Below are 136,509 nucleotides of genomic sequence, written 5' to 3'. Positions count from 1 at the left end.
GATAAATATGGCAGTCACACGAAGCAGGCAGATTCCTCGAAAACCAGAAATTGCCAGAACTCACCCAAGGAAAAATATAAAGCTTGAACAGCCTGCTATCAATGAAGTAAATTGAATTTATAAATAAAAACCTTCCCATAAAGAAACTCCAGAGTGACATGGCTTCGGTGGCAAATATTACCATGCATTTAAGAAAGAATATCCATTCTACACAAATTCTTTCAGAAAAAAAAAAGGTAACGTCTCTCAACTCATTTTATAAATCTAGCTAGTATTATCTTGATTCCAAAACCAAGCAAAGACCTCGTAAGAAAAGAAAAAAAAGAGCTATAGACTAATATCTCTCATAACCATAGACCCCAAAATTCTTAACTAAATATTAACACATCAAGCTATATATTAAAAATGACAATATATCAGGACCAAGTAGGGCCATATTCTGGGAATGTAAAATTAGGTTAACATCCCAAACTCAATCAATATATTTCACAATATTAATAGATTAAAGAGAAAAGGCATATTATCATTTCAATAGATGCAGGTAAAAGCATTTTATATAATTCAAGAGGTTTTCTTGGCAAAAACTCCCAGAAAGGTAAAAACAGAAGGGAATTTTCAAAACCTGTTTAAGAGCGTCTACAAAAAATTTACACCTGACATCAGATTCAGTGGTGAAAGACTGTGCTTAACAAGGTAAGGATTCGCGCTCTTACTACGTCTATTTAACATTTACTGGAAGTCCTAGTCAAGACTAGAAAGAGAAATGGAAGATACACCAATTAGGAAAGACGAAAAAATGTCCTTTTTGCAGACCACTTAATCATGTTTGTAAAAAGCCCTAATGAATCTATAAAAACTCTACTGGAACTAGTAAGGGAGTATAGCAGGGTTATATATGAAAATCAATTGCATTTTTATGTACTGGGGATGAACAATTACAAATTCAATTTAATGAACAACTTCACTTATGATAACATCAAAAATGCCTAGGAATAGGGACTTCCCTGGCAGGTCAGCAGTGTAGATGCTATGCTCTCAGTGTAGGCGGTGTGAGTTCAATCCCTGGTTGGGGAACTAAGATCCCACATGTCATATGGCCCAAAAAAGAAAAAACTTAGGAATAAATTTAAATGAAAGATATTTAAAACCTGTACAATGAAAACTATAAAACATTACAAAGAGAAATTGAAAAAGACCCAAATAAATGAAAATATATGCCATGTTCATAGATTGGAAGACTTAAAATTATTAAGACATCAGTCCTCCTCAAATTGATCTACAGAGTCACGCAGTTTCAATGAAAATATCAACAGTCTTTGTAAAAAGACATTGACATTTAAAAATTTGTATGAAAAGACAAAGAGCCTAAGATAACCAAAACAATTTTGAAAAATAAGAACAAAATTGAAGGCTGCAAGCCCTGTGATTTCAAGACTTACTCTAAAGCTACAGTCATCCAGACAGTATGGAACTGGCCCTAGATGGATGGAATAGAATAGAGAACCCAGAAATAAACCCACACTTCAATAGTCAGTTCGTTTTTGGCAAAAGCACCAAGGTAATTCAAAGAAGAAATCAGTGAAATACCACTATGCATCCATTAGAAAGGCTAAAAGGAAGACAGGAACAGTGTTATTGGTGATGCGGAGACACGGGTGGGACTGAAAGCTGTGTAGCTGCTTTGCAAAACAGTACGACAATGTCTTTAAAATGTACGTGTACAACATGACCCAGCATTTCCTTATACACAAAGTATATGTACATACTTTTCTACACAGAGAGGTATACAGAAACACTCTTAGTAACATTATTCGTAATAGCCTCAAACAGGAAGTAATTCAAATGTCCATCATGTGGTGAATGGGTAGACAAATGGTGGTTCGATTCAGTTCAGTTCAATTCAGTTGCTCAGTCCTGTCCAGCTTTTTGCAATCCCATGGACTGTAGCACGCCAGGCCTCCCTGTCCATCACCAACTCCCGGAGCTTGCTCAGACTCATGTCCATAGAGTCAGTGATGCCATCCAGCCATCTCATCCTCTGTCGTCCCCTTCTCCTCCTGCCTTCAATCTTTCCCAGCATCAGGGTCTTTTCAAATGAGTCAGTTCTTCACATCAGATGGCCAAAGTATTGGAGCTTCATCTTCAGCATCAGTCCTTCCAATGAATATCCAGGACTGATTTCCTTTAGGACGGACTGGTTGGATCTCCTTGCAGTCCAAGGGATTCTCAAGAGTCTTCTCCAACATCACAATTCAAAAGCATGAATTCTTCAGCGCTCAGCTTTCTTTATAGTCCAACTCTCACATTCATACATGACTACTGGAAAAACCATAGCTTTGACTAGATGGATCTTCGTTAGCAAAGTAATGTCTCTGCTTTTTAATATGCTCTCTAGGTTGGTCCTAGCTTTTCTTCCAAGAAGCAAGCGTCTTTTAATTTCATGGCTGCAGTCACCATCTGCAGTGATTTTAGAGCCCCCAAAAATAAAGTCTCTCACGCTTTCCATTGTTGCTCCATCTATTTGCCATGGAGTGATGGGACCAGATGCCATGATCTTAGTTCTGTGAATGTTGACTTCAGATGGTGGTATTTCCACAGAATGAAACGCTGCTCAGCAATAAAAAGGAACAAAATATTAATGCATGCAACGACATGGAGCATCTCACCTCATGCTAAGTGACAATATCAACCTACTACTGTATAATTTCGAAATTACGGGAAAGGCCGACTCACAGTGGCAGGAAGAAGTTGCATGTAGAGGTGAGGCAGAAGGATATGAAGGGTGGTGAGGAAGCATTTTAGGGTAAAAGAATTGACCTGTATCATGATGGTGCAGGTGGCTACCGATGGTATACAATTACCAAAACTGTTCAAACTATGTACTTTTAAAAGGGTGAATTTGTATATAATAATAGCTAGTGAAAAAAATTCAACAACAAGAAAATCATGACAGGCCATCATAGATAACTACCAGCAGACCTGCCCTCATGCTTATAAAGAACTAGAAAACCGGACAAAATATATGGAAAGACCCTTTGTAGACCCTGAACAATAGGCATGTAGCACTGGGATCCCCAAGAGAACCCAAGTACATGAGGGGGTCTTTGTGATCACCCAGCGTTTCTGCAAGGACTCACTTTCCATGCGGCAGCGCAGAAAGCAGGGGACTCTGGACAACGAGTTGGTCTCACTGAAATAAGAAGACGGAGATCACATGCTGCAGACCAAGAGTGGCTGGAATTTGCAGAGGTGGGAACCCTGCAGAGAACAAAGCAGATAGGAATCTGCTCGGGTTTCAGACTATTAAACTGTGCATGCACAGGGCGAGAGTTTATGAAGCGAGACAAAGAACAACTATGAGGAGCTGCGGCGCCCCAGGCCCCAGCACTCACACAGCGAGGAGGGTGCTCAGGTTGGCCAGTCGGGTCGGAGAGAGAAATAAGCACACAGATGAACCTCAAACACACTTCATGTCCGTGCGAGATGGGGGTGGGATCCCAGAGGGACCCAGCACGGACAGGAGGGGAGCCTGGAGGCATGACGGAAGCGTTCTAAGGCTGCAGTATCGGGATGGCACAACTGAAAAATTTACCAAAACTCATCAAACTGATCAATTTTAAAAACTCCTGGCCCTGTTTGGAAAAAGCATCTTAGAAGCTTGTTTGGAAATCAGCGATTTTTAGAAGATGGCTGCCCTCCTCTATCAGTCCTGGACTCCACCTGCAACCTTCCAGCCCCAAGCCAACCCTGCCCACTTCAGACTGGCCCCCACAATCCGAGCTGGCTCTGGCCAATCTCTTCTGTTTACCGTTTGTTCTGAATTCAGTGAGTTTCATATACTGACAGATTCTCTCGATCTGTCTCAAGTGTGAGGTCAAGGGGAGATTCTGTCAGCCACTAAGGAGCTCTGTTCAGTCCTAAATGGCAAGGTTTTGCTCCAGTTCCAGGGCTTGTCCTTATACTTGTGTTCCTAAGGGTATAGTTACACCCCCCGAGATTGTCTAGTTGGTGGATTTTTTGTGCAGTGGTAACATTGCACCCTCAGAGCTATTTATCCATTTTATTTTTATTTCAAAAATCTGAACGCGTGGCAAGCATATACTTGAACTCTTGGTGTTCAAGAGTTCTTGGTGTTCAAGAACTCTTTACATGTTAATAGAATAGTACACCCGTTTTAAAAAAGCTTCTGGCATGCTACTAGGCCTTGGTAGACATGGGACACCTAACTGCGATGTCAAGAGACCGTGTGGCCAGTACTACCCATTAAGAGCTGAATTCCATCAGAACTTCCAAGAGTGCAACAGTCATTGGCTGTTGGATGGAGGTGGCATACCTGGGGCTGAGGACCAGCCATATCAGCAGGCGAAAGTAAGTAACCCAAACTCCTGTCCTTCCACCATGGCCCTGGTCCATGTTCCTAAGCTCTCTTCACTGCTGGCCACCCCATGGGACTCTTTTATGATCAGATGGAGAAGGGAAACAGCCAGCTCGGTTCACTGATAGGACTGCTCCATGTAATATTCATTTCTGTAACAAATGATTGCAAATTTAGAGGCTCGAAACAACCCAAACTTAGGTTCAGAAGACTGAACTAGATCTCACTGGGCTGAGATCGAGGTGTTGACTGGGACACACCCGCATTCCTTCTGGAGACCCTGGAGGGGGATGCTTCCTGGTCTTTTCCAGTTTCAGAGTCCACCCACTTTCTGTAGCTCGTGAACCCTTCCTCCACCATCAGAGCCAGCAACACAGCTGCATGTCTGAGCCCTTCACACACTGCTGCCATCTCTCTGATTCTTGCTTCCGTCATCACATCTCCTCTTCTGACTCTTGCAATAACGACCCTGCCTCCCTCTTTCATGTATAAGAACCTTTGTGATGACACCGGGCCCACTCAGCTAACTCAGGGTAATCTCCATCTCAAGATCAACTGAGTAGCAACCTTCCACCTGTATCCTCCATTCCCTCTTCCACATAATTTAGCATATTCTCATTGCAAAAGACCCTGATGGTGGGAAAGACTGAAGGTGGGAGGAGAAGGGAACGGCAGAGGATGAGGTGGTTGGATGGCATCACCAACTCAATGGACACGAGTTTGAGCAAGCTCTGGGAGATGGTGAAGGACAGGGAAGCCTGCTGTGCTGCAGTCCATGGGGTCACAAAGAGTCGGACACGACTGAACAACTGAATAACAACAACAGGTTCCAGGGATGGGGTGGGGCCACCTTTGGGGAGCACTATTCTGTTTACCACCCTTGGCATGTGGGTATGAGCCAAAAGTGGACTGTGGCCACCCACAGCCCCATTCAGGGGTGGCTTTGAAAGACACCAGTGAGTTGAAATGTTAAGAGACAGAGTTTGGAGCATGGGCCTGGTCAATCATTTCATATGGGAAGAGATTTGGTCCAAGGTTAGAATATATAGAAGCCAAAGAGCAGTGGCAAATCGCTTGTTGCTTGCTCAGGGTCCTGAAAGAAGAAATGTTAGAAAATTGGGAACAAGAAGATTGAAAAGAAGATGTGTATGAACCTAAGAGAACAGGCACCAGCAACAAAGCTTTTTGCCTGATAATGCTCACCAGAGAGTATCCAATACAGAAAAAGGCACCAGACATCTAAGTGGACAGGATGGCTTTAGCGCCAGCCTTTGCCGCCAGCCACCCTGGGACTGACACATGAATTCCCATGAGTTGATGGGCCGCAGTGGCAGAGACTGGGGCCATCCACGGGTGGGCCCAGCAGCACAGGCAGCCCCCACCAAAGCCCACGGCCTCTGTCAAATGTCTTGTTTTCTGCCCCCCTCCTTCCCTGCGGTTCTGCTGCCTTCACGCAGGAGTTGCTCCCAAGGGTTCTTCCCAACAGCTTCCTGCACCCAGATCTCTATACCCCACGCCCAGGGGCTCCCAGCCTGGGACAAGGTGCTCCACACCTGTTTGTGTTTATGGACTTAAACTACCTGCCTCCATCATGGTCAGTTCCATCCTTCTCCCGACCGTGGAAAAAGACGGCTGAGGCCCCCCTCCAAAGCTGGTGATCCAAACGTGTAAGGACCCAGTTCTTTCCTAGATGATTGACTGACCCTGGAAATGCCCCCACTACCTTGCCACCTACTGCTGTTGTTCATTGTTCAGTCACAACATCGTGTCTGACTCTTCGTGACCCCATGGACTGCAGCACGCCAGGCCGCCCTGTCCATCGCCAACTCCCGGAGTTTACCCAAACTCATGTCCATTGAGTCGGTGTGCCATCCTATCATCTCATCCTCTGTCGTCCCCTTCTCTTCCTGCCCTCAATCTTTCCCAGCATCAGTGTCTTTTCCAATGAGTCAGCTCTTCGCATCAGCTGTCCAAATTATTGGAGCTTCATCTTCAGCATCAGCCCTTCCAGTCAATATTCAGGGTTGATTTCCTTTAGGATGGACTGGTTTGATCTGGCTCCCACCTGTGGGCCTCAGTAATCCAGCCACTGAGTTCATCACGTCCCCAGAGACAGCTGCTCCCAGGGCAGGCGACCCTGTTTTGCCAAGAATAGGATCCAGAGTGCACACCCTGGAACAGGTGGAGGCATGTCTTCCAGGCGAGTGGGTGGTGAGTGAGGCCGACGGCACACCTGGCCTCCTGGCCCCTGCTCTCCACCTTATCTCAGCCAGTCGGGGCTGCGTTCTCATCACTGAACTCTGCAACTTCCTTTGCTGGCCGTGACACAGCCTGCAGTTATTTAACACAGTCATTCGTCTACCTATGTACCGTCCGTCTGCTCCTCTGAAACACGAGCTTCATGAGGGCAGGAAGCTTGCCAGTCTTTTTACTGTTTTACCTTTAGGATCTGGCTTAGCGCTTGGCTCTATGGATTAGGAGCATGCGTTTGAGGGAATCCCTGGCCGCCCAGTGGTTAGGACTCGGTGCTGTCACTGCCAGGGACCCAGGTCCCGTCTCCGATCAGAGATCTGAGATCCTGGAAGCTGCACAGTGCAGCCAGAAGGAAAAACAAAGCCCGCGTGTGAAGACAGCCTACTGTTACCACTTGGCAGGCTCTGGAGCCTGAGGCCACTCACGGGGCTGCTGGCGCCTTGGCTGTGAAAGGAGAGTGGAGGAAGGACGCTGTCACAGACGAGATAACGTAGGGACAAAGAACGGAGCGCGTGTGCCCGGGTAGGCACGAGGAGCGGCTGGTGCGCCCAGCTCCTCTCTGTCCTTGGGGAACCGGGAGGCAGAGCCGTCTGCCGGGAGCAGGTCTCGGAGGACTGGAAGAGATGCCCAGGCGCGGGGGAGGTGGAGTCCTGCCGTGGGCAGCTGACTCCGGGCACCATGGCCTCGTGGGCACCGAACATCCTTGTGTGGGGTGTCCTCTGTCGGGGCAGAGGAGACAGGTGCTGGAGCAGATCCCTCGCTCAAGTCTGGCCGGATGAGCAGGACGGAAGGACACTGGGGCAAAGCAGTTGAGGGTCCTGGCACCAGCACGGCCGTGACATGCCTTTTGCGGTCTGGAGGCCTGGAGCTGGGAGCCGGGAGGCGCTGGTCCACGTGGGAAAGTCCGGGGACTGGGGATCAGGGTGAGGTCAGCGGGGGGGTGTGGCGGGACGGAGGCGGGAGCGGCCGGGCCGCGTCGGAAGCTGCGGTCAGGCAGTGGGCTCCTGGAGTGATGACAGGGCCCGGGGTGTGGGCGGCCGGAGGGAGCGGAGGTGAAGGTCACCGGCCGGAGGGGGCGCGGTGGGCTGGGCGGCGCCGAGGCACGGCCCCTCCCGCCGGCCTCCTGCGCTCCTGGACCCCCGCCCTCCCTGGGGGCCGGTTCCTGGGCCCTGCGCTCCTCTCTGCCTCCCCGCTCACCCCCGGTCCTGTGAACAAGGTTTCACCACCCCTGACGGCCGAACGTTTCTCAAACAGAACCTACTTTCTTTACACCAGCCTTCCCTTTCTCGCCACCCTGTCTTTGCCTTCCCCATCCCCCAGTTTCTCTGTCACTCATTTCCTCTCCTTCCCTGCTGCTTTTGCTGCCGCGGCCATCTAGTCTATTGCACATCCTCGGACATTATTTTGGCCATAACAGGGGTTTTAAGCTAAGCCCCTTCTTCCAATTTTCGAAGCTAAAACCCTACGCATGAGTTGGCAACACAGATCCGCAAAGTGAGGAGTGAGAGAGGGGCTGAATCTCTGGTGGGTGGGGGTACAGAGGAGGAAACGGGCAGGAAGGAGCCCTCAGACCGGTAGAAATAATAGGACTTTGTAGTCAGACAGATGTGGGTTCTAAGTCCGTCTGTGCCAGCCACGGGGGAACCTCAGGAAAGCCACTTCTCTCAGCCTTAGTAAATCGAGGAAGATGGTGCCTAATGGGAGATTGTTGTTCAGTTCCTAAGTCGGGTCTGGCCCTTCGAGGCCCCATAGGATGTAGCACGCCAGGCTTCCCTGTCCTTCAGCATCTCCCGGAGCTTGCTCAAGCTCATGTCCATAGAATTTGTGATGCCATCCAACCATCTCATCCTCTGTCTCCCCCTTTTCCTCCCGCCTTCGATCTTTCCCAGCATCAGGGTCTTTTCCAATGTGTCAGCTTTTCACATCAGGTGGCCAAAGTGTTAGAACCTCAGCATCAGTCCTTCCAATGAATATTTCAGGGTTGATTTCCTTTAGGATTGACTGGTTTGATCTCCTTGCAATCCAAGGGATTTTCAAGAGTCTTTAGCACCACAGTTCAAAAGCATCAATTCTTCAGTGTTCAGCCTACTTTATGGTCCATCTTTCACATCCATACATGACTACTGGAAAAACTATAGCTTTGACTATAGGAACCTTTGTCAGCAAAGTGACATCTCTGCTTTCTAATACACTGTCTAGGTTTGTCATAGCTTTTCTTCCAAAGAGCAAGCATCTTTTTAATTTTGCGGCTGCAGTCACCATCCACGGTGGTTTTGGAGCCCAGGAAAATAAAATCTGTCACTGTTTTCACTTTTGGTGGCTCTTAACATACCAGACACATAGTAGGCACCTGCTGTATGCTAGTTCCCCTGCAGTAGAACAACTATAGCTGCAGCCTTATCCGAAGTTCACTGGATGGCAGAAGAGACTGGGCCTGAGTTAAGCCCTGCTCCCCCCCTGAGGAGCCACCCAACTGGCCTGTGAGGTGGGGTCCTCGTCTGTGAGGTGGGGTCACTAACGTTTGCTCTGTACTCTGCACAGGCCCCTTGGGAGAACCACATGTGACTATGTGGGTGAAGATACTTTGCAAGTGATGGTGTTCCATTTTTTTTTTTTTTTTGCACAGATAAAGCAGTTAGCCTTTAATTGTTATAGTGGTATATCCTTTTAAACATTTGGATACTTCCAATTTTTTTTAATGTTTACTGGAATATTGTTGATTTACAGTGCTGTGTTATACATATATAGACTCTTTTTCCATATACAATGACAATATTTTAGTCTCAAATATGTAAGCAAACTATTGTCCCGGACTTCTTTCCTGATCCAGGGATCGAACCCACATATCTTACGTCTCCTGCATTGGTGGGCAGATTCTTTACCCCTTGCACCACCTGGGAAGTCGAAACATGTACCTACCTTCAACGTGGGTCCCTTCAGTCTGGATCTGAGGAGAGGACTCTCTGCAAAATGCTAGTTTATTCATAACATTCAGAACTTTCATAGTGGGACTTGTGGCAGTCCAGTGGTTAAGACTCTGCCTTCTAATGCAGGGGGCGGGGCATGGATTTGATCCCTGGTGGGGGAACTAAGATCCCACATACCATGGGGTGCAGCCAAAAATTGAAGAAAAAAAAAAAAAAGAAGAAGCTTTGTAGCGGAGGCTGTGGATGAAGACTGGTTGAGAGGGGAGTTTTGGCCAAGCAGCCTGTGCCCAAACGCCTGCAGGCAGCACCCCCAGCTGCGTGCCCCACCATGTAACAAACCTCCATGTGACTCGGCTCCCACAGCTGAAGGGTAGATGGGCCAGTGGTGACAGCCCTGCCTCACTGGGCAACTGTGAGCATTTAATGCCAGGGTGTGAGAGGCTCTAGAACAGTGTCTCACATAGTAGGTGCTCAATACACACGAGCTCTTACCATCAAACCTTCTGCGAGTTCACCCCACTGTCTAAAAATGTCCACATGGCCCCTCCATTGCGTGGAGCCCCCGGTCATCTGCCCCCTAGGATGGTCACACGAGCTCATGTCCTGGGCTAAGCAATCCCGCAAGCCTGACTCTCAATCGCAGAAGGGCCCCCACCTTCCTCAGTGGCCCCCAACTTTGTTTTCTCCTGTTTTTATGCCGCATACAAGCCCCCCACCACCACCTGCAGGACCACCCAGAAGAGAATGTTAAGTCGTTGATGGTTTGGCCATTTTTAGCCTAGGCTTCTGGGAGAGGAGACGTCCATACATCATCTGGAAGGGGCAGTGAGTCCCAGGGTGCAGGGGGAAGGGTTTGGAGCAGCTCTCAGGATTTACAGGAATCCCTGGTGACCCCTGGGCAGCCAGAAGACTCTGCTTCCTCCGAACGGGCCCCCCTGGTTTCTGGCTCCACGCACAGCACACGCCCTGCCCCGCCCCTGGGGGGTGCTCCCTGTCCCCTTGGTCCGCGCCCCCCACCCAGAGCTTTCCGAGCCAGCTCCTGGCCTCCACACACGCGCCCTCGGCATGGACACACATCTCCCCGTGCTCTTCACCTTCATGATTAGAGCTGTTCTGGTTTCAAAAGTGGCTCCGTGTGTCAGTCTTCAACGTTTAAGATGCTTCTTTTCCTTCAACCCCAAATAGCCCACATCCTACCATATGCTTTGTTCCGTGATGTGGGAACCAGAAAGGTGGGAGATGTCCAGGGCTCACAGTCGAGAAGTTGAAACATACCAAAGAGGCAGGCATTCACGGGGCAGACCATGGGAGGTTACAGAGGGACAAGCAACGTGCCTGGGGCGGTATGGGGCCAGATGTACTCATTCCTGGAGAGGTAGTAGTTGGAGGGCTGCTCAGAAGCCCCTGGAGGCCGAGCTGGCCTCTCCTGCCCTCTCAGGCACTCACAGAATCGTTTCCATGGGGACCGTCCATGCCGTTCTCACCCCAGGAACCGCACCACTGCGGGGTAAGCCCCCCGGGGGGACAAAGCCGAAGGAAGGGTCTGCGAGAGGGGGAGGAAGTTGGTTGAGGAGGCAGAGGCAGGGAGAAGAGAAGGGAGGCCATTTAGCAGAAAAGCAAAAATACCTGCCACACAGAATCTTGGAATGTTTCTGCTGGAGGCAGAGGAGAAAATTGTCGAAGTCTGAAAAAAGCGGCTCTCTGCTTGGGGCACCAGCGAACCGGCATTTGAGACCATAGGGTGACACCTAGTGGTCATCTGGGGACGTGCACCCTGCTGAGGCTGCCGGCTGCCGGTGGGTCCAGGAGTGGGCCCAGGGGTGGGTCGAGGGGGGTCCCTAGAACTGAAGACTCTAAGGAAGGGGGCGGGAGAACCTGGGCTGGGTGCTCGCCCCGGAGAGCTCACCTGGCTCTGCTCCTGGAGGACGCCTGGGAAGAGCATGAGTGACGACTCCGGCGTCCAGTCCCTGCTCAGACCCCAGCTGGGAGCCGTCCGCGTGTCGGCCGGCTCTTTCCTGCTGCCCCCGGGCTCTGGGACCCCCGTCGTCCGGCAGCCCCCAGCCCCGCCACACATACAGCCCCCGTCCCCGCTGTCCTGCCCACCCTCCCTGTGGGACTGGGGTGGGCTTGGAGGAAGGGTGGACTCCTCAGGGCACGAGCCCGCCTTTAGAGCTGCTCCAGTTGCCCCCAGCGGAAGACTAACTCGAAGGTGGGTGGAAAGCAACCACCTAAAGGAAGTCAGTCCTGAATATTCATGGGAAGGACTGATGCTGAAGCTGAAACGCCAATAATTTGGCCACCTGATGCAAAGAGCTGACTCATTTGAAAAGACCCTGATGCTGGGAAAGATTGAGGGCAGGAGGAGAAGGGGACGACAGAGGATGAGACGGTTGGATGGCATCACCGACTCAATGGACATGGGTTTGGGTAAACTCCGGGAGTTGGCGATGGACAGGCAGGCCTGGCGCGCTGCAGTCCATGGGGTCGCAAAGAGTCAGACACGACTGAGCGACTGGACTGACTGACTGGACTGTTGCCCCCCAAAGAAGACTAACTCAATGGTGTGTGGAAAGCAGCCACACAGCGCTCTGCCCGCCCTGAGCGCTCCAAGAAAGATCTGTGGAGGAAAGAGCTCTGGATGTTGAACTGGGATTCTAGCCTCAAATAAACATAAGTACCACAGGGATGAGAGCTGTCCACTTCTTCTAGAAAGTTCTCCTTGTTCCTTAGTCAACGTTGACCTCTCTACAATTTTGCCCCATTTGTTCTTATTCAGGCCTTCTGAAGCAATTCAAAATCTTTTTTTTTTTTTCTTATGCAGTGCCCACAAACAGCTTTCTTATTCTCTGTCAACATTGTCATCTGGGGGTGAAATATGCCCGGCTTCCTTCATTCTTCAGAGAAGTGGTTCTCAACCGCAGACGGCTTTGCCCCTCAGGCAGCGTTCTTCAGGGTCTGGAGACCTCTAGGTTGAAACACCTGGAGGTGGGAGGCTGCTACTGACCTCTAGTGGTCACAGGCCAAGATGCTGAAACTGCTGCAGAGGAGGGGACCGTGCCCCCTTCCCCACCACACAATTACCCAGAGATGCTTTTTTTAATTATTTAATCTGAAATTCAACTTTAATTGAGCATACATTAAAATAATTTTCTTTGGCTGTGTGGCATGTGGGATCTTAGTTCCCTGACCAGGGATCGAACCTGTGCCCCTTGCATCAGCAGCATGGAGTCTTAACCCCTGGGACCACCAGGGAAGTCCTCAGCCATGCCTTAGTGCTGAGGTTGTGGAATCCTGCTTCTGACTCCCAAGATGGCTCAACAACCTGGCCTCTTCAAGGAATACTCTCCATTTGTCATCAAAATTTCTTCCATGATGTGGTACAGAACTCCAGACAGGCTCCCACCCACCTGGGCACCCTGGGGTCTGGTCTACACGCCGGACGTCTCTCAGTGGAGCCTAGAGATTCCATCAGCCTTCTTAGCAATCCTTGGCTCACACGGTCAGTGTGTCCCTGGTCAGTGTTTCTAACAAAGAACTTACACAGTCAAACGTGCCTACGATGAAATAAATACTACTAGAAAAAGTAGGATTCTCTCCACACACAAAAATATTGGGTACAATATGAACATTCCTATCAGGTGCATTCAACTTTCAGCGATTACTATTATCTAAATATGTCTTTTAAAACCACTCCTCTTAACAAAGAAATGGCAAAGCCCTGCAAAGCCCTCCAGAGCAGGCAGAACAAAGGCAAAAGATGCTTGTCAAGTGAAATATGAAAGGCGCTCCAAACCCCGCTAATTACATCTTGGAAGGGAAACTTTGTCCTATTGACATTTGGGATCATTTTTCACAAGCTCAGGTTACCCCCTTGAAGTTTTTTAGGAAGTTCCATGATATGGAGACATTGTTGAAAAATTGGCTGGATGGCTTCTGCTAAGCAATCAGATATAGAGATCAAATCCATTTCTGCCCACTTAGCTTTAGAGCAGTCCTGGTTATCTCAGGCAAAATGACTTTGCAACTTTAACTCCGACTTTTAAGAGGTCAGATGGTTTCCCTGCTGCCCTTTCGAGTGTGGTTTTTACAAAGAATTTCTGAGGTAGCTTGAGGACTGATCTCTGATGTCTGACATACCTGTATTCATAAATATCAGCATATTTTAGGAACAACAAATACTGTTTTTACCTTTATAAACTGGAAGCAGAGGAAATAGCATTGCCTTCTTCAGGCCTTTAGACCTTCCCTTCAACATGTAAAATTCAAAAGCAAATTGTGTGCTACTCTTGCTAGGTCCTGAATTTTAAGTGCTTGACCCCTTAAACTGTCATGAAAACGTAATGAAATTAAGCTTGCTGGACTCTGTGGAATCCTAATTTATGCACATCTGTTCACACGCTCACAGAGACAGTGGTGGGGTGGATTTTTTTGTGGGGTCAAGATACTAAGTAGACCTCCTGTCCTCCTGTATTTTTGTGCTAGGCCTTCATTCCTGGGAACAGGAGTGTCTAGCAAATAGGAATATATTATAAATCACATTTTTAGTGAGAATGACAAAGCTTAGTAACCCTTGCCTTAGGGAACTGTCCAATTTGTCAGTTAAAATTCAGCCTTCTGATATAAAACGAGCCTGTTCATGTCGTGTGAGGGCTGAGTCCCTGCGGAAAGAATCTGTTGGGAGCGGTAGGGACACTGGGTGGAATGTAGGGACCCCCGCGGAAAGCTTCCGCGGTCCAGCCCCCTGCCCCCCAGATGCTCACCCATCTGGGCCTTTCTCAGGCCCCAAAGGGGCACAGTGGATGAATCTCTGAAAACTCGGGGCTCCCATCCAGGGGAGTTTTTGCTCTGAAAAATTAGAACACAGGTCAGGGTCTGTAACTGATATGAACAGGACAATGGAAATTCCAAATCTAAAAACAATAGCTCCCTGGATGGGAGGGGAGTTTGGGGGAGAATGGATACATGTACATGTATAGCTGAGTCCTTTCGCTGTTTACCTGAAACCATCACATTGTTAATCAGCAATACCCCAATACAAAATACATTTTTAAAAAATAGCTGAAGTAAAGGTGCTTTGTTGGCAGGAGAGGGTGAAAACAGACGCATTTCCACCCACGGTTGGGTCCAGACTAGACAGGCCTTGCGGGGAAGGAGGAAGGAGTGGGTTTTGACTTCGAGCCCTATCATTTGGGGATCCTGCAGTGGCTGACGCCTCGGACAGATTCAGCAAAGGGCCCAGTGGCAGCCGCGAATGAGGACTTTATTCTTGATGATGACCTGACTACAAACGCTTTGCTCCCTCGTGTGGGCTCCACACCCAAACCCAGAGCAAATCCAGTCCCATCAGGCCTGTGTTCCCAAGGCCTGGCAGCTCTCAGTCAACCCGGCCTCGGCTGGGTCCGGTACCAGCCCCGGGCCAAGGCCTGGAGTGCCCCCTGCAGACCACCTGCTTTAGGATCCGTCACTTGCGGGCTGGCTGAAACCCCACCTTCCCGGGCCCATCCCGGCCCTTCTGCGTCTGGTTCTCCATCACCTCTGAGACTCGGCCGCTTGCTAAGTCAAGACCAACAGGGCAGGCGCTGGTGGACAGTCCAGTCCGCCTTTCTGTGCTTTGCCCAAGGGTGGACATCCGACCCAGCCGTGCTTCACACTATGGGGCACCACGCAAATTTAGGAAACAGATCAGAGTCTGTAACCGAACAAGACAATGGAAATACTGAATCTAAAACGCCACCTGGGCCAAGGTCCTGCCCCATCCCTGCCACGTTCCCAAGGAGCTTCGCACACACTCCTGTGTGCCTGTCTCCTCTACCTCCTGCCGCTGAGGGCTCCCCGGGGTCAGCCTGGTTAAACCCCGCTGGTGGGCAGCACCAGGTCACGGCTGGGCCTGGACGCTCGAGCCCAAGTCGAGGCTTGTGCCTGTTGGACCCGAGATCCCGGGCCCGGTCGTCGCCTGGTGCCTGGCACGGCAGTGCTTCTCTATAGGACATGTGACTGCCTCTAACTCAGATTGCTCGGCCTCCTGGGGAGCAGACAGCTGGGCCATCCGTGAGCTTTGCTGGGAGCACCAGGGAGGGGCGCGTGGGGTGCTTTGGGAGTTCGGTCCTAGACCCGTCAGGTTGCTTCCTGGCTGCACAGCTGCGGGAATGACGGTTGGCCTCTCTGAAACTCAGCTGCTTTATCTGTGGACCCGGGAGATGGAACGCCTCTGCCTCTTCCTGGGGCTAAAAGGGCTCTGACCATGCAGGGCCAGTGCTGGGGGCGGTGGGGGTGACCCCCTTGTCCTCCCACACCCCCCTTGAGCAGGGGAGGGTGGCCACTGCTCTAGCGTTAGCCCCCAGCTCTTGGTTGCCCTCAAAGCTGAGTGTGGCTGCCACAAATGCAATGTGCCCAGCGGACCCCACAGGCCACCTGCCGTCCCCCCTCTGGGACACCCCCAGTTGCAGGATCCCTCACCCATGTGCCTCAGAACCGGAGCCAGCAAGCTCAGGAGGACATTTGGGCACTACTTTCAACCAGCACCCCAAGTCCCCTTCCTCTGGGACACAGGGACTCTTCCCCAAGCCCCCTACCCTGCCACCAAGGCCCCTGGGACCTGCCCCTACCAAGGCCGACAATTAGCGTGGGACAGGCCCTCCGCAGCCTAAGTATGACCTCCTGACCAGGGGCTGCCAGGTCTGTGAGTCTGTATCACCGACTGACCTGAATGGCCAGGCACCGCTGCCTTGAGCCCATGGGGTTCAAGAGGGGTTAGAGTGGCTTTGCTTTCAGAGGCCTTAGGGTCTGACAGGAAGCTTCCTCTCCTCTTGTCAAGCCCCACCAATGACACCACACCTCCCTGGGATTGCTCCCTGGCTTCCTGAGCCTCTGCAAACTTTTCTTCATTCTTCAAGACCCACCTCAAAAGCCACCTCCTCCAGGAAGCCTCCCCTGGTTCCCCCACCACACCTTGTTCCCAGGCACCTCTGGCTCACATGTGCCCAGGGCTGTGACTTTTCCCGTCTCCCTTCACAACAGCTCCTCCTGGCAAGGAGTGTTAATTTGACTGATAAACACTCATCCTGCTCCTGGCTGATGATTCACTGTCCTCAGCTTGGCTGTCCAGACTAGGCTCCCAGAGCCCGGAACTGCACTGGGAGCTTCCCTCCAATCTGCTAGAAGGCAAACGATTTCTTCTCCTTGGTCTAAAGGGAAGGGGTGGACGGGGTGGGGGGCCTGAAGTGCCTCCGCATTTAATGTTCCAAGGAGGCTCTGCAGGTGTCCAGTACCCTGAGCAGGGCCAGGAGGTGGACTGGTGCCAACTCAGCCCAGATTCTCTGGGCTCCGGCTCCTCTCGCTGTGGTAAGGCTGGCAACATGCACAAAACCTCCAGGCAACACTGACAACCACCGTCGTAGGTAAGTGCTGTGACCGACCCGGTTTTATGGAGGAGGACAGCATGGCACAGAGGGTAAGCAACTTGCCCAGGGCACACAGCTCTGGAGGTGCAGGAGCCCCTATGCATGGGCGCGCTCTTGGCGAGCACCCCAGGAGCGGCCCTGCAGTAACAGACCTGGCCCCAGTCTCACGCTCACTAGTGGCAATGATTACAGGCATGTCATCCTGAGAGAACATGGGTACAGGGGTGAAGTGGGGGGTTTTCTCTGAAGGTGGTCTGGGGAGGAGGGCCAGAGGCAAAGCCCACCTGGGTGGGTTCACCTCTCGCTCACCTCCACCGGGACCCCTCAGGCCTGGTGGGCACCTGAAGAGAAAATGCTGACTCACTTGGGCAGAAATAATAGGAAATAGTGAGAAGCCAGGACACTCCCTCGTGTTGCAACCTCAGCCTCCCGGGGGTGTTCTGGCCTTGCCTGGCCACCAGCTCCGCATTCCCCCCGGGTTTGCCTCAAGGCCGGGGCCCCTCACCGCCTCCTGCCAGCACCCCTGCCTGTGCCACGGAGTCTGGCCACTGCAGATGTCCCCGTGAAAATGGACATAATCGCGGGGCAGACAGTGTGCCTTTGCCTCTGCTCAATCTGTTTGTCAAGCCAGCCAGCGCTTTGTGTTTAAGTCAAACTATCCTTAATGCATTTTCCATTCTCTACAAAACCCACAGCCGCCAATTAAAAGAAAAAAAAAAAAAACCCACGAAGCACACTTCTCTTGCCTAGTTTCTCATTCTCTTTGATCCATTAAAATCTGAGAGCGAGTCCTCCTTCGACTCAAGAGTGAGGCCAAGAGGGAATAATTATCCATAAAGTGGCCATCCGAGTGTTTGCCTTGCGATGAAAGAAAACTTTTGAGAACTTGGGATAAAGACGGAATAAGTCTCTCCAGCCTCCATCAATAATAATATTAATGAATTAATGATTTACTCGAGGGCTATATGTCTATTTGCTTTGCTGTTCATAAGCCTACATCGTTTCCTTAGAAACCTTGACATCAGCCCAAACTTCATCTCTCTGAGAACTAAAGGCTCCTCTCAAGGAGAGGCACACAGCTTCTTTTGCTTTTTTCAATGTTTGCAAAGGGGGAAATGATGAATTGATTTATTCTAAAGGAGCCATTTTTCTTCTTTCCTTTCCTTCCCATTACCATTGAAATCTGACATTTGAAACACCTACTGTATCAACATCTAATTCCACCACCTTCCTTCCCAACAAAGCCTTCCGTCTTAACCAAATAACATGGCTTTCACCAACGTATGCCATTTATTTAGATATGTGTATGTGCGCACACATGCACCCACATACATACACATACATATATGCCATCCACCTCTCGCTGACAAATAAAAATGTTGGTTTATTTTCTTTGTTGACTTTCAAAACTTTACTATTCTCATTGCTTATATTCAGCACCACCAGGACTTAATAAGTGCTCTCAAAGTCTTGGTGGATGAACATGGAAGGTTCTGGATTTGCCGAGTAAAAAGCCCATGTATCCACACTAGCTCAAAAGGCAGCAAGTCAGATTGCCTTGGTGCAAATATATGTAAAGGAATCTGGTCAGACAGAGGGATACAGATGGCTAAGAACTGAGTGAATATAGATTCAGTTTCACACCCAACTCTATAACATTTTTTTCCACTGCTGCGGAGAATATACTTAAAAGAAGAGTTTGTAATTTTCCTTTTGAAGAACAAGTTATACAAGAAATGGCAGAGATGGGAGGGGAAGTCTGCTTGCTGGGGAAAAACTAAAGGGAAAATTTGACATTTTCCAACAAGCATAAACCTGGGAGGTCAAGACAGTCTCCCCTCACATCAGTGAACGTCTTTATAATTCTATAGGTTTCTCCTAGTCTGCAGTAGCTGCCTTATCTTGGGCTTGAGGAGCACAGGTTATGGTTGAGGTGAGACTCAGCAGTGCGGGTGACTCAAGCAGGGGGCGCTTGCCTAACCTTCAACCAAATGAGGGTGTCCTAGGGGATGACTTTGGCCAGCCTTTGCTCTAGTTGGCTGGACTGGATGCTGTAATAGCCAAGGGGCAGGGTTCATTTGGCTTGAAAGGGCTGGAAAGGCATTACCTGGACATCGGTTGAGTGAGGTCTAGGCAGGTCCACCGGTGGAGGGACAAGTCATTATTTTATGGCAAATTTCAGACTCCAAAACTATCACTTCCCTTCCCGCATTGGCAAAACCCACCAGGAGCAAACAACCAGCCCGTGTTAACCCCTTCTGCCCACCAGCCCGTCTGCTCCTCGCCTGATGGTTGCAAGTGCCAATGAGATTTCACTTCTTAGCTACGCAGTGGTCAGTTAGCTTGAGTGTTTAGAATGTAAACTTAGGGTGAGTGGCTCCAACCCTCATGATACCAGATTTAATATTGTTAGAGTCACATAGTGGAGAAATGAAAACTCACTTTGCAATGACCCACTTTATTGACAACCAAGTGTCCTGGTTTTTTTCTGAAATGAACTGGGCATTTGAAGTTTTAGTCTGGGAATGCTAGAACCTTCCAAATGGAATCCAGTTGGCCTGGGGCCCAAGCCATGAGAATCACTAGAACTTTCCACTACTTTTATCAGACATGGCCCTTACTTGTCTGCCTCTTGACTCTGGTTTAGAGGGAGTGAGGCCACCTTGCTTGAATGTTAGAAGGGAAACCTGAGACTAACCTGTTCCGTCTCTGGACAGCCCAGGTTTTCCAGTAAAAACGTGACCAACACTTTTCATAAACCATTCTCATACCAGGGCGGCCTTCCTGAAGTGAGGTGCCCAGCAAGTGAGTGGTGGGTAATCACTGGCCATGGTTACACAGAGGCAAGGAAGCTGGAATATCACCATCGACTCTTCCCAGACACGACCCAGCCCTCTCCATCGGATCTGCACCCGTCGGGCCTGCTGCCAAGACGTCCAGAAGCAAGGCCTTGGAAGGCTCTGGAAGCTCCTGCGGGTGACTCCTGTCTCAGCTTCTAACTAGACCTTGCGATCCTGCAGAAGTCTCCTCTCACTCTGCGTCACCTCTGAACTGGACGGGCTAACTCGGCCACACTCCAAAGGGCATCGAAACCAGCTGCTTACAATCACTCAGTCAAGGGAATGCTCCTCGCTCCGCTGCTGTTCATCCAGTTGGGTTAAATTCATGCAGAGAGGGGATCGTCAACATTTCTATCCAGATATAGGGACACAAGGGCGTCTCTGGTGGCTCAGCAGTAAAGAAGCCATCTGCCTGCAGTGCAGGAGCAGCAGGAGACCCAGGTTGGATCCCTGGGCTGGGAAGATCCCCTGGAGGAGGGCATGGCAGCCCACCCCAGTATTCTTGCCTGCAGAATCCATGGAGCCTCATGGGCTACAGTCCATGGGGTCGCACAGAGTTGGACACAACTGAGGCGACGAAACACGCACGCCTGCATAGTAACATGTGATGAGGGGGTCCCTGAGCCTCTTGGCAGCCTGTAATTGTCCTCAGCGCTACTGGGGCCCAGCTCCAGAATGAAAGCACAGGGTCCCCGCAACTAGAGAAAGCCGGCATGCAGCAACAGAGACCCAGTGAAGCCCAAAATCAACAAATAAATAAATAGAAAAAAAAAAAAAAAAACAGCGCAGTGGAAGGCCTACTTGGAGACCTCTGTCCAGCCCTCTGCCACCTGGGTGAGTGGCACTGTCCTTTCCTGGTGCTTTTCCTTGGGGAATCTTGTCCTTTTTTCTTAAAGACCCAGTTATGTAAACTTCAGACGCTGGAGAAAAAAAAAAAAAAAAGACCCAATGTAAACAAAGCAGGTGGTTTTAGCATATAGTGTCTTGATTAAACTCCATCTGTGAACGGATATTTTTAAAAGTACTGAGAAGCCCTAGAGCAGAGGGTGGGATTCCCTGGTAGCTCAGCTCGTAAAGAATTTGCCTGCAATGCAGGAGACCTGGGTTCAATCCCTGGGTCGGGAGGATCCCCTGGAGAAGGAAATGGCAACCCACTCCAGTATTCTTGCCTGGAGAACCCCATGGACAGAGGAGCCTGGCGGGTTGCAGTCCCTGAGGTCACAGAGAGTCGGACACGACTGAGCGCACCCACAGAGCAGAGGGGTTCGGGGCGGAGCCTGACCCTCGTCCATACCCCCAGCACAGGCTGGTTCCGCCACTGCTGCTGCTGTGGGACCTTGGCTCCACTACGCAACCTCTCTGTGCCTCGGTTTGCCCACCACCCTTCTGTGGTGCAGGATTTTTGCACTCCACCCGGCTTTCCCCGGCTTCACATGGGTGACCTGGTCTGTGCTGGGCCAGGCTTGGTCCTGCGGTCAGCACTTCTGCAATGAAGCCTGACTCAGTCAGTGGGAGGAAGGACCCTCACTCCTGGGAAGTGGTGATTAGCTTGCTGCTTCTCCAGACTGAGGCCTTTATCAGCCCGATCCCTCCTGGAGTCTTAGTTTCCATGACTAATATTTCCCAGGGTCGACCCTGAACCGCACACACTAAGGTGGCTTCTTGAGACAAAACAATAGACGTGCCTTCTTGCTTGGGTGGTTTGAGGTTAGGTCACAGTCCCAGGCTATCAGGTAGGAAAATAAACACTGGCGCCCCCTGCCCACCCCACCCCTGCCCCCACGGAAGGGAAGGCGGGCCGTGAACCTTTCTTTTTCCATCGCCTGTTCTGGGGGATAAAGAATCACTTTCAAGGTGGGGTTAGCCAGAGGAACACTAGACCACTTGGCCCTTGACCCGTGGGGAAAAGGACAGACCGGCCACCTTTTGGAGGGTGGGGGGTGATGCTGCAGGGCTGGGTCAGGTCTGATCTGAGGCCCCTTGGTGGGCGGCCGTGGATCCGGCGGCAGCGCCCGGAAAACCTGGCTTGGTGCCTTCCCAGGTTGGGAGCAACCTTCTCCCCATGCCTTCACCCTCCTCATACGTCTTCTTCCTTTTTGAGCAATACACTTACTCCTTCATTTCTTGCTTTGTTAGTACTGGAGACTGACTCTCTCTCCTGTGCTGGAACATTCCTCTCTCGGTGTTCTCGGTTCCAGTTTTACGAATGCGGCATCTTCTCCAGTCTCTCCGAGGATCCTAATTAGAGGTTTTCGTGGTTCTTCTTGTTGTTGTTTTTGCTCTGGCTCATCCCCGTAATTCTCTGTTGACTTTGGTCTCCAGTGTCAGAGGCTTTCCTCGAAGTCCGTCTTCCTTGTTTTAGGCAGAAAACTCATGGACCCCGAGCCCCAGACAGGTGGGCAGGCCGCACTGGTGGGTTTCCGTCTGGACTGATTGGTGGGTATCAGCTCTCTAAATATCAGAATATGGGAGCCTGGTCTTTAGAGAAGGATTTTGGTGGGGGAGGGTATGGCCTAAGCCCCAGAGTTTTCAGGAAGAGCTGGCTAACTGTTCTAGAAACCCACTTTTGAGTTTATCTGGGAGAGACCTCGTGTTCAAATCCGCTGCCCACTTGAACAGCTTGGGTAAGTCCCTCGTCTTTCTAAGCCTCTGTTTTCCCATCTGTGAGACGGAGAAGATTCTAGCTGCTGAGTGGTTGAGCCCACCCCTCTGGCCTTTGAAGCGTCACAGGACCCCACGCTGTGCTGTGCCCTGTTCATCCGACCACCTAAGTTAAGGGGAGGTACAGCAGGACTGCAGGGCAGCCCAGGCCAGCGCGAGGCTCTCACACAACGCCAAGGTCTTCCTCTCTCTGCTTTGCTCTTTGTCTGGGGGCGCAAGCTCCCTCCCAGACCTCCTCGCCCTCCCCACCCGCCAGCCACGACTTTCTCAAGGACAGACCGTGCACGTGGTTCCTCCTAATTGCAATCTACCTCATTTGCATGTGGGTCTTTCATTAGCATTCCCTGAACCTAAGCACCCGCGTTGCCAGGGCAACTGAGAACCAGCTGGCTCCGCTCGCTCGCTCCCTCACGAGGTGTCGGGGAGACCCTGGCATTTCTCGGCCCAGCTCCAGCTGACAAGGCACCGTCTGCAGTCCCTCCTGCTTGTTTTATCTGTTCCTCCACGAGGTCTTGGCAGCCTTGACCGGTGCCCCCAGCTCCCTCCATCTCTGCTGGCGACCTCAGGGATGTGCACCCCTCCCCAACCTCCCCAGCACAGTGAACAACTTCCTTACTAATCCCTGTCCCCGCAGCTCTGCTGGCCTCTGGGTTCTTCTGATGCTAAATGAGATGCTGTGTAGGAAGTGCTGAGCAGGCATAATCCCCAGGACCAGGTACATCCGTCACCTGTCATTATGCTCTGGGGGCCCCTGCTCAACACTCGACTCTCAGCATGCATCTGTTGAATCAGGAGCCCTGTGGCCTCTGCCTCCTGCGTGGGTCTCAGGCCAGGGCTACTCAGATCAGCTCTCCTCCAAGCTCCCACCAGCCTCCTGTGCCTCTCGTGCCAACCCCCTGCTTCCTCTCTTTAAAACAGCTTTTAAGTGGGAACTTCCGGTGAATCTCACGGAACTGCGTTGCTGCGCAGTCGCTGTCACGTCCAACTCTCTTGCGACTGCGTGGACTGTAGCCACGGACTCCTCTGTCCATTGGGTTTCCCAGGCAAGAATACTGGAGAGGGTAGCCATTCTGTCCTCCAGGGGATCTTCACGACCCAGGGATCGAACCCACATCTCCTGCAGTGGCAGGTGGATTCTTTACCACTGAGCCACCTGGGAATCCTCAGACAGGGTGAGTACGTAGTAACGGATAACAGCAGCGGTGATTGCTCATCAAGGCAGGCAACTCACGGTAAGGAAGCCCTGACTCAGTGCCAGGCTGGGCACTGTCCGCAGTGCCAGGCAGGCTTCCACCCTGTCATTATTCCCACTTTATCCACCAGGAAATGGACTTAGGGAGTTGAATTGACTTGTCCAGACTCACAGAGCTGCCAAGTCAGTGGTTGCATTACTTTGGTAGCTTACGTGCTTGGAACCATTTTTATTTATTTTTCAAGCTGCCTTGGCTGAGCCTCTTGAGATGAATTCTTATTTACTGATTTAGGCTGCACACAGAGCTTGTGGGATCTTAGTCCCTTGACCAGGGATTGAACCTGTACCCTGAGCAGTGAAAGCTCAGAGTCCTAACCACTGGATGGCCAGGGATTCCCCTTGGAGCTGTTTTTAAATGACAGGGGCTCGATCTCCCTAAAGAGATTAGCGAATGCTTTTCTCAGTTGCCTCTAATAGCTGTACTTGTGTGCCCAGTTGCTCAGTCATGTCGGACTCGTTGAAACCCCATGGACTGTAGCCCTCCAGGCTCCTCTGTCCATGAGATTTCCCAGGCAAGAACACTGGAGTGGGTTGCCATTTCCTCCTCCAGGGGATCTTCCTGACTCAGGGATCAAACCCACATCTCCCGCATCTCCTGCATTGGCAGGTGGGTTCTTTACCACTGAGCCACCTGGAAAGCCCAATAGCTAAACTTAGCATCACCGAAAAGAGAAGAGAAAACAGAAAAGAAAGGGCAAAATCTTTTAAGGAAGCAAAAGGTCCCCATCAGGGTGTGCTGAGTGGAGACGGAACGCTGTTGCTGCAGAGCTGACGCCACTACAGGTTCTGTTTCTCTTGCCGTTTTTTGCTTAGGCAGTTACTGCCTAGTAAAGGATGATTGCCGACTCGGAGTAGCCACAACTTCATCGCCACGAATCTGTTTCGCTGACGCGAGTTCATACCCCCTTGCATCTTCTGAGTGTGTTTCTGGGTCGTTTCCGAGCTGGTTCTAGCAAGGAGACAAATCGATAGTGTCCCCTCACGCAGCGCACTGAGCATTCAGATCAGGAACTGTCTGGGTTTCTGGAAATATTTTACAGAAGCAAACATGCCTGACTGCAGTCTCTCCATTGATTTGTTATATTCCATTTCACTTGAGATTTGGGGCATTGTTTTGTCTTACTCGGTCCCTGGAAAGGAATTCAAGGGCGAGACTCACCCAGATAACCCAAGCCTGGACACCCCCATCCCTCCTCATGAAATTAGCATTGGTGATGAACCCAGAGATAAGTGAGGGGCCCTGACTTCTGGGCCGGGTGGTCCACACTGGGGAAAACACGGCGCAAACTCAGCCACCGCTCATCCTACAGCCAACCTGGGACTTTGCAAGGAAGGGTATAGAATTTTTACAGTTCACATTTCCGTACCTTCATTAATTGTTTTCAACACCATTAAAGGTTCTTGCTTTAAAACACTTTTTGTTTTTCCCCGATCGTGTGCGCACGTGCACTCAATTGTGTCCGGCTTTGGGACCCCACGGACTGTAGCCCACCAGGCTCCTCTGTCCATGGAGGTCTCCAGGCAGGAACACTGCAGCGGGCTGCCATTACCTTCTCCGGGGCGTCTTCCTGACCCCGGGGTTGAACCTGCATTTCTTGCATCTCCAGCACTGGCAGGCGAGTTCTTCACCACTGCGCCACCTGGGAAGCCTTCCCCTATTTATACCTCCACCCAAGTCAAAAGGTCGGTCAGCAACTGGAATCCTCTTCTTATTAAATGCAGGAGGGACTGGGCCTTGGTGTTCTCATTTGTCAGAGAGAAACTGAGAAAGAAGGCTCCGTTGTGAGAGATCACGTACGTGACACTGGGAATGCCTGGCTCAAAGTGGCTGCCATTGCTCCTGCCATCGGCCTCACTGGAGCACTCGGGATCTGATAAAGGCCTGACTGCTGGGTTCATTCTCGCCTGGCACTGGGCTGGGGTTTTTGTGGGAGACAAAAGAAAAAGTAAGAGGGTCCCTGCTCCGAGGAGCTGAATCCAGTCATGATGAGGTGGCTTCATACAAGTAAAATGGGTCCACTGTGGCTAAGGTATTCTGACCTGAATGGGGCATTCACCCCAGCTTCTTGAAAATGAAACCCATTCATTATGAGGCGCACAAATTCCTCAGCCCTAGTAACCTCAAGATTTCTTTTCCTGGTGACCACGCCCGCCCTTGTCTGAAGAGGGGTGGGCCCCCCGCCGCAGAGGCATTTCTCACACACTTGTTCCATCCTGGAGCCAGCAAGCTTTGCCAACGATGACTCAGGTAAACACGCCCACAGGCCGCCAGCCGGCAGCCAGTACAGTCACGCCAGCGGTCACCTCTGCTCACCTGCACAGCGCCCAGAAAAGCCCCTGGCTTGTCTCCACTAGAATCGGGACCCAAGAGAAGGAGGGAAATGAGTGGGAGGAGAAAGAGGAAAGTCGTGGAGAGGACGGAGGTGGTGGAAGAGGGGAGCAAACCCCAACCGTGCCGAGTGCTCAGCCGGGGGCTGGGAGGACATCCAGCACCCAGAATGAGGGGCTCCTCTGCCCATGGGATTCTCCAGGCAAGAATGCTGGAGAGGGTAGCCATGCCCTTCTCCAGGGGATCTTCCGCTGCTTTCCCGGAGCTTCAGATCTAAAGGAGATAATATCCAAAAGTGACATGATTACATAAATAGCAAGAAGACTCATTCCATGATCAGGAAGCACGGCAAGTTCCAAGAAGAAAACCCGAAAGAGGGTGATGAACGGTTACAAAAGGGCCGTGATGTAAATCAGGAGAGGGGTCAAAATGGACAACTTTATTATTTTAGTTTTTTCTTTTTCTCTTTTTGGCTGTGCTGCTGGGCCTGTTGGATCCTAGTTCCCTGATCAGAGGTCAAACCCAGCCCCGGCAGTGAAAGCACTGTGTCCCAACCACTGGGCAGTCAGGGAATTCCCAAACTGCACAACTTTAAAAGGAACATTTAGGGAATTCCCGGCTGGCCAGTGGTTACGATTCTGGGCGTCCAATGCAGAGGGTGTGGGTCCAGTCCCTGGTCAGGGAACCACCACATGCTACTCAGCATGGCCAAAAAAAAAAAAAAAAAAGATGTATTAAAATAATAATAATAAAATAAAGGAACATTTAAATGAAGACCTGCAGGAGTGGGACTTAGCCAGGTGAAAAGGGCCATGATAAGCACGATAACCGAGGGAACAGCATGCAGGACTGCAAGGCGGGAAAGAGTTTGGAGAGTTTGAGGAACTGAGAAAGGCAAAGGCAGCCAGAGTGCTGTGAGCAAGGGGGCGGGTGGTTTGATGCCATCGCTTCATGGACAAATGTCTCCTACTCTGCTTAATAAACCCGGGCCTCCAGATGGTAAAGACTCCTCCTGCAATGCAGGGGACCCAGGTTCGATTCCTGGCTTGGAAAGATCCCCTGGAGAAGGAAATGGCAACCCACTCCAGTATTCTTGCCTGGGAGAATCCCATGGACAGAGGAACCTAGTGGGCTACAGTCTATGGGGTTGGACATGACTGAGTGACTAACACTTGGAACATACCCCCAAAAACACACCCAAAGCGGGTGGGGGACTCTATCTGCTTCTCACTGGGAGGAGGGAAATAGCAGAGAAGCCGAAAGGGAAGATTTTTTTTTTTTAAGACAAGCATAAATGTTTGAAAAGCTATGTCATGTGCTTGTTCTGGCACTGATTCCACTGATTTTGGACAGACTCAGGGAAGATGGCACAGCCCCCAAGGGTGACATGCAGATTCGTGAAACATTTCATGTTTTTGGAATCCAGGAGACAATGGAATAACATCTTTAAATTGCTGAAAGAAAAAGAAGCCCAAAGCCTGCCAACCTTTTTGAAGAAGATATTCTGCAGAGATGCAGGCCAAGCAAAAATGCCTTCTAACAAAAACCGAGAGAAGTAGTTACCAGCACATCGAAGGACTCCCACCGAAGTCCTTCAGGTGAAGGAAAGGGACCCCAGGTAGGCACACGAAACTTCAGGAAGGAATGAGAAACACTAGGAAGGGTGAAGATTAGAAAAACATTATTTACAGCAATAATAAATTATTAAATGCTGAAAGACATAATGTGAACTGCACCAGGGCGGGGAAGGGATAAATGCAGCCATGGAACATTTACCAAAATAGACCATATGCAGGGCCCTAGAGCAAGTCTCAACAGATTTCAAAGAGCTGGAATCACAGAGAGTGTGTTCTCTGACCACAGTGCAATTAAACAAGAAATTAATAACAGAAAGATAATTGGAGAATCCCCAAGTGTTTGGAAATTAAGCAATGCACTTCTGAATAACTCATGGGTCAGAGAAGAAATCACAATGGAAATTAGAAAAATACTTTTAACTGAATGACAATGAGAACGAACATATTGAAACTTGTGAGACAAAGCTAAAAAGAAGTACCTGAGCGGAAATTTTGTTAGTTTTAAATGCATCAATTAGAAAATAAGAAGGTTGAAAATCAATGATTTAAGCTTCTGTCTTATGAAACTGGGAAGACTGTAAACAAGATAAGAGTAGGAATCGATGAACTGGGGAACAAAGGCGCAAAAGGAAAGAGGAAAGAACAAAGCCAGGTTAGGTGTTCGACAATGTAAACACTGCTTGACGATCCCCTCAAAACTGATCAAGGGAAACAACAGAAAGAAACAGCTCCCACATTTTCAAAAAATTCCAGTAACAGAAATTAGAAGGGGCTCTCACTACAGATCCCAGTGTGATATTAAATGTAATAACAGGATATTGTGAACAGCTATGGCTCAGTGGTAAAGAATCTGCCTGCCAATATGGGAGATGCGGGAGACACGGGTTTGATCCCTGGGTGGGGAAGCTCCCCTGGAGTAGGAAATGGCAACCCGCTCCAGTATTCTTGTCTGGAAAATTCTACGGGCAGAGGAGCCTTGTGGGCTGCAGACCATGGGGTCACAAAGAGTCAGACATGACTGAGCGACTAGGCGCACGGGCTTCAGTGGGCTTCCCTGGTAGCTCTGACAGTTGAGAGACTGCCTGCAGTGCGGAAGACCTGGGTTTCCATCCCTGGGTCGGGAATATCCCCTGGAGAAGGAAATGGCAACCCACTCCAGTATTCTTGCCTGGAGAATCCCAGAGGAGCCTGGTGGGTTACAGTCCATGGAGTGCAAAGGTCAGACATGTCTGAGCAACGAATACTTTCACTTTCACTCAGGCTTCAATAGTACTTGAACCAAGAACTTCCAGATGTTCAAGCTGGATTTTGAAAAGGCAGAGGAACCAGAGATCAAATTGCCAACATCCATCGGATCACAGAAAAACCAAGAGAGATCCAGAAAAGCATCTACTTCTGCTTTATTGACTATGCTAAAGCCTTTGACTGTGTAGATCACAACAGACTGTGGAAAATTCTGAAAGAGATGAGAATACCAGACCACCTTACCTGCCTCCTGAGAAACCTGTATGCAGATCAAGAAGCAACAGTTAGAACTGGACATGGAACAATAGACTGGTTCCAAATGGGGAAAGGAGTACATCAAGGCTGTATATTGTTACCTCGTTTATTTAAGTTCTATGCAGAATACATCATGTGAAATGTCAGGCTTGATGAATCACAGCTGGAATCAAGATTGCCAGGAGAAATATCAACAACCTCAGATATGCAGATGATACCACTCTAATGGCAGAAAGTGATGAGGGACTACAGAGCCTCTTGATGGAGATGAAAGAGGAGAGTGAAAAGGCTGGCTTAAAACTCACCACTCCAGAAATAAAGATCATGGCTTCCAGTCGCATCACTTCATGGCAAATAGAAGTGGAAAAAGTAGAAATAGGATTTCCAGATTCTCTTTTCTCAGGCTCTAAAATCACTGCAGATGGTGACTACATCCATGAAATTAAAAGACACTCCTTGGAAAGAAAGCTATGGCAAACCTAGACAGTGTATTAAAAAGGAGAGACGTCACTTTGCTGACAAAAGTCCATATAGTCAAAGATATGGTTTTTCCAGTAGTCATGTACAGATGTGATAGTTGGACCATAAAGAAGGCTGAATGCCAAAGAACTGATGGTTTTGAACTGTGGTGGTGGATAAGACTCTTGAGAGTCCCTTAAATAGCAAGATCAAACCAGTCAATCCTAAATCAACCCTGAACATTCACGGGAAGGACTGATGCTGAAGCTGAAGCTCTAATACTGAGGCCACTTGATGCAAAGAGCCAATTCATTGAAAAAGATCCTCATGCTAGGAAAGACAGAAGGCGGGAGAAGGGGGTGACAGAAGATGAGATGGTTGGATGGCATCACCGACTCAATGGACATGAATTTGAGCAAACTCCAGGAGATAGTGAAGGACAGGGAAGCCTAGTGTGTTACAGCCCATGGGGTCACAGAGTCGGACATGACTGAGCAACTGGAAAACAATCTTTTGAAAAATGTGCAAGACCTACCTGAAAACTATAAAACATTTTTAAGAGAGATTAAAGAAGACCTAAATAAATAGAAAGAGATGCTACATCACGAGCTATAAAGTTCAATATTATTTTAGTGGCAAGTCTCAAATTGATCCACAGATTCAACGTAATCTCAGTCAAAGTTTCAGCAGTAACTTTGTAATGGATATTAACAATCTGATTTAAATTAAATTTCAAAGAATGTAGAATAACCAGGAAAATTTTGGAGAAGAAGAACAAAATTGGGAGACTTACTCTAGTAAATATTGAGACCTGTTATAAAGTAAGAGTAATTCAGTTCAGTTCAGTCGCTCAGTCGTGTTTGACTCTTTGCGACCCCATGAATCGCAGCACGCCAGGCCTCCCTGTCCATCACCAACTCTGGGAGTCACTCAAACTCATGTCCATTGAGTCTGTGATGCCATCCAGCCATCTCATCCTCTGTTGTCCCCTTCTCCTCCTGCCCCCATTCCCTCCCAGCATCAAAGTCTCTTCTAATGAGTCAACTCTTCGCATGAGGCAGCCAAAGTATTGGAGTTTCAGCTTCAGCATCAGTCCTTCCAAAGAACACCCAGGACTGGTCTCCTTTAGAATGGACTGGTTAGATCTCCTTGCAGTCCAAGGGACTTTCAAGAGTCTTCTCCAATACCGCAGTTCAAAAGCATCAATTCTTCAGTGCTCAGCTTTCTTCACAGTCCAACTCTCACATCCATACATGACCACTGGAAAAACCATAGCCTTGACTAGACAGACCTTTGTTGGCAAAGTAATGTCTCTGCTTTTTAATATGCTATCTAGGTTGCTCATAACTTTCCTTCCAAAGAGTAAGCGTCTTTTAATTTCATGGCTGCAGTCACTATCTACAGTGATTTTGGAGCCCCCCAAAATAAAGTCTGATACTGTTTCCATTGTTTCCCCATCTGATTCCCATGAAGCAATGGGACCAGATGCCATGATCTTCGTTTTCTGAGTGTTGAGCTTTAGGCCAACTTTTTCACTCTCCTCTTTCACTTTCATCAAGAGGCTTTTTAGCTCCTCTTCACTTTCTGCCATAAGGGTGGTGTCATCTGCATATCTGAGGTGATTGATATTTCTCCCGGCAATCTTGATTCCAGCTTGTGCTTCTTCCAGCCCAGCGTTTCTCATGATGTACTCTGCATATAAGTTAAATAAGTAGGGTGACAATACACAGCCTTGACGTACTCCTTTCCCCATTTGCAACCAGTCTGTTGTTCCATGTCCAGTTCTAACTGAAGCTTCCTGACCTGCATATAGGTTTCTCAAGAGGCAGGTCAGGTGGTCTGGCATTCTCATCTTTTTAAGAATTTTCCACAGTTTATTGTGATCCACACAGTCAAAGGCTTTGGCATAGTCAATAAAGCAGAAATAGATGTTTTTCTGGAACTCTCTTGCTTTTTCCATGATCCAGCGGATGTTGGCAATTTGATCTCTGATTCCTCTGCCTTTTCTAAAACCAGCTTGAACATCAGGAAGTTCACGGTTCATGTATTGCTGAAGCCTGGTTGGAGAATTTTGAGCATTACTTTACTAGCATGTGAGATGAGTGCAATTGTGCGGTAGTTTGAACATTCTTTGGGATTGGAATGAAAACTGACCTTTTCTAGTTCTGTGGCCACTGCTGAGTTTTCCAAATTTGCTGGCATATTGAGTGCAGCACTTTCACAGCATCATCCTTCAGGATTTGAAAGAGCTCAACTGGAATTCCATCACCTCCACTAGCTTTGTTTATAGTGATGCTTTCTAAAGCCCACTTGACTTCACATTCCAGAATATCTGGCTCTAGATGAGTGATCACACCATTGTGATTATCTGGGTCATGAAGATCTTTTTTGTACAGTTCTTCTGTGTATTTTTGCCACCTCTTCTTAATATCTTCTGTTTCTGTTAGGTCCATACCATTTCTGTCCTTTATTGAGCCCATCTTTGCATGAAATTAAGCAATGCTAATTAAACAATGTGATATTGCTGTTAGAAATGGCGTAACAATGGAATAGAAATAGACCCACACATATATGGCTACTTACAATAAAGCTCTTAAGCAGAACAATAGAGGACAATGTTCTCATCAATAAAATGCCAAATTGGATATTCATGTGGAAAAAAGTGAATCTTGATAGCATGCCCAAATATTAATTCAAGATTAACTGTACTTATTCCTAATGAGAAAAGTAAAACAATAAAGCTTCCAAAAGAAAACAGGAGAATATCTGCATGATTTTCAGATGAGCAAAGATCTCTTAAATAGAGCACAAAGCCATTATCTGTAGATGAGTGGGTTGATAAATTGGGCTTTACCAAAACCAAGAAATTCTATTTACCAACAGAAATGAATAAATGAGTAAAAACATAAATCCAGACTGGGAGAAGGTGTTTATATTACTTGTATCCAATAAAGGGCTCATATCTAGAATATGTAAAGAAACTTTACAAATCAATTTAAAAAGACCAGTGACTGCATCACTGCCACAACGGACATGAGTTTGAGCAAATTCCGGGAGATAGTGAAGGACTAGGAAGCCTGGTGTGCTGCAGTCCCTGGGGTTGCAAAGAGTCAGACACGACTTAGCGACTGAACAACAAGCCACATTAAAAGTGAGCAGATGAGTTAAAGAGGCAGCTCACGAAGGAGAATATCCAAATACCCAGAAAGCAAAATAAAAAGAGCTCAGCATCGCTAGACATCCTCAAAAATTCAAATTAAGACCACAATGATACACAACTCATAAAGTTAGGTAAGTACTCAAAATCTAAGTAGGATGGCTAAAATGAAAATGACCCCAAAACCAGTGCCGGTAAGGATGTAGAATAAATGGAACGTTCATGCATTGCTGTGAATTGGTACAAGTATTTTGGCCTTCACTATGAACCAACAATTCCACTCCTAAATTTATACCCAACAGAAATGAGCACACATGTCCACTCAAAGATATACACAGGGAAGCAGGCAGCTGTTTAGAACTTGCGGTTTATTCATACCATGGAACACAACACTATATTTTTAAAAAAATGAATTCCTGATATACCGGTATTATGGATGAATCAAAGGATGGATGATCAAGGAAATCAAACTTGTCAATCCTAAAGGAAATCAACCCTGAACGTTCATTGCAAGGACTGGTGCTAAAGCTGAAGCTCCAATCCTTTGGCCACCTGATGTGAAGAACTGATTCACTGGAAAAGACCCAGATGCTGAGAAAGATTGAGGGCAGGAGGAGAAGAGGGCAGCAGAGGTTGAGGTGGTTGGATGGCATCACTGACTCAATGGACATGAGTTTGAGCAAGCTCCGGGAGATCGTGAAGGACAGGGAAGCCTGGCATGCTGCAGTCCATGGGGTCATGGAGAGTCGGACACGACTGAGTGAACAGTCACAACGACGGCCGAATCTCGCAGACTTATTACTGTATACAGGGAGCCGGGCACAGAAGAGTGCGTGCAACAGAAGTCCAGTCACATGAAGCTCGAGAATGAGCAGAATTATGACAGGGCTCAAGAGAGCGGGGACTTCTGGCAGGCTAATCACTGACAGGAACAGGCTGTGGAGGGGTCAGGAGGGGGGTCTGGATGCTGGAAATATTCTATATCTGGGTGGTGATTACTTGAGTGTGTAAAAGTACAAAGTTTCTTTCAGCTGTGTGCTTAATAACTACACACCTCACTGTATGAATGTTACACCTCACTTCAAAAAATAACAAACTAACGCCTAAGGAGAGAAATAACCATTTAAAGACAATTATTGTGGTCGAAAAAAACATTCTTTAATCTGTACACTTCAAATCTATGCATTCCACTGTATTCATGTTAAGTGAAAGTGAAGTCGCTCAGTCGTGTCCAGACTCTTTGCAATCCCATGGACTGTAGTCTACTAGGCTTCTCTGTCCATGGGATTCTCCAGGCAAGAGTACTGGAGTGGGTTGCCATTTCCTTCTCCAGGGCATCTTCCTGGCCCAGGGATCGAACCCAGGTCTCCTGCATTGCAGGCAGATGCTTTACCCTCTGAGCCACCAGGGAAGTATTTATGTTAAACCTGGCATTAAAAAACGACCCACGTATAGAAGTGACCTTTTTAGGGAATTATTGTGGCTGAAAAACAGGCCTTCTATGAGCCTCACTGGGCTTCCCTGGTGACTCAGTGGTAAAGCATCTGCCTGTAGTGCAGTAGTTGCGGGTTCGATCCCTGGGTCGGGAAGATCCCCTGGAGGAGAAAATGGTAACCCACTCCAGTATTGTTGCCCAGAGAATCCCAAGGACAGAGGAGCCTGGTGGGTTACAGTCCCTGGGTCGCAAAGAGTTGGCCATGACGTAGCGGCTAAACAACAGCAACAACAATGAGCCTAACTGAGTCTTTTATTGGCAATATTGCTTATATTCTTGCAGGGGAACAGCTTCATTTGGTCCCCTGTGCGTCCCCAACAGAGGTCTCACGGGCAGGGCTTGACGCGCAGTGGGTCTAGTCTTGGGCTTGTGGTTCTCCTGGACCGCGGGAGCCTGGGCAGCTGGTCAGGCGCTGTTGCAAGTTCATTTCTCATTGTCTTCCGTGACCGCTGGCTAAGCAGGCTGTCGGGATGCTGTTGGTAAAGGGACCGGATCTCTAGTTTCCCACCATCGCCTGGGTTTTGAGACTTTCCGTCTCGCCCCCGTGGGATATAGCTGCAGACCATCCGAGTCAAGCCCTTAGAGTCAGCCCTTCTGACTCCGCAGGATGCCGGCCAGAGGGGCTCTCAGAAGGGGACGGTGGCCAGTATTCCTCAGAGGCTGCCCTCTCTGTGGATGGAGGGAAGTGACCACTGAGCGCACAGGGAGGGGCGGGGTGGTCTCTGAAGTCTCTTTCCAAAATGTTTGTTTTCACTGAAGGATAGTTGCTTTCCAACATTGCGTTGGTCTCGGCCACACATCAGCGTGAGTCAGCCACAGGCGTGCACGTGTCCCTTCCCTATTGAACCTCCCTCCCGTCTCCGCACCGCCCCGACCATACCACCTTCTAGGTTGTCCCAGAAACCAGTGCTCTTGGGCTGCAGACTTGTTAGCAAGACCACCAGGATGGTATTTCTCCCTGTGGGCTGACAGGGAGGTAGGAAGGAGGATGGGGGAAGGGACCTAGGTGGCGGGGACCACACTAGGAGCTTTCACAGGTAGCATCGTGGTCCCCTCATCAGCCTCAGTGAGGTTTAGCAACTTGCCCAGATCACACAGCTCCGCTGCGGCAGAGCCAGGACTCAGGGCTGGGCCAGCTGGGTTTATATTTCCGAGCTCCTCCTCGCTGCACTTCGGCCATCGTTAGCGTCGGTTGCCAGGGAACCTATGTCCATCCCCTGCCTCCTGCAGGTCCCGGACCCTCTGATTCAGGACCCAACGAGTCAGACACAGCACCACCCGCCTCCAAGGGCGCCAGCTGACAGGGTGGCCCGGCCTTTGTCCACCTCTAGTAAAACCGGCCTTGGGGGCTCCCAAGGACGACAGAGAGGGCCCAGGAAGCCCCTTCCCCTGTCTGTCAACAGCCCCCGCAGGAGCAGCAGGCTCACGGTCACCCCGCCCGCCTCCCTCCCGCCCCAGGGAGACATGGCGTCTTTTTCTTTGCTCGGCGCCCCCCGGTTGTAACGGTACCTCCCTCCCTCAACTGGCTGACAAGCAAAATTGCGGATGATGATATAATAGGACTAATAACGGGGAAGCTGTGTGAGTCCCCGGAGGCCAGAGATAAAATAAAGCGGTGATGACATTTGCAGCGGCTGCTGAAAGGCCGCATTTACCAGGTTCCTTCCCCACGAGGCCTGTGGGCTGGGAGGTGGGGGCAGCCTTGGTCCTGCTGCTTAACAGACGCCCACCTGCTCTGGGGGCGGGGGGGGGGGGTGGCATCAAGTTACAGGGGAGGGAGGGCTATGTTAGCTGTGCTGGTGGCCAGGCGGCGTTCACACCACGGATGCCTCCTTGGAGAGGCCCAGCTGATCAACTTTGGTAGCTGCTGCTGCTACTGCTAAGTCGCTTCAGTCGTGTCCGACTCTGTGCGACCCCATAGACGGCAGCCCACCAGGCTCCCCCGTCCCTGGGATTCTCCAGGCAAGAATACTGGAGTGGGTGGGGATGGATAAATCCACATGGAAGCCACTGTATTGTCCTTCTTCTAAGAAAAAAACTAGCAGAAACTGGCCTAGGGCATTTTCTATAGGACAAACATTTTACACGGTTCACTTTCGGGTGATTTTTTTAAACTGGTCTTGTTTTTTTTTGGTAGTAAAATACATACAAAAGAAAATTTACCATTTTAGTCATTTTTAAGTGTTCGATTCACTGGCATTAAGTCCATGGACATTGTTATACGACCATCACCACCATCCACCTCCAGAACTCGTTTGTCTTACACAACTGAAGCGCTGTGCCCATCGAACCCCAACTCTGCCAACCCCCAGCCCCTGGCCCCCACCACCTTACCCTCTGCGTCTAAGGATTTGACTCCTCCGGCTACTTCAGAAAAGGGAACTCACATAGCATCTGTCTTTCTGTGACTATTTCACGCAGCAAAATGTCCTCAAGGCTCATTTGTATAGTAGCCTGTGTCGGAAGCGCCCCCCAGGTGCCCTGGTGGTAAAGGACCCACCTGCCAATGGAGGGGGCGCAAGAGATCCTGGTGGATCCCTGGCTCGGGATCTCCTGGAGGAGGAGATGGCACCCCACTCCACTATTCTTGCCTGGAGAATCCCGTGGACAGAGGAGCCTGGAGGGCTGCAGTCCACGGGGTCACAAAAAGTGGGACACGACTGAGCACACCCCACTATCTCAGAATCCCTTCTTTCTAAGGCTGAGGAATCTTCGAGTGTGCACATAGGCCACGTTCTGTCTGTCCGTCCACTGTTGGACGCTTGGCTTTTTTCCACCTTTTGGTTATTGGGTCAGGTGATTTCTATTTAATACTCATTTTAAAATAAAATTATTTCTAATTTATGCCTCATTTAAAAAATATGAGGTGACTTGCTGTAAAAATCATGCTCTCGCATAGAACAGAGTAAAAAAAAAGGAGATCAGAAACAAAAGGGAAGGGTAAACTAAACTTTAAATGTCAGATGGGGCATTATTCAATTGGACATTAAATTTAGATTTGAGTTTCCCAGTTGCCAAAGTAACTATTGGCTCTCAGAACTCTAAAAGCATATGGTGCTTTTAAAGATACACACTTATCGCTTTTATCTTCTTCAGTTTAATTTTGGCGCGGCTGAGCAAGCGCGGCTGCACGCAGGCTTTCTCTGGCTGCGGCGAGCAGGGCTTCTCTCACGGAGCTCGGGGGCTCAGTATTTGTGGTGTATGAGCTCTCCTGCCCTGCAGCATGTGGGATCTTCTGGGGCCAGGAATCGAACCTGTGTCCCCTGCCTTGGCAGACGGATTCTTAACCACTGGACCACCAGGGAAGCCCCTCCCATGGTACTTTTATTAGCAAAATTAATTATTAATTTATGACCAACTCATTGGCTCTTTCTTTGAGAATTTTTTCTAAATATGTGTGAAAGTGAAATGAATCTGGTCTTAAACGTCTTGTTGCACAGCGCGAACCCTAACAAAATAAAAGTGATGAAAACAAAACTTAGTCCAGCAAGTTTGCAGGAGACAATTAAAGAAACCAGGCCTGACAGATTTCCCTCCACCCATTCCCTGTGTTCCCCACTGGCCTTTCTCCATATCTGTGATGTGGAAGATGTGCAATAAAAATGTTTAAAATTAAAAAAAGAAAACTCACCATATGTAAAATGGATAGGCAGTGGGAATTTACTGTATGACGCAGGGAGCTCAAATCGGGAGCTCTGTGACAACCTAGAGGGGTAGGATGGGGTCGCACTAAGTCACACAACTTAGTTGACTAAACCGGCCCAGGACAGAGGGTTCTCCTGTGACCCCAGAACCACCTACATGCAGTCCAGGGATGCCTAACACTTTCTCTGCTAAGATTTGGGTTTGGAGCCAGACGCTCTCACGTTTCCAGGGCAACCAGCTGGAAGGGTTCTGTTAGTTCTTGCCCATAAGTGCTCGCAGAATCGATTTTAACCTGTGTATGTGTTGGTTCCTCAGTCGTGTCTGACACTTTGCGATCCTGCCCGGTCCCCTGTCCATGGGATTTCCCAGACAAGAATACTGGAGTGGGTTGCCATTCTCCTCTCCAGGGCATCTTCCAGACCCAGGAATCGAACCTGGATCTCCTGCATTGCAGGTGGATTCTTTACTATCTGAGCCACCAGGGAAGCCTGATTTTAACCAGGAGACTGCTAATCTAAGCAGACAACGGGGAAATGGTTCCTTTGTGCAAACCCACACTCTTCATGCTGGGGCAGGCAGGCTCTGCTGTCTAGAGCAAGAAGTAAGCACCTGCTGTGCGCACAGGAGCCTACTACTCAGAGAGGAAAGTTGTCTGGGAGGGTGTTTTCTTGGCAATCTGAAGAATCTTCCTGGAAGCCCCCTGATCGTGACCATGAGAAATGCAGAAATTTGCTGTTCTAGTATCTCACACGGAGTCATGCAGTATTGTGTCTTTCTTCTCTGCCTTATTTCTCTTAGCCTAATGTTTAAGTTTCATCCATGTGGTAGCATGGATTAGCCGGAATAACGTTCCATGGTATGGATTGTGCAGTTGCTAAGTCGTGTGTGACTCTGCGACCCCGTGGACTGCAGCATGCCAAGCTTCCCTGTCCTTCACCGTCTCCCACAGTTTGCTCAGATTCATGTGCATCGAATTGGTGATGCTGCAGTATGAATACAAGACGCTTTGTCCATTTGTTCATCAGTGGACATTTGAGTTGTTTCCACCTTTTGGCTATTGTGACTATTGCTATGAACATTTGGTGTATAACTATTTGAGTCCAATTATAATTTTTTGATCCTATTTTGTTTATAAATGTTTGCCTAGCACAATGCTGAGTTCAGTAATTACTAAATAAATGAAGGGATGATTTATTGGGGAAAAAAAGAAATGCAGAAATAAGCGTTCGCCTCTTAAGAATGATCCCAGTCACTGGCCACTCCACAGACCAACTGCAATAATTTCCCCGTCAAGGTGCAGGGACCACAGCTAGGAGCTGAGTGAGGGTCTCGTGCAGGAACATCATCAACAACATCAGGGTCAAAGTTGTTGCTTGATGTTGCCATCGTGGCTGGCTCCGGTAACTACTTAGATTTTCCACGGAGGATCCTGGAACTTGGCCACTCCCCTAAGAGGTCCGCAAGGGGGGGGCTTCGATGGCCGCCCCTGCTCTTTGTCATTTCAAAAGCTTCTCCCTCTCACCCCCAGGTGACCCTCCCTTTCTCAGCTCCACAAGGGGCACCCACCTCTCCCCTGCCTCCCACCCCGTCTGTCCCTCTTCTTAATTGTCTTGCCCAAAGCCAGGGTTGCAGGTCCGCACAGAGGTCTGCAGAGGGAAGAAGGGGTGCTGGAAGGGGGCTCCGGGCTCCCCCGCACCTTGGGCTTCTGCAGTTATCCCAGGCTCATGGGTAAGTGGTCACAAGTTGACCTGACACAGAAGCCACGTGCTTGGTGCCCAGGTTTTCTGCAGGGGGAGACAGAAAGAGGAGTGTGCAGGCTGCTGGCATGATGCGGTTATTCCACCAGCCCCTCAACAACCCTGGGCCGACCCCCCAGCCCGTCCCCTCCCACCGTCCCTCCAGGCTGTGAACCAGTAGACTGGGGAGAGGCCCTTGGAAATCTGTACCTGGCAAATGAGGCCACAGAGGCCAAGAATGCCTGGCGTGAGGGGTTCATTTAAAGAATCCAGTCTGTCTAGGGACCATTTCTCTGCCCCCAGCACCCAAAGCATTTGGTCCAGCAGTGCCAGGGCACACTCGCCAGGTGACTGAGTGATGGCTGAGATCCTCCAGGTGGGGCTGCAGTGGTTTCCCAGCATCACAACTCGGCTGGGACTCAGGGAGCCAGCCAGGGAACGGGTGCATCAGACCCTGGGCAAATGCACGGCCTTGTGGACCATGATGGGGGAGGGGAGGGGGAAGGAAGTAGAGGCTGGCTTTCTAGAAGCCTCCCAGAGAACCCCAAGGGGGAATAGCTAAAGCCCCCAGGGAAACTCCTGACTTTCCAGCCTCAAGATGGGGAGACAGCAGCACCTCATCCACCCTGGTAGGGTCTGGGTTCCAGAACCACCTCTGACTTGACCCAACAGAGCCACAGGGAGCGGCAAGGCCCTCTGGTTCTCAGGCCGAACTGCCCCTGTTATCAGATGTGAACCCAGGAGCCCTGCACACGGGCCGGCAGCTCTCCCACCCCGGGATCTGACCCAGAGGCGTGCCTGGCCTCTTTCCAGGGGAGTGGGCGCTGGGCTCCCCACTCCTAATAACCACCTTCTCTGGGTGAGTTACCTACATGCAATTAATTATGCAACTATCTATGCTGGGCTGAGAAGAGCAACCATCAAGTTGTCAAGCTAGGCAGGGGGTGAGAATTCTTCCCTCTGTGGGGTAGAAAACATTCCTTTCTGATTTCTGAGTCCCAGGAGGCCGATTGCAGTGAAAGCAACACCCAGCACTTTGGGCATAGCCCAGCTTTCACAGGTGTGTATCATTCTTAAAACCTAAACTTTAGGTTGAAATGCCAGGCTGGATGAAGCACAAGCTGGAATCAAGATTGCTGGGAGAAATATCAATAACCTCAGATATGCAGATGACACCACCCTTATGGCAGAAAGTGAAGAGGAACTAAAAAGCCTTTTGATGAAAGTGAAAGAGGAGAGTGAAAAAACTGGCTTAAAACTCAACATTCAGAAAACTAAAATCATGGCATCCAGTCCCATCACTTCATGGCAAATAGATGGGGAAACAATGGAAACAGTGAGAGACTTTATTTTCTTGGGCTCCAAAATCACTGCAGATGGTGACTGTAGCCATGAAATTAAAAGGCACTTGCTCCTTGGAAGAAAAGCTATGACAAACCTAGACAGCATATTAAAAAGCAGAGACATTACTTTGCAGACAAAGGTCTGTCTAGTCAAGGCTATGGCTTTTCCAGTAGTCATGTATGGATGAGAGTTGGACTATAAGGAAAGCTGAGTACTGAAGAATTGGTGCTTTGAACTGTGGTGTTGGAGAAGACTCTTTTGAGAGTCCCTTGGACTGCAAGGAGATCCAACCAGTCCATCCTAAAGGAAATCAGTCCTGGATGTTCATTGGAAGGACTGATGCTGGAGCTGAAACTCCAATAATTTGGCCACGTGATGTGAAGAGCTGACTCATTTGAAAAGACCCTGATGCTGGGAAAGGTTGAGGGCAGGAGGAGAAGGGGATGACAGAGGATGAGATGGTTGAATGTCTTCACCGACTCAATGGACATGAGTTTGAGTAAACTCCAGGAGTTGATGATAGACAGGGAGGCCTGGCGTGCTGCAGTCCAGGGGATTGCAAAGAGTCAGACCCGACTGAGTGACTGAACTGAACTGAACTGAAACTGTAGGTACGGAAGTACCTGTCATGTAGCCCTTTTTTTTTTTTTCAAATCATAACTACTGCTTCTGCTGCCAAGGTTAGCAGGGACTTGCTGGCAGTGTAGTGTTTAAAGCTTCACTCCCCAGTGCAGGGGCTGTGGGTTCCATTCCTGGTCAAGAAGTTAAGATCCCACATGCCTCACAGCTAAAAAAACACCCCAAAACCGAAACATAAGACAGAAGCAATATTATAACAAATTCAATAAAGACTTTAAAAATGGTCCACAGTAAAAAAAAAAAATCTTTAACAGACTTTACCCAGAGAGGACGAGTGTTTAGGATATAAGAACCCTGGGGACTGAAGATGAGGACGAGGACGGCACAGTTAGTTTAGAGCTCAGAAGGGACCCATCATGCCAGGAGACCCTGGAATATCTGCATCCTTGAGATCACAAAGCCCCCTGGCACCTCATCCCTCTTCAGCTCCCTTCAGTGCCAGCTGCTCACACCGACTCCACACTGATGTTGCATGTGTGTGCTCAGTCGTGTCCAACTCTTTGTGACCCCCTGGACAGTACCCACCAGGCTCCTCCGTCCATGGGATTCTCCAGGCAAGAATGCTGGGGTGGGTTGCCATTTCCTCCCCCAGGGGATCTTCCCAACCCAGGGATCGAAACTGAGTCTCCTGGTTCTTTACTACGGAGGCACCTGTGGGCAATCCCCTACATTGACATTAACTGGTCATCAAATGGCGTGACGGTCTGCGTCTGTGAGCACTACACCTGTCTGTTTGCCATATTAGTCAGCTTTGGCCACCGTCACAAGATACAAAGACCGCAGGGCTTAAACAACAGACGTCTGCTTCTCACAGCTCTGGAGTCTGGGCAGTCTAAGGTCAAGGTGCTGGAAAATTCAGTTCCTGGGGAGGGCACTCTTCCTGCCACCTTCTGGCTAGCGTCCTTACCTGGTGGACAGAGACAGAGCTCTGGGTCTTCCTGTTCCTTCTTCCAAGGACACTGACACTATCAGACCAGGGCCCCACCCTTAGGACCTCCTTCAGTCTCCATCACTTCCTCAAAGGACCCATCTTCAAACACAGTCACCCTGGAGGCTAGGGCTTCAACATATGGATTTGGGAGGACACAATTCAGTTCAGAACACAATGTTTTTATATTTTCCATCCTATAAACACTTCCTGAGAGCCTGTTCTGTGCCCAACATGGTCCTGGGGGAGGCTCAGAGCTACCCGCTAGGTGCTCCACCATTTGTAAAGTCTTTGTTGAATTTGTTACAATATTACTTCTGCTTTATATACTAGATCCCACATGACCTACAGCCAAAAATATATAATAATTAATATATTATATAATATATTATATATTATATAATGTATATATAATATATAATTAATATATATTTGCTAATTATATTATATATAAATATATATAATATAATCTATATAATTAATATATTATATACTATATACATATATATATTTTGGCTGTAGGTCATGTGGGATCTAGTTCCCTGGCCCTGGATTAAACCCGAACCCCCTGCATTGGAAGGTGAGATCTTAACCACTGGACAACCAGGGAAGTGCCTAGGGACCTCTTATTAATAGAATCATATAATATTTGTCCCCTGTCTGGCTTATTTCATTAAGCATACTGTTTTTAAGGTCTATCCATGTTGCCGCACATATCAAAGTTTCACTCTCTGTTATGGGTAATGTCCCGTTGTGCGGGCAGACCACATTTGGTTTAGCCGCTCATCTGCTGATGGACACTTGCGTTGGCTCCACCTTTTGGCAGATTATGAGCAGTGCTGCTCTGAACACCTATGTTCAAATATCTGTTCCGTCCCTGCTTTTGACTCCTCTGAATGTATACCTAGAGCAGTTGGTGTCCCATGCTGGGTCGTGTGGGGTCAGGAGAAGGTCACCTCGCAGAGCAGGGTCGGGGAGGTCATTCCAGGTGAATGGATCCCTGTGTGCAGAGGCTCAGAGCCTGCGTGTCTGGACCCTGTGTGGAGTGGATGGGGGGAGTGGTGGGCAGTAAGAGTGTGGCCCAAAGGTGAAGGGTCCCGTAGCCATACAAGGTTGATGTCAGAGGCCCTGAGGACTGGAGACCAGGAGGCGCTCCCATCCAAGCTGGTTTCTCTGAAAGATGACTTGGCAGCTGTGTGGAGGCTTAGACAGCGGGGGGAGGAGACTCGGGTAAAATGAGTCACCGATGCGAGGGGAGTGAAAAGAGGTACCTGGATGAATCGATTGATAAAATTAAGAGAGTAGATGGAAGGAATGGGACCAGGGGGTTCAGGGCCTCGCCAAGGAGGTGGAGGAGTTGGGGTCAAGTGTATTTTACTCTGAAGAAACAAATTTCCAGGAAGAAGCAGGACTGGAGGTCAGGGCGGTTGGAGAAATAGGAGTTAGGATGATCTATTGACCAGCTCTAACTAGGAAGAGCCCTGCATTCATTTCACGTGGCACCACCACCCAGAAGGTGGCTCACAGAGTCATAGCTCTGGACTCTTGAGTTTCTGCAGAAAATCAGCAGGGAACAAGCCAGAGGGACATTCATCTGCAGGGAGACCAAGTCCAGGAGGCTTTAATCATCAACGTAATCATTTCAGTCTGACTTGTCCCATTGACCTTCCTATGCATAATTTCATGGGTGATTATAACGCCATTGCCTAGTTAAATGACACTGATTCATGCAGGAGCTGCCACACATATTAATAAGGCGGCTGTGTTAAAGACGGATTGCTTACCACTGTGCGTCAAAGCCTCCAAACGCCCCGTCATGTTTAATAATTGAACAGTGACACCTTGAACTTGCAGTGAACACCGTGAATCACAGCGGAAATGTCCAAAGGGAACGCAGAGGCACTTTGGTCTTCAGTGCCACTTGCTGTCACTCAGGATGCCGGACTTTGGTGGACCATTATGTCGAGCTGATGATTCCTGGGCTCCGTGCCGCCCTTCTGGCCCCAATTCCCAGGGAAACAGGCCGTCCTGATGGGGCTGGTGTGCTTGAGACCAAGGGAGCACGCATCTCCACTCCAGTGGGCCGTAATTTGAAAAATGCGAGAAACGCTGTATAGCTGAAACTCACACAGCATTGCAAATCAACTATACCAGTATTCATTCACTATCTGCGTTCTCCAAGAAAGCAATAAACCGTATATACTGCATGCTAAGTCGCTCAGTTGTGTCCAGCTCTTTGTGACCCCATGGACTGTAGCCCACCAGGCTCCTCTGTCCGTGGAATTCTCCAGGCAAGAATATTGGAGTGGGTAGCCATTCTCTTCTCCAGGGGATCTTCCCCACCCAGGAATCGAACCTGGGTCTCTTACGCCTGGGAAGACATAAGTTACTGAGCAGGAATTAAAAATATATATATTGGGGTTCCCTGGTGACTCAGATGGTAAAGAATCTGCCTGCAATATGGGAGACATGGGTTTGATCCCTGGGTCGGGAAGATCCCCTGGAGAAGGGAATGGCAACTCACTCAGGTATTCTTGCGTGGAGAATTTCATGGGCAGGACAGAGGAGACTGGCGGGCTACAGTCCATGGGGCCGCAAAGAGTCGGACACGACTGAGTGAATAACACTTTCACTTTCATACATACACCTGGGCTTCCGAGGTGGCACTACTGGTAAAGAACCCTCCTGCAAAGCTAGGAGACATAAAGACGTGGGTTCCATCCCTGGGTAGGAAAGATCCCCTGGAGGAGGGTGTGGTACCCCACTCCAGTACTCTTGCCTGGAGAATCCCATGGACAGAGGAGCCTGGGGGGCTACAGTCCAGGGGGTTGTAAAGAGCCGCACATGACTGAAGTGACTTAGCGGGCATACACGCATGTACATATATGTATGTGTACACACACAAACATACACACGGGGCCCCAGTTTTCTAGGGATGCTGTAAGAAATTAACACAAACTTAGTGACTCAAAATGACGAATGTCTGTTATCTCACAGTGGAGGCTGGTGGTCAGAAATCAGGGTGTGGGTGGGGCTGGCTCCGTTTGGAGTCTCCGGGGGCCTCCTCTTCCCCGCTTTGGTCGCCATCAGCAATCTCTGGCCTGGGGACATCTCCCTCCAGTCTCCTCCCCCACTTTCACCAGGCCTTCTCCTGTCTTCTGTGTGTCGAGTTTCCCTTTCTTATCTTTATAAGACACCAGTCACTGGGTTTTTTTAAAATCTTTTGACCATGCCTCCAGCAGGCAGGATCTTAGTTCCAGACCAGGAATTGCACCCACACCCCTGCAGTGGGCGTGGAGCCTTAACCACTGGGCCACAAAGGAAGTCCCCAGTCATTGGATTCAGATCCCACCCCAAATCCCCGATGCGCTCATCCTGAGATTCTCAACTTGATCACACCTGCCAAGATTCCGTTTCCAAAGGGGACATTTCCAGGGACTTGGTGTTAGGACTTGGACACATCTTTTGGGGGATGCTGTTCAATTGCCTGCACATACATAAATAGTACCTCCTAACTTTAAACGTGATTTCATTCACCAGAGTTGGGGTAGGGGTGGGGAGTTGTCCTTCCCTCCGGCTGGCCTTTGCCCAGCCTCCTACCTGCCCTCCAGCCTCCCCCCTGCCCTCCAGCCTCCCTATTCCATCCAGCCTTAGGGGCAGTGCATAGGGGTTCCCAATCATGCTATTCTGCTTACCCCTCTTGCCTGGGCTATTATTTCTGGCTCTGACCACCTGGCCCAGAGCCCTGCTTGGAACCAGGTGGCCACATCTGGAGCCCCAGGTCAGGCAGTCTTGGGACCATTTGGGGTGTGCGTTTGAAATATGTGTTATAGGGACTTCCCTAGTGGTCCAATTGGAGAAGGAAATGGCAACCCAGTCCTATATTCTTGCCTGGAGAATCCTATGGACAGAGGAGCCTGTCAGGCCATGGTCCATGGGGTCATAGAGAGTTGGACATGATTGAAGTAACTAAACACACTAGTGGTCCAGTGGCTAAGACTCTGAGCTCCCAATGCAGGGGGCTGGGGTTCAATCCCTGGTCAGGGACTAGGTCCCACAAGTCACAACTAAGAATTCACATGCTGCGATTAAAGATCCCATGTGCTGCACCTAAGACCTGGTGCAGCCAAATACATAAATAATTTGTTGATTTGTAAAAAATTAATAAAATGTTAAAAGAAAGAATCCCGTGTTGTAGGAGGGAGTCTGGGCCCTGGGTGGTTGGAGTCCAAGAGAAGCCTCAACTCTGGGAGGTGCGTTTGGGCTGAGACTTGAAGGATCAAAAGGGACAAGTCTACTTGTGGGTCAACCAGGCGCACAAAGGGGAGGCTGGTTTTGTGAAACAGCCACAAAGTGAATGCTTCGGTAAACAAAAAGTTCTTCCTGCTAAGGAAATGTGAGGTGAAAGGCGCTCAGTCGTGTGCGGCTCTTTGCAACCCCATGGACTATACCGTTCATGGGATTCTCCAGGCCAGAATGCTGGAGTGGCTAGCCATTCCCTTCTCCCGGGGATCTTCCCGACCCAGGGATCGAACCCAGGTCTCCCGCATTGCACGCAGATTCTTTACCTGCTGAGCCACACGTGTTAAGGACATAACTGCCTTCTATTTTGCCCCCGTTCCCAGGGAGCAGGGGTTGCATCTTCCTTATCTTTGTATCCCTCCTGGGGTCCTTATACCGATCTTACTAAATGCTTGTTGAGCTGAATTAGAAATATAAGCTACTTATTGGAAAACATTAAGGACTCACTGTGAATGTGGTGAGGTATAACCGGTGTGGTGGCAAAAAGTCCTTCTCTTTAGAGATGCACATTTTGAAAGCATCGACGATTTTGAAACATGAAGTGACGTGGTATCTAGGATTTGCTTGAAGGTCTTCCTGCACTCAGCCCTCAAGATGCTGGAGAATAAGTCCCTCAGGCTGCCTTGTGCGTAGTGAGCTTGTCCCAGAGTCCAGGGCTGATGAGGGGAGGGGACTTCACGGTGAGGAAACCTGAGAGGCACACCTCTGCCAGGCAGCCAAGGGCAGCGTCACAGGGGCCGGGCATGCCACACGTGCCAACACGTGATGGCATGGGGTGGGCACTGCACCCCTGTGGTCGTCCCCTCAACACCCATGAACCCAGTCTAATCCCGAGAAAAACATCAGCTGAAACCTGACAACCCCCCGACCCCCGCTCAGTCCTCCGCAACACTGCCCAGGTCATCGGAAACAAGGCAAGTCTGAGTAACCGTCACAGCCCAGAGACGCTAAGGAGGCAGGAAGACTGCATATGGATTCTGGGTGGGGTCCTGGGACAGCCAACGGGTGTTAGGCACGAACTAAGCCAAAGATGGAGAAGCTCTATACAGCCAACGAAAACAAGACCAGGAGCTGACTGTGGCTCAGATCAGGAACTCCTCATTACCAAATTCAGGCTTAAATTGAAGAAAGTAGGGAAAACCGCTAGACCATTCAGGTATGACCTCAATCAAATCCCTTATGATTATACAGTGGAAGTGAGAAATAGATTTAAGGGACTAGATCTGATAGATAGAGTGCCTGATGAACTATGGAATGAGGTTCGTGACATCGTATAGGAGACAGAGATCAAAACCATCCCCATGGAAAAGAAATGCAAAAAAGCAAAATGGCTGTCTGGGGAGCCTTACAAATAGCTGTGAAAAGAAGAGAGGTGAAAAGCAAAGGAGAAAAGGAAAGATATAAGCATCTGAATGCAGAGTTCCAAAGAATAGCAAGAAGAGATAAGAAAGCCTTCTTCAGCGACCAATGCAAAGAAATAAAGGAAAACAACAGAATGGGAAAGACTAGAGATCTCTTCAAGAAAATTAGAGACACCAAGGGAACATTTCATGCACAGATGTGCTCAACAAAGGACAGAAATGGTATGGACCTAACAGAAGCAGAAGATATTAAGAAGAGGTGGTAAGAATACACAGAAGAACTGTACAAAAAAGATCTTCATGACCCGGATAATCATGATGGTGTGATCACTAATCTAGAGCCAGATATTCTGGAATGTGAAGTCAAGTGAGCCTTAGAAAGCATCACTACGAACAAAGCTAGTGGAGGTGATGGAATTCCAGTGGAGCTATTTCAAATCCTGGAAAATGATGCTGTGAAAGTGCTACACTCCATATGCCAGCAAATTTGGAAAACTCAGCAGTGGCCACAGAACTGGAAAAGGTCAGTTTTCATTCCAATGCCAAAGAAAGGCAATGCCAAAGAATGTCCAAACTACCGCACAATTGCACTCATCTCACATGCTAGTAAAGTAATGCTCAAAATTCTCCAAGCCAGGCTTCAGCAGTACATGAACCGTGAACTCCCTGATGTTCAAGCTGGTTTTAGAAAAGGCAGAGGAACCAGAGATCAAATTGCCAACATCCACTGGATCATGGAAAAAGCAAGAGAGTTCCAGAAAAACATCTATTTCTGCTTTATTGACTATGCCAAAGCCTTTGACTGTGTGGATCACAATCAACTGCGGAAAATTCTGAGAGAGATGGTAATACCAGACTACCTAACCTGCCTCTTGAGAAATTTGTATGCAGGTGAGGAAGCAGCAGTTAGAACTGGACATGGAACAACAGACTGGTTCCAAATAGGAAAAGGAGTGTGTCAAGGCTGTATATTGTCACCCTGCTTATTTAACTTCTATGCAGAGTACATCATGAGAAACGCTGGGCTGGAAGAAGCACAAGCTGGAATCAAGATTGCCGGGAGAAATATCAATCACCTCAGATATGCAGATGACACCACCCTTATGGCAGAAAGTGAAGAGGAACTCAAAAGCCTCTTGATGAAAGTGAAAGAGGGAAAAAACAAACAAAAAAAAAAGAAAGTGAAAGAGGAGAGCGAAAAAGTTGGCTGAAACTCAACATTCAGAAAACGAAGATCATGGCATCTGGTCCCATTACTTCATGGGAAATAGATGGGGAAACAGTGGAAACAGTGTCAGACTTTATTTCTGGGGGCTCCAAAATCACTGCAGATGGTGACTGCAGCCATGAAATTAAAAGACGCTTACTCTTTGGAAGAAAAGTTATGACCAACCTAGATAACATATTGAAAAGCAGAGACATTACTTTGCCGACTAAGGTCCGTCTAGTCAAGGCTATGGTTTTTCCTGTGGTCATGTATGGATGTGAGAGTTGGACTGTGAAGAAGACTGAGCGCCAAAGAATTGATGCTTTTGAACTGTGGTGTTGGAGAAGACTCTTGAGAGTCCCTTGGAATGCAAGGAGATCCAACCAGTCCATTCTGAAGGAGATCAACCCTGGGATTTCTTTGGAAGGAATGATGCTGAAGCTGAAACTCCAGTACTTTGGCCACCTCATGCGAAGAGTGGACTCATTGGAAAAGACTCTGACGCTGGGAGGGATGGGGGCAGGAGGAAAAGGGGACAACCGAGGATGAGATGGCTGGATGGCATCACTGACTTGAGGACGTGAGTCTGAGTGAACTCCAGGAGTTAGTGGTGGACAGGGAGGCCTGGCGTGCTGCGATTCATGGGGTCACAAAGAGTCGGACACGACTGAGCGACTGAACTGAACTGAAGGAAACCAGAAAAAAGGATGTATTTTAGTGAATAATAATGAACATGGGTTCATTATCTTTCCCTGATGCTGGGAAAGATCGAGGGCAGAAGGAGAAGAGGGTGTCAGAGGATGAGATGGCTGGACGGCATCACCGATGCAACGAACATGAATGTCGGCAAACTCTGGGAGATGGTGTGGGACGGGCAGGCCTGGAGTGCTGCAGTCCCTGGGGTCACAAGGAGCCGGAAACAACTGAGCGACTGAACAACAACACGGGTTCATTAATTGTGGCAAACATACCATATGAAAGTAGAATATTAACATGGAGGAACTGGGGGGTGGGTGTACAGCGGCTACCTTCATCTTCCTGTCAATCTAAAAGTGCTCTAAAAGTAAGGTTTGCTTTAAAAAATACTCCTGCAAAATAAGAGGAGTTGGCAGGTGCGGGCGAGGGGCACAGGGGCAGAAGGAAGATGGGCAGAGAGTCAGTAACTGTTGAAGCTGAGTGATGGGGGCGAGAGGTTTTGTATACTCTCCTCTGTACTCTGGGTTCCCCTGTGGCTCAGCTGGTAAAGAATCCGCCTGCAGTGTGGGAGACCTGGGCTCGATCCCTGGGCTGGGAAGATCCCCTGGAGAAGAGAATGGCTACCCACTCCAGTATTCTGGCCTGGAGAATTCCATGGATAGTCCATGGGGTTGCAGAGAGTCGGACACGACTGAGCGCCTTGCACTTCACTTCACTTCTCTGTACTCTAGTGCATTTAAAAAATTATATAGTAAGTGCGTGTGTGTGTGTCTGCGTGTGTGTGTGCGTGGGTCTGTGTGTGCATGTGTGCGTGCGTGTGTGCGTGTGCGTGTGTGCGTGTGTATCGGGGGGCCATTTACAGAGGTATTCCTGGCCCATAACAGATCTCCAACAGAGCAAGGCAATTACAAGAAGCCACGGCGACTGTCACCAGACCCCCCTAGGCCATATTGTAAAAGCTCTGCAATGGTCCTATTTCTCTCTTACGACTTCAGACATCAATCAGGAGTCTGCTTCCATCTCATGCCACTTCCGGGATGAAGAGGTTCAGCCTTAACACTGGTCCCTCCAGGACGCCAGGGGACCCAGGCACTCCTGCCACGTGCCGCGGCGCTGCTCTGAACGTTGAGTAGTTTCCCTTTATTCAAAGCAGACCCAGCCTTCTGGGAGAATATTGTGATAAGAGACCTTCCGGAACCTGACCCAGCTGATACCGGGTGCTGACAGTCATTGCTTTGCAAGAATAATGGGAGGCTTTTCTGTCCATCAGGTGCCCAGCCTGGAGCACAGCATGAAATGTGAAAAATCAGGCTCGTGTGTAATATAGAGAATGTCTCGCAAAGGAGTAAGAAACGGAAATGCAGAACCAGAAAGATCCCTGGCTTCAGGCCATTCCTGTGGCTGGACAGTGGCAATAGTTATCACTATCACCATCGTTACCTCTAAGGACGTTTGACGATAAGGTCTCCTACAGGTACACAGAAGTTCACGGTTGCAAAGCCCTTCTGCCCCCATCACCTCCAGGCTCCTCACTGCCATTGGGAAGCCAGGCAGCTGAGCAGGGTTTCCTGGCTCCACTTTGCAGATGCAGAAACTTGAGGCTTCGCAGGTGGTAGTGACTCAGGCAGCTGGCTCCCGCCAAGGTGAAGTTCAGACCCGGCCCCTCTGGCTCTCTGAATCAGACAGGACCCAGACTCCCCTCCCTTTCCCCCTCTGCTTTTCTACCCCACAGCTGGGGACCTCACCACCTCTCCTCTGCCCTTTCCCGTGCCCCTCTGCCCTAAATCAGGAAGATCTGATTGGCCGCCTTGGGTCACGTGCTCATCTGAGAGCCAATCGACAGGAGGAGGCTTGGTTCTGTTCACCAATGGCACCTCTCACCCTGACTCTATCAGGAGCATGCGGAAGGCCCTTTCCCAGAATGACCCAGAACTACGTCTTCCCAGCCCACTCCACCCAGTCCTCAGAAGGAAGAGGCTCCTGGAAACCCGCCTCTCCCACGGCCTGAGCTCAGAACTTCTTGGCTTCTGCAGCCTTGCCCTGAAAGCTGCAGATGGGAACCAGAACCCATGTCGCCCTTGCATTCCCCCCACCTCGTTCCTGTGATCAGACTCCAGGCACCCTTCCCTTCCCTGCCCAGACCCCAGTTCACAGGCACCAAGAGCTGCTCAGATGTCCCCTCACCCTCCTCATCCCTGGACCTGACTCCAGGACAGCCCAGCCCTACACTGGTTCTTCCCCTTCCCGCCAAGATGTGATGGGCTGGTCCAGGCCTGGCGGGCTTTAGTGGACGAGTGCCCCAAATGAGTGGCCTCACAAACGCTGTGAGTTCCCGAAGGTTCGAGAGTTGGACATGCTCGAGTTATCAGATATCGGCTGTGCTGCAATCCCACTGGGGGGCTGAGTGTGGCCAGTGGCAGGGTTCTGGCTGCTGAGACGACCTGAGGCATGAATGAGACGCCTAAGAAGATGGGGTGAAGCCTGGGCAGGACTTGGAGGAAATGTACGTGGAGACCAAGGGCGTGGATGCTGGCTCCCGCAGCTGCTAGCAGGGGCCTGGGGGCGTGCTCTGCCCTTGGTCCACTGTCCACGCCGAAGGTGGCGCCAGGATCCCCACAAATCCAGTCTGTCCACGTCTCTTCGGACACAGGCTTTTAGAGAGGAATGGAGTTTGGAATCTGATGAACTGAGTCTGAATCCCTTCTTTGGCTCTACAAAGCCGTGTGACTTTGGGTGGTTGATTCCTCTCTGAGCCCAATTCCCACGTCTCTTCTGACACAGGCTTTGAGAGAGGAATGGAGTTTGGAATCTGATGAACTGAGTCTGAATCCCTTCTTTGGCTCTGAAAAGCCGTGTGACTTTGGGTGGTTGATTCCTCTCTGAGCCCAATTCCCACGTCTCTTCTGACACAGGCTTTGAGAGGAATGGAGTTTGGAATCTGATGAACTGAGTCTGAATCCCTTCTTTGGCTCTGAAAAGCCGTGTGACTTTGGGTGGTTGACTCTTCTCTGAGCCCAATTCTGTTGTTGCTTAGTTGTTGTTCTTGTTCCGTTGCTAAGTCATGTCCCACTCTTTTGCGACCCCGTGAATTGTAGCCCACCAGTCTCCTCTGTCCACGGGATTTTCCAGGCAAGAGTACATGAGTGGTAGCCACTCCTTTCTCTAGGGGATCTTCCTGACCCAGGGATCGAGCCCAGGTCTCCTACACTGGCAGGCGGGTTCTTTACTGCTGAGCCACCAGACAAGCCCTGAGCCTGGTTTGCTTGTCTCTAAATCGGGCACAACTGCACCCACGTGGGTGGGTTTCCAGGAGGAACAAATGAAGCACAGGCTGCTGAGTGCAGGGGGATTCAGTGCATGTGGTGGTCTCTCCTTCCCACGGAAGAGAAGCCTCACCTCCCCCTGGCAGCTTCTAGAGGGGATCAGAAAGCCCACGAGAGACACCACCAGCAGAGCTCCGTGATGCGCCTGCTGGGGCGAGCCTGGGGCGCAGAGTGTGCTTGAGCCACGCTTCCTGGGGATGGGGGGGTGGGGTGGGGGGTGGCAAGCTGTCAGAAATGATGTGGGTTGGAGGCTTTCCCAATACACAGGCTGAGCCCCACCCCAGAGACTTGCGAGGCAGGAGGGTTTTGAGAAGGTCTTGGGGAATTTGCAAACCCTTGGCTAGACAGGACTGCCCCTCTTAAAAGATTCCCATGCACACAGCATCCGGAGGCTCACAAAGCTGTTTATTTTCCCACCTATGATACAGGATGGAGGCAGGGTGCAGAAAACCCAGGGACTGCTTTGGCGAAATTCTGGAGCTGCACGCAAACCTAACAGGCTGTGGCTTTGCCAGGGGATCTTCTGTTTCCACACAATTTAATTGACCTTTGAAGGGCTCCCCAGGGGCACTGCAGCGTGCTGCTTCTGGATAGAATTTATCATACCTGCTCTGTTTTGGTAACCGTGTCTTTAGAATTTCATATTCAAAACTTGATTGGCAAAAAAAAAAAAGTACCAAATGTCAAAATTTCATAAAATCCGGGCAAGAACTGGTCTTCTCTTGCCATTTGGACTTAGGTGCCCCTTGAAAGATGTTTTCTTCCCCCACCTTGGTCGTTTAGCAACGCCCAGCCCAGAGACAGGAAAAGGGAGCAAAACCTTTGAGTTAAAAGAGAAGCGAGGTTTTCAACCAAACAGTTAAGTCATTGGACTCATCATTTAAACACCAAAAGACAACAGATGGACTTAATTCATCTGGCCCAGCTTAATACATGTCGGCCTAACGCTACAAACAAATACATAAAACCGAGATACGTCTGGGTGGTACAAACAGGGACAGGGCGTCGTCACAGGGCAATGACTCGGCCCGGAGGCACAGACTTGGGTGCGCTGCGAACCGGCCCCTCAGAACCAGTACTCAGAGACGAAGATGTGGACGTTGACGACATTCCGGTGCGACACCACACCCCCGACCACGTAGTTCATCTCCAGCTTCAGGACGGCGTGGAACGGGCCCACGATGGGCCGCACCTGGCGCACAACGCCTGGGGAGAGAGCAGAAGTTGTTTGGGGAGTTAGCAGGGACCGAAGCAACGTGGAGACCGGGGACACAATTTCCCTCCGGGAATTTCAGAGCTGCAGGTGCGCCCGGACCTCATCAAGTCCCGCCTGAGCCAGGTGCTTGCATCTCCCTCCAAGTGATCACCCCCAGGCTCTGCCACCATCCCTAGGGACGAGTGACAGCGGGCTCACTGCAGCCTGTCCGCCGTGTGCAGCTCGCACCGTGAATGAGTCTGTGAGCACGGGCTTTGGAGCCCTTGCCTTAGGCTCCGTGCCAGCTCCTTTTCTGTGAGCCTGGTTTCCTCCTCTACCACCGTCTACCTAACCAAAAACTTAAGAGTCTAGATAAACAGCCTGGCATGGAGCAGATGCCCAGAAGACACCCATCCCCCTCTCTCCTAACCCACTGTGCCCACTTGTGACCCATGGGAAGAAACAAAGCATGTGTGAGCCTCTTCCCCCAGTCTCTCACATTGAGGACTGTCCCGGCGGCCTGGAAACCCTTTATCTGAGCAGAGAAGTCCCGGTTCCCTATGGGACACACTCCTGGGTCCTTCTTTCTCCACACCTCTTTTTTGAAGGGTGACACCTGAACCCTTGCCCAGTGTTCTTGGTGAGCAAGAGGCAGCTCGAGTCCAGCTTGAGCAGCAGAGATGGGTCAGGGCAATCGGAAGGACAGACAGCACGGGGGAGACAGGTGTCTGTCCGGGGAAGCAGAAGCCTGCCGTGTAAAGCTACTGGGGGGTGGCAGGGGGGTCTGCCTGGACCAGCGTAGGGACCCGGCAAAGGCCATGATGGTGGCCTCCCCAGACGGGGTTCAGAGGGAAGGGCGGGTACATTCAGCTCAGTCGCAGTGGAGGAGGAACAACCCCAAGTGTCCTGTCCCTGAAAGTTCCATGTCTCCAGGCCGGACCCTGACGTCGCCACCTGCCCACGCAGGGCACCCAGCATCTCACGGAGAGAACAGCCCTGCGCTCGGGGACCAGACGCTCTCCTCCTGGCTGGACGTGGAGAGCCCACCACCCTCTCAGGGCCTCAGATTCCTCAGCAAGCAGATGATGTCACGTGAGCCTGTGCTTTGCACTGACTGGTCCCACCCCACCCCACCCCCAGCTCGGTGTCCACCAATGTGTGAGCCCCAGGGGTGCAGGGCCACCTCCCTGCGGACAGGTGGGCTCACTGCCTCACTTCTGCACGCGCTCGCACATTCCTCAACGGGTACCAGGTGCTGTTCATGGTGGTGCCAAGAAAACAAACAGAACCCTGGTTTCAAAGTTGGTGGTGGACCTAGGTGAGTGCCACACTCTGACAGAAATCTGCATGCTGTCCAGCGGGGGTGAGGATGGAGGTGAGGAAGGTGGGGGAGTCGGCAAAGGCTTCCTGGAGGAAGTAGCTCTCTCCCTGCAGATCCCCGTGCCTGGCACAGAGCAGGTGCCACCCCTACAGCTATTGACATTTAGGAGGGACCCTCTTCCGTCACCCCGGCTCTGATATTAGGACTTTCCCGAAGCTGTGTGGCACAGGACTATGCTGGAGCAGCTGGTTGTCTGGTTGTGCCATATGACAATTTCCAAGCCCAACATGACGTCACTGAAGGCGGGCTCAAGAACCACCCATCACTGCAGGGCTGTCTGCAAACAACACCCTGGAGCCTGAGAACCAGCCAGGACGCAGACTGTTTGCTGTGTCCAACTGCTGACTGCAGGCTGGTTTGTACAAACAGCCCTGCCGCTGCCTTGGGAAATGTGCACCCAGCGTGGCCCTTCACACCCACGCTGAGATCAGTGAGGGCTCTGGTGGGTCTAAAGGGGCCCAAGGCCTTTTGCACCCGTGGCCGGTTCTCGGTCAAGACCACCAAGTTCATGGTCAGGAAGGGGATTTGGGCAGGCCATCCCCCCTTTCACTCCCTGGGCTTGTGTTTCAAAGGTCCCCAGCAGTGGGGTGGAATTCCAGGCTATTCTAAGCAAACAAGGGCTCTAACTCTGATGGAAAGATAAGCAGAAGCTTCGGTGGGCTGTCAGCACCCTTTCTCTGCCCCTGCCTGGCGATGACATCCCAGCTCTGTCCTGTCTGAACACCCACGAACATTGTCAGCTCCCGGCTAAAGACAGGGGCTTGTCACCACCCTTGGTTTGCCCATGGCCCCTGTGGCGAGCACGGCCCCAGACTCTCCTGTCCCTCACCAGCGTGACCGTCTCCTCTCCGCGGGCCGGAGACCGCCACTGGTGCCCACCAGCCTCAGTGGCCTGGGTTACCTGCACGCATCCCTGGGGCGGTGCTCAGAGGGGCTCAGGGGGCTTGAAGGAAAGAGGTGAGAGGCTCAGTGAGCCTGAGAGCTAGCTTAGGACAGAGAGCAACGAGGTGGAGGGAACACTTCTGCAAGCTATGATCAGACACGTATTTATTTCTATATCTTATCATTATACTGTGTGTGTGTGTGTGTGTGTGTGCACGCACGCTAAGTTGCTTCAGTCGTGTCTGACTCTTTGCGACTCTATGGACTGTAGCCCTTTCAATATCATATAATTAATATATGATATATAAATATATAGGTTCCCAGGTGGGACAAGCACAAGAGTCAGACATGACTGAAGTGGCTTAGCACACACGCAGCACACACATATAAATTATATATAGTTTAATTATTATAAACAGAAAGTATATATTGTTGTTGTTAGTTGCTCAATCGTGTCTGACTCTTTGCGACCCCATGGACTATAGCCCACCAGGCTCCTCTGTCCATGGATTTCTCCAGGCAAGAATACTGCAGTGAGTAGCCATTCCCTTCTCCACCGGATCTTCCCGGCCCAGGGATCGAACCTGAATCTCCCGCACTGCAGGCAGATTCTTTACTGTCTAAGCCACAAGGGAAGCCCTTTCAGGACACAAGGTTTGAGTCCAGCTGACCTCAGTCAGCAGCATGTTCCCAGGTTGGTTACTGAAATTCTGAGTCCCCACTTCCTCCTCTGTGAAACAGGGATTAAACAGCCATCTTCAGAGTCAGAAACAAAACCATCACAAGGCCATCTGCTGCTTCCCCCTCAGAACTAAGCACTGGCTACCATAAAGCTCCACAGCATTCCAGTGTAATATGAATTTCAGTTCAAGTAGGACCGAATTCCTCCATGATTGAAAAATAGAGCAAACGCTGACTATTTTTATTAGATTGCCTTAAACAGGATGAGAAAGGAGAGCTCTGGATGTATAGAAAATATATTTAAATCTCAATATGTACTGTTAGGGCACTTCATGAATGATGCCTAAAGACCAGAATGTGTCACGCCGTTGGCTAAGTGTTCCCACTGTGAACAGCTAAGAGGCCAAACAGACCACTAAAGGAAGCTAAGCGCTGCTTTAGAGAAGAAGGGCGTTGAGAAGGGGAAGAGGGAGCAGAAGGCTGAACTTCAGATGCAGGTCACGCTCGGGGCCTGGATTGTCTCAGGATCTTTGCATCTAATGGGAGAACGACCGAGGCGGAAGACACGGGCATCTGCAAGGGTTAAGCAAGGCATTTTGGGAGTGACACAGCATGGTGCTCAGAGGGTCACCCACCCTGTCCTTCTCCTGTGACCTGGGGTCCACATCCCGGGCCACACCCACTCTGTGGATCTGACCACTTCTACTTCAGCCTAGCCACACTTCCTGGGGGCTCTGATTTCAGTGAACATGCTCCCTTCATTCCCAGGTTAATTCAAGCTTCACAACCACCTCCTGGTCCTCACCTTCACTGAACCTAGACTTTCTGCTGATATCACTTCTTTCTTCACAGCTTTCCCACCCATCCATCCACCCACCCATGCAATCATCCATCCATCCACCCACCCATGCAATCACCCATCCATCCACCCACCCATGCAATCACCCATCCATCCACCCACCCATGCAATCACCCACCCATCCACCCACCCATGCAATCACCCATCCGTTCATCATCCATCTATGCACCCATTCATCCGTCAACCATCCATCCATCCATGCAATAGAGGCCATTCTGCCCAAGGGAAGTTTAAGGAAGACTCTACAGAGGAGCTGACTTCAACTGGATTTTAAATACTAAGTCGGGGGCTTCCCTGGTAGTCCAGTGTTAGGAATCTGCCTCACAATACCGGAGACACTGGTTTGATCCCTGGTCGGGACCCCACACGCCACGGAGCAAATGGGCCGCAAACACTGGAGCCCGAGCGCCTGCAGCCTGTGCTCCACAACAAGAGAAGCCACAGCAGCGAGAAGCCCCGCGCAGCCAAAAAATAAATACGTCTAAATAAAAAAGACTGAGGAGGAGCCAGCGAGCTAAGTGAAGTGAAGGTGTCAGCAGCTCAGTCGTGTCCGACTCTTTGCAACCCATGGACTGCAGCCAGTCTCCTCTGTCCGTGGAATCCTCGCCAAGGATACTGGAGAGGGTTGCCATTTCCTTCCCCAGGGGATCTTCCCAACCCAGGGATAGAACCCAGGTATTCCACACTGCAGGCAGATTCTTTATCAACTGAGCCACCAGGGAGGCCCAAGGTAGGTAGCACCTGTGCAAAGGCCCCAAGTGTGAAGGCTTCAGTCAGTTCTGGGAACAGAGTTAATCTTGAGGAAAGACAGACAGAGGAGGCTAAGGAGGTGGTAAAGGGCTTCCTCAGGGACTTCGCACCTTGTCAGGCTCACAGAACTGGGAACCCAGAGCAGTGGTCTCCTGGCTTCCTCACCACCACCGACTCTAGACCGCTGTTCTTTCGGAACCACCACCAACCTTCCGGGGGCAGGGAAACAAGAGGGAACTAGAGAAACCCTTGCTGCCCAAATGTGGCATCACAGACTTTAGAAGCTGAACCTTCACCAGGGGTCCAACTGCATCCGTCACTTGCTTCTACAGATGTGTGGCTGGCATCCGCTCTGCGCCAGGCACTGGGGACCAGCTGGCCCGCCTGTGTCCTCTTTCATGAAGCCCCGCCAGCCTCACTCCGCGTCACCTGGTACCTGGTCTCCCTCGAGGGAACCTTCACAGCTGACTCCCCCTTCGGACGCAGGGTCTACATCACGTTCATCTCTGTCCACTGTCCCCAGCCCAGGGCCGGGGGCAGGACACAGGGGAGGCACCGTTACCATTATCCAGTGGGATGAAAGCAGAGGGAGAGAGAGAAAAGAGAAGAAGGGGAGAGGGGAGGAAAGAAGGGACCCTACTCCTTGAGGGCCCCTCAAACCTTTGTCTTGATGGGAAGGGGCCACTGAAGGCTCTGAGCAGGAGCAGCTTTATGTGGAAAGACCATTCCTGCAGCAAAATGCAGGAGAGAGGGAAAGGCTCTTTCCAGCATGCCTGCCTTGTCCATCTTCCCTGCCGGGGTGTTTACCTCCCTAACTTTCAAGAGCCCCAGAAAAAAAAAAGGCCACAATGCCGAGTTCAACTGTGTTAATCTTCCATATCCTCATCTTTGGCATTTCTGCTTCAGGTCCCAGACACTGCTGGTATTCCTCAGCGTGTCTGTGCCTCTGAAAGATATAATTAAGTCTTTTTTTTCTCCTTTGAAAAATGTAGGTCCCCTCGGGCACTTCACCTTCATGTCTCGTCTCTGCTTTGTAAATTGCAGCCGATGTGCCAGGAGCCCGAACACAGAGCCCAGGCGTCCAGCGGGAGACCTCCATCGCCTCCTGGGGGCTGTGGTCTGGATTCCAGGGCCCTGCAGCCATCTCCAGGCTTCTGCCGCTTGACTGGGGTCACAACTGATCGTGCCCACGTTGTCTGAACGGAGGAGAATCATTCGCAAGGGCATCTGCACAAGACACCAGTCTGTGGAGACCTGGAACCACAGCCTGGCTTTCCTCTCCTTCCTCACCGAGCAGCCCTGTGACCTCACACGAGCCACCGTCTTTCTGAAGTTCAGCCACCGACTCAGAAGTCCTGCGATTCTAACTGACCAAGTGTAATGGCGTGAACAGGGCTGTCGAAGGGCATCTTAGCAAAAACGATGATCCATCCAGAGACGGCATGGTACCTCACGCCAGTGGAAAAGAACTGTGCTTTTCAAAAGACAGAGCTTCAAGTTAAAAAAAAAAAAAAGGCAGAGGGAAGCAAGTCAGCACCAGATGAGAATAAGACGCGGTCGCCACCTGAAATCAGGTTATGGAGACACTGGTTCTTCTCCGTTGTCACGGTCTCCCCACCGCCGTGCGAGGCACAGACTTTCTTTTCCGGTCAATCTTTTTAAAATGTGATTAATTAATGTTTCGTTGCACTGGGCCTTTGTTGCCGCAAGCAGATTGCTCTAGTTGTGGCGAGCAGGGGCTGCTCTTCATTGCTGCGGCTTCTCTTGCTGCGAAGCGCAAGGTCTGGCTGCGAGGGCTTCAGTAGTTGTGGGCACATAGGCTTAGCCTTCCAGGACCGGGACCGTGTCCCCTACACTGGCAGGTGGACTCTTACCCACTGCGCCACTGGTCACTCTCCTATCTCTGGCTCTTGGAACATAGTAGGTCCTCGGTCCCACTACCGGCCTGACACATAGGAAGGCCGGCAATAAGCGAATTGCTAAATGAACGCACGAACTAGAGACCGAGGCACTAAGCACAGTTTATAAAGTTGAAAGTTACCGCCCGGAGAAGCAGAAGCGGCGGGAAGGAATGGGTGACAGCCACGGGTCGCTGGGTTTTCAGGTGCGGCCCACGCGCAAGCAGAAAGGCGACAGGTTGGAACCAGGCTTCCCTGTCCGGCCCTGCGGCCGCCACACAAAGCCACGAGCCAGGGGGAGGTGCCGAGTCGGCCTGGTCGGACAAGGCGCCAGGCCGGAGAACCCTGGAGCTCAGAGGAGACCCACGTGGTTTCACCAAACACTAACACCGTGGGCGACGGGGAAAAAAGCAAACCATCACCCGGATCTCAGGACATTTTCCTCGACAGGGATAACTCCAGGCCAGGGTGAGCAGCAGACAGAAGGCAAAGAGGAAAACGCAAGAACAGGAAGAAGTACGGTCTGGACGTCTAACGCCCAAAGCTATAGTGGAGATGGGCCAGGAAGGAGGTCCACAGCGGCGGAGGAGACGGGAACGGACGGGCCCCGCGTCCACTGTTCCTTCCCGTGCTCCCCACACTCCTCGGGGGGCAGGACCGTCGCCTCCCTCCCACCGGGGAGGAGCTCGGGGCTCTGGAGGCTGACGTCCCAGATCACAGGGCAATCATATCGGTCATGGGCAGGGAAGGAATGGAGCTCTCCAATCCCTGTCTTCTGTTCTTCTTGCCTGAAAAACACCCAGTAAGAGCTTGGAAGGTGGAGGACAGGGGTCTCGGTCGCAGATTTAAAGTCTGCCTCAGTAGAACCATCCTCCCGACTTCTCGGCTCTCATAAACACACTTCCTCCTGGGTCTCTCACGACCAAACCAGAGGGTCTGCGTGGGGCAGCAGCAGGGAACCAGAGTCAACGCCCCCGAGGCCCACCTCTCCCTTGGGTAGAAAGAGGAAAAGAAACGTCAGCTCTGCACAAAGGCTTCCAGGCTCCTTCCTGGATGCAGGAACCAGCATTTCCAGGGGCACATGGTGGGTATGAAGACACCCCCATCCGCCATCTCCTCCCCCGACATCTCAGCCACATGCGCTGGGGCCTCACGGTTCCAGGAGGAGCAACGGGAGCTCTGGGGGTGAAATGAGTTCTGAACCAGAAACAGCAAGCCTGCCTGTGAAGCCAGACCCTGGGCCGCTGCCCTTCGGCCAAGCCGCCCAGCCTTGCCGGCGGGAGAGACGGCCTGGGCGGTTTTCCGGAAGGGCTTTGCCATCTGATGTACCTGCTTTTACAGGTTGGCCCAGGATGCGACAGGGGTGGGAAGTGTGAGAATCCTACCCTCCTTCTCTGTGAGTCCTCCGGCCTGGATCAGCTCCCACCCACCTACCTGCTGGGGACCCTTCCCCATTGCTAGACCCAAACTCATCAGCCCCCTTGCATGTCTCCAGGTGCCCCTAGATGAGAAATCTCAGGGCTGGGACAGACCTCAAAGAGGAGGACTCTGCCTGGTTCAAGGTCACACAGGACGGTCGTGGCAGCTGAAACCCCACATCCAGCCCCACCAGGTTGCGTGCAGGCCTCAGTCATGCCCCCTGAGCCTGGAAGCCCCTCCGAGCCTCAAGTGTCCTCACCTGGAGAATGGGGCCATCTCCCACAGGGATAAGTGACACAGCTGTTGCTCAGTCGCTCAGTCATGTCCAACGCTGTGCAACCCCATGAACTGCAGCCCGCCAGACTCCTCTGTCTATGGGGATTCTCCAGGCAAGAATACTGGAATGGGTTGCCATGCCCTCCTCCAGGGAATCTTCCCTACCCACGGATTGAACCCTGTCTCCTGCATTGGCAGGGGGATTCTTGACTACTGAGCCGTCTGGGAAACCCAAGTGACACAGGATGTGTGGCCTACGTGCCGGGAGTGTTCAGCACACAGCAGTGCCCTTGCTGTTGAGACGACTGTGACCGTCGAGGACCCGACACGCTGAGTTCTCAGCCATAAGCACAGATCGAATGATCCACCTGGGAACACCCGACTCTGAGGCTGTGGGAAGTGCTCTTGGTGACAGTGGCTGACGGTGAGTGTCTGGGTCCTCTGTGTAGCTACGGTTGTCAGGTGAGGCCGTCGGAAGATCCATGTCATCATCAGACTCTTTTTTTCCCCCCTAATTTCACACAAGATGCCTCTGCTGCTGTTTGGCTAAAAACATTTCATTTTCTTAAAAAAAAAAGAAGAAGAATTTATGAACTCGCCGGTGATCTCAAAGGCTTTTCAGAAGGTGCATAACAGCAGCGGTAAGAGCATCACAAATCATTCTGGACGCAGCCGATCCGCAGGAGAACTCAGGAGACGCTGGGAGGCCACTCTGGGCTCATGTAACCCCCTGGTGACTCTGTATGTGAGCAGGCAAGTGTGATCCTGCAGCCTGCTGGGCACCAGGCCTGGGGAACCTCCTAGTGGGCATGCTGTGTGTGCACACGTGCGTGTGCATGCAAGGGTGTGCAAGAAAGAAAGACAAATAGGGTGATGGGGGCGGTATGGCACAAATGAACCCCTTGTAGGCTCTTGCCTCCAGAAATTTACAACCGGTGGAAGAGGAAGTCAAGCAAAAAACTCACAATGGGGACTTCCCTGGTGGTCCAGTGGCTAAGATTCTGTGCTCCCAATGCAGGGGGCCCAGGTTCGATCCCTGGTCAGGGAGCTAGATCCCACATGCTCACTAGTGCTCACATGATGCAACTAAGACCCAGTGCAGCCAAATAAATAAATATTAAAAAAAAAACAACTCACAATGCCGTGACCACACACCCTCCCCACTGGCACTTCATTTCTCCGCTCGTACGCACAGCAGACCTTCTGGAAGGAGTCCCCCAGCGGCGCCTCCAGGGCCCCTACCCTGGTGTGTCTCCCCTCGACCCCACTCCACTGAGAATGGCCTGGTCAAGGCTGTGATCAGCTGGGGCAATCCTGAATCCAGTGGCGAATCCTTTGTCCTCACCTGACCAGAGTCACCATCATTGACACAGAGCATGCCCCTCCTCCTGGGAAGGCCTCCTCTTCCCCCGGGCTGGCCTCCGCTCATCTCTCCGACCTCTGAGCACAAGAGGCCGCAGTGCTCCGACCTCCTCTCTCTGTCTACACTCAGTTCCTCCGTGAGCATGTCTGGTCTCGGGGCTCCAGCTGCCATCCACCCACGATCGCTTCCCAGACTCACTCTACCCATGAGGCCCACAGTCTTAAGCCAAAGGGTGCGTGCAGCCTCCCCAGCGCTGCCGTGTCAGTTTTCCCCAGCTCACCTGCTGACAGCCCCAGTCTGCTTGCTCTTTAGGTCAAGACATGCAGTCATCTCTGTCTCACACCCAACTCGTCAGCAAAACCTGGCACTACCCCCGGATGTATCCGGAATCTGTCTGCTGCCCACCCTTCCTGCTGGGGCCACACGGTCACCTCCAGCCTGCACAGGTTTTTTGAAAGGTTTTGCATGAAAGTGAAAGTCACTCAGTTATGTCTGACTCTTTGCGACCCCATGGACTATACAGTCCATGGACTTTTCCAGGCCAGAATACTGGAGTGGGTAGCCTCTCCCTTCTCCAGGGGATCTTCCCAACCCAGGGATCAAACCCAGGTTTCCTGCATTGCGGGCAGATTCTTTACCAGCTGAGCCACAAGGGAAGCCCAAGAATACTGGAGTGGGTAGCCTCTCCCTTCTCCAGTGGATCTGCTCGACCCAGGAATCAAACCGGGGTCTCCTGCACTGCAGGCGGATTCTTTACCAGCTGAGCTATGAAGAAAGCCCACAGAGCGAGCCACAATGTCCAGAGGCTAAGATTCTGCACTCCCAAAGCAGGGGGCCCGGGTTCGATCCCTGGTCATAGAACTAGATCCCCAGGCTCACCCAGGCACCCAGAGGGAGTGTCTCCCGCCTCAACCCAAAACCTTCCCGTGGCTCCCACCTCACTTGGCAGTAAAGCCCAAGCCATTGTGGCAGCCTCAAGACCCTGCCTCATTCAGTTCAGTTCAGTTCAGTTCAGTTCAGTTCAGTCGCTCAGTCGTGTCCGACTCTTTGCGACCCCATGAATCGCAGCACGCCAGGCCTCCCTGTCCATCACCAACTCCCAGAGTTCACTCAGACTCACGTCCATCGAGTCAGTGATGCCATCCAGCCATCTCATCCTCGGTCGTCCCCTTCTCCTCCTGCCCCCAATCCCTCCCAGCATCAGAGTCTTTTCCAATGAGTTAACTCTTCTCATGAGGTGGCCAAAGTACTGGAGTTTCAGCTTCAGCATCATTCCTTCCAAAGAAATCCCAGGGTTGATCTCCTTCAGAATGGACTGGTTGGATCTCCTTGCAGTCCAAGGGACTCTCAACAGTCTTCTCCAACACCACAGTTCAAAAGCATCAATTCTTTAGCGTTTAGCTTTCTTCACAGTCCAACTCTCACATCCATACATGACCACAGGAAAAACCATAGCCTTGACTAGACGGACCTTAGTCGGCAAAGTAATGTCTCTGCTTTTCAATATGCTATCTAGGTTGCTCATAACTTTTCTTCCAAGGAGTTTAAGCGTCTTTTAATTTCATGGCTGCAATCACCATCTGCAGCGATTTTGGAGCCCAGAAGAATAAAGTCTGACACTGTTTCCACTGTTTCCCCATCTATTTCCCATGAAGTGATGGGACTGGATGCCATGATCTTCGTTTTCTGAATGTTGAGCTTTAGGCCAACTTTTTCACTCTCTCTTTCACTTTCATCAAGAGGCTTTTTAGCTCCTCTTCAACTTCTGCCATAAGGGTGGTGTCATCTGCATATCTGAGGTGATTGATATTTCTCCCGGCAATCTTGATTCCAGCTTGTGCTTCTTCCAGCCCAGCGTTTCTCATGATGTACTCTGCATAGAAGTTAAATAAGCAGGGTGACAATACACAACCTTGACGCACTCCTTTTGGCCACTGCAATTCAAACATGTCCGGCTCGCCTCTGGCTCAGGGCCTTTGCACCTGCCGTCCCCACTGCCTGGAGCTCCCCCTCCAGATCTCTGCACGGCTCATTTCCTCAGCTCCCTGGGTCCTCAGACGAATGTCTCCCACCACCAGACACACAGCGGCTGCCCGCTCCCCTCTCCTCCTCCGCCCTCTGCATAGCACTCACACTGCCTGACAGTGTGGATGTTATAGTTGTCTCCTGCCTGCTCCTACCCCCGGAAGGAAACGTGTACACGCCTAGGATTCCCGTCTGTCTCTCTTGGCCGATGCATCCCTAGAGCACAGCCTGCTCCCTTGGGACACACATTATTTGCTAGAAGAATGAAGACCAGAGTCTATAAGAAGCTCGGCCCTGGGGCTCTGGGAGCGCAAAGCAGCAAGCCACACACCCTGCCTGTGGGGGGTGGGGCATGGAGGGTGTGCGAGAGGAGGTGACGGCCGACTTGGGCTCTGAGGGATGGATAGGAGATTAACCAAGGGGAGCAGCAGGTGAATGCCACAGCTCAAGTCCAGGGGACAGGAGAGGCCATGAAGCGGCTGCGGTCTCTGGCACGGGCTGGTGTGTCTGGAGCAAAGCGGAGGGAAGAGGAAGGGAAGGATCCTGGACGCTGGGGAGCAGATCAGCAAGCTGAGGCTGAATACCTCTCCAGCCAGGCGGCAGGACTGGACGTGAAAGGTGGGGGTTAAAACCCGGGACCCATTAAGCAACCGGCTGCGAAGGGGTGGGAGGAGGGGAGCAGAGGGTCCCGGCTTCAGGAGCCTCGTGGCTGGGGCACCTTTCGCCACCATGTGGAAACACCCCGCTGAGAAAGGAGGGAGGCTCCGGCCAGGCTGGTGGACCTCATGGCCGGGAGCCAACGTCGGGGGTTGGGGGCAGGGGGCCAGCAGGTGTGAGAAGCAGCCCACGTGATGCGCGGGTCCACGGGCAGGAGCAGAGAGAGAAGTGTCCGGTGAGGCCCACGAAAGCAAAGGACCCCACTGAGCCCTAAGAGTCCCGTGCCAGCCTGGGGGTGGCCTCTGAGAGTTTCTGCTTCTGTGAAACTGGGTGTCGGGCGCCCTCCTCACAGGGCTTTGCAACAGGAATATCTGCTTTCCTATGAGTCACGATGGCTCCGGGCCCAATGCCTATGGCCCATCGCTGCTCCGTGAGGCCCCAGCACAGTCAGCACAAAAGCTGCTGGTGTCTGTCCTGCTCTCACGCTCCGTCTCAGGCCTCTGAGAGGGCGCCGCCTGCCCTCTGCGTCCCCCTGCCCTCCAAGGACCGCCAACCTCCAGGTGAGGTCGGCCAAGGCCTGCCCCTTTGCATCCCCAGGGAAACGACTTGGCTGCCGGCCAGGGTGTGGCCCCAGGGGGTGGGGCGGGGGCTGTGCCTCCCTGAGAAGAGAAAGCGCCTAATCCCGGGATTTGCCGTGAAAGCAGGACAGGGCCGATCACTCATCACCAGCAGAGACGGCCGCGCTGTTGTTTTTAGGTGGAATTTCTGAATCTCATCCGTAATGTGTACTGATTCTGGGCCAAGCTTTCCGAATTAGGCTCCCGGACGGGTCAGCAGTGTGTGTTTAACCCCTTAAGAGGTAAAGATTTCAAAGAGGTGATCCGGGCCCTGCAGGCTGGAATGACTGAGAGTGACTTGAAGGCAGACTGCTGGGCAGACAAGCCCTTTGCTTTGCATGAGGCTTCCCCTGGCCAGGGGCTGGGGTACAGGCAGGTAGCTGTCTTTACGCATAAGCTCCTGCACTGGGGCTGCTGTGTACAGCTGACCAAGTTGCGAAGTGCAGGTAGAAGAGGCTGTGAATGGCACCCCCTAGGGTTGTGTGGTGCACAGAAAGTCAACTGTAGACTGCAGCCTTGCCACATTATTGTCTCTCCCGCTGAGACATGAACAGAGGCAAAACCTACTGCTGAAAAACAAACTGTAGGAACTCAGATGGCAGGATGCTAGGGAAGCTAGGAGGCAACTTCGTGAAAGCAGGATCTGTGGCTTGCGTGTAAACTTGTTCCCCAGCACCCAGCACGGGGTTAGGCATGGGGTAGGAATCCAGGAGGTTCTTGCTGAATAAATAATTCAAGGATGACAGAACTCGGGAGGCATGGCCTCCACCATTCTGCTTCCGGCCTGACTCATCAGCCCAGGCCACGAGGGGTGCCTATGACACAGCTCCCAGGTCACTGGAGCCACTTTGGGGTGAACAGTCCCAGTAGCATCCCATGTGCCTGCTCTCCTGTCCTTTCAGGGGGCTCCGAGACCTCACCAGCTCTCTAGCCCCAAACGGCCTCCTCACAGTGGCTCATTTATCCCCTAACAACCTACCCAGCTATGTTACGGTACATAGGACTCCTTCTGGTCCTCATACCCCGGCAAGGCAAGCATTACTATGGCAATCTCACTGAGAAGAAAACCGAGGCTCAGAGAGGTTGTGAGACCTGCCTGAGGTCACACAGCTAGAAATGGACAACCAAGCAAGAACCGATGCCGGGGTATCTGACCCCAAACCCAGTGCTCCAACGGTGGGAGCAGAGTGTCCAAGGTGTTTTGTCCTAAAAGGGCCACCCCAGCCATTGATATTATTCAAAAGTGAAATACAGTAACAGTCCTTGTATGCTCACAAATAAAACTTAGAATGCTCTTTCAAAATGTAAAAGCTTTTGGTTCCCTTGAGGAGGGGGGAGTGAGGACATTGTTATTCGGGTGGTAAGATATGGGCCAAATTTAGAGGCTTTGGCACAGACAACGTGGGCTATGAGAAAAAGTTTGGGTTCCATGAATACTGACTACACCTACTACATGCCAGGTGCTGCTAGGAGCTCTCCTTATCATTTCCTCTAATGACAAGAATGGTGTCTGCCATTAGGGACTATCCCTCCTCAACCTAACCCATGTCCATGCGTATGTGCTTAGTCACTCAATCGTGTCCCACTCTTTTGTGACCCCATGGACTGTAGCCCACCAGACTCCTCTGTCCGTGGGATTCTCCAGGCAAGAATCCTGGAGTGGGTTGCCATTTCCTCCTCCAGGGGGATCTTCCCGACCTAGGAATCGAACCCACGCCTTCTGTGTCTCCTGCATTAGCAGGCGGATTCTTTACCACTGGGAAGCCTTAAAAGGTGAGCTGGACCATCTCCATTCATCCAGACTTTATTGGGAGCAGGACTGGTTGCCATGGTACCTGGGCAGGAGCTGAAGATAGGAGCACCTCTGTTTCTCAGGGGACCCAGGGGTGGAGGAGGAGCCCAGGGAACAACCCAGAACAGACTGGACGTGCAGCACACCTGCTTGCCAGCTGACAGTGATGCTCTTTGTTTTTTTCCTATAGCAACGGTGATGCCCACCAAGGATCCAGAGGGCCATTCACGAAATCAACCATTGGGTCTAAAAAGTAGCTTGAGCTGAGTGCTGTCTAGTTCCTATTGGCTTTGGGGAGGTTCTAGTAGAAATTTTGCCAAAGCACACCCTCTATATAGACAGATTTTTTTTCCTCCCTCTCCTTAGAAAAACAGTTAAAAAGGAGTAGTGAGCAAGGAGGGGTCAGGGAGGGCTGAGACTCAGATACCACCAACCATCCAGGGGCCTGGGGAGTCCCAGGGGAGGGTCCCCCATTGCTGGTGGCTGATGATACACAGACTGCACCCACCTCACCAGGGCCCCCGTTAGTCATCTCCAGGAACTATTACCTGAAAGGCCCCTTCTGAAGCAGCCCCTGATCACAGCCAGTGCTGTGCTGGGCGGAGTGAAGCCAGGCTGGATAAGGAAGGCTTTGTAGTGGCCCGAGAATACCTCAGGCATTAATAGAGCATTTTTTGCACAGGTTGAAAATGTATTCTTCATTTTTCATTGACAGCTGGTGAAAGAGGAATGTAACAGGGTGGCTGCACCCGGCTTTAAGGAGAGAGCAGCTCAGCCCTGCTCAGAGCCACCTTTATCCCTGCGGAGAGCTGGTTTTTAAAGGACGCATTAGGGGAAGGTCTGGCCCTTTCAGGTTCTTAATCAACTTGGAGTGCTTTCTCCTTCTGTGATCTGGGGGAGCAACGACCTTCACCGTGTCACGGTCTCAGCGGCTTGTGCACTGGTTAATTTTCTGGGACACAAACTCTTGGTAACTCTGCCCGAGTCAACACCCACCGTCCAAGAGCTCTGGCTCTGGGTGTCTGGGGAAGATTGGGCTCTAGACCCGCTCCACCTCCAGCAGCAGGGGTGCCCAGCACAAACCACACCTGCCTTCTCTGGCCATTGGTCCCTCCTCCTTTGCTTCCAGCACTGAGTATCAGCTGCTCCTTCACGTGCACCACAACCCAGCTCAGACCTCACCTCTTCCAGGAAGCCTTCCTGACCCGGTGCCCAGTGTCCACTCAGGGTGAAGCCTAGAGCAGGCAGGGGTTCAGCCTATGAGTAGGTGCGGCCCCTTCCCAGGTGCTGCAAGCAGTGGGGGCTGCCCAGGGGCGTCTCAATGGGCCCAGGAGCCCCCACACGGGAGGCCTGAGTGGCCCACAAAACACTTTCTCCCTCTCCACGGACTTAGAAGGTTTCTATCTAAGACATTGCTTAAAACGAGAATGCACAGCTGAAAACGCCTGCAAACTGGGCCCTGCTGTTTTCATAGCTCAGTCTCAAGGCGGTCATTTCCTTAGCTTCCTCCTCTGCCAGATGGAGACAATCACAGCCCCAGAGGTGTCTGCAAAGACCAAGACGGGATGCGGGGGTGAGCATGCCCAGTGACGGCTCCCACCCCGCTCAGACTGGGCTAGAGTCCAGTGGCAGAACAAACCATCACAGGTGGACAGGCCCATGCCTAGGCCTGGCGTGTGCCAGGGTGGCTACCCTCAGAGTCCAGATGCTCCAGGGGTCACTGAAGTTCTTTGGGGCAGGAGAGGTGCTGGAGGGAGCGGCGGATAAGGAAGTCCAGGCAAAGGGGCTCCAAGGAGAGAAACAAGACAGCGCCCCATGGGTGGCGAGACAGGAGCCCAGCACAGCCTGGGTCACACCCCAGGGAGACCCCCGTCCCCGCTGGCCTTCACCCTCCACGTGGGAGAGCTCACTGGCAAACTCCAGGGGCCCAACCAGACGAGATGTCCGGCAAACGGACTGAGAAGCTGGACACCAGGCCCACCCAGGAGGCCGGGCTGCAGGCAGGACGACTTCCCCAGGGCCAGCTTGGGCCCTCCACCGGCACCGAATCCGAAGACCAGGGCCCATGGGACCAAACGCAGCAAGGAGAGGATGCTGTGTTTCCATGGTGGCACCTGTGGTCGCCCCTCACACCAGGGTCTATCCCCTCCTCGCGCCCCCACCCCGGCCTGAGTCACCCTGGGAAGACCGGCCAGCACCCCCTAGCTGCTTGGGAGGCCGCCTCCAAGAAGGAGTTGGAAGGGGTAGCCTCCGGGAGCCTCCAGGCTCTGAGGTGCCAGGATTTTCTGTCCCAGTGGATGGGAACCCAAGAAACACAGGCTCCCAGGTTGGTTCTGTTTGGAGTTTCAAGGCGGCAAGAAAAACGTGCTGTGACCACTGGCTCTGGGCCCAGCTGTGGCCTGGCCCCTGGCTCGGGTCACTCCAGGAAGGGTTTAGCTGGGAATCCAAGACACAAGCACTGTCCGGAGTCCCCAGCGAGGCCTCGCAGCTGCTTGTCACTGTCTCTCCACCACTACGTTCCCATGACCTGTCTGCCTCCCCACTGCCACCCGGTGGAATGCAAAGCCCTCAGGGGCAGGGGCTGTACGGGTACTGACCCATCCCTGTATCCACAATGCCAGGCTCAGGGCCAGTACAGAGAGGAAAGAGCCCAGAAACGCAAAGAATGAACGAGTGCTTGGGAAGGATCTGACTCCATCTCCTGTGGTCTAAGAGCTGAGAAGTGCCCCCAGGGTGGGCCGTGTTGCAGCCACACCTGCCGGCCCAGCGTCAAGCACAAAGGCGGTCCCAGGTGGGCTTCTGTGTGCAGGTGCCCACGAGCTGCTCACCAGCCCCCACGCACAGGGGTTGGGGGGGGCGGGGGGGACACATACCCTTGGCCCCGCTTCCTCCTGCCTGCCCCCATCCCCAGGCGCCTAAGGTTCCGTAACGCATCGCTCCACCTAACAGTGGGGGAAACTGAGGCCCAGGGCGGGCAGTGACTCAGGGGCAAGCAGCAAGTTTTATGGCTGCACGCCCTCCCCTGGGAATCCAGAGAGGACTCCTGTACTATTAATTGTAATTAACTAATTATTCTGGCTGCCAACTAGCGGAGGAGGAGGCCGGGGGCGGGAGGGCCCCCAGTCATGTTTACAACATGCAAACCCATTTAAGAGCTTGTAAAGTCGCTATAAATGGCTCTTTGGCAACAGAGGAGTTAACGATCCCGTCTCCAGCTGCAGCTCCACAACGGTCAGTCGGTCGGGGCTGGGGCCTCGGGGACGGGGTTCTGAGAGCCAACAGTGCCACCTACAGACCACGTTCCATAACGCTCCACTCAGGCCAACAAAATCCAGGACCTAGGAGACCTGGAGGGGCTTCCCAGGAGGCTCAGTGGTAAGGAATCCGCCTGCACTGCAGGAGATGAGGGGTAGATCCCTGGCTCAGGAAGATCCCCTGGAGAAGGAAAGGGCAACCCACTCCAGTGTTCTTGCCTGGAGAATCCCCTGGCCAGAGGAGCTGGGTGGGCCACAGTCCACGGGGTCGCAAATGACTCACGCACGACTTAGCAGCTAAACAACAAACAACATCTGCAGGTGGGGAGACTGAGGCTCCAGGGATCTCCCCCCGGTCGCTTTTCGCACCGTGACTGACAGGTGTGGGTTTCCAGCTGGGCCCTGAAGGACCAGGGGACCCGGATGGGAACCGGGCTGGTCTGCGACAGGCCTCGGCTGAGCCATGACGGGCTGGAGGCCCAGGGCGTCCGGGTGAACCTGCTCTCTCCAGCCACTCACCCACAGTCATGCCGTCCATGTAGCGCTTGATGATGTCGAAAGAGTCGCGCAGGTTCCCGTCCGTTATGTCGAAGATGATGTCAGCATGGTTGGCAGGATACGCAGGCGTGATGGCCCGGAGGAAGATGATCTCTGCCAGAGAGAAGCGAGGCATGGAGAGGGCGTAGCGCTGGGCCCCGCGAGCCCGGAGAGGCCTGACCCAGTGCGGTGAGAACCCAACACGAGGGCCCCATGCACGGAGAAGGTGCAGGGGCCCCGAGGGACCCCAGGTCACAGTCTGTGCCCCCTTTGCACCAACGGGGAAGCTGAGGCCTGGAGAGACTTCAGATCCTCCCGGAAGTCATGGAGCACATTAGCTGGTAGGGCCAGGGCTAGGAAGCAACTGGTGATTGCTTAGGAGTCTCCCTGAAGCTGGGAAGATGGGGAAGGAGGGCGGACAAAGGATGTGGCAGAGGTCATCGCGATGGGGGTCGGGCAAGCCCCTCCTCGGACCGGGCCCCAAGTGGGTGGGTGGCTGCGTCCATCTCCCGGGCCACTTGACGTGAAATCAGCAGACCCTGATGTGAAATCAGGGCTGGGAGCACAAGGGCCTGATTTACGCAATCTGGGGTGGTGGTGGTGGGGATTCCTCTCTGAGCCTCAGTCTCTCCACTGTGAAGTGAAGCAGGTGGCCCGCCACTGCCCACCGAGGGTCCTCTCCACGTGAACAGTCAAGGTCTAGGTGTCCTGGCCCAAGATGCCGACAGGCACCTCTAAACACGCCCAGCTCCCTGTAGCACCAAACTGTGGGTCAGCACCGGCCGGGGGGCCACGGCACGGGGGAAAGGGATTTGGGAAGGATCTGAGTGGTTTGGCAGAACCCGTCATGGTGCATAGGGCAAACCGCAGTCAGTGATGTTCTCTGAGCCAAGTCCGTGCTGCCCTCCAAAGGTTCTGTGCCTCCCTTTTCTAGAGGGACGAGGAGGTGGGGGGCTCACCTCTCCTGCAGGTGAGCCCGTCCCTGGGCACCTCTCCTGCCCTCCCACCCCCACGGCCAGGCTGTGCTCTGGTACACACACCCGAGTCACTCCCCGGACCCTGGGGCCATGTATAGACACGAGGCAACCTGTCTAATCTCCCTGAGACGGACAGAGGGCTCTTGTTCACCATGGCGTCCCAGAGCCTGACACTCAGGAGGCTCAGTTGGCTGAATTAATTCTCATGGGGAGCTCTTCCGAAAGCCACAGGGGAAGGGTGAAGATTCCACAGAGGAAGGGGGTGTTGAGACCACGCTGGCTGGCCCTGGCATGTGGGCCGCACACCCCAAAGGAAGGCGCACAGAGCAGCTTTCTGCCCACAGCCTTCTGCCAGGCACGGGGAGCCCGCTGCCCTGGCCCCACGTGTGGAAAGGGGCTGTGATGGCAGGTCGACACTGCCGTGGGAGCTGCCTGTGGTGGGCACACTGACCCCTTTACTGTGGGGTTCTGTGGAGTCGGTCTAGCCACACCAACCCACCTGCCCCTCGGTCTCCAGGATGCGGCTTCGCTGTGCAAAAAGTATCAGTCACGACCCTCTCCTGACTCCCAAAACCTTGGAGTTGAAGCCCCAACTCCAAGTGCAGGCTCCTGCCTACCTTTGCAGCCCATCTCTTGCCAAGGCTCCACCACTCCAGCCAGAAAACCTTGGCTTCCTTCTTCAAAGAAACATACTCCCCACTCACCTCCAGATTTTCTGGAGGTATTCTGATTTGGCCCTCTCTCCCACTCCCCACTTTCCTACATTAACCTCCTACTGGCCCCTCAGGACCCAGAGTAGGGTCACTGCCTCCTGGAAGCCCTCCCTGATAAGCCCACACTTGGCAAAGAATCAACACGTAATAGCTATTTGCTGAACGACTATTATCCCCCAAATGAGATCCACACCCCCTCCACTGAACTGAGGGCGGGGAACAGGCAGGAACCAGGTTGCCTTGTAGTCTGGGGACACGGAGGAGATGCAGAAGGGAGGGGTCAGCATTCCAAACCCACATCTCGCCAAGGAGCTGCTCCTGCAGGTCGAGCTGTCAGCCTCAGCAAGGGCGCTGCCCTGGCAGGGATGGTCCCCCAGACGCTGGCCTCTGCCGGGACCCCCATGCCGGCTCCAGACTTGGGGGTGGCCACTCACCTTCGGGGCGGGTGAACTCGCGGAAGGTGGGAAGCGAGACGACGGTGTGGGAGACGGTGTGCACCGGGTCCAGCACGCAGGCGACATCGTTGGGGCGGCAGGATTTGATGCAGCGGACCGTGTCTGTCTTCTCTTGGCGGAGCCTGAGGGGAGCCACAGCACAAGACGGGGTGGGAAAGGGGGGACCCGGACACCCTCAGAGACAGAGCCCAGGGCCCAGGAGAGAAGCAGGTGGCCGGGCAGCAGCACCCGCCCCAGGCTGGCTCCGTCATTGAGAGACCTGCACCGGCCTCCCAGCCCGGCTGCTCCGAGGGGATGCTTCCGGGTTCTTCTACAAACCGGACTGGGAGTCGAACCCCCAAGACAGACCCCAGCTTCCATCTGCCCCAGCCGAGATAAGCAAAGTTTTGCTGTTTACCAGCTACACGAACTGAGCTTCAGTGTCTACAACTGCAAATCACATTCATTCATTCACTTGCTCAACAAGTGTGTTTGGAGTGTCTGCTGGGTGTCACACACCAGGGACACCAAAAGCAAGCAAGGGAGACAAGGTCTGGCCTTCCTGGGACTCCGGGTCGGAGGGGGCGGTCACAGGTAAAGCACCCAGCTTGGCACCCCACACAAAGCAGTCAAATCTCCAGTGTCACGTACGTGATGGATGGGGTAAGAGGGGCCCGAGTTTGCTACAGGTCCAGGCATACTTTTAAAAACCTCTTAATCATAAAATAAAACAAAATACGAGAGCTACACGAAACAAGGTTACAGCTTAATGAGTATTATAAGGCAAACCACTTTACAATCAGCACCCAGGTCAAGCAAGAGAACTTCAACCTGGCACTTGAGGCCCCTTCATGGGCCCAGATCTGTCTTAACCCTCTCATGCACCCACAAAGTAACCCCCGTCCTGTCTCTGCCAGCAATCGCCTACCTGGGTTCCTTTATGTCTCTACCACACATGTGCATCTAGAGAAAATCACTTAAATGTGTCCATTAAAAAAATTTTCTGGATCTTTCACTTATTTATTTATTTGCCGTGCCATGTGGCATGCAAGATCTTAGCTCCCTGACCAGGGATCGAACACATGTCCCTGCATTTGGAGCACAGAGTCTTAACCACTAGACCACCATCGAAGTCCTTGTTGTATCTTTATGTATTTTTTTTAAATGAGACATATTGTTTTGGAGACAGTTCTTTATTTATTTTTTTTTTTTTGGCTGCGCTGGGTCTTCATTGCTGTGCACAGGCTTTCTCTAGTTTTGGTGAGCGGGGGTTACTCTCCAGTTGCAGTCATTTCTTCTGCTGTGGAGTACGGGGAGCCTGGTGGGCTGCCGTCTATGGGGTCGCACAGAGTCAGACACGACTGAAGCGACTTAGCAGCAGCAGCAGCGTGGGCTCTAGAGCGCGCGGGCTCAGTAGTTGTGGTGCATGGACTTAGCTGCCCCGAGGCACGTGGAATCCTCCCGGACCAGGGATCGAACTGTGTTGGCTGCACTGGTAGGCAGATTCTTAGCCACTGGACTACCAGGGAAGTCCTCTCCCCCAGGAATCTCGCTGTCTGGCTTAACAAGGTGTTCCAGCCTCATCTTACACGTTTACTGTCCCAGCTATTTCCAGGCAGTGTTGGGTTCGTTTTTTGTTTTTCAGTGGAAAATGATATTTCAAGACCATAATCTGGATACCAAGAATGCTCAGTGCTTCTGAGTTGGTCATTGTTTCTAGGCCTCGTCAGTGGAAGTTTTGAAAGATCATATACAGGATGAATTCATACTGATATTTACAATCAAAACAAGAGGCACATAGTTTTTCACTTAACCTCTCCTATATACCAAAGGAATCTCCTTTTTTCCATATCAAAATTCTGGCTCTTAAGAACACAGGATATGGTAGAATACCCCATAATTATTTATTTTTGTTTATTCCATATTTTGATTCAGTAGTCTCAGTATAACAAATCTAAAATTACTACCACTAACATAATTACATAACTACTTAAAGTAATAATTTGGGGGATAAGTTCTCCTTATTCTACCTACAACTTTAATGGATGTGCTGCTAGACCTACATAGCCTGAGCCTACAGTGATTCGTACTATACTTTTTTCTTATAAGACTCATTTAACTGTAGCTCTATGAGTAATTATGTTTAATGCTTTCAGGCTGACAATTTTGCATGGTGCTAACAGTCTGTGCCCTTTGTACATAAAGGCACAAAGACTTCCCTGGTAGCTCAGATGGTAAAGAGTCTGCCTGCAATTTGAGAGGCCTGGGTTGATTCCTGGGTCAGGAAGATCCCCTGGAGAAGGAAATGGCAACCCACTCCAGTATTCTTGTCTGGAAAATCCCATGGATGGAGGAGCCTGGTTACAGTCCATGGGCTCACAAAGAGTTGTACATGACTGAACGACTTTCACTTTTGTACATAAAAGTCTGTTTTGTTGGGTACAAGATCCTTGACTTACATTTTCTTGAGTATTCTAAGTATTAATTTTCTTCTGGCGTAAGTGTCGTTTGAATAAATTTGATGATAACAATAACGTAGTTTTTTCCCTTATAAGTCTCTTTCTGTTTTTACCGAAAGGCACAGATATTTTTGTTTTCTCTTTATATCTTGGTGTTGGTTGCTCTGAGTCAATATGTTCAAATATATTGGGTGTTCTTTCAATACGGAATTTAAAATCTTTTCCCTAAAATATCTGTAAAGTCTCTTGAATTACCAATTGTAGTAATTATTGCCGCCCCCCTTCGTTCTGGATTAATTCTTCGGAGATTTCTATTACCTGTAAGTTGGATCTTCTTTCTCTTCAACATCTGTCACTTTCTCTTCGAGTCTTTTCATCCCTTTTGTTATTTATTTTTCAATTTATGAGATTTTTTTTCAGCTTTTCCTTAAATATTTATTTCTGAAACTGCCTTTTTCTCTAATTTAAAATAATTTCTTGAGTCTCATCACTTCATTTCTCAGTTTTTCCTAATCCTGGCTTACATTTTTCCTTCATTTTTGGTTGTATTTTCAATCCTTTTAGTTTGTTTGATACAGGCTCCAGCTTTGATCTCGTCTGTAAGCATGGCTTCCTGGAGTACTTTCATTCTCCAGAGGAATGTCATTCTGTTCTTTATTCTCCTTTTTCCTACAGTAACTTTGTATGAGACGTAGCCTGGATACTTTTCGGCTACCCATCTTTATGTGAAATCAGTGTCACGTGAGGAGTGGTCCACACTCTTCCTGATTCCACAGGGCCCCTGCATCTGCTGTCTTCGGCAGCCTGCTCTTTGACAGGCCTCTACATTTACCTGGAGTCTCATTTTCCACAACAGTCTCTTTCCTACTCAGTTTTCTATTTCATTTCCAGCAGTTTCTTCACAGTATGAGACCCTGACTTTTCAAGGAAGTCTTAATGGCCCAGTTTTAAAAGTTTAATGGGGCTTCTCTGGTGGTCCAGTGGTTAAGAATCTGCCTTGCCAAAACTAGGAATAAAACTACCATATGACCCAACAATCCCACTTCTGGGCATATATCCTGAGGAAACCATAATTGAAAAAGACATATGTATCCCAATGTTCATCGTAGCACTATTTACAACAGCTAGAACATGGAAGCAACCTAGATGCCCATCAACAGATGAAAGGATAGAGACGCTGCGGTGCGTATATACAGTGGAGTATTACTCAGCCATAAAAAGGAATGCATTTGAGTCAGTTCTAGTGAGATGAATGAATCTAGAGCCTATTATACAGAGTGAAGTAAGTCAAGAAAGAGGAAAACAAATTCTGCATATTAACACAGACATATGGACTCTAGAAAGATGGTACTGATGAACCTATCTGCAGGGCAGCAGTGGAGACGCTGACAACAGACCTGTGGACATGGGCCGGGGGAAGGAGAGGGTGTGGTGAACTCAGAGAGGAGCACTGAAATATATACATGATCATATGTAAAACAGCTGGCGGGAATTCGCTGTATGATGCAAGGAGCTCAAACTCGGTACTCTGTGACAACAGAGAGCGGCGCGGGTGTGGGAGGGAGGCTCACGGAGGGGACATATGTATACCTATGGCTGACTCATGGTGATGTACGGCAGAAGCCAGCACAATATTGTAAAGCAATTACCCTCCCATTAAAAAAAAAAAAATCCATTTTACAGTGCAAGGGACTCAGGTTCTATCCCTGGTCTGGGAAACTAAGATCCCACACGCTGAGGGGCAACTAATACTGCACACCGCAGCAAGAGATCCTGCGTAACACAACGAATACCCTGCCTGCCACAACTAAGACCTGATGGGCCTAAAGAAATATTTAAAAAAAGAAAAAAAAAAAAAAACCTTTCCTGGTAGCTCAGCTGGTAAAGACTCCGCCTGCAATTCAGGAGATTCCGGTTTGATTCCTGGGTTGGGAAGATCCCCTGGAGAAGGGAGAGACTACTCACTCCAATATTCTTGGGCTTCCCTGATGGCTCAGCTGGTAAAGAATCTGCCTGCTATGTGGGAGACCTGGGTTCTCTTCCTGGGTTGGGAAGATCCCCTGGAGGAGGGCATGGCAACCCACTCCAGTATTCACGCCCATGGACGTGGAGAATCCCATGGACAGAGGAGACTGGCTGGCTACAGTCCATGGGGTCGCAAAGAGTCGGACAGGACTGAGCGACTAAGCACAGCACGGCCTGTTCCACCCCTTCTTCAATCCTTGCACACACTCGCCACTGCAGCGAGCAAAGGGGCTCCCAGCCTCAGCCACTGTTCTCAGATTGCGCTTTCTACAGGACACTGCTGACTACTTGGGGTTCTTTCACTGCCTCCTCCTGCACGGATGCCAATACCATGTGGGTGGATTTCATTTGAACTATATGTGGGGCTTGCCTTTGTTTAGCTGAAAGCGTTTCCCAAGGATGAAAAACTTTCTTATCTGGTCATCGTGGTCTTGCTTAGGATCCAGAGAACTTCCAAAACTATGCTGCAGCGTCACCCCAGACGTCTGTGCAGGACAGCCTGCACACATCGCTTCCTTGACTCTTCACAGCTCTTCCCTCGTCGCCACGCTGTCTCCTTCCTCAGCTAGTGAAACACCCTGTTTTTCACTTGAGAATTTCAGAACTGGGCTGGTATGAGGGCTTTCTGAGAGGAAGCCAGAGTAACACGCTGATGAGCACTGAGTGATCCCAGCAATCCTGCCCCCTTCAGCATCCGGCTGGGTGTCTGAGAACAGACTCCAGAGCCAGGCTGCCTGGGTCGGAATCCCACCCCACCTTATATCAGCGCTGGGACTTCGGGTGGGTTACTTAACCTCTCTCCCTCCATGTCTTCATTGTGAAATGAGGGTCATAACAGCACTTTCCTCAAAGGCTCCATGAGGGTTTAGTTATTGCTTGGCCCACAGAAGGCACTGCCTAGGTGTTAGCTGTGATAGTTGTTAACTATTTTATCATTATATGATAATCATAATTATCATCCTTCACCTTTGGGCTTCCTGGTGGCTCAGTTGGTAAAGAATCTGCCTGCAATGCAGGAGACCTGGGTTTGATCCCTGAGTCGGGAAGATCCCCTGGAGAAGGAAATGGCTGCGCACTCCAATATTCTTGCCAGGGAAATCCCATAGACAGAGAAGCCTGGCAGGCTACAGTCCATGGTGTTGCAAAAGTCAGACATGACTTAGGGACTGAACACCACCACCACCACCTTTGGGAGCTTGGTTTAAAAGTGCACACACGTGGGACTTTCCTGGATGCCCAGTGGTTAGAATGCTGTGCTTTTACTGCCAAGGGCTCAGGTTTAGTCTTTGGTGGAAGCAAGTACCTGTGGAACGAAGATCCCACAAGCCAGGTGGTACTGTCAAAAAAACCCCAAAACTGCACGCACAGGTCCAAGAGCTGGAAGTGATGGCAGCTCTACAAACCCTCTGAACTTTCATTTTCCATTTAAATAAAAATCGAAATGAACACTTGAGTACCTTCCAGTGAATGGAGACACCAATACTCATTAACTGCCTACCACACCCAGATGCTGCCTTGTGTATAAGTAACTTCATGTTATTTCCAAAAGAGTTCCAGAAACGGGCCTCGAAGCTCTGAAAGGCAAGTGACTTATCTGAGGTCACAGAACCAGTAAATGGCAACGAGGACACTGGAACTCAAGTTTCGTTCGGTTGGTTGGGTGGGTCGGTTTGTTTTCTCTGCACTGTATGATCTCTGCTGATACAGCAGGCTGATACAGGAATACTGCTATGTAGCCTCCAGGGACTGCAGAGAGGCGAGCGGCCAGGTAATCCAGATACCGCCATCCCCATGTGCGCATGCAGGTACACGCACGGACACATCAGAGGTGTTCTCGGATGGAACAGGGCACCTGAAGAGGCAGGAAGTCCTGCAAACAAGGCAAAGTGCAAGAAAAGCTGAACAGCCAGTGGGAATGTAGAGGGATTCTGGCAAGCCTTGTAAGGCCACTGAAAGGCTTCTAAAGCCCCCCAAAATCCCCCCACATCTTAACACTCCTAGGGGCAAAGAGCTCCCCCCAGCCTCAATAAGCAGGACCATGATGAAAGAATAGAGCAAGTCACTCAGTCATGTCAGACTCTTTGCAACCCCATGGGCTACACAGTCCATGGAACTGTCCAGGCCAGAATACTGGAGTGGGAAGCCTTTCCCTTCTCCAGCCAATCTTCCCAACCTAGGAATCAAACTGGGATCTCCTGCATTGCGGGTGGATTCTTTACCAGCTGAGCGACCAGGGAAGCCCAAGAATCCTGGAGTGGGTAGCCTATCTCTCCTCCAACGGATCTTCCTGACCCAGGAATCGAACGGGGCTCTCCTGCATTGCAGGTGGATTCTTCACCAACTGAGCCACCAGGGAAGCCCCCAGATAGGAATAACTGAATACAATGACAAATCCCTGCTGTGTCTTGTTGATTTCACAGAAGAGGTGGTATCTGAACTAAGCCTTGAAAATACTGTCCATCCATTCTTCTGTCCATCATCCATCCATCCATGTTTATTCAGATGTTTACTGAGCTCCTTCTACAGGCCAGACATTCTGAAAAGTGTAGAGAATACAGACACAATCCCTGTCTTTAAAAAGGTGGTGATAAAAAGTAACAAAAACAAGGACTTCCCTGGTGGTCCAGTGGTGAAGACTCGCACTTTCTATGCTTCCACTGCGGGGGGCATGGGTGATCCTACATGCTGTGTGGCGTGGCCAAAAATAAAGGAATTGAGAGCACCATTTAAAAGTATTAAAAAAAGAACAAGATGCCAGGGTAACTGCTCTGATGGAGGATACCTGGCTCTGGAAAAGCTCAGATTAAGGAAAGCCTTCACCAATGAGGCGACTTTAGCTACATCTTCAGAGAGAATGGCCATTTGCAGGAGGAAGGGATGGCGCGTGCTATAGCCTAGAGAAAGTGAGTGTAGAAAAGGGTAAGAGTTCTGCGTAACTAGAACACTGGTCACTAGCAGGGGGTGAGCCAGAGTGGGGAACAAGGGGGAGACGTGGCTGAAAAGGCGGGCAGAGGCTGGAGCAGGCACGGTCTCAGACGCCATTCCAAGGGAGTTGGGCTTCGTCTGCTAGTCACAGAAGGTTCTAAAGAGGGGAGGGACACAACAAGACTGGTCCTTCTGAGAGGTCCTCTGGCTTCAGCTTGGGAGACTGCAAGCTGGACCAGACCAGAGGTGCTCAGAGAGGGGTCTGGGAGACAGCAGGGGTTTGGAGGCAAGTGGCTAGGAGCATGTGTATTCTCCTGTGGCAAGTTACCTGCTGCCTCTGTCACAGGGCACAGGGCACGGTGTCAACTGTACACCTGTCCTCTCCACTACATAGCAAAGTGGACCCCTTCCCCATCTTCTTCCAGGCCCTTGTAGGAAGGACCTTAGGCCCCTCCAGTATCCTTTACTTGATTCCTCTTGACATTCTGCCTCCCTTTCATGTTCCTACTTGAAAACAGCATCAGCAGCCACAGAAATGCTAGACATGCAAAGCGATGTTGGCAGGAAGTCATCCATCCCCTCAGCAGACAGAAGCAAAGCACCTACTGCATGCTAGGCCTCGCCAGGAGCTTAGGGACACGGCCCTGAACAAGACAGACTTGGTCCCTGACTCCCCAGAGCCTTCTGGGTGGTGGGGGAACAAAAGGGAAACACAGAAAGTGGGACCTGCAAACTATGAGGAGCATCACAAAGGCAGAGTTGGGAGAAAGACTGACAGAGGAAACAGAACCCAAGGGTGTCCAGCGAGGCCCAGTGGCGACAGGAGCACAGTGACTGAGGTTCAACCAACATTCAGGCCAAGGGTGCAAAAGCATGTGCAAAGGGCCTGTGGCAGCAGAGAACTCAACAGTGTGGTTCAAGGGGAGCAAGGCAAGGGAGAACAATCTGAGGTCAGGCTGGAGGTGGACGCCAGGGATAAATGATGCCGTGCCTTGAGAGGCACACTGGGGGCTTGGCTGGGATCATGGTGGAAGAGGTCTTCAAAGAGAGGCAGGCTGATCAAGGTTCATGCTGGCGGTGCTGTGGCGGGACGGGACAGTCAGAGCTGTGCCGTCAGCAAACCAAGGTTCGAAGGTCAGCTGTGTGACCCTGCGCACATCGCTCACCCGCCCCGCCCCAAGCCTCTCTGGGGATGACACGCCTGCCCCACAGGATGGGAAGCAGCGCACGTGAAGGCCCGGGGCTTCCTGAGGGGGGCCCGTGAGCGACACATTCATCAGGCCCCCTTTGCCTCCTCCTGGTACAAAGCGGGGGTCCTCTGTGGAGGGAATCGGCCTCCCTTAGGTAAGGGCTGCATCTAAGATGCTGCGATCGTGTTCGGTGTTCTTCCACAAGTTTGGGCTTCTCATCAAGACAGAATGGGAGGTTTGAGTCTCAAGATGGAGCTTTCATGGTCTCAGTTAAAGGCTCAGCTCCTGGCAATACAGCAAGGAAACCAGGCTGGGACCGGAAGATCTGGCTCCTAGACTGCCTTCTACCACACACAGCCCGTGTCACCTTGGTCAAGCCCCTCCCCTTCTCTGGGCCTCAGTTTCCACATCTGTGAAGTGAGAGGGGATGGAGCTCAGCCATCCCTAGAGGCCTCTGTCACCTCGTTCTCGGGGCTCAGCACAAGTAGGGGACAGAGAATCATCTCAGATGAAACATCCAACCTCGCTCTGCCCTGGCCTGGGCACCTGGGCGGTATGGACTGTGACTCCCACTCACAGGGGCTCCTGGACGCAGACCCCTCACGGAAAACACTCCTTGGCCACCCTTGGGGGCACCAGGCAGGGCTGGGCTCCCCCTTCCCCACCAGGAACAAGCAGCACAGACGCTCCCGACCGCGCCAAATAAAACCAAGGCACGCCAGCCATGCTGTGTGGGATTGCCCGCTGAGCCTTTATTGGCATTCCGGAGCGGAGGGTGGGGAAAGCAACAAGGGGGCCCCTCAGCGGCCCGAAGCGCGTGCTCAGAGCTCTGCGGATACAAAGATGTAAAGCTTGGCCACAAAGGAGCTGACGGTGCCGTGGCGGGAGAGGTCCATCCTGACGGTCAGGAGCATGTCCCTGGGCTCGGGGACGGGCTTGGTGAGGGCCACCACCCCGCTGTGGTGGTTCACCTTCCGGGTGGTGAAAAAGCCCTCCTCGTTGCCGCCGGTGATGGCCAGCTGCATGCTGTCCCCGGGGACGACACTGGAGGGGCCCATGCGGAAGACCACGGCGGGCACTTGGATGTTGGTGGGGAAAGAGAGGTGGTAGTGGGTTATTCTCAGAGGCAGCTTGGGGCACTCCTGATTCTCATGGCAAGGCAAGCGCTCGCAGCGGCTGAAAGAAAAGTGGACAGAGAGACAAGGAGAGGGTTAGGGCCCATTCAGCAAGCGGAGAAACAACAGAGCGTGGGGCGGGGTGAGCCGGGGGCCTGCTAGGCGGGGCCTCCCGCCGCCCTCTGGCCAGTCAGCCAACAAGAAGAGCACCCCTCACTCACCTGTGGGAGGTGCCGGGGACCTCCAGCCGCTGCCTCAGGCACTAGCCTCTTCCAACACCCTCGGGGGCGCTGGGTGGCTGGGGCCAGGGTTGTGCCTGGAGCAAGGTGTGTCCCTCTCTCACCGGCAGAGCCCCACCCCAGGCTGTCCTCACCAGGCACACCCTGCCCTCTGAGTGTTGTCCAGGCTCCCAGCTCCTCACCCGGGCAGTGGTCAGGGCGACACTGGCCGGCTCTCCAGGCCAGCAAACATGGCTGCCGCCATTTACAGAGCGTTTGGCTATTCGTCGGCATGCCTTTGCTAGAGTGATCATACCCACACTGTGAGGGGGCGTTGAGGGCCATTTGTCAGATGAGGAAACTGAAGCTGAAAGAATCAGTGGCTTTCTCAAGGTCACAGAGTACGTAAGGAAGCTAGATTTGTGCTCAGTCAAGTATTTTCCTATCTTTCCTCGCTAAAGCTTTGTACTCTAGGCCCAGTTCCCTGTCTGTATTCACAGGACCAGCCAAGGTTTGGGGCAGAGACAGAGACAGGTTCTAACTTCCTGGGTCAAGATGGAGACAGGTCCTAACTTCCTGTGACAATATGAGGAGCGGTTTTAACTTCCTGTGACAGGATGGAGACATGTCCTAACTTCCTGTGACACGATGGAAACACATCCTGACTTCCTGTGACAGGTCTTACCTTCCTGTGACAGGATGCAGACAGATCCTAACTTCCTGTGACAGGATGGAGACATGTCCTAACTTCCTGTACAGGATGGAGACACGTCCTAACTTCCTGTGACAGGTCCTAACTTCCTGTGGCACGATGGAGACAGGTCCTAACTTCCTGTGACACGATGGAGACATGTCCTAACTTCCTGTGACAGGACAGAGATATGTCCTAACTTCCTGTGACACGATGGAGACAGGTCCTAACTTCCTGTGACAGGATGGAGACAGGTCCTAACTTCCTGTGACAGGATGGAGACAGGTCCTAACTTCCTGTGACAGGATGGAGACATGTCCTAACTTCCTGTGACACGATGAAGACAGGTCCTAACTTCCTGTGACAGGACAGAGATATGTCCTAACTTCCTGTGACACGATGGAGACAGGTCCTAACTTCCTATGACAGGATGGAGACATGTCCTGACTTCCTGTGACACGATGGAGACAGGTCCTGACTTCCTGTGACAGGTCCTACCTTCCTGTGACACGATGGAGACATGTCCTGACTTCCTGTGACAGGTCCTACCTTCCTGTGACAGGATGGAGACACGTCCTAACTTCCTGTGACAGGACAGAGATATGTCCTAACTTCCTGTGACACGATGGAGACATGTCCTACCTTCCTGTGACACGATGGAGACACGTCCTAACTTCCTGTGACAGGATGGAGACACGTCCTAACTTCCTGTGACAGGACAGAGATATGTCCTAACTTCCTGTGACACGATGGAGACAGGTCCTAACTTCCTGTGAGAGAATATTTATTGCTCCTAAATTCCTGTGACAGGATTATAAGGATAGGTTTTTAACTTCCTTTGCAGAATAAAGATAGATTCTAACTTCCTGTGACAGGATGGGGACAGGTTCTAACCTTCTGTGAGATGATAAGAACAGGCCTATCTTCTGCCTCTTGAACTCCATCACAATATGAAGGCAGCTGCCTTAGAAGCAGAGCCCTGTGCTGAGCCCCACAGGACTTGACAGAGCATGTCCCAGGAAGTTTTGCCATCTTGACTGCTTGGATTCTCCAGTTGGGAGCATCTACTACTGTGCTTGTCTTCCATCATGCCTCCATTTCAGCTTTTCAGTTTCCATGCCTCGTGTTGGGGGACCAGAACTTATTTAACGCTTGGCATTTATTGTTAGCAAGCACTGTCTCTTTTTACATCCTATGTCCAGGCTCTTTATCAGGACTCACTCACAGGAATCCTCTCATTTACTTGGCTGTTTACCATTTTGAGCTCTTGGAAAAGGCAGCCCTAGGAATGAGCTCCACGCTAGTAAAGGCATGTGAAAATCAGGAACACTGAAGATGAAGGTTTTGTAAGGGAGGTGGCCGACAGGCAGACGGAGAGCAGTGGGAAAAGACGCAGGCGTGTGCACTGCTGGGGCAGCCCACCCCCACAGACACCCTGGTCCAGGCCAAAAGGGGTGCACCAGGTGACTGCGGAACAAAACCAAGGAACGTGCCTGGCCTCGTGCTGGGTAAGTCAGAGTTTCTCTTTCCCCAAGCTCCCCTCGCTGTCCCACATGATTCCTGTCTTACCAACAGGAAGACCAAGCTCAGTGAGGACATGGAACCTGTCCATGCCTCCAGTCTGTACTGAACGGCAGAGGCAAAGGTGGCCTGTGTGTGTGCGTGCTCAGTCGTGCTCAATCATGCCCGACTCTTTGTGGCCCATGGACTGTAGCCTGCCAGACTCCTCTGTCCATGGGGTTTCCCAGATAAGAACACGGGAGCAGGTTGCCATTTCCTACATTAGGAGATCTTCCTGACCCAGGGATCAAACCCACATTTCTTGTGTTTCCTGCATTGGCAGCTGGATTCTTTATCACTGAGCCATCTGGGAAGCCCTCTCTTTAGAGGCTATTTGTACACACAAACACACACCCAGCTGCTCTGGGAATCCCTCGATTCAAAGCCTATGTGTACACACACACACACACACACACACACACACACAGAGCCACACTTCAAAGGCTATGTGTACACACACACACACACACACAGCTGCTTCAGGAAGGGTCTGGTGGATCTGGCCAGCAGGTGGTGCTAGAGTCTCCATCATGTGCATAAATTTTCCCACGTCTCCAGGGTTTTCATTTGCCAAATGATTAACATGGCATGTGTGGAAGGCAGGGAATGCGAGGTGTGCGTAAGTTCTGGTATCGCCCCCACAGCCATCACACCAGAGAGCAGAACACTGCTTCCTCTCTGGTGGTCTCCACACCCCCAACCCCACAGAGCACCCAAGCCCTTCCTCCCTCTGGGTATTTCTGGGCCCAGCTCCTTCCAGGCCATTCCATTCCCATGGCTCTTTGGCTTCGTCTCCAATATCCTCATGTACCCTCCAGTACCCTTCGTCTCCATGACACTCACTACATGCTTTATATTAATACATGTGCACGAGTAAATTCGGCCCTGATTTTCCTGGTCAGTTGCAATTTCAATGATTCCACTCTGCTCTGCCCCATACTTACTACAAACATCCCAGAAAGAGTAACTACTGCCTCTGGCAAACTGCCTGTCAGACCGGCGGTGCCACTGAGGTCTTTATTTAGGAGTGTGTCTCGATGGAGGAGGGGCCGCCGCCACCGCATCTATTACAGAGCAGAGGAGGCCCAGAACCCGGGGACCACCCACCTCGGTTTCCATCTCGACCCGCATGAGAGAACAACGTGCTCCAAGTTTTCAGTTCAACAACTTGGTCAAGACACCCCAAGTTCCACGAAAATGCAATTATTGGAAGTCACCACATGCCAGAGAAGAAAGGTCCTCAAGGCCAGAGCCTTCTCCTGGGAGGTATGGCTGCTGTGGCCGCCTGAAGCTCGCAGCCGTCCCCGCCGGCAGTTCCTGTCGCTCTGGACACAAGCCCCAGGAACTAGCCAGGGCAGGGTTCCACCCACTCCGTCCACCGGAGTTACACCCTGGGGCCGGGAGCTGTGCCAACTAAGGCCGCCAGCCTCCCTCTGGCCCTGGCTTCTGAGAGCCCGGGTCTCGGGGTCTGCCCCGTTGAGGGGGTAAAGAGGATGTTTTTGGTCCCATCCCAGGCTCAGGGACACTCTGAATATCCCTGCTGTGAGGAGGAGGGAACTGCGTGGGCAGGATCTTAACAGCCTGGTCAGTCCTTGGGGCCCAGACCTGTGGTTTGTGGCCCGGCCTGCTGGGTCATGCTCCAGTTACCGCCCTTTGGCCACTGGGGAGACTGGCCAGAAGGAGGCTGTTTGTGGAGAGAGAGAAGGCTGAGGCCTGGCGACAGAGAGAGAGACTCAAATCTTGCTGGTCAAGGCTCCCTGAATGCTAAACCACGGAAGTGCCGGTTCCTGGGTCCTTTCTAATATAAGCACTTTTAACTTGCACAATTGCTTTCTGAAGGTCAGATAAATTCTTAAGAGGATTTTTACAGAAAAGGAAAAGGACCGTGAAACAGAAAACTCCAGTGTGAGGAGTCCGCAGGGCTGAGAGGCTCAGCTTCGCCTCACCTGGCGCTCTGGCCTGCGTCCTGCCCACATCTACCCGGCGTGTCAGTGGCCCTAAGCTATCAGGGCTCCTGTGGTCCCAGAGAAACAGCCCCCCGCGTACGTGCCAAGGCAACCAAGACAAGACCCCTACCCCCCAAGGCCTGTCAACTGAGGATTCCAGGCCCGGCCCCCACTTCCTGCGCCGAGTGCTGGGCTCCTGGCTGGCCCACGATTCCTCAACAGCCCTTCAGGAGCCGAGTCTCGTCTTCCCGTCTGAGGACTGAGTGACCCTAGACCTGGCTGGTCACACAGTCAGCCCACAGGCACACAGTCAGCCGCAGCTGCAGTCGCTCTGAGGAATGTCTGGATCCTGAGCACGAGAACGGGGTGGCTCGTGGCCATCTTCCATACCACCACTCTGCGCCTAATACAGACAGTGACGGCGCCCCCTCTTTATCATCCCCCTGGGCCGGGCACCCAGAGCATTACCGTTAATCTCCATGGCGCCGACAAGCAGGTATTGTCAGCACACGTTACAGAGGAAAACGGGCCCCAGGGTGACCAAGACCCCAGATCACAGCACCAAGGAACAGGAGAGCCAGGCCTGGAAGGCAGGATGGGTGTCCCAGGCCTGGTTCCTTCCTCCTCCAGGCAGCCTCCCAGGCTTTGTCCTCAACTGGACACCAGGGCCACTGTCTGCCTTCCTTCCATCCATAAATATTGGCAATAAAATGTGCCTGGGCGCGCCTTACCCACAGCCCCCCCAGGCTGAACCCAGAGCGAACCATATGGAAGCGGCTCTGCCCCCACAGTCACAGGTCACCCAACAGGAACCCAGAGGGCGACACCACGGCCCCCTTTACAGCAAGAAGTTCACAGGACCTGCTGACTGTAAAGGTGACCTGGAATGGACTGAATTTGGGAGGCAAACCTAAGCGAGGCTGATACCAAAGCCAGATCGTTCCAGAACGCCACAGCATCTCCATGAGGCTTGAGAACAGTGAGGGGAGCACAGACTGGACCCTCAGGGCAGGGGACACACCTCTCCCAGTTCCACCCGCCTCCCAGCCTCTGCTCCGGCTGCTGGGTGGCGCTGGCAAGCAGCATGTGCTCAATGGGGCCACAGTCTTCCCTGCAGGGGCTGCTCAGAGCCTCAACCACCGCCCCGCAACCTTGACCGTGGACGGAGTCCACTTCCTGCGCCTAATACAGACAGTGACGGCGCTCCCTCTTTATCATCCCCCAGGGGGCAGGGCGATGACCCAAAGGATGGGGACAGATCACGACCTGAAGTATCAACCCCTCAGTCAGGAGGTGTGGCTCCTTGCTGGGCACCCCATTTCCTGGCCGGAACTCCTCTGTTGCCCTTTCACACAGGTCCACACCCCACGCCCATCCCACCCTCCACTCCCTCCCTCTCTGCCCGACTCCTCCCCCCTTCATTCCGGCATCACCAACTCTAGGTACTCCTGCCTTCTGTGCCCCGCACCCCCGCTGGGGGGAAGCCCTCCTTGATGAGAGCACTCCTGCACTCTGCCCACAGCTATTTCCACATGGGCTCCTCCTGGGCTCAGAGCAGGGCCCAGGGGCCTTTGCGGGCCCACTGTCTCCCCAGGTGCCTGCACACAGTAGGCTCACGGTGAACACTCCCCAAACAAGTAAAGGACTTCCCCAGCCACGGGGTGGCGAAGGATTCCACAGCACCCATCAGTGTAAGGACCGGGGAGGAGAGCCAACCACAGCCAGTCTCGGCACACGATACCAGCCTGCCCACCCCCAGCATCGGAGGCATGAAGACCCCGCACAGGGCAGCCTCCTCCTCCCCGTTTGCCTTCATGACCTCACCCGAGCCTGAGGTCAACAGCAACCAGCCCATCTTCCAGAATCCTCGAACCCAGACACAGACAAGGGCCTGGGAGGGAGTGACGGAGCACGGACAGACAGACAGGAGCAGCTCAGCCTCAAATCAAGGACACAATCATTCTTCCCAGTTCAGGAGCACTCGTACTGCCTGTAAGCTGTTGTATAAGCCCCTGGCTCTTGGAATGCTGAGTGCTGACAAACCCAGCCCTGGGGTGGCTTTTCCCTACCCACAAGAACGCCTGCTGTGGAAACAGAGAGGGTGGGGAGAGGGTCGGGTGGGGGCGAGGCCAGAGGATGAACATGCCTGATGCTGCGAAGAACACTGGGGCTGTCTGAGCGTCTCCTGCTCTAGCTTTTGGCCAGAACAAGTACACGCCGGGGCCTGGGACCTTTGCCCCAGATGGCTCTTACCCCCTGGCAGGAGAAGCAGGGTCAAGGTCAAGAGGCCGAGTCTCCCAGGCAGCCTGGCTGGGTGCTGGCACTGCCCAGGGCAGGAGGGAAGGGACCCAGCATCCATGCTCCCACTGAGGAGCTTTCCCTGAAACGATCTCTGGGGCAAGAAAGGAGACCCCCCCAACAGAACAAGGGTTGGGGTCGTGTGTGGCAAGGCCAGAGGGTCCTCACTGCTTCCTGAGGAATGGGGTTTCTGGACGCCCCAGCAAACACCCAGCAGCCTGAGAGTCAATGAGCTGACAGTGACACACGGACACACAGCTTTAGGCTGAGAACCCAGAACCTTCCAAGCTGTTCCCACACCATCGCTGGGCGGAACAGAACCTGGTCTTCAGGTGCGGCCCACCCGGAGTCATTGCTACCTCCATAGGAGTCAGCACGCTCTGCCTCCTGCATCCCACAGAGGTGGACACTGAGGTCCACAGAGCTGTCCCTTGCCCAAGGCTCCACCCCAGGGAGGAGAGGCCAGGTTTCTGCCTGGCTCCACGTGCAGGCAGGTCAGCAAGGAGGCCCGCCGACCTTTAGCCCGTTTGAGACCAATTTCCTTCGCTTTCTGCGACCAGTCTCGCTGGCATTTAGGCGCCTGAGAACCAGGGATCCTTGAGTTTCCCAAGACCCACGTGGGAGGATACAGCTCATGAACACCCCCTCCTGCCTCGTGCAGGCCAGGAGCCCAGCCCCCAGGAAGGCCGACAGAGACAGACGACCGCGGGGCCCAAGGGACTTACGTGTCTGTGGAGCGGCGGTAGTTCTCAGGACACTCGAAGGCCAGGCAGCGGAAGCCGCCCTGGATGTTGAAGCAGGTCTCGTTGATGGAGCAGTTGTGGATGCCGGTCACACACTCATCAATGTCTGCAGGAGACCCCAAGGCAGCACGGTGAAGGCCGAGGCGCCCCCAAGCCATCCCCGGCCCAGATGGGGGTGCCCAGAGTTTGGGGGATCGGGCCATCCTTGCCCTCCGTTGGCTGCTCTCCGGAGCACAGCCCTGTGCCAGCTCTTTTGTTCATAGGAGATTTATATTTAATTTACCTACTATTCATGATCCCTGGAGTGAGCATAATAACATCAGCAACCTCTAAATGATGGCCCTTGAAGTGTTTTGCAGGAAACACTTCTCACTATAATTAAATGAGGCAAGTACTGGTTATTATCCTCATTTTAGGAGGAGCTCATGAGCTTAAGTGACTGGTTTAAGGCCACACATTTTATAAGTGGGGGAGCTGAGCTTTGAACCCAGGCAGCCAGCACCTCTCCAAGGCTCTCGAGTTGCATCAGTCTTACCTTGCATGCCACTTCTAACATCTGAGGAGGGAATGGGCAGAAGCCACTAGCCCCACGTTACACATGAGGAAACTGAGACGGAAAGGGAGTCTACGTTGTGCCCAGTTTCCAAAGTCAGTGACTGGGTTGGACCAGAATCAGGCCTGGGGCACATCAGGAGGTCACCTGGACATGGGGAGTCGTCCCCACCCCACAACGGTCCAGAGCAGCTAAATGGCGGGTTCAGGGGACATCACCACGCCAGAGGCATCGGGTGCATGTGTGCATGCTAAGTTGTTTCAGCCAGGTCTGACTCTTTGTGACCCCATGGACTATAGCCCACCAAGCTCCTCTGTCCATGGGGATTGTCCGGGCAAGAATACTGGAGTAGGTTGCCATGCCCTCCTCCAGGGGCTCTTCCCACCCCAGGGATCAAACCCACGTCTCTTTTGTCTCTTCCATTGGCAGACGGGTTCTTTGCCACTAGTGCCACCTGGGAAGCCCTGAGGCCTCTGTGAAGAGGTGCCAAATCCTGACCATTGGTAGCAAAAACAGCAGTCCCCAGTCTCAAAGCCCAGGAGAGGCTCAGGAATGTGTTTTCGCTGTGTCTGGCAGGATCCCAGGCTGCGGTGAGGGCGCCTGGCCAGGTCATCTGCTCCTTCAGAAATGTGAAAACAGAGCGACTTCCATCCGGAGCTCTGGACAGCTGAACAGTCCCTCCCAGGAAACGCCACAGCTCCTGACGCCTTTGATCACAGTCTGCAAACCCCCTTCATGACCAGAAAGCCCATCTGAAGAACCCTGGCCCCCAGAGCTTCCGGGCCCCGTAGGAGGCTCGCTGCAGGGCCTGGAGAGTCCCAGCCTCTGATTCGGCGGCTGCAGCCATTGCCGAGGGTAAGGCCAGCACGCCCGTCCGGGGTTGCTCATTCACAAATATCTCCTTAGCTCCCCTCTCAGTAACCCAAGAGACGGTGACGCGATGCCTCCTGGAGTGTTCTTAGATCTGGGAGCCGAGGATAGGATGCAGGCCACTCACCCTTCATTTAGCCGATCCCTGGGCCCCAAGGGAACCTCAGCCATAAAGGCCTTCTATACAGAGACCTCAGGGTGGGGACACACCCTGACCAGTCCATCCCCCTGACAAGTGGAGCCCAGCACCCTGGGACAGAGCCCTGCACCACCAGCTCACTGCGTTGCCCTCAACACCTGGCAGGGCCTGGGTGTGTCGAGTGACTGAACGAGAGACTAACAGCAGTGCTAAGCTGTAGAATCTCCTGGGTATTGACGGCCTGCTTCCTTGACGGTGGGCGTCTTCCTTTTAAAGGCTGTCAGCCCCACTTCCGGCCCCCCAGGGGCTGCCCAGGGCAGACCAGGAGGACTCAGAACCCCCGGTGGATAAGCATGCCCGAGCATGGGAGACCAGGGTGCCCGTGGGGCGAGGACACACCCAGGATACAGTCGTCCCCCCCAAACGCACCCCATCTGTGCTGTGGGGCCTCAGTCCCCCCAACCCCGCAGAGCCCCGAGACGGCCCCGGGATCCCGCCCTGCTCACCTTGGCAGTTGCGGCCGTTGGGGGCCAGCCGGTAGCCGGTCGAGGGGCAGCTGCACTGGAAGCTCCCGGGGATGTTGATGCAGCGGTAGGAGCAGATGTGGCCCCCCGTGGGCAAGGCGCACTCATCGATGTCTGTGACGGCAAAACCCACCCTCAGCATCTGCGTGGCCCTCCCAGCTGGGCTACATCCCCCAGTGAGCTGAGCTGTGACCTGGAAGGCAGCCCCGAGTGTGAGCGGGACACGGGGGGTTCTCAAAGTCCCAGGGCCAGGGCGGCCTCAGAGGCCATCGGGCCAGAAGGGCGTGCTGAGTCCCAGAGAGGGAAAAGGCCTAGCCTGGGGCCACACAGCAAGTTCTTGGTGTGAAGTTTGCGGGGCAGGGAGAGGGAGACTGGGGAACAAAGGGCCAAGGGCTTCAGAATGGCACGCATAGAGGTACGCTGCTGGCTCCATCCTGATGCCGATGATTACAAATCTGCTAACAACAGACACACTTAATATAATAAAAATAGGAATAACCTTACAAACAGTTGCCTTCTGAGCACCAACATTGTGCTAGGCATGTACGAAGTACTCTTGAATCATCATTTGGTTTCATCCTCCGACCACCGGGTAAGTGCAGGGTGAACCCAGATGTTACAGAGGAGGGCGGCCCGGGCCCCGTGAGGGGCTTCTGAAAGGCCAGAGGCAGAGGGTCGAGCCAGGGTGTGACTCCTGGGCCCGCCTCCCGCACCCCCGCCCTGCTTGAGGTCCGGGCGGCACCCATAGCCACCACCACCGTTCCGTTTTATGTCACTAAAGAAAGTCTGGGAGTGGGTTTCCTCCTTTACAAATCTCACTCTCAACAATGGGCAAAGTCCATCCAAACACATCTCAGAGGGAAGAAACCCAGGCCACTCGCCAGCCAGGAGGAGCGGGGAGTGGGGGACAGGAGAGGGGCGGCCTCTCCCGCTCACCTTCGCAGGTGACCCCGTCCACGTCGCTGAGCTGGTAGCCTCGCCGGCAGTAACACTGGTAGGAGCCGTAGACGTTGGCACACTCCTGGCTGCAGGGGCTGCTGTTACACTCGTTCACGTCTGAAAGAGACAGAGTCCCGAGGCCACCGCTCAGAGCTGAGTCCCTGGTCCCTGGTTGAGTGGGTCATGACCTCCCTCCCACGTCCGTGCGCCATGACCTCCCTCGAGTTAACACACACACAGAGGCAGAGGCTACCACATGTAGGGCCAGGGACCTGCTCGAGGTTTCCCCAAGGGAGAGAGGCTCCCACTCCAGCCCCTCAAGGCTGGGGGATCTGGCATCTTCCCACCCCCGCCACTGCTGGCTTCAACCCTGGGGCTCCTGCTCTTCTGTTCTCTTTGCGTAGAACAGGGATCAGCAAACTTCCGGCCCACCACTTGTGTTCGCAAATAAAGTTTTATTGGCACACAGCCACGCTCATTGCTTTACCACAGTCCACGGCTGCCTGCTCACTATAACAGGAGAGGTAAGGAGGCACAATAGAGACGTGGCTGGCGAAGTCTAAAATATTTACTGTGTGGCTTTTAGGGGAAAAAAAGTTTGCCAACCTCTGGCCCAGAAGTCCCGTCTCATTTTTGTTTACTGCTAATTCTTAGCAGGGCAGGAGGGGTGAGCAGGGGAGGATGTCCTTTAGTGCCTCAGCCCCTCTCACCCCTGCAGCCCCCCCACGCCTGGCCTGGCTGTCACCTGACCCCCTGTGCACTTGGTCACCTCTGCCCAGTGTGGTGTCTCATCACATCCCAGAGACACTCCCTGAAGGCAGGAACTATGTTCTTGCTGCACACCTGGAGCAGGGGGTGCTTTATAACTGCTCGGCAGAATAACGCAGCAAAGCTGGCCAGGCCCTGGTTTTGGGCAAAATCATCCACTAACAGGTATGAGTGTCTACTATTCGGTCATTAAGGAGTCATCATGGACAGCACAAGCCACAAATGATGATAACACTGATGCCAGCAGTCTCCATGTCTCAAGCGTGTCCTCTCACGTGGGGCCCTGGGAAACGCTGGACAGGCTCCATTGGGTTTCACCCTCATGACCCCTACTAGTGGTATTAGGTGGGTCTCACTAACCTCATTTTGCAGATGAGGACCCTGAGGCCCAGAAATGCCGAGTTACTCTCAAGACCATAAACGTGACACAGCCGGGATCTGAACCCAGGCCCAAGGGACCCCACCCCCGCCCCCGCCCGATGCATGAGTCTGGTTCCTTGACATTACGTGTGTGTGTTGGGTCTGGTTCCTGGGGACGAATCCCAGAACCTCAGGGGAAGCCTAGGACCCAGGAGCCCCTCATACTGTCCATCCTTCAGGGTGAGAATTACACGCCAGGGTGCATCCTGGCGTATCTGTGATAATCCGTCTTAATCCAGAATTATAAGACCTGCTGTGTCTGGAGGCTGGCTCTACAGGTCACCCCTGGGAACTGCACTGCAAAGAGGGGAGCTGGTGAGGGACTGCCAAGGGTGGTCAGAAGCTATCAGTCTCTGCTGACCTACTCACCTAATTCCCGTGAAGTTGTGACACCCAAGGAGCGCCTGCTACATACCAGGCTGGGCTCTCACCTCATCTCAGTCCATCCCAACAGAGGGAGGCAGTGTTATTCTTGGCACCAAACAGACTTGGTCGAATCCTCCCACCAGAGACCTGACCAAATATCAGCATCAGCCCAAGACCATGACCCTTGAAATGCCTGCCTGGGAAAGCTCTACGCTGCTAAAGAATTTCCTGTGTATTCCAGCCAACGCCGGACTGCAGGCCCTGACCTCCCTTTTTCTTAGAAGCATTTACTTCAGAAAACATGCAGATGTAAACCCTTCCACTGTCCCTTTGAGATGCATCTTTTGCAACCCAGGAGTGTCCTTCTAAGGACATGGGAACCAAGCCTTTGAAATGCAGTTAAGAGGGAGCTCCCCCACTACCAACTCCCACACTCTGCAGGAGGGTCAGAGCCAGAGAGCAGACACAGCTGGCTTAATTGCACTGGCCACTGACCTTAGCATCCTTCAGTGCTCCTCCTTAGCAGGCCTCAGCATTTAGAAAGCTTGCACCTTTTGTCCTGGTGGAGTTGAGACCAGTTTATACCAAACTCTCCTTCCTCTACTGCCGGAGTGTAGATAAAATCTGTCTTACCACTTTCAACAAGTATCCAGCTTTTGCTTCCCTCTGGCGTTGCTGTTGTTTAGTGGCTAAGACATGTATGACCGTCCCCATGGACGGTAGCCCGCCAGGCTCCTCTGTCCATGGGCTTCTCCAGGCAAGAATACTGGGGTGGGTAACCATTCCCTTCTCCAGGGGATCTTCCTGACCCAGGGATCGAACCCACATCTCCTGAATTAGCAGGCAGATTCTTTACCACCAAACCACCAGGGAAGCCCCCCTCTTTGGCATAAACCACCTCATTTCCCCCGTGAGGACACTGAGGCTGGTGAGGTCAGCCACCCCCCAGGGTCACGTGAGGACGGCGGTGGGTCAGACGCCCTCAGATTCTGCACTCTCAGCCACATCCCACTCGTCCAGCCTCACGTGCGCACAGGTGTTATCTGCAACCCCCAGACCAAGGGGAAACCGGGAGGGCCATCATCTCTGACAAGTAAGTTTTTAGAGGCATCGCCCCTGCTGACACGTCATCTGATACGTGTTAGGGCACGAGTGAGTCGTTCCCAAGCAGGCCTGCTGGGGGAGCAGCAGGGAGGCGGGCAGCTCAGGGAAGAGGGCGGATGCAGGCCTAGCGGCCCCCGACCCCTGCCCAAAGCCAGGCCTCACCTTCACAGGAGCGGCCGTCGGAGGAGAGCCGGAAGCCTATGGTGCAGCTGCAGTAGTAGGAGCCGGGCGTGTTCTCACACTTGTGGCCGCACAGGCGCCCCGGGTACCGCCGGCACTCGTTGATGTCTGAAACGGAGTGGGCGGGTGGCTCAGGCAGCGTTCTGCCTGGACGGTGCTGCCTGTCCTCCCTGGCAGCTCGCGACCTCTGTCCCCCACCTCCTCCGCCCTCCTCTCCCGGAGTAAGGTGCAGAGACTGGTCTCAAACGCACAGCAAGTCAGCGGGGGTGCTGGGACCACCCTGCCTCTCTGCCCACTGGGGAAGCCTCGTGCTCCTCCCAGGACAGTGACTCTCTGGGAAATCACAAAGACTCTGGGGCATTTGTCCAGGGGGCTGGAGTCCCGGGGCTAGCAGAGCACCTGTTCTACAGGTGGGGAGCACCCCCGAGGAGCTGCATGACTGGACCTAGAATGGGGGTCTCCTGATCTGGGTCTCTTCTCCAGCACTGTCTGAACTCAGGATTGTCAGAGGTCGGGAGCAGACCATGGTCACTCCAGGTGCACCCCAGGCTGGTTCTCCTTGGTGTCACCTGGCCAGCACCCGCCTCAGGGATACCCACACATACCCACACACGTCCTGCTGATGCCGTCGAAGTAGTACCCGGCCTTGCACTCACAGCGGAAACTTCCAGGGGAGTTCACACACAGGTGCCCCGGCCCACAGGGCTCAGAAGGGGGAGAGCACTCGTCCACATCTTGCAGAAAAGAAAGGCACATTGAAAACCCTTTAGTGTGGGAGGGGGCGTGATCAGAAGGGAAGGCAAGGAAGGAGCTCACAAAAACGTAACTGATAACGTGGCACCGTCTAATTCTTCAACTTGATTTCCCAGATTACGTCATATGCACTGGAGAGACAGCTGACCTGATGTAGCCTCTACCCTCGGGGGATTCCTGCTAGTGCGAGCCAGCAGTGGCCCCAGTTAAGTAAGGCAGGAAGTGCTCAGGGACTGGGGAAAGGCTGAGGAAGGAAGAGACTCCTCTGCGTGGCACGGATCTGGGCAGGATGGGTGCAAGATGCCTTTGCCTGAACCCACAGGAAGGCTGGAGCAGGCGGCAAAGGGAGCAATGTAAGAGCAAGTCACACAGACAGAGACGGGCAGGGCTTGTTGGGGAGCAGCAAGACCTGCTCCATCTGGATTATAAAGTTTGTGAGGTTGGGGTCAACTCAGGAGGACTGAATTGTAAGTGGGGCTTCCCTGGTGGCTCAGATGGTAACGAATCCGCCAGCAAAGCAGGAGATGCGGGTTCACTCCCTGGGTGCTCTCCCTGGAGGAGAGCGTGGCAACCCGCTCCACTATTCTTGCCTGGAGAATCCCATGGACAGAGGAGCCTGGCGGGCCTCTGGGTCGCAAAGAGTCAGACATGACTGAAGCGACTGAGTACCCTCGTACATGCACGGATTGCAAGCAGGAGCATTCAGCCCTCCGTCTGCCCCAGTGAGGAGCCATCACCAAAGGGAGCTCTGAGCAGGAAGAGGTGAGAGAGCTTTCAGCTCAGAATGAATGGGACAGACTAGAAGGGGCAAAGCTGGAGGCAGTAGGTGGGCTGGCATTCTACTGTAATGGTCCAGGCAATAGCCAGTAAAAGCCTAGGCTTGGTGATCAGCCATGGGATAGATGGACAGGTGCACACCGCTTCCTTTGGGGATCTCCTCTCTCCTTCCAGAGAAGGGAGGGTTGTGCTGGAGCAGACAGAAAAGTTTATTTTAAACTGGCTTTCTTTTTTAATACCAACCAACACAGCGGGTTCCCTCCTCATTGAGATGGTAGCCACGGCCACAGTTGGGCACGTTCTTCTGGCACGTGTAGGAGCCCTCCGTGTTGATGCATGTCTGCCCAACAGGGCATGGGGCACTGATACTCAAACACTCATTGATATCTATGCGGGGAAAGACAGAGACGGCAGGGTTAATCCTGGAGGGCTTTCCCAAACCCAGCACCTGATCTCCAAAAAACTCCCATCTCCCTCCTCTTTATGAAACCACGGATGGAGTTAAGATGATGTGCTCGGCCTGGACCACACTGCAGCCTCCCCACTGGCTCCCAGGTTACAGTAGCACATCCCACCTTAAGCACCCCCTCCCGGGTCCATCTCCCTGCCCCTAAACCCTCAACACCTCCATCTTCCACTGCACCAAAGCCAAGGCCACCTGCCCTGTGAGTCCCACACAGTGAACGTGGCAATTCAGGTGCCATCCTGGGTTCACACACTCCACACGGTCAGTGAGTATCTTCCCTGAACTGAGCAGGGGTGAGGAACAGACACGGCAGCCCCTCCCTGTCGGCACTTGTGCTCTGGGCGCCTCCAGTGACTGGCGGGCCCCACCAGCCTCCCAGCCACATGGCCAGTCTCTCCTGCAGCCCAGCCTCCAGCCTCCGCCTCCAGCAGCCACGCAAATCCCCCTCTGGGCCTGCCTGGGGAGCCATCACCCCAGTCTGCCCGGTGGACACACCTCTCGTATGAGCATAGCCTCTGGGGCACAGCTCCCCTGACATCCCCATCCCTATTCCGGGGTCTGGGGGGCCTATGTGAACTCAGGCCCTGGGGAAGGGCAGCTCTGAGTTCGTGGCCCAGTGGGGTCCCTCCCCGACTGCACACCCCTCTGACGGGGGACATCTTTGATGAACACAGGCCCAACACGTATAAACCAACCAGAACTGGGTTTACACGACTGCTCACGCTCAGCCCTGGTGCAAAGCTGCACAGAGTGAAATTCCTACCAGAAGTAGCTTCTGAAAGGACCTAAAGGTTTTCCAAATCACCTATAAACATCTAGGGGGCTAACAGAAGGGGGTGATGGTAGAGGACCAGCTGCGCTTCTCCCCTTGCAGCCCAGCCCCATCCTCCCCAGACAAGAGCCAGCCTGACTCCCTCCTCGCCCTGTCAACAACAGCCTTTGTCGGGATGGCCTCACTGGCGCAGTACTTTACAGTTTACAAAAGTTTTTGTCTCCAGTCCTGCCCTTGACCAGCACATCAAACCCACAAGACAGGCTTGCAGGCATTGAAATCTGCATTTTATGAACAGGAAAGTCCCCAAACTCAGGCCAGAGTCCGGGCCCAGTCTGTGCAGAACCAGGGTCTCCAGCTTCCCGGCCGGGACAAGGGCCCTGAAATCTGGGGTGGGCACAGCCCGCCAGCCACATGTAGCCCACTTCCTGTGTTTGTAAATTCGGTTCTCTTGGAGCACAGCCAGGCCCGTGCTTTTACACACCGTCTATGGCCGCTTCCATGTGGCTGCGACAGAGACCCTAGATCAGTGAGGTTGTATTTATGCTCCAGCGCTTCAGAGAAAAAAGGTCGGCCGTGCGTCAAGAACTAACGCAGCATTCAGAGCCGTCACCGCTATCTGCCCCTAGTCAGGTCTACAGCTCCCAAACCCTGTGCCACGGAACACCAGTGCCCCTTGAGAAAACATGAGCTCCACAGAGGGGTGAGCCCTCCAGCCTGTGAGCGCCACAAGGTAGGGACCCGGCCATCGGGGAGGGAGCCAGTGAATGCGTGGCCGGGAGAGGGAACAAACGGAGCAAATGACACACAAGCTCTGAGGAGGTTGGGAAGGCCTCGTACAAGCCTCTTAGGGCCCCACATGGGAAAAGCCCGGATGATCCCAGCTGTTCTAGGGGCCCCGCTCGCGCCATTTAACCCCAGGACCACAGAACCCAGCACCTCTGGAATGGATCAGCCATGCGGGCAGCCCAGTGCTGGCCCCTTCTCTCGTCCTCACCAAAGCAGAAAGGAAGGTGGGCCGGCGGAGGGAAACGGAAGAAGAGCGAGAGCCTGGAGGAGACGTGACTGGCCAGGCCCTCGATGACCAGACCTCAAGGGCCTAGAACACTATGCTTTGTGCCCGGGACGGAGGCCTCTGACCGCGAAGGCCCGCTCCCATCCTCTGCGCTGGTCCCCGGCGTGGGGCCCTGCAGCTACGGGGCCGCCTGGCCTGTGGCCAGAGGGGAACTGACAGGCTCCCGGGGCCCAGGGCTGGCTCCAGAAGCCCCAGGAAGATGGCTCTGGCTACACTCGAGGTCACAGTTTCCCAGCACAGGTCACCGTGTCCTGCGGGAGGGAGGGTGGCGTCCCGGCAGTGTGCGAGCAGGGAACCCAGGAGCACGGGCGGCAGAGCGGGGCTGCCTGGCCCCGAATCATCCTGACACCTCCTTTTTCCTTGATTCAGTTTCTCCTTGTGAAGGTTTGTTGGGCACGATAAAAAGGTACTGATGTGAAATGATATCAAAACACATCAGTAAGTCAAAAAAAAAAAAAGCAAGCGGCAGAACTGTCTGGCCCCACTTTAAATAAAAACAAAAGCCTAGGACTCACAGGCATTGCCAAGCAGGGGAGAAGCCGTCCCTTTCTACGTTTGGGTTTCACTCGCTTTTTTTACAAATAAAGAAGGACAAAACTTTTGAAATAAATAGGAATTTTTAAAAAGAAAAGCTCCTGAACTTGGTTGCAAGGATCATGGGCACACGAAAACAGAGACCCCTCTAGGACCTCTGAAGACCCAAGTTCAGGGGGTGGGGGGCGCTGGGCTGCAGTCAGTCCTGGGTCCCCGGCTCCCACTCTGGCCCCTCCCCTGGCACAGAGCTGCACCCCCAAACCAGGGCGCGGGTGGGGAGTGGGAAACCGGGGCTAAGTCGAGACTTGCAAATGCTCCTTCTATGTGGAGCTCGGGCTGATTTTGCCATGAGTCAGGGTTTCCAACCCCGACAGATGCCCTCCTCCACGGAGCCCCCTGGGAGCCCCCGAAAGTCTGGGCAGGCCCCTCCTCCTCTTGGCCCGGGGAGAGCCATCAGCCTCCTGCTCCCTGGCCTCCTTCTTTGAGTGATGACAGCTCCGTGGGCTAGGGGCTGGTGAGGGGCCAGTGCAGCCAAGCTGAGGCCCCCACCACGCAGACGCCTCCCGTGAAAAGGGGGCAAATTTGTTTCAGGAACAAAGACTGGGGTTGGCTGCAGATAAAATCACCCCCATCTTAAGGGGCTGCTGCTGTTTGTCTGTAAATATACTGGGATGGCAATAAAAGGGGGCAGGGCTTTCAATCCAAACCACCATGCCAAATCAAAGATCGATGCAGATTTGTCTGCGAGAGCGTGAGACAGACGCAAGATAGAAAGTCCCGTCCCTTGTGGCACTGCCAGCCTTTCCAGGGGGTGACAGGGCAGCCCCAGCAGCGTGGGTTCTGGCTGGTGGCACCTGCAGCTCACATCCAGGGGGACGTCTGTCTGACCTCAGGGGAGGACCCAGAATCTTCTACTGGGGCAGAGGGCAAGGACAGTTGGCAGACCTGGACTCAAATGCCAAGAGCATGCAGTGATCTGGCCAGGCGGCAACTGTAGGAGAAAACAGGCCCACCTCCTGTCTCCTGGGCTGGTCCCAGGGCAGCAGTGTTTAAAACTACTGAGGGCTTCCCTGGGGCTCCCAGGTGGCGCTAATGGTAAGGAACCCGCCTGCCAATCCAGGAAACATAAGAGACGTGGTTTCAATCCCTGCGTCGGGAACATCCTCTAGAGAAGGAAATGGCAACCCACTCCAGTATTCTCGCCTGGAGAATTCCATGGACAGAGGAGCCTGGCAGGGTCCATGGGGTCGCAAAGAGTCAGACACAACAGAAGTGACTGAGCACGCACGCACACACACACTCAGTTCAACACCAGTGTTTCTGATTTCAAAACTCAAGCTCTTTTGTCTGAATCGGAAATTGCTAAATTAGAGCCCTGGGGCCCAACGCAGCCTGTCGCCTGTGTTTGTAAATAAAGCTTTATTGGGACACAGCCCTGCCCACTTGTTTACATAACCGTGGCTGCTTTCCAGCTACAACCTGCAGAGCAGAGGAGTTGCGACAGAGACCACACGGCCTGCAATGCACAATTTATTGTCCAGCCTTTTATAGAAGCAGCTTGCCGACCCCTGTTCTGTCTACCCTGTACAGTGCCCCGCCTTCTAGAGGCAGGGCCCGCGACTGGACGGTTCCCCTGCCTGGCGGACCCCGTGAGCCCTGGCAGCAGTGTCTTACCAATACAGTTGCCTAGAGCATCTTGTATAAAGCCACTCTTGCACTGTAGCTTGGGTCTGCAGCGGAAGGATCCCAGAGTATTCTGACAGATAAAATCGGGGAGGCAGTTATGAATACCACTCTCACACTCGTCAATATCTGGTACATCATAAAAAAAGGAAATTGTTAGCAACAGTCCTGCCAGAAGCATCTTACAACACTTTAAAATCACAAGAAAGCTTTTTTTTTTCTTTAAATGCTCATTGCTCAGACTATAACCCAAAAAATTCCAATAAAGAGGTCACATACATCAAGCGCCTTAGCCAAACAGGGCTCGGGTTGCTAAAGACTTAAAACGCTGACTATCCCCCCAAGGCTCTTATGATGCAAATTTTCTGTTATATAATAAATAACCCAGACATTTTCCTGGCAATAGGTGGTTTGGTTTGGTTTGGTTTTCATTTCAGGCTAAGCACATGTTTAGTTTTAGATTATAAAGCGATGATGATCTTAGTGGCAATAAACACAGTCCCTATAAACTTATTCCTTCTTCAGCCCTTGCAATATCCCAAATATTAACAATGGTGATTGTCATGACTGAACATGTTGGCTGCCCTTCCCTTGAAGTTCATGGGCTGTCAGATGTTCAAAAGTGTATACTCAGCTGGCGGGGACCCTGGGTTCTCGTGGTCCAAGCCGCCCAGTGAGTCTGCAGGGGTGGGGAGCACCAAGCTCGCCCAAAGGCCCTCAGACGTCAGGAGGGTGTGACTTGCTTTTGAGTTACCCTCATAATTCAACCAACATTTTTACACAAGTGGTTTTGTCGTTCTGAAGGGTTGGAAACCCTCAGCAGAAAAGTATGTTCTAACAGATCCTCATCAAAGGCTTATCTGCCAAATAACATCTATGGTTTGGCGGGGAAAAGCCAGCAGCCAAAAATGTCATGCTTTTTATGCAGCGGAAGGGAATATGCTTTGAACTTCAAGGGAGCCTGGAATCAGATGGATGGCAGCTGTTGTGCAAAAAAAAAAAAAAAAAAAAAGGGAGGGATGGGAGCAGAAAGCACATGTGAGCACCTGAAATTCATCTTGGGGCTTGTTATTTTTAAATTGTTTTTAAGTCTTTACTCTTAAATTGTTACAATATTGCTTCCCTTTCATGCGTTCTGGTAGTTTGGCCACAAGGCATGTGAGATATGAGCTCTCTGACCAGGTTCAGAACTGGTACCTTCTTGCACTGGAAGGCCAAGCCCCAACCACTGGAAGGCCAGGGACGGCCCTGGTCTTGTTTCTAAATGATCGTGCTTTGAGCCTTTTCAGAAACCCAAACTCTCCACTGTCATTAACTCAGCACGACGGTAAAGCAGCTAAATCTTCAAGAGTGACAGGGTTGGCCGGGGCCCCAGGCAGTCACTGGGGGACCCAGCACGTGGAGCCCTGGACCCCCCCAAGCCTCTTCTCATCACATCGCATCTACTCCCGGGGGTGAGGTTCTGCGACCCGGAGCCTGTCGTACCTTTGCAGTCATTATCCTCTGTGAGCTCATAGCCAGTTCCGCAGCTGCTGTCACGCTGGCAGCGGAAAGAGCCCACTGTATTGATGCAAGTTTCTCCGAGCCGGCAGTTTTGGCTGCCCCTGATGCACTCGTTGACGTCTAGGAGAGACACAGGCAACGCAGGAGTAATCGGCAAGTACGACCGATCCCGACGCTTCATCAGAAGGAACGGACCAGGAAGCAGAGTGGGGTCAGTTCTCTGCATCCATCAAGTCCCCCAGGCCTGTGATGGTCACGTTCTGTACCGGGGTGGAGCCCTGGGCGCTCCCCACCAGGGCAAAGCAAAAGCAATGATTTCTCTCCCCGGCTGATCTATTTCAGATCTACTGCTCCTTCTGAGCATCTGCTAAGCAAGCTCCAGGCCCTGAACTGGAGTCGTGTGACCCTAGAGATCTCCCTAGTAGGGCTGTCCCCTCCCCTCCATCTCCCCCATCTCACAGATGAGGAGCCATGAGAGGCTGGGGATGCCCCTAGGGCCACTCAGCAGATCCTGGACTCAGAGCCCAGTCAGACCCCAAGCCTGCCCCCTTTTCCCAGCCTGGTGTTCACATTCTCCTGACTGAGAGCCGTGGCTGCGGGATGCTGGAAAGCTGGTCCTGGGCTATAGTTCACCTACGAACAGGGGGCCCCAAGTTGTGCACAGCGGGCCCTGCCTGGGTGTCAAGCGGAGGCAGTGGCTCTCGGAGCAGGACGACATTTACCTTCACAGGAGACGCCATCGGGGAGCAGCTGGTACCCCACAAAGCAGGAGCAGACAACTTCCTCCCCCGTGTCCCGGCACTGCTGCTTGCAGGGCCCGCCGCCTGGAATCAGAGCAAATGCGAGCAGAGGCTCGGCACACCCGGGGACCTCCTGATGCTTTCTCTTTGTTTGGATGGGGCCAGAGGAAGTGTCCTCAAGGTGGACTGATGCAGAAAGACAGGCTCCCCAGGCTGGAACCCACTGCAGCGTTCACAGCAGCCCCCTCCCATGGGAGAGCGCCAAGGTCTGGCCCTGATCTGACAGATGGAGGGGCACGCGGGGCCCCAATCCCCCATCTCCACTGCCACGGCTTCAGTCCCGGCCGCTCACTCACCTGGCTCTCTGAGTATCCCTGGTACCCAACCCTCCAACCACACTTCCCGCAGGGCGGCTAGCGAGATGCTCAAAGAACTAATCTCATGGGGACAAACCTCCACCAGACAAAGATTCCACGAAATGAAGTTCGGATTGCTGCCCAGGGCCTGCACGGCCTGCCCACCTGTCCAGCCTCTTCCCCTCTCCCTGTCCTTGGTCCCTCCCCCGTCCCACCGCCCACCAGGGCCCAGCTGCTGCGGGTCTTCAAGTCTCTGCTCAGCTGCCGCAACTCTCCCCACCCCCGTCACTTCTCTGGCTAGTCCATTGTGGCCCACTGCAAACCAGCTATCCGCCCCCTCCTCCAGGAAGACCCCCACACACGGCCCCCAGGGAGGATTACGGGTCTTTCTGGGGCTCTCTTCTCTCCCTTCCCCCACCCGAGGCCTCGGTGCCAAGTATCATTGTAACAGACTGCCTTATTTTGTGATTAAACTGGCTCCCTAATTGAAGCCCAACCATAAAGCAAGACACTAAATGTCCTCGGGGAGCAGGCCTGCCAGTCCAGACGTGTAGGAATGTTCCGTCATGAGAAATAAAGTCTTATCTTATGGAAAAGAACACTGTAAGGCCCCACTGACTTTAAATTTGAAAGCATCGCTCTTATGAGACAAATGGATATTACAGATGGTACAGCTGGAGCGCCAAGCCACAAAATGAAGTAACACTCACCCTCATCCCTTAAGGGGCCCCCAGCCTTGGCGGTCCCTGTGCAGAGTGACCCCCCATAGAGTCACCCACAGAGTCTGTGAGCCGTGATGAAAGGGCTTTGAACGCTAGCTTCTTCGCTACAAGCCCACCCTCTCCCTCCCTCGCCCACCAAGTCCCAGTGAGGAGGAGAGGAAGGGAAGGAGCCCAGGAGTGCAGGTGGCCGGGACTTGCAGCTGACTCCCAGCCAAAGGGCACGTCTCGGGTGAACCCGAGTGAACCCGAGCAGAGCCTGAGGTCAGCTCCCAGAGAGATTAGCATGACCCTCCCCTGGGCCTCGTTATCCACCAGCCGGCCCCGGGGAGGCGCAGGGCTCACCTCGGCAGCGGTCATTCAGGTAGGGGTCCTCTTGTTCCTCCTCAATCTCAGAAACCTTAGCTAAGGGGAAAGAGGCAAAGACACGTTTGTGCACACGCTGTCCACGCAGTGGTCCACACCCACATGAGCACACAGGCCACTCCAAATGTTTTCTCTTCTTGTAAATATCAGGCAGCTAATGCCTGTCTGTAGGTCTTCTTATAAACAGCTCAGTGTTCATTTCATCCTTTTGAAAAACAGAGTCACACTTGCAAAACAAAATGTCGCTACATCTCTAAAAGATCTATTATAACAGAAACGGCAGCAGCACGAGGGCCTTAGTCATCCACGCAATGCCAAGTGCGGTTACGTTGTCCACACTACTTGAATAATTCCACAAATGCAACCACAGCCCTGCTATAAACTCAGTCACACCCTCCAAACAAGGCATTGCGCCTGGCGAAAGCTTACTGTTACAGGTCGAACTGTGGCTCCCACCTCCTCCCCCGACCCCCACCCCAGAGACGATGTGAAGTCCTAACCCCCTGTGTCTGGGAACGGGATCTTATTTTAGACAAGGGTCACTGCAGATGATCAGGTTAAGATGAGGTCGTGAGAGGGGGCCCTAATCCAAAGACGAGTGTCCTTACAGAAAGGGGGTATTTGGACTCAGTGGCAGATACGCAGAGGAAAAGCGAGTGGAGAAACAGGGAGAAGGCAGGCATCTCCAAGCCAAGGGATACTGGGGGAGATACCCGGAAGGCCCAGCCCTGCCAACACCATGGTCTCGGACTTCTGGCCTCCAGGCTGGGAGACAATATCTCTGTTGCTTAAGCCCCCCAAGTCTGCGAAGCCTTACTAGGGCAGTCCCAGGACGTGAAGACACAGATTTCATCCACTCGGCCTGCAAAGCTCAGTTCAGTGCCAGTCACCCATAGTCGCTCGCTCGGCTTGTTCAACAAAGGCGTCTGAGCACCTGCTCTCAGGGTGGGACACTTGGCACAGACAAGGCCCCTCCCCCTTAATAAACAGATTCAACAGAGGGGGCGGTCCAGTGGCTAAGTCTCTGCCCTCCCAGCGCAGGGGGCCCAAGTTTGATACCTGATCAGGGAACTAGATCCCACAAGATGCAACGAAGAGTTCACATGTCAGAACTAAAAGATCCTGCATGCTGAAACTAAGACCCACTGAAGTCAAATAAATTAAAAAACATGTTTTTAAAAGAGATTCAGCATGGCAGTAGAACAAAGAGTGACGCAGTGGGGGGGCCAGGGCCCCAATTTAAAAGGGCGGTATTGCTCTGGCAGTTCCGACATAAAGGACATGCGCTCGCCCGTTTAACTTGGGTGGATACACCCAGGAATCCCTAGACAACTTGAACACCGAGCCCCCTGCTGATGGAAGCCTCCACAAGAAGGAATGACAGTGACCACCACTCCATCGCAATTCAGCAGCCATCACACTACAAGGCTGGGTGGGAAAGCACAAGTCCAGGGTCTCCTCAGTGCAGCCGCACCTACAGGAGAGAAGCGAAGAAAGACAGAAAAAAGGCGGAAAGGAAACGCGACCCAGTGGGAACAGCGTCCGTCTCTGTGTTGATTTCCTCTCCCTTCTACCTTCCCGTGTCTTCTAAAACACATACAAGTGACAGCATGACACACCCACACTGGAGAAACAGACCTCAGTGCAAACACACACATTAGTAATTCTGCAGTAAATTTCAACATTACATAATGTATAGACACTAACTATGCAAAAGACACAGGAAGGCTTCCCTCGTGGCTGGTCTGGGTAAAGAATCTGCCTGCATTGCGGGAGACCTGGATTGGATCCCTGGGTCGGAAAGACACCCTGGAGAAGGAAATGGCAACCCACTCCAGTATTCTTGCCTGGAGAATCCCATGGACAGAGGAGCACGGCGGGCTACAGTCCATGATGTCACAAGAGTTAGACCCTTTCACTTTCACATTAAAATATGGGAAGGGTCCCTAAATAATTCAAACACTTCTCACCTAGGAAGAAACTAAGCAAGAGACCTTTAGGGTGTGAGTCATCTCCAGGTTCGGAGGTTGGGAGTACCTTTGCTCAGAATGGTTAATTTGGATGCAACTAGAGATGGCAACCCACTCCAGTGTTCTTGCCTGGAGAATCCCAGGGACGGCGGAGCCTGGTGGGCTGCCGTCTATGGGGTCGCACAGAGTCAGACATGACTGAAGTGACTTAGCAGCAGCAGCAGAGATGATCACTAATGGCAGAAAGAAAAGAGGAACTAAAGAGCCTCTTGATGAAGGTGAAAGAGGAGAGTGGAAAAGATGGCTTAAAACTCAACACTCAAAAAACAAAGATCATGGCATCTGGTTTCATCACTTCATGAAAAATAGATGGGGAAAACATGGAATTAGTGTCAGAGATCATTTTTTGGAGGGGCTCCAAAATCAGTGCAGATGGTGACTGCTTGCTCTTTGGAAAAATAGTTATGAAAAACCTAGACAAATGTATTAAAAAGCAAGACATCACTTTGCCAACAAAGGTCCATACAGTCAAAATTATTATTTTTCCAGTAGTCATGTATGGATGTGGAGTTGGAGTACAAAGGCCAAATGCTGAAGAACTGATGCTTTCCAACTCTGGTGTTGGAAAAGACTCTTGAGAGTCCCTCGGACAGCAAGATCAAACCAGTCAATCCGAAAGGAAATCAATCCTCAATATTCATTGGAAGGACTGGTAATGAAGCTGAAGTTTCAATACTTTGGCCACCTAATGCAAAGAACTGACTCACTAGAAAAGACCCCGATGCTGGGAAAGATTGAAGGCAGGAGAAGAAGGGGAGGACAGAGGATGAGATGGTTGGATGGCATCACCGACTCAATGGACATGAGTTTGAGCAATCTCTGGAAGTTGGTGATGGACAGGGAGGCCTGGCGTGCTGCCGTCCATGGGGTTGCAGAAAGTCAGACACACCTGAGTGACTGAACAAGAGATGATCGCAGGGCTTCCCTGGTGGCTCAGTGGTAAAGAATTGGGATCCCTGGGTCAGGAAGATCCCCTGGAGAAGGAAATGGCAACCCACTTCAGTACTCTTGCCTGGAAAACCCTATGGACAGAGGAGCCTGGCAGGCTACAGTACAGAGTTGCAAATGAGTCGGACACGACTTCATGACTAAACAACAAGAGACGGTCACACCGAGTGAAGTGAGTCAGAAAGAGAAGGACAAATACCATATGCTCTCTCTTATCTATGGGATCTAAAGCATGACTCAAATGAGCCTATGTATGAAACAGACAGTCTCACAAACAGAACAGACCGATGGCTGCCACAGGAGAGGGTCTTGGTGAGGCACGGGCTGGAGGCTGGGGTTAGCAGACGAAAGCGGTTACAGATAGAACGAACAACAGGGTCCTGCTGTGCAGCCCAGGGAACAGCATTCCACATCCCGCGATAAACCGTAACGGAAGAGCATATGAAGAAGAACGCCCGAATACGCGTAACAGAATCACTGTGCTGTGCAGCAGAAAGGAGCACAACACTGTAAACCAACCCTACCAGAAGCTAAAAAGAGAGAGGAGAAAAAAGGTTTGATTTGGGGACCCTTCATTCACTTGGCATTATATCCTGGCGAAGCCCAAGTCCCTGCCATGTCCAGGCACAGGCCAGGGTGATGGGAACCGTCCTCCAGAGGGTTCACCGCAACACGGGCCCGGGGCATTTGTGAGAAACTGCTACCTGGGTGATGAAGTTATCAAGATTTCCACAGCATTCTTTGGGGGCTAGTATGCTGGGCAAAGAATGTGAGAAGAGGAATCTGGAATCTAAGCTTCTTGCAGCTTCAGTCGCCCAATCTGTAGAATGGGTGTAACCAAGATACATTCCAGCACAGCTCTACCCAAAAGAACAGGGTCCTTTGCCCCATCTTAGACTTCGATATAACCGTAACAACATTGAAGATAAGAACACTTCGATAACTCATAATACAGCTTATTAGAAAAAGAAGGTTAAGAAAACAGACACAAATCCCAATTTTATATTTAGATTAAACAGATCTGTGTATATGTGCATGTCAGTCGCTCAGCTGTGTCCGACTCTGCAACCCACGGACTGTAGTCTGCTTGGCTTGTCTGTCCACGGGATTTTCCAGGCAAGAATACTGGAGTGGGTTGCCATTTCCTTCTCCAGGGGATCTTCTCGACCCACAGAGAGAACCTGGATCCCCTGCACTGCAGGACAATTCTTTACCACCTGAGCCACCCGGGAGGACACCCGGACATGAGTTACTCTATATCAAGTGCTTAGAGAAGTTTAAAAAAGGCTTACTGTCCATTCCTGCACTTATTTTGCCTCAGGCCGGTCCGGGACTGTGGGCCCCCCATGTGGCCCCGTGGTAGCACACAGTAGGCCCACAGTAAACGTCAGCACAAGACAGGAAGGCAGGTCTGTGTCTGAGTGGGGAGGGAACACAGGGAAGTCCTCACAAAGACGCCGAGGAAAGTCTGGGGCAAGAAATGAAGCAGAAGAAAGGCAAGGGAGAAATAAGACGTCTGGAGCAACAGAAAAGCTCAGAGACCATTAACGAACCAAGATATAAATCAACAAAAGTCCTCCCTGGAGACATAGGAGAAAGTCTCCACCAGGGTGAAGAACCTGAGTTTGTTTAAAGTGAAAATGTCATCTCTGATTTCAAAAGTCAAGGAGGGAGCCAGAACGTGGTTCCAGTCCCACTTCATGACTAAGATATCTGAAGTCAGCTGCATGACGGAGTCCTGGACTTGAGAAGTCAAAACAAAGAATGAAAGACGGGTCACTTGACCCGGGACCCCAAAGCCACGGGAACGGACGGCCTGGCTTAGGGAGCACTGGCCTGTGAGCTCTTCCTCTGACCTGCTCCCTGCCCCTTCCCCACGTTGAGATGGAGCTCAGACTGAGAAGGCAAAGGCCCCAGGCAGGCAGCAAGCTTGGGGCAGAGCAGACGCCTGAAATTTTCCAGGGCTGTTTCCATTATGGCACAGGAAACCATTGCATAGTGGAAGAGATGATTAGACGACCGAGAAGTTTCCTGACCCGTGTAACTGAGCCGTGCCCCAAGGCTGCAGGATTGACGTGGCTTCAGACAAATGGAGGGTGGCGAGCCAAACTGATGGAAATACAGCTGGGAGTTGTCTTGAAGCTGCTTTGGGGGGTCACTCGCCCCTACACTGAATAAATATCTATGTTTGAATGCTCACAGCCTGCTATTAATGAGTGGTGCCCCCAGCCTCTTGTCTACATGTCACCAGCTCCAGATGGAGAGTGGGCACTGGCCCAGCATCAGAAGGCCAGAGTTCTGCCTCTGCCATGTGTTGGCCACGTGACCTTGAATGCCAAGACCTCATCTGTGAAACACGGTAAACAAGAGCGCGGCCAGCCACCTTCGCTGCCCGAGGCGGCTGGAGGGATGAGACGAACTGTCATGGCAAATGCCATACACTGCTGCTCCCATTTCACCCCAGCAACCTGAGTAAGCGGGACTGTAGGCATCCCCATTTCACAGCTGAGGAAACTGAGACCTGGACCCATCAGTTCGCCCCAAACACATCTCAGGACAGGGACATGAGCACAGATTCGTCAGAGCTCAGACTCCAAGCCCTCGGTTTCCCTCCAGGACAGTGAGAAGCACGAACCTGCTCTGACAGCCAGAACCGGTCTCTGCAGAGTTAAGGCAACAGCCAACGCGCAAGCCGACACCACCCGGGACGGCCAGTTTTAGGTGTCCACCTGGTGGGGCTACAGTACTCAGGTATCTGATCCAGCACCAGTCCAGACACAGCTGGGATGGTAGTATGTTTTAGATGAGATTGACCCTTAAATCAGCAGACTTTGAATAAAGCAGACTGCCCTCCATCAAGTGGGTGGGCCTCATCCAATCAGGTGAAGGCCTTGAGAGGGGGACTGGCCTCCCCCAAGCAAGAAGGAACTCTGCTAGCAGACGGCCTTCCGACTTGAGCCAGAAGATCAGTGCTCTCCTGGGCGTTTGGCCTGCATGCACAGCCTGCAGGTTTCAAACCTGCCAGCCCCCCTAGTTGTGTGAGCCAACGTCTTAAATTCTCTCCCTCTCTCCCCACATCTTATTGCTTCTGCTTCTCTAAATGACCTCGACTGACTGCCCTGCCCCAGAGGGAAGAAAAGGGGGACTCACCTGTTTCTTGGAGGTCCCCGCCGTCCCCTGGGGCAAACTCTGCCGTCTCCTGGCCCTTGACGCAGCACGCCCGGAAGACCAGCCCACACTGGTAGCCAACCATGAGGCTGTACTCACAGCTCTGGCCCTGGGCCTGGGCCGCCCGCCCCAGCAGGCAGCAATGGCAGCACCTCTGCAAACACAGGCAGAGACTCTTGGTGGAGAAGCCAGACCCGCGGCACGGCAGATCCCACAGACCCCTCATCCCCCCCCGTGGTAATTCTCCCCAGACGGGGAAGACACGTGCCTGACTCGGCTGCCTTTTCTAAACGCTGCCAGGAAATAGCAAAGCCGGCTGAGCCCAAGGCTTGCTGCCCCCCGAACCTCACAGGTCCTGCCTTAAAGGGGCTGATCCCAGCACATGCTCCACAACACCTGACTGCCCCTCAAATTCCAGCCGGCCCAGCAGGGCCCCTGGGGCTCCCGCACGGGCTCCCTAAGGGTCCATGCCTTCTGCGCGCTCTGAGATTTCTCTACCACACCTGGAATGATGGATATACACCTGTCTCCTCCTCCTCTCCCCAGTCAGGGTGGTTCAGACCGCAGGAAGAGAACCTCAAGATGGGTCAGCAGGGGAGAGACAGAGTTGCCACTGTTACCTGTCCACCCCAGGGGTCCCCAAAGTCACATCTAAAGCCCAGAAACAGTATCCACCCCTGGCACATGAAAAGTTCCATTTTGGTCATCATTCTAAGGAAGGCACAGAACGTTCCAAAGGTCTGTGGCAGGAGCGGGGGAGGTGGTTTTGCCGGAGCTTCATGGAGGCTGAGGGTCTCACATTCTCCAGAAAAAGCAGGAGCCCCAGTGACCTCCTCCACCTCATACGTCCCGAGTTATACCTGCCGGAAACACAAACGGCTCATGGGCCAAGGCGATCAGTTTCCACACCTGTTAGAATGTTCCAGGCCTTTCTCTGAAGTCCGAGGACCCAGGCAGAGCCTCTTTTCTGGGAGGCTGGCTTTAAGCATCTCAGGTCCCAGCTCCCAGGAACCCCCCTGACCAGCTCTCACTCCCCTGCCCCCCAGCCTCCTCCCATGAAAAGCCCACAAAGGCTGAGGGTGGGCAGAGGGACACTGGACTCCCAACTCCTTGACATGGGATATCCCTCCACATCCCACTCTGTGTGAAAAGACGCGCCCCAGAAAGGAGCCCCACTCCCCCTCCCGGAATCCAGACTTCATTCCAGTTCTCGCTCCTTGAAATTACTTCACGGGTTCCTAAAGGGGAACAGGAAATCTTTCTTCCAGGGAATTCAGTGTCGTCACCTGGCACCTCCGCCAGAAACCCCGATGACCAGGTTAATTAACTTTCCAAACTTGAGCTCCTCCTGGTCAGGCTGTTTTTCTCCCTTGGTAAGTGGTAAGGGAGGGACAGCCTGGTTTATTTGCAGTTTCCAGACCTCGGAACGCTCTCGGGAACCTCTCCACATCTGTGCAAAGATGCAGGCCTTCCACATGGACGGAGGCCCCAGGGACCTGGCCTGGGATGGAGTCAAGGGTGCATGACATTCCCTCATCGCTGACCTTCTGGACAGGGCTCCCTCTGGGCCAGATGACCCCACTCCCAGCCCTGCCTCACTGCTGATCTCGAAAGGACCCTTGCTGAGAGGTCCTTGGAGTGTGGGCCTCTCTGAACCTCAGTCTTTTCTTCTAGGGCAGTTATGGAGATCATGCGTTCTCAGAGGCATACATAGGGGCCCGTTCTGAACTCTGACTAGCTGGGGAGAGCAGAGACCTTTGAGGGCCTCCTGGGGGCAGGTGGGGATGCCTACCTTGAATTGAGGGTCCAGAAGGCCCTGAGTCAGGTAACCCATGCTCTGACCTTTGAGTCCCTGTTTGAAGCCCTGGGACTGGCAGTCAGTCGTCCCCAACCTTTTCAGCACTGGGGGCCGGTTTCATGGAAGACAGTTTTTCCACGAACTGGGGTAGAGGATGGTTTTGGGGTGATTCAAGCGCACTACGATTATTGTGCACTTTATATCTAATCTGATGCCGCCGCTGATCCAACAGGAGGTACTGGTCTGCGGTCCAGAGGTTGGGGACCCCTGCTGGCAGTCTTCAGGGCAGGGCTGGGTCACCTCATCTCCGTTTCCCAGTGCTGGAAGGGGCCTGGGCTGCAGAGCTGAGAGTCTGCGCACCCAGTGCAGAGGATCCGGGTTCAATCTCTGTTCAGGGAACTAGACCCCGCATGCTGCAACTCTGGGGTGATGCCCAGAGTTTACTGGGTAAACTGGAGCTGGTGGGGAGACTTGAGTGGCCCTTCCAGTCCCCGGGGCTATGCACACCCTGCTGCTCAGAGGGAAAGGCTGCCTGAGTTCAGGGTGCAGGAAGGAGAGCGCCCCAGGCCTCGGACTGCAGAAGGGACGGCTATGCCGGGAGGGCCGGGACCTCACCTTCACGAACATGGCCTCGAGGCTGGTGTTGTCGCCGCGTGGCGCGGTGCAGCTGTCCTGCTCATTGGCCAGGTTGATGCCCGTGGCGCAGTGCAGCTCCTCCAGCTGGTTGTGGCAACACTGCTCCTGAACCATCCTGTGGGCAGAGGGCGTGGGGTGTGCCAGGGGCTCTGCGGGGTGGGGGTGAGGTCTGCCAGGTGTACCCAGGGCCTGGGAGCAGTAGCCCCTGGGCGATGGCAGCCCTGCCACATTTGAGGGTCTCCCTCCTTCCCCCACCCCTGCCGCTCATTCACAGACACACCGAGATACACAGGCAACACCCACATACGGAAGGTGCTCAACAGTGTTTAGTTAGAAAGACTGAACGCAGAGTGGTGTCTGGGAGTGGTTTTGAGAGGCCGATTCATCTCTCTCGAGCGCTGACCCTCATCCAGGGAAAGTTCCCAGCTATTTATAACACGAACCAGATTATGGCCGGGATTTTCCTGGTGGTCCTATGGCTGACTCTGTGCTCCCAACGCAGGAGACAAGGGTTCAATACCTGGTCAGGGAACTAGACCCCACGTGCTGCAACTAAAGACCCCACGTGCTGCAACAAGGCCCGGCACAGCGAATTGAATTGGCCTTTTTTAAATTAAAAACAAATTTTAAAAAACAGATGAGGGCTGGCTCGGGTCTGGACCCTCTCATCCTTTATTAATACACATCTCCTCAGGTTCCAGAATCAGAGGAAATAGCTCGGGCAAGGCACAGGAGGCTGCCACAGCCAAGAGTGATGGATGGTAGCAACAGTGAGCCTGGGCCGCCACACCCCCATCTCCTAGCCCTGCTAGGGTCTCCAGGAAGAAGGTCCTCGAGGTGGATCTGCCAGAGGTGGTCCCTCAGACACAGCTCCAGGCAGGGAGGGCAGGGAGGTGAGGGAGCAAGAGGTGAGGGAGCAAGAGGTGTGTGATCACAGGTGTGGCTCCCCCCAGACCACGGAGAACCCTGGCTCTAGGGTTGCCAGCAAGGGCAGGAAGAGCCGCCAGGCCTGCTGGACCGGAGAGGGTGGGGCCCCACCAGCCTCCCTGCGTGGCTGGCCAGGCGGCCTTGGCCCCAGCCTCCACTCTTTGGGGCTGGAGCTCCTCACCCAGCTTCTCATGCACTTCTAGAACTGTCCATGGGCTCCAGCCTGGATCTGTTGATACACACAGATAGACTGCAGGTTTAGTTCCAGACCACCAGGGTAAAGTGAGTCACAAATTCTCTAGTTTCTTGGAGCATATAAAAGTTACGCTTGCACTGTACTGCAGCCCACAAAGTGTGCAGTAGCGTTATCTCTAGAAAGTAATACATACCTTAATAAAAATCATCATTGCTAAAAAATGCTAGCCATCATCTGACAACATGGAATTACCACAAACCTTCAATTTGTTAAAAAAAAAAAAAATCCCAACCTTTGAAGCACAAGAAAATGAAACATGCCTATACTCTGTTACCACACATTCGGCTCCTGCCCTCAGTGAATTTGCAAATAACCAGCATTTTACTAAATTGTTAGGGAGAGCAAACAGATGTGCGTCCAACTATCTGTTCATTCAAAGATGTTTACTGCTGAACAGAAAAAAAACGAGTGTTGTGGAGAAATTGGAACCCTCATGCTCTGTGGGTGGGAGTGTTAGATGGTGCAGCGTGGCAGTTCCTCAAAAAATTTTAGACACAATGAGCATAGGGTCCAGTGATCCCAACTCTTGGTATAAACCCAAAAGGATAGAAAGCAGTTGACTCAGACGTTGGCACACCTAGGTTCACGGCAGCGTGATTCATAACTGCCAGAAGATGGGAGCAACCCAAGATCCATCGAGGAACAGACAAGCCAAGTGTGGTCTGTGCATGCGAAGGAGCTGAACACAGCCTCGACCAGGAAGAAAACCCGAACACATGTTACAAAGTGGAGAAACTCTAAGGACAGAGAGCTAAGTGAAAGGAGCCAGACGCAAAAGGATAAATACTGTGATTCCACTTGTATGAGGGACCCTGCTGCTGCTGCTGCTAAGTCGCATCAGTCGTGTCCAACTCTGTGCGACCCCATAGACAGCAGCCCACAGGCTCCACCGTCCCTGGGATTCTCCAGGCAAGAATAATGGAGTGGGTTGCCATTTCCTTCTCAAATGCATGAAAGTGAAAAGTGAAAGTGAAGTTGCTCAGTTGTGTCTGACTCTTAGTGACCCCATGGACACAGCCTACCAGGCTCCTCCGTCCATGGGATTCTCCAGGAAAGAGCGCTGGAGTGGGGTGCCATCGCCTTCTCCTATGAGGGACCCAGAAGAGTCAAATTCATGAAGATGGAAAACAGAAAGGATGGGCTGGGGCAGGGAGGGTAACAAGGAGTTTCTGCCTCAGTTTAGGAAGATGAAAAAGTTCTGGGGATGGTGGGACAGTGATGTAAATATACTGAACTGTACCCCTAAACATGGTCACAGTGGTGCAATCTGTAGGAAATGGCACCCCACTCCAGTATTTGTGCCTGGAAAATTCCATGGGCAGAGGAGCCTGGAGGGTTACAGTCCACGGAGCCACAAAGAGTTGGACACGACTGAGTATTATGTACATTTTACTGCAATTAAAAAAAATTTTTTGGTTGCAGCCCTACTGTGTGCCAGGCCCATGCAGGGGCTTCGGGGATGAGAGAGGGATGTCCTGGAGGGGAAGCACAGCTTCCCACACTGGGGTCCTTCCGGGGCAGCAATTATGACGCTCTGTGCTGGTGGGCTTGGGCCAAAGCTGGGCGTCCAGAGAGCTGGACAGCAGTTAATCGCTCAGTCATGTCCACCTCTTTGCAACCCCATGGACTATAGCCCGTCAGGCTCCTCTGTCCGGGGGATTTCCCAGGCAAGAATACTAGAGCGGGTTACCATTTCCTCCTCCAGGGATCTTCCTGACCCAGGGATCGAACCCGAGTCTCCTGCATTGCAGGCGGATTCGGAGCTGCTCTCCCCTTACTGCCCTTTGACTTGGACAAGCGATCTTGCATTCACCTGGCTGGCTGGCTTGCCTCCTTCAGGCCCTGGTGAGACACCCATTCTCAGCAGGGTGCCCTCAAACATCTCTATCTGAAATCGTAAACCCACTCTGATCAGGAGACCGGCCTCTTGTCCCTGGGCTTTCCTTTCCCATGACTCCTCGTGCATTCTTACAAACCAGAGACTATACCATGTCATCGTCTGCATCCTCCAAAGACATTCTGCACATGCTGCTCATTGATTTACCACCATTTCCTCCAGGGTAGCCTCAATACAATTTGCGAAATAGATGAAGGGGTTCAGAGAGTGACCGGTGGATTGAGAAACATCAGCTCAGGATCTGCTTTAGGTTTCGACTCCATGCTAACATGCTAAGTCAACTCAGTCATGTCTGACCCTTTGCAATCTTATGGACTTTAGCCCACCAGGCTCCCTGTCCGTGGGATTTTCCAGGCAAGAATACTGGAGTGGGTTGCCATTTCCTCCTCCAGGGGATCTTCCCGACCCAGGGATTGAACCCATGTCCCTTGGGTCTCCTGCACTGGCAGACAGGTCTTTATTTTTTACTACTAGCACCACTTGCGAACGGCATGTGGATCCAAATTCCCTCATGGGCTGCATTCAACCCAAAGTTTTAGGCAAATTTATATTTGGGCTTCCCTCATAGCTCAGTCAGTAAAGAATCTGCCTGCAATGGAGGAGACCCGGGTTCAATTCCTGGGTCAGGAAGATCCCCTGGAGAAGGAAATGGCAACCCACTCCAGTATTCTTGCCTGGAGAATCCCACGGACAGAGGAGCCCGGCAGGCTACATTCCATGGGGTCACAAGAGTTGGACACGACTGAGCGACTGAGCTACCACCACCATATTTGGGTCCCAAGGCCAACCATATTTGGTTGAGACTAGAATGCATGGCGATGCTTGAATTGAAACATCATCTGCCGTTTCTCCTGATCACCCCCAAACGTGCCATGTGTTAGAGGCTTGGGCAGAAGCCACACAAACCCAGCTAGAACTGATGTGTGCTGGGAGGTGCCAGGGCCCCTGCAGTCCTCTCCGATCCTCTCACCTACCAGTGTGTCAACCCTGGGCTTCTTGGGCACCACAGATCCCTGGGTGCCTTCCTCCCCCAGCTCTGCCCATGAGGGCTCGGCCTGGGGCCTGCCCACCTATGAGATCCCATTCTCCTCACCCTGAGCTTAGAACAGCATCGAGGATCAATCAAGATTTGCCAAATGAATGAAAACTTACAACTGGAGGGTCTGGCACAATGCCACTTTGAAGGAGAAAAATAACACTGGAATTATTGAGTTACCAGGTGGCTGGTGGTTCTTGTTTCCTGTACCCTTGAACTGCTAAGAGCACCCTCTTAAACCAGATTTGATTTCTGACCTGCTCTCTCCCTTCTCTCCCTTCATTAAAAATGATAACCCTGAACTCATGGGGACTTCCCTGGCAGCCCAGTGGATAAGATTCTGTTCTTCCTCTGCAGGGAGCATGGGTCTGAGCCTTGGTTGGGGAGCTAAGATCCTGCATGCTGCGAGCTGCAGCCAAAAAAAAGGTTTTTTTTTTAATAAAAATGTTTTTTTAAAAAAGAAAGACTAGGGCAGAAACTCAGAGAGAGGAGAAGACATGAGGATGTGGGGAGAAGGTGGCACCTCCAAGCCCAGGAGGGAGGCGTCAGGAGGAACTAGGATCTCAGACGGCTGTCTTCAGGCTCTGAGACAGTAACTGTCTGTGGTTTAAGCCACCCGGGCAGCGGTCTCCGTGCTGGTGGCCTGAGCAGACGAGCACACTCCTCTGCCTCGGGTGGTGGTCCCAGCTGCTTCCCTCCCCTCAGTCATCATCACTGTCCTGCTTTAACATTTGGGGAAACCGAGGGTCCAGGCTGGCTCAAGTTACACAGCCTGAAAGCCAGCCCAATGAGTCCCCAGGGCCTGTCTGCCTTTCTGGGCCCAGTCTGTAAACAAAATGTTTGGCGCTCACCGGCTAGCTTCGCCCCAAACTGCCCGCCACCCTCTGACACTTCTAGTGCGAAGCCTCACGCCAAGATCTCACCTCTCACTCATCAGACGCGCCGTGAATCCTCATGGCACGGTCTCCCCCTCAGTTCAGACAATCCGAGTGCCCTCTTCTCTCCCTCCCTTGTTTGGTCTACAATGCTTTCGACTTTTCAAGAATTTCCTCAATGGAGCTTTACATCCTCCGTCACTGCTGGCAGGCAGCAGCCTCTCAATGCTCGAAGCCAACACAAATGCAAGACTCCAGAAGGAGGCGGACGAGCCCCCCCGCACATTCTTTCTGTCTGTGGCAGCTCTCCATCCGGCACCCCCAGGTCAAATCTGCTTTGGCTTGGATCAGGGGCAGGGAGCATGAGCGGATGGCACGTGATGGAACATGTTCACACCCTTGCCTCCTGACCTCTGCTCCCCAGGCAAGCAGATCTGGATCCAAGTCCTAATGCCTCCAGCTGAGCACTCTGGGGAAAGCTCAGTTTTTTCATCTGTAAAATGGGTCAGTAACAGAGTTAAATGAGATGCTGGGCAGCAAATGCCTAAGCACAAAGTAGGTGCTTACTAAAGACTTGTTACTATTTTTATATTATTTTGACAGTGTTGATTGACATGACATGTCTTTATCATTTATTCTAAGCTTCCAGTCAGGTGTTCAGTCGCCTCAGTCCTGTCAGGCTCCTCTGTTCATGGGGATTCTCCAGGCAAGATTACTGGAGTGGGTTGCCATTTCCTTCTCCAGGGGATCTTCCCAACCTGGGGATCGAACCTGGGTCTCTTGCACTGCAGGCAGATTCTGTACCGCTGAGCCACCATGGAAGCCCGTTCTAAGCTTACATCCTCCCAAAACTTTGAAGGAGCTTGAGTTAATTTAGAGAGAGAGGAACAAACATAGTTGATCCAGACATTGGCTACTGCATAAAGTAGACAACGGCCTAGGAGAACTTTTGCTCTGGGACTGGCTCGTCTGGGTGTTGGGGTCTGAAAGCGGCCGTGTTTTTACTGGCAAAGCACTTCCAGTGCTTTGAGATCACATGACCTCATCTGCCCCCAGTAACCACCCCCTTTCTGGGTGACTTGGTCACAGTGCCCACCTGTGGCAGCGAGGGCTGCAAACCCAGATCTCCTTGCGTGCAGCCTGGTGAAATGTCAGGATGCCCCGATAATGCCGGGGAGGCGGGGGAAGGGTGAGCAGAGCCACATAGGAGGACCATGAGGGCACAGAGGAGGGGGGGAGGCAGGGGTCAGCAGCCCACTGCACCCCCCAACCCACAACCCGGCCCTGGTGCCTCCCCCCGGGGGGTTTGCCACGCACTCTCCCTTCCTCTCCTGCTTCTGTCTAGAGAAACGCTCTTCTGGTGAAGTGCTGGCAGACATACCTGCATTCCTTGGATTCCGAGGCGTAGGGCAGTGAGCAGGCCCTATGCTCCGTGGCCATTCGATGTCCGTCTGCACAGCAAGCCTCCATGGAGACGTCTGCGCCCGCTATGCAGGAAGGAGAACAGGGTGACAGGCGGCAGGCGATTCACCACACCCCCCAGGGCCCCTGGGATGGGCAGCCTCCCTCGGGAGGCCAATGGCGCCCCTCTCCCGGACGCACCATCTGGACGCCACCTCACAGCATCCCAGGCTAATGCTGAAGCATCCTTTAGTCACTCCACAAGCACGTCCTGAAAACTCCACTGAGGCTGGGGCTGGGAGACCCAGGAGCATGCTCCTCCTGGAGAGGCCTGACACCTCAACCACGATCTTCCCAGAACAGTTCTGTCAGGGCTGCGGCTCAGCACCCAGGATCCCTGCCCCGGGACCAGAGGCTGGGGACACGGACAGCCTGGTGCTCAGGGTATCCAGGACATGACTGACCCCACTCCTGCGGGGTCAGAGACGGTTTGTCTCACTAAAGATAACAGTGAAGAATGGAGGAGGTCTGGCGCGTCCCCCGAACTGGGACAACCAAGGAAGGCTTCCCCGGAGAGTGGAAAGTGAACACCCAGGGGGAGGGCACCCAGGGGGAGGGGACACGAGGGGAGGGCACCCGGGGGAGGGCACCCGGGGGAGGGGACGGAAATCCGGGGGGCCTCAATTGCAGCCAGCCGGCTCCGGGGAGAAGCAAGGAGCCTGCATTTCTGAGACCCACGCTGCGTTCTCATTTAACCATCATTGCCACTTGCTAGGGCCTCAGAACTGAAACTGGTGATGGTTTCTGCCCCAGACTTGTCACAGATTCGCCTCTTTGCTTACAAAAAGGAAAGATGGCCGCTGGCACACCCACGCCCTCACGGCTGCGCTGGGCACCCAGCCTTCCATCCGCAGCCCAGGCTGCCCCGATGGGCCCCCTGGCTCACGGAAGGAGAGGACCCCATGGTTACCAAAGGGAGGAGCCGTCCGGCACCAAGGCACCCTCAGCCCCAGTTCCTTCCACAGCCGGGAGGGGGCGAGAGGGGCAACCGCCTCTGCACCCAGGCAGAAGGTCACATCTGGGCAGGACATTTCAAAATTGGACTTTATGGAACATGCTTTCTCACGGCTAGCTTTCGCACACCCCATGGGGTAAATCCCACCACGCTCGGCACCATATCCTGGCACCAAGAGCCTTGGGTGTTCTGTTTGAGCCCATCGTCCTTCTAAGGCCCAGCCCTCGAGGTGGCCCCAGAAGACAAGGCCACTCCTGGACTCAGCTTGAGGCCAGTGTGTCCAGTAACACTGGCTGTGAAGACCTGCCCACGCCCACCTCAACCGCCTCTGGGGACAAACTGTGCCTGGAGCCCTGAGGCAGCAAGTGGTCACCCCGACGAGACCCAGTGAGTGTGGTCCAGGCTGGTGTGAAGAGCCAGAGGCTGGACGGGCCATTTCCTCTTAAATTGTTTTTTATTCATTTATTTTTTAACACCAAAAACATTTTGCATTGAGGTATAGCCAATTAACAATGCTGTGGTAGTTCCAAGCGAACAGCGAAGGGACTCAGCCATACATAAACATGCATCCATTCTCCCCCAAATCCTTCTCCCAGCCAGGCTGGCACATAACACTGAGCAGAGCTCCACGTGTGATGTCTTTCTTGATATCCATCTTAAACAGAGCAGTGTGTACATGACCTTCCCAAAGCCCCTAGCTATCCCTTCCCCCTGGCAACCACAAATCTGTTTTCTAAGTCTGTAAGCGTCTTCCCACTTCCTAAGCTCATCTGCATCATTTCCTTTCAGATCCACATACAAGGGATGTCACATGGTATCTCTCCTCCTATCTGACTTACTTCACTCAGTACGACCATCTCCAGGTCCATCCCTGTTGCTGCAGATGGACCGGCCACTTTCTGAGCCAGAAGAATCAAGGGCCTCGCCAAGTCCCCTGGCGGTGACCCCAGGACCCCCGTCCCAGGGCTTCCGGGGAGCGCTGAGCAGAAGATCCACCCGCCCGACCCCGGCCCGGCACCGGGAGTCCCCGGGGGCTGATTAAGGGTGAGGGTCCATCCCAGAACAAAGCCTGCCGGCCCACAGCCACTTGACCCCTCCCCATCACAGCTGTCCCCTCCACACTCCCCCCGAAAGCTGTTTGGTGACTCTGGGGGACACCGTGGGCTGGGGCCCAGATAGTAATAAATGAGGGTCACTGGCTTCTCAAATGCGTGCCCCTCAAGGGGGAGACTTCCGGTTGCGGGGATGACCTCCAGGGGGAGACTTCCGGTTGCGGGGATGACCTCCAGGGGCCCCACTCCTTCCTTCCCTCATGTTTGCGCCAACTGATTTTAAGAAAAGTTTTCACGAAACGCCAGACCTGACCTGTCGCAGATACGATGCCCCTGGTTCACTCGCAGGATGACGTGACCAGCCACGTGGCCGGACGCTGAGGCCAATATCCCCTGTGCTGTCCCCCCGCAGCCCAACCCCCGCGGGCCCCACGTAGCTCTCCCGCCTGCGGCCGTGCCCCTTGCGGCTCTCACAGCGCCTCCAGCCCGGGCCCAGCGCTCCTGCCCCATCCAGTCTCTCCCCGCCTCCCGCAGCCCGCCTGCCCGCAGCCCGGCCCGCAGCCCGGCCCGGAGCAAACTCTCCACTGACAGCATGTGTCTGCCTCGCCCTCCCACCCACGCAGAGCTGGGCCTGCTTCTCATCCCAGACCTCAGCTCGAAGCTGGCCCTTGGCAGCGACAGGGTTGAGTAGGAAGAGGATCAGCTTTGGAGCCGAACAGGCTTGGGATCCGATCCCAGGTTCAGCGCTTGCTTGCTCTGTGACCCTCCCTGGGCAGGACGCTTCACCTCTCTGAACCACAGCTTCCTCGGCAGCAAAATGGGGCTCACGATACCTTTGTAGAGTGGCTGAGGAGACGGATAGAGCTTATACAGCTCCGAGCATACAGGGAGCCCCAGTAAACAGTGGCTGCAGGACACGCGAAAGGGACAAAGGATTGCTGTGGCCCGTGAAGAATGGGGGCAACATGGCCCTGTCCTAGGGTGCAGGACAGCTGGGGTACAGGTGGCAGCTCCTACCCCCCTCAACTCAGAAAAAGGCGAGCATGTGAAAGAAGGCTCAGACTCCAGCGGCCGGCTCAGCACAGCGAGAACTTTGTGCCCCAAGCTGCAGAAACATTTGGAAATGATTCCCGCTGGGAAGCCCTGAGCACTTTGAAGCTTATTCTCAGTAGAACAATAGAATGTGAAGTCCTTCCCTCAATCCAGAAACTTGGAATGTCCCCAGAATGCTCCAAGCCACAGAGCTGGAACTCCCAGCGGGGGGGGGGGGGGGGGGGGGGGGGGGGGGGGGGGGGGGGGGGGGGGGGGGGGGGGTCAGCACACCCTGATTGGGTGGGAGGTGCCCCCCTCCAAGAACTCCCCCATCAGAGGGGTCACGGGGAGCCCACAGCAAGGTGGGACGGTGACTCGGCTGAGGTCAGAGCAGACAGAACCCTGCCGTCTTCCTCGAAACAGCCCCACGCGGAGGGCCCCTTAGAGACAGTCCAACCACCCCCACCCTTCACCGCTTAAATTCCTGCTGCTGCCACCATGCCAGGACACGCAGCTTCGTCTCCAGCCCACGCCCCCTCTCTGGGCTTCTACATCACTTCTGATCTTTCACTACAGGAACCAACAGCTCTGGATCGAACATCTTCAATCCACCTTGTCTTCAGATTCTAAAGGTCCCCAACTTGGCTACTCCACTGAAACCAGATTGAGTGCGAAACGTTATTTTTCCTTATATCCTATGGACATCAGTTACGTATGCATCCTTGGGTCAAAATTACTTTGGGTAAATTTCCCATAATTGTTGTTCTGGGGAGCTGAGCACCCAACATTAAACAAAAACCCTTCTTTCAAACTCTTATTGTTGCTTTCTGGAAGTGATGGGAGAACCCCCTGCCAGCATCACTTCTCCCAACCACACTCAGCAAGGACTCAGCACCATCGGCAGAAGGGGAAAGAGGGACTGAATTCTAGGCCGTGGCCCCACTCTGTCGCAGGGCACATGGCTAGACCAGGCAAGAGGCAAGAAGAGAACCAAGGTGTCAACCCCACCAGCTGCTACACCTCACTGGTACCAAGGGTTTCCGCAGCAGCCAACAGCATCAGGCCTACCACTCCCACCAGCAGACCCTGAAAGCATCTCCCAAAGGGTATCAAATGGAAGAAACCTCAGGCACAGCCTCCGTGTCTGAGCCACCTTCCTAACTCACGCCACGAGAGCAACCTGAAGCGACAAGGCCATCATGGCTACTTCGGTCCCCAACCCTGGAAGCGATGCCACTCACTCACGCCCACCACACACTCACTGGTCCACCACACACTCAATGCCCGTCCTGGGCAGGAAGCGCTCTTTAGAGAAAAGTGGAGCTTCGGGCGAGTCTGGAATCTTCTGCCTCGGGTCGCTTCCCTCTTCAAGAAGAAACCTCAGCAAAGCACAGTTTTCATCTCCGGTCCCTGTGATCTGACTGTGTGGTTGAGACTCACAAAGATGGAATCCTGAGACCTTGTCCTTCCAAACTGTGGGGCATCAGAATGCCCTTCACGCCCATGGAATGCTGAGATACGAGATGGTGGTTGGTTAGCTCTCTACTTGGTTTTATTTTAATCCCCTTGTTTGGGAAAATGAAGAGTTAAAGCAAGGCTCGCACCCCAGCTGCCGCACGGCACTGCCTGAAGCTGCGGCAGAGAGCTGGAGGGGGTCCCCATGGTGTGCAGGACCCACGTAACTGGGAAGCCTGAGCTGCAATGAGATGCCAGTGGGAAATTCCAAACAGACAGAACCATGCCAGACTCAGCCCATTCCCACCCCCTGCAGGCCCCCCCCCACCTCCCAAGCCTGGGGAGCCAGCAGACACCCCTCTTAGGACTCTTCCGTGTGCCAGGCTCTCTCTGACCCTGGGGTGTGGGCTCCAGAATCAGGACTCTATCTTCAAGGAGATGACAACCCAGGGAGATGCCAGGAGACTATTCCTGGGTGTGTCCCAGTGCCTCTGCGTCCCTCTGCAGCCGAGGATGAGGACTGACCCATCTCCCTCCCGGGGGGAAGCAGGGGGCGCTGAGGCTGTTCTTATGGCTCCAGTCCCGTCCCCAGCATAAGAACAGCTGGTACCCACACACCCCCGGACATCAGCCCCCAGCAGAGAGACGGGGTCTCGGATAGAGAACCAGCTGAAAGGAGGCAGCGAGAGACAGGACCAGAAGGCACACTCCTGAGAAGGTGAAGAAAAGCCCACTCCACATTGCTCCCTCCAGGCAGCTCACGTGACCTCCTGGACCAACCCCCGTGGGCATGCGGGCCATCCTCCTCCTGCCCCATCTCTCCAGCATCTCCCCCTGCAGGACCCAAATCTGCTGCTTCCCCTCTCACCTCTCAGAACACGTGTGCACACCTGTCAAGTATCCTCTGCACCTGGCTTTTGGAAACTGAAGCTCGACCAGGCTGGGGGGTCTTGGGTCCACTCCTCTGCTTGGACTAGCTCATTCACACCCATTCAAAGGCCCTCTCCTCCAGGAAGTCCTCCAGAATCACGGTTCCCACCCCCCAACACATACCCATGCACACATGCAAACATGGGGCAAAGGCCTTTCCTTTCATGGTCTCTTTGCTCCCCAAACTTGCCAGCACTTTAGCACAAATAATTAACTGTGTGTGTCTCTGTGCCACAAGGGCTAGACAGGAGACTCATTCTGCCCCCGGACCCGCAGCCACCCCAGAACCAGGAAGTGTCCAGGAAGAGACGAACAGATGAATGATCTCATGTGATCTGAGCAATTCTGGACACAGAGGACGGACAGAGATGAGGCACGTTGCCTGAGGCCATGGGACAAACGGGCAGCATTCGAATCCGGCTGTGACTCTAAAGCTGACTCCCATCCACCGTAAAACCAGAAATGGTGGCTTCTCCCTGAAGCTGGAGTTAGAAATATGGGAGACTTTTCAGATGGAAAGATGAGTGAGGCGGTTCGTTCAGCGTCCTGCTTTCAGAACATGATGAAAGAGCCAAGCCGCCCATGTTCACATCCTGGTGCTGCCACGAAGCAGCTATGTGTCCACAGCCACCCTGCCTGGCCAATCTGTGCTCAAGGTGGGGGCGGTTATACCAGTGATGGAAAAGGTACAGCGGGTTTCGGTGAGAAGGCTCACATCAAAACCAGAAGCACATGTAGGCCAACAAAACTTCCAGGACTTTTCACTCCGGCAGGCAACCCAAGTCAGAAGGAAAAATGGGTTCAAAACAAATACAGGCTCATAAAAAAAGAAAAGAAAAATACTGGTCAAGCCATTAGCACAAAGACACTCTGAGAGCCGGCCTCTAAGAGCCAGCCCTGGCAGCCTCCTAGCTGCCACCCCAGCCCTGGGGACGCACCTGGGGAGGGGTCCTCTCAAGGCTCCTCCCTCCTCAAACTGCCTGGGGGGCTCAGTGCCTCCGCCCCTTGTTCCCTCTTCTTCCACCCCCGCCTCCCTGGGTGGTCTCCTCCAGCCTCACCTACAGGCTGAGACTCCCTCATTTCTGTCTGTCCAGGCTCCACCCGGACGTCTAACAGGAGACTTAAAGTGTCCACTCGGGACTCCAAGGCCCACCCTCGTCCCGCTTCTCCACCTCAGTAATTAGCAGTCATCCTGCGTCAGGAGGCTGAGGCCAAAATAACTGGGTCAGCCTGAATGATTCCAGCTCCCTCACCGTCCACATCAAGCGCTCAGCGAGTCCTGTCCACTCAACCTCCCCAACTCTCCAGCTCTGTCCACTTCTCCCCAGCCTCCAGGCCACTACCCTCTCCAGGGCATCTTCCACCCTGGACCCTGCAGGAGCCTCCCTCACCACCACCCTGCCGGCTTATTCAGCCTCCACTCTAGTCTCCCTGCCATCCACCCACCAGGCAGTACACAGAGGAGCTGCTGTCAAGGGATGTCACTGCCCTGCTTGAGAGCCTCCAGCCCCGGGGCATTTGGGACAAAATCCAGTCTGCAGCCTGACTTTTAAGGCCCTGCACAAACTGCCTTGGCCCCGCCCGCCTCCCCTCCCTTCACTCCATCCGGTGGTCCCTCTGACACACCTGGTCCCACCTGGGGGCCGGTGTATGCCTTCGGTCCCCTTTGCCCAAACGCTCCTCCCCAGGTCTTTTCACAGAGGGCTCCCTGCCACTGACGTCTTAGTTCCAGTATCACGGCCCCCCGCCGCCCACCTGAGAGCCGCCGGAGTCCCGCTGTCGCGTTACAGTCACCGTGGCAGAGGGCCCCACAGACTGCTTGTTAGCACATCTGTTTCTGTGTTTATTCTCAAGGGTGTATAGTGGCTTTAGGGGCGTCCCCTAGAAAGACACGTCCATGTCCTGACACCTGGAACTTAAGAATGTGACCTTATTTGGAATAAGGGTCCTTGCAGATGTGACTGAGGATCTCCCAATGACGTCATCTTAGATTATCCGGGTGAGTCCTAAGTCCTAGGACAAGTGCCCCTAGCCATGGGAAGATGGGGGCAGAGGCTGGAGGCGCACCCCCTTGCCTCTGGGCCCCTGGTGTGGGGAAGGAGTAAGCAGGCGCCCGTGCACACGGGATCCCCCAGGAAGTCAGGGACAGAGCCGGGTGGGAATCTGCGCCCCCCCCCGGACCCCTGGCATAGAAAACACCTGTCCTTTCAAACGAGCCCCTCGGCTACACAGCGAGACGGAGCAGGACCTTAAGTTCCTCCCCTTCCCCACGACGTCCTCTGCCTGCCTCCGCTCTGTGGAAAACTTGAGTCAAAGAAGTTTAATCAGAGAAATGAGAAACACAGAGGCAAAGGGAAGCAGTCAGAGGAGACCAGAGAGTAACCATCTTGTCAGCAGGCGCAGTCGAGGACCGTCGGTTCTTTCTCAAGGACGATAGATAATATTCTGAGCCATATCCTGTGAGCTGTCTTACAGATACTGAAGCCCCAGGTAGAAGTCAACCACACGATGACTAGACTGTCCCCACGACAGAGGCTGCCACGATTTCGAGAACTGGCCTCAAAGAAACGGGAACAAATGGACCCCGGAACTGAAGATTAAGTGTACCTAAAACAAGCAGGATGACGCCAGTCAGACCACCGAAGACCAGTCTGAAGATGACCGTCAGAGCTGACTGTGCTGTCTCTGCGTGTAGCCTGCCCACCCCCACTTCTGTCTATGAAAGCTCTTGCCCACAGTTTGCCAGTGGACAGGGAAGTTGGCCTTTGGATAGATGTCTGCCCTCCCCCTGCACAGTTGCGGGCATCTAAAATAAAGCAAACTTTCCTTTCCACCAACCTGCCCTGTTTACTGGCTTTTGGGGGACGAGCAGCTGGGTCCCACACTCTTTCGGTAACAGGAGCGCTCAACTATGGGACTGAAGCGTCCGCCCAGTCGAGTGGTTAGGAGCACAGAGTCCCATGTCCTCTACTGATGACGCACACTGTCGTGAGCAAGGACTGGTTGCCAGGACCGGCTCTGAAATGCCAGAGCTCAGAGTGTTTTCATGCTAATGGGCTGAGCCAGTATTTTTTTTTTTTTGAACTTGTTCTTCCTTTTGCGTCATGTCGCCCGCTGGAGTAACCACTCTGGCCCCTTGCTGTTGTTCAATCTCTAAGTCACGTCTGACTCTGCGACCCCATGGACGGTAGCCCACCAGGTTTCCTTTGTCTGTGGGGGTTTCCAGGCAAGAATACTGGAGTGGGTTGCCATCTCCTTCTCCAGGCGATCTTCCTGACCCAGGGATAGAACCTGGGTCTCCAGCATTGGCAAGTGGATTCTTCACCAGTGAGCCACCTGGGAACCCAGCAGTAAAATGGAAATAACAGTTGTACCTACGTCATGTGGTTGTTGACAGAGCTAAATTAGTGACTAAATGTAAAAGACTTCAATTATAATAATTTCCTAGAGCAGAGAGCTTTCCTTCCACATTTATGGAAACAGAGCAGAAAGGCTGTGGGAGTCAGTCAAGCTCTCTCGGGCGGGTCACTTTCGGGTCCAGTCTCCTAACCTTGGTTGAGTGCCCGCTCCCACCCCTGGGTGGGCTGGCATAGGACCCTCCTGATAACATGCAGGCAGCCAGTTCCCTCCTGCCCCAGCCTCTTGTTAGGACCAGGCTTCGGGGTTAAAGGCGGTGACCAGCACCAAGAGTGCTGGCCACAGGGCACAGCCTCCGATCCAGCCGTGCCTACTACGAGCTGGATGACCAGGGACACACGACTTGCCCTCAGCGCCACACTCTCTCAGTGCTAAGCTCCCCTCCAGGCTGAAGGGTCTCTGACCCCAGGAAAGTTGACCTAATAGGTACTTGCCCACCTCGGTTTCATTTGAAACCATTACGGGAAACTGAGACCAAGGGAAGCCTACACGAGCATTTATTAACGAAGCTGTTGCGATCTGATGTTTTTGCAAACCTTTGATTGTGAGATATACTGGCAAAGTACTCGTGCGCCCTATTAGAATTGTTTTCCGGCAAAGTTGCTCCACCCACCGTATCCATTGCTCACAGAGACACCCCCCCGCCCCAGCCGCCACCGCTTCAGAGGAACGGCGGGGGCTGTCTGAAGGATGCTGGGAAGGGGGCTCCTGAGGAAGCTCCCCAAGCACGAGGAGGGGGCAGAACTCCGGACAGCCCCGCATTCTCTCTCACCTTCTCAACCTCTGTCCATGCCGTTCCCTTTGCCTGGTGACCCTCCCCACCCTCCATCTGCTCCTTCACATCCCTGTTTGCATGCCACTTCCTCCAGGAAGTCTTCCCTGACTAACTCCCAGCTGGGGTTAGTTTGTAATCGGCTACTTTCAGGATCTCACAGAAGTTACGCCCCACGGGCAGAAGGCTCTGGTCTCTTCCTCTCTGCCGTATCCCCAGGACCTAGAACATGTCTGGCACAGAGCTGGCCCTCAGCAGATACCTTGCTGAGACAGATGATCAAACGCCTAAGGAGGCCAGCTGAGCCCACTTTGCATGACCTTTACCAATACGGCTTTGGCCCCCGCGAGCTGCCGGCCTCCCAGCTCCTGGCTGGGGACGTGCAGTCTTAGTAGTGCCGTCTTGGGGAAGGACACTGTCCTACTCTAGGAAGGGGCCAACACACGTAACAAGTGATAATAATGCAGCTCCCACGACAGGCCTCCTGCAGCCTTGCCCTCAATCCTCCTGCGTGCTCAGTCGCATCCAACTCTTTAGCTACTGCAGCCCGCCAGGCTCCTCTGTCCACCGGATTTCCCAAGCACTAATATTGGAGTGGTTGCCATTTCCCTCTCTAGGGCATCTTCCCGACCCAGTGATCGAATCTGTGTCTTCTGCTTTGCAGGCAGATTCTTTACCACTGAGCCACCTGGGAAGCCCCCTCAATCCTCAGAGAGACCTAAAAAGTCGGTTTCTGTTATGTCCATTTTACAAATGAGAAACCAGGTCATCCCGTCGTTCTTTTCTGAGGGACGACAGATAAAGTTGTCAGTTCCACAAATGAGCTCTCCTAGAAGCCTGCTGGATGCCAAGGGGGAGTGAGCCACCCTCCTCCCCCACCGCCATCAGGGCACAAATGCACCCAAGCTGGGGTGGCTCCGGGCAGTGCTGGAAGGGGTGTAACCTGGAGCTGTGGCCTCCCCAGAAGAGGCCCTGGCGCTGCCCCCCTAGACACCCTGAGTCTCATTCTCCTGCAGCCCCCTCAGCCTGTCCAGCCCCCGCCACCGAGTGGGAAACTCCAGGAGCAGCCGCGGTGCAGCCACGTGTTTTCAAGCCAAGTCCTCTCTCCTCTTTGTTCTCCTCCCAGCGACGACGTTCTCTGTAATCAGTTGGAAAGGCAGCCCAGCTGGAGCCAGGGGGCCAAGAAAGTCTTGGGGAAAACAGAACCGTCTTTCCCAACACCCTCCTCCTCTCTTCCTCCCTCCCCCACTGGCTCTCAGGAAAGCCCAACAGCACAGACAAAAGGACGCAGGACAGACGGATGGTTCCCGCTCTGCCCCCCGGCTCGAAAGTGCAGCACCCCTCTGCCTTCCCGTGGCCTGGTCACCAAAGGAGTGGCCGAAGATTCGCTCAAAGGCTCACCATCGAGGCTTTTTTCGCGATCACTTTTACACTGCACATTTCCTCCGGGACCCCTCGGCTCTACGGGGTGGGTGGGGACAGTGTCACTCTCAACCTTACAAGGCTTCGGGAACCTTACAGCATCTGAGTTTGCAGGTACAGAAAGGAACCTGGCAGATCTCTCCCCTTCTCTCCCCCCCACCCACACCAAACTTGTTGAAATTCAAGAGAGAGTCCTCCCCAAAGATACAGGCATTCTCATCAGTGTGCAAAGAAGAGAGGCTTCTTCACCCACTTCAAGTGAGGACCTGATCCAGGAAGAAGACGGCAGTAAACCATCAGTCAGGGCTGGGGAGCCATCCCAGCCTAGCACACCTCAGCACTCCTTCAAAGCTGGACCCTGCCAGTCTGCACGGGACCCTTCTCACACAGGAGGTGCGAAAGAGTAGCTGTGGAAGGTCTGGGGACTCGGGCTCAGCAAAGTCCAACTACACCTCTCTGTGCCTCAGTTTCCTTGTGTGTTAGATACAGGGGGGTGCCGGGGCCCTCTGGGCTTTCGATCCAGCCAGCAGTCCCCTGAATTCCCTTCCTCCCCTGCCTGCCTGACAAGCTCCCACTCAAGCACCCTTCTCCTCCAAGAAGCCTCCCATCAACCCCAAGGCCTGGGATGGCTCTCGCTGCCGGTGCTGACCCCTGTTCCTCTATCCACGACATGCCCCTAGGCGCACGCCCGTGCCTGGAACAGACAGGGTTCCATGAAGGTCTGCTGCAAAGGGAGCCAGGGAGCCAAGAAACCTCGGCAGGGTTCTCCTCGCCCCCACCCCCCCCCAGTCTCCCTGGGGAACCCCTGAATCCTGGCAAGGCATTAGCTGGGACAAGTGACCTTTGACAGAGGAAGGGGAGTGGTCACCAGAGAGTTTAAAAGAAGCTCAACTAAGCCAGAGATAAAGAACCGGAGATGCCGAGGGTGGTCGGAGCCCTAATCTGCGCCTGGCCCCAGGAGGGCTGGCCTGACTAATGACTGATAAGCAACTGGGGTCAGTGGAGAAGTCAGAGGTCATGGCTGTGATTGGCAGGGCCTTGCACTCACCCCTGAGGAGTGGAAGGCCTTGAGGATTAAGGGAGAAAAGATGAGCTGGGTGCCTGCCATTCCAGCGCTGTCAGCCCAGGGCTGGGGGCTCTGTTGGTGGAGACCCCCTTGCACCCCCTTGCCATCAGGCAGCTGGCTGGGTTTGGAGGCGGCCTGACCCTAGCTGCAATGAATATGGAGCCTGGCAGCACCTCCGTCTTGGGGTCCTCAGTGTCCCAGGAGAGCAGACAGAGGTCTCCCCACACATAGCTGTGACCCTGAACACCTCCAGACTACACCCTTCCTCTCTGCGTCCTGCACGGGCCGCCCCCTACTCCATGACGGGGGCTGTGTCTTGAGCAATTTACCGATCCCCACCCCCCAGTCTGTTTTCCATCAGAACACTGGGTACCACAGCCCCTGCATAAGGGTGGAGGTGGGAGGAGTGAGAACATGTGTGCCAAAGGCGCTCCAGGGGCTAGGGGCAGCCACGGGGGTGGAGGAGGGGTGAGGGAGGGGACGGCGACCTTGGCGGCCACCGGCCAGTTCCTCTCCCCCGGCCGGCACTTTGGCCCCGGCGGGTGGATGGGCGCTAGGGTGGACAGGGTTTGGAAGTGAGAGGACACGCGGGAGAATGTGTTTGGAGGTATCCGTCTCTAAAACAAGTCCCCAAGTCAGCGGAGGTGATCAGGATGGAAGCCAGGAGGCGGGTAGTTGGGGGGTGGGGGGAAGCGCCGCGGGGCAGCTCAGACGCCCCAGGACCGCCGACGGGGGCGCAGCTCCAGGCCGCGTCCCCAGGCGCCGGCAGTCCCCAAAGTCCCACGGGGCGCGGGGTCCACAGGGGTCGGCGGGGGATGGGGCAGTCACTCAAGCGGGGTCCGTGGACTCGGGCGTCCCCTCCCTCCCGACGCCCCCCGGCATCCCTACCTCGGGCCGCCAGCAGCGAGAGGCCGCCGAGCAGCAGCAGCGGCAGCGGGACCCGGCGCGACGGGGCGGCGCGCTCCATGGGCGGCGGGCGGACAAAGGCGCGGGGCGCGGCTCTAGGCTACGGGCAGCGCGGGCTCCAAGCTCCGGCCGAGCCTCCGCAGCCAACGCTGGGCCCCGGCCGCGCGGTTCAATTATCCCGCCCAGGAGGAGGGCGCGGGGAGGGCGCGGCGGGGGCGGGGCCGCGGGGCGCCCGCTTCCCCTTCCCCCCGGCCGCGGCGGGGACCTCCGGGCCCCCTCCCCGCTGGGGGGCCCTCCCTCCTGGAACCCATCCTCGAAGGGCGCGCAGGCCCACGGCCGGGGCGGGGGCAGGGACTCCAAACTTCTCCTAGGTGGGGGGGGCGCCTGGGAAAGGGGGGGCGCGATCGGCGGGAAGCACCCCACCCCCACCCCCGCCCACACAACCCCCTCCCCGTGCGAGTGAAACCCGATCCCCTCCGCACCCACGGCCCGAGTGGCGGGCTGGGTATCAAAGGTTAGCTCCGCCCGGCTCCACCGAAAGGGCGGGTGAGGGGAACCCAGCCTCAGGCAGCGAGGG

General features: G+C 53.0%; 1 protein-coding gene and 1 non-coding gene across 3 annotated transcripts; one reads left to right on the top strand and one right to left on the bottom strand.

The window, feature by feature from the left end:
- FBLN1 (fibulin 1) lies at positions 53,793-136,124 on the bottom strand. 2 transcript variants are annotated; one of them, XM_018048899.1, is made up of 17 exons: positions 135,915-136,124; positions 122,846-122,951; positions 116,453-116,588; positions 114,022-114,193; positions 107,873-107,932; positions 106,435-106,536; positions 105,695-105,832; positions 104,201-104,338; positions 99,923-100,066; positions 98,755-98,883; positions 98,132-98,257; positions 95,309-95,428; positions 94,355-94,486; positions 92,269-92,392; positions 75,117-75,259; positions 72,975-73,106; positions 53,793-54,612 (listed from the first exon to the last, which is right to left on the bottom strand). In XM_018048899.1, exons 1-17 carry the CDS (start codon positions 135,991-135,993, stop codon positions 54,473-54,475), a joined length of 2,121 nt encoding a protein of 706 aa, XP_017904388.1. In that variant the 5' UTR covers positions 135,994-136,124; the 3' UTR covers positions 53,793-54,472. The 2 variants fall into 2 exon arrangements, with proteins under 2 accessions (XP_017904388.1, XP_017904389.1); XM_018048900.1 differs by lacking the exons at positions 53,793-54,612; positions 72,975-73,106; positions 75,117-75,259 and adding an exon at positions 84,441-84,891.
- On the top strand, positions 63,723-63,795 carry TRNAG-CCC. Its single transcript has one exon. It is a non-coding gene; the product is annotated as a tRNA-Gly (tRNA).

The sequence above is a fragment of the Capra hircus genome, chromosome 5, assembly GCF_001704415.2.
Source record: "Capra hircus breed San Clemente chromosome 5, ASM170441v1, whole genome shotgun sequence".
Lineage (NCBI taxonomy): Eukaryota > Metazoa > Chordata > Mammalia > Artiodactyla > Bovidae > Capra > Capra hircus.
This window is presented reverse-complemented; position numbering and strand designations above follow the sequence as displayed.

Excerpts from the sequence above, each read along its gene's own strand:
- FBLN1 (XM_018048899.1), bottom strand. The coding sequence starts at position 135,993 with ATGGAGCGCGCCGCCCCGTCGCGCCGGGTCCCGCTGCCGCTGCTGCTG. Across the intron at positions 107,933-114,021 it reads CGGGGACCTCCAAGAAACAG|CTAAGGTTTCTGAGATTGAG; the intron begins GTGAGTCCCCCT and ends CTTTCCCCTTAG. Across the intron at positions 73,107-75,116 it reads CGAGTTCACCCGCCCCGAAG|AGATCATCTTCCTCCGGGCC; the intron begins GTGAGTGGCCAC and ends TCTCTCTGGCAG.